General features: G+C 38.0%; 2 protein-coding genes and 1 long non-coding RNA gene across 5 annotated transcripts; 1 reads left to right on the top strand and 2 right to left on the bottom strand.

The window, feature by feature from the left end:
* Window positions 1–18,599: 18,599 nt before the first annotated feature.
* On the bottom strand, window positions 18,600–47,368 carry SELENOF (selenoprotein F). Of its 2 annotated transcripts, XM_054213047.1 has the most exons (5): window positions 47,218–47,367; window positions 43,760–43,927; window positions 30,953–31,016; window positions 22,025–22,074; window positions 18,600–19,588 (listed from the first exon to the last, which is right to left on the bottom strand). In XM_054213047.1, the coding sequence occupies exons 1-5, from the start codon at window positions 47,284–47,286 to the stop codon at window positions 19,457–19,459; spliced, it is 483 nt and encodes a 160-aa protein (XP_054069022.1). In that variant the 5' UTR covers window positions 47,287–47,367; the 3' UTR covers window positions 18,600–19,456. The 2 variants fall into 2 exon arrangements, with proteins under 2 accessions (XP_054069022.1, XP_054069024.1); XM_054213049.1 differs by lacking the exons at window positions 18,600–19,588; window positions 22,025–22,074 and adding an exon at window positions 27,980–29,077 and having other exon boundaries at window positions 47,218–47,368.
* On the bottom strand, window positions 32,244–36,443 carry LOC128914272 (uncharacterized). The gene is made up of 2 exons (XR_008468227.1): window positions 33,954–36,443; window positions 32,244–33,369 (listed from the first exon to the last, which is right to left on the bottom strand). It is a non-coding gene; the product is annotated as an uncharacterized LOC128914272 (long non-coding RNA).
* A 544-nt stretch (window positions 47,369–47,912) lies between the features above and the next one.
* Window positions 47,913–134,581, top strand: HS2ST1 (heparan sulfate 2-O-sulfotransferase 1). Of its 2 annotated transcripts, XM_054211593.1 has the most exons (8): window positions 47,913–48,354; window positions 110,626–110,864; window positions 111,584–111,670; window positions 118,797–118,882; window positions 122,498–122,636; window positions 126,561–126,658; window positions 127,684–127,841; window positions 128,863–134,581. In XM_054211593.1, the coding sequence occupies exons 1-8, from the start codon at window positions 48,231–48,233 to the stop codon at window positions 129,087–129,089; spliced, it is 1,158 nt and encodes a 385-aa protein (XP_054067568.1). In that variant the 5' UTR covers window positions 47,913–48,230; the 3' UTR covers window positions 129,090–134,581. The 2 variants fall into 2 exon arrangements, with proteins under 2 accessions (XP_054067568.1, XP_054067569.1); XM_054211594.1 differs by lacking the exon at window positions 111,584–111,670 and having other exon boundaries at window positions 47,915–48,354; window positions 128,863–134,580.
* Window positions 134,582–139,761: the final 5,180 nt, after the last annotated feature.

Below are 139,761 nucleotides of genomic sequence, written 5' to 3'. Positions count from 1 at the left end.
GACTGGTGGAAGGAAATTCTTTACATTTAGAAGGAGATTATTCTCCTTGCAGAAGATGCAACACTGACAGAAGTACACTTTAGCTCTCGGAACACCGGTACCAGGTGCTTAGCCTAACTGCTTCTCATCGGCAACTTTGTTTGTTTGCAATGACAATTCTTTAAAGAATTTTTAACATTGTCATTGCAAACATAGTGATGAAACTTTGTGATACAAATTACTTCAGTGGAATGGATAAAATTGTACTCACTTAGGTGATGTGGTTGTTTAATTAAAAAGTGATAATTTTTACTTTGAATTGCACTTTCAGAAGTAGTCTCTTTCATTTTTAGAGTGCAGAGGTTACATTAAAACAAATACATTGAGTTCGTTCATCAATTGCAACCTTTCTGGAGTAACTACCAAGCAAATCCTAGGTTTATCTGGTCTGTTAAATGCAAAAATTAGAGGAAACAATAGTAATAATTACTGATGAATTAGAAGTAACCATGAATAATTCATGATGCATTAAATAAAATTAATAGGAGGATAATGCTGTACAGATTGGAAGGAAAAATACTTTAACCAGAATGAGGTCTTCTCCAGTCCTCTTTAATGTGAACTGCCATCAAATGTGTTTAAATTCAAATCAATATTATTCATTTGACTTAACTTATAGCATATTCAAGAATACATATGTAAAATAATTAAAAATATAATTGACTCTCTGCTGTACTGGACCGTTTACTTCCTATTTAAATGCAATAAAATGTTATAGAGCAGCATTTGAAAAGATGATGGGGGTTTTGAGAAATGTAAATAGTACAGCAGTCAAAATGACTTTTTGTTATACGTCAGCAGTTTAAGCTGCGTGCAAGAGAAATTGTGATTTACCCCTTAGTCTAAAAAACCTGCAAATCCTTATTCACAGTTCTCCCTGTTTCTGTTTTAATTTCAACCCAAAAGTAATTTTCCTCTTAAGTAGGGAAAGCTGTTACTGTTTCCCAAAATTCATCTATCTTGAGGTTCTCTGTTACACCATTGAGAAGGGAAGCTAGTAGAAAAGTGCTTGTTTAACACTAGTATTAAATTGAGCAAGTAGTCCCAAAACTCAACCTCTTTAAATGCCATTTTATGGGTAGCTTTCAAAAAAAATTGACTGAACTTCTTTAGTTTTGCTTTCCAACTCAATAATTTTTGCAGCAAATATGAAAGTAACTGAAGTTGGCTTTGGGTTGCTTATTTCTTCAATCAATTCCCTGTTGTCTTAGAACAAGCTTTATTGGTTGAAAGGAAGAAAAAAGGTAAACCAGCCCAGAAAAACCCTGTATGAAAGTTCCAGATGTTTGGGAAATCAGATTTCAAACACGGAAAAAAGCATAGAATATGCATTACCTTATATTTAATAACTGGTTTGGCAAGACAAGTGCATTCTGAATTGATACCTAAGGATGTGTGCACGGGGGGATAAATACTTCTGTTGCTGTTCAATGCATACCTTTTTTTCTATATTTACTGGCATTTTACTTCATTTTTCTAATTAATGCTAAGATTTTGGATAATTTCAACCGGAATAGCCATCCCTTACATACTCTGTAACAAACTTGAGTGAGTTTTCATCAAAGATTATCGGTTTGTGTGGCAGATGGGATAATATACGACATCATTAGTGTGAGTAAATGAATGCTTTTAGAAAACTAAATAATAGCTTTAAATAGTTTCTACCACAATTGCTGTTTTTAATACTTTCTTAGTCAGGCTAAGTTTGAAAAGTAGCTCCTACTGATTCTTAACAGAAATCCTGTTTTGGACTTTTTGCAAATCATGAGGTTTTTATAATTGCTATATTGCTTCTGTTTCTTTCTAGAGTAGTGTTGTATCTTGGAGTAGAATTTTCTACCATATGGAAATTTTGGCTACAGGTAAAACCATCAGTATATAGTTTCTTAATTCAGGCAAATGCATGTGGGAAGGTGGAGGAAGGAAAGAAATATATCCATGAAGTACATGACTGCGCAAAGATACTGAACTTAGCACAGGGCTCTGCTCAAAGTAATTAGTCTTCTGAAATGCACGCATAATTAGCCCACTAACAAAGCTGTTATTACAGCTCTACCACCTCTGGGATTGGAGCTAGCATCTCACATACAGTATGTGAAATAGTGTACTGACATATTAATTCTTACATTGTCAGTAGCTCAGGTACCTCTATAATGTGCAATTTAGTGAACTTCATGGAAGTTGCAAGAAAGGATAGAGCTAAGCCCCGTATATTCTAGTTGCCACGATATCCCATATCCTGGAGGAACACCGTAAGGAGAGCGTCTTGTCTTGTTACAATGCAGATACTGTAGCAGTAGACCAAAGCAGTAATATGAAGATTTGAAAAAGATGAAGTTTAATAACTGTAGGTGCTCTGCTAAAACAGAATTCGAGAGAATTACTTACAAGCTGCTTAGGCAATGACCATCAAGTCCATATCCAATATAAACTTCCAAAAGATGGTTGTGATGTGCTGGGGAAAAAGAAGCAAAATGGGAAATGCCCAAATGTGAAACCTAAAGATATTTTGACAAAACCGTGCAAGTAATTGGAGTTTATGTATATGCTTAGCATATGGCTTACAGGAAGTAACCACTGAAATAGGTGTATTCTGGAAAAAAACATCAGCAGAATACACGATGAGAGTAATTCAGGTTCAAATACTTGCATATGGTAGTTGTAGTTTGAATTTTTTGGCTGTGGGTAGGTGTACAATTGAACCCTGAGTTTGGCCACAGGATGCAGCTTCATAATTGCAATTTCCTGTATTGTTCTTAGTAGAAGAAACATACATGATAGTTCCATTTTTAAATCTGGCCCAGGGATGAGGTAGCATTAAAACCGTTTGGTTCTGCTATCAATAATACATTTAGAGTTTAATCTGGGAATTAATTATAAAGCATCAATAGGTTAAATGAGATTAAATAGAAATCAATTAATTCCTTAGTGTTTGGTTATCAACAGTGAATAATAGCCTCTTAGATCTCAACTCAGTTCTTTTTGGAAGATAGTGCAAAAGTGACCTGAGGTGTATTCTAGGACCCTAGGTGTGATAATATATGGAAAATTAGTTAATTTGCCTCTATAGTGCTCCAAAATAATTAGCAATACAAAAACTTATAGAATAGAATCATTTAGGTTGGAAAGAATCTTTAAGCTCATCAAGTCCAACCATTAGCACTGCCAAGTCCACTACTAAACCATGTTCCTAAGCACCACATCTACACATCTTTTAAATACCTGCAGATGGTGACTCAACCACTTCCCTGGGCAGCCTGTTCTAATGCTTGACAAACGTCTCAGTGAAGAAGTTTTTCCAAATATCCATCCTATAAACCTCCCCTGGCACAACTTGGGGCTGCTTCCTCTTGCCCTATCACCTGTTACTTGGGAGAAGAGACCAACCCCCACCTCGCTCCCACTTCCTTTCAGGTAGTTGTAGAGAGAGATAAGGTCTCCCCTCAGACTCCTTTTTTCCAGGCTAAACCACCCCAGTTCCCTCAGCTGCTCCTCATAAGACTTACGCGCTAGACCCCTCACCAGCATCGTTGCCCTTCTTGTACTATGTGCAACTTCAAGCCTTGATGCTTGTACTATATGCAACTTCAACGCAGTTGTGTAGAATGTGGCTTTTTTACATCTGGCCTTTCCAGTCTCCTCTTAAAGAATGCTTTCTACCCAGCAGTTTCATTCAAGTTCATTCTGCAAGTTTGACAGATGTTTTCTCTTCGTCCTTAGTAGTTGCACTGATGCATCCATAGAGCCACTTTTAACACTGATTGTCATTTTAATATCCCATGACAATGCCTTTTACTATTGTCTCAGTCAGTTGTGACACAAAATAAGCATCAGAAGTACAATGTATGTAGCTGCTTTTGCCAAAAGATCATGGTCATGATTGCTTGGTTCTAGCAATGAGTTCCTGCTGTCAGCAGTCTGTCCATCTGGCTTTTAGACTTGGCAACAACACAGACATTATAATGACGTTCCCTTTCAAGCACAGGCATTTGAGAATATATGCTGACTCCAACAACTACCGGTAATTACACAGTACTCTTAAATACAAGGTACTACACAGGGTACCCTAGCAGAATCCACTGGGGATATGGGTTGTTCCGTAATGGTTCTGCTCCTTCTTAAGAAGTCGTTATACCTTTAAATATTAAGATGTCCATGTTATAATTTAAGGTTTAGTATGACAAGAAGTCTTTGTATAGAACTGTTGCAGTATAATGCCAGTAATCACAGGAAGATACATTTAAGACATAGTATATTGAACAGAACAAAATTGGTGGTGTATTTTTAGATTAGTGGTGCTCAGGGTCTGGGTTTCTAGGAATCTCTCTGGCTACACTGTCTCATCTGTCTTGGAAGAATTCTCCTGGTTTTCTGTATATCTGGTGGTACTGAATATAGAGACATCTTGAATTTATATTTTGCTTTGTTTGTCTGTCTTAGCTTACTCCCAGGTCTGACTCTTGGTGTGAAACTGGCCATCGACACTTTTAGAAACTCCCCTTTAAAACAAACTCAAGTATTTAGAAGTAAATAAGCAGCTGAAGAAGGCAGAAATTACAAAATCCTAAAGACTGCAGTATTGGAAGAAAGCCTGAGTGCAGTCTGTCGTGGATTTTTTTGCAGAGCAGTGAAGGACACGGGGCACATGCACCAGTCAGTAAGATATGTGAATGATAAATTTCTTCTTTAAAGTGTATAGTACAAAAGTTCCTTTAGTGCAGGATATAGTCTCCTATATCCATACAGATCTGTTGGCCAAACCTAAAGGAAAACTATATTTAGGACTTACTTTGCTGTACATCAAAGGACTCCCGTCAGCTTTGGTGAGGGCTGAACTAGTCTGATAGCTTACTGATAGTCTAACTGTGGTAGACCTGATCTTTGCTCATGCATGTAGCATCATAGCTAGGGATTTATATGCGATGGCTTAGGAAAGCAAATTGGGCAGGATTGGCCTCATCTGTATTTTGTACAGTGAAGATGTGGGTACTTCAGATTTTACAAGGAGCTTGCATGGGCTTCCTGAATGATAGAACATGCCAAGAATATATTGCAATTTGGAAAACATAGGAACAAATATAAAACTTGTTAGGACTTATGCTGGCTATGCCTGTACTGTGGAAACACCTTGTCTGGGATTTCAGAATCAGAACTATTATTCACTGTAAAGAATTTTAGTACTGGCGTCCACACAATACCATCAGAATCAATTGAAATAGCTGAACTGTGCTTCATCCTACCTTGAAAGCTGGGAGGGCTTAAAAACTGACATTGTGAAATAGGTCATCAGTCTGGGGTTTAAGCCAGGTACTGCAGTACTGTGGAATTGTACGGGAACAGCAACAAACTTCTTCCTTTGTTTTCATTTTAAAAGCCCCATGAATTTGCCATTTCAATGTTGTACACAGAAAGGGACTCATCACAACCCACGAATATGGAAGGCTTATGAGACAAAGTTCTCCATTCAAAAGACATCGTATTACTTGTCTGGTGCAATTTTCTGGTAGGAGTCCCGTTAGTAATTTTTATGCTTCCACCTGGAAGGAACAGGCAAAAATATTCCCATTTGTATTCAGCACAAAATACTTGAGCATAAAGGGAAACAGGTTTTCAGTTCCCCAAAACTGGAGACTGAAATTGTTGGTGGGAGGTTGTGAAGACCTGTGAAATTCTGCAGTGCAACCATCTTTCAGGATTTGTGGAATGTCTCCACCTAGCCATGCAAAACTACACATTAAACAGAGCAAAAGCACTTAATGTTTGAATCTAATAAAACTGATCAGTAGTTGATGATAATGTTTGTGGCTTCCCTTATCCCATTTCAAAGCTAGTCTTTCATAGAGGGTCAGGCAGTCATCTGGTCTGAAATAAATACTGCTGGGAAAGGGTATAGGGTTATCAAAGCCCCGTCAGCCCTAAATAAACTAACTCCTGGAATCATGTTTCACAAAAACTCCTGTGAGAGTTAGTAGATGAGTTTGTCTGTGTATGAGGTGATGGAAAATTAGTCATTGCCTCTCTGGCACTATGGTCACAAGTGCTGTCTAAACAAGGACTGCAGAATTAGGCTGTAATTTTCCATGGGCTGCCAAACGTATATATTTAGTTAGGGTCAAGGTCTATTGAGTTCTGGGAGACTAGAGTTGAATCCCCATATCTCAGAGCTACTTGAAACCATTTTAGTTTTTTGCTCCAATTCATTCACTTTAAGAATTTATGAATTGCTGAAAATCCTTGCTGAACTTGGCCTGCAGCCCAACCCTGATCCACTTCCTTTTTCTTTAAGTAGAATTCCTAACCGGATATGTTCTAATATAATGGGCTGTAACCAATTAATCACACAGCTATTAATGGAAGTACAAGGCAGCAGTACATTGCAAGCTTGTTAGTTTCGCTTGGCCATGTGAATTTGTATTTGGTGAAAACGCAAAGACATCAGTGAAGCTGACAGACAAAACCTCAGTCATCTCCTGTGCTACTGCCCTTGCCATTGTTCAGTGACATGGAGCATTCAGCATGGCAGCTGGCAACGAGAAACTCCTCCAAACAGATCGGGTAGCTTGGTGAATTCTGTACCTTAGCTGAGGGAATGGCAAGAAAATGTACTGTGGATGAAAACACTAAATTACCGTACGAACATTGCACCTTTTATAAGTAGTTTCCTGCCAGAAGTGAACGACAGGAAACACATTAGCATGGGGAGCTTGCATGCAGTTAATAATCTGAATGCTAAGAATTTTTTTTCCTACTGACAGCACAGAATTGTTTTATAAATTTTTTAAAAATGTGAAATAGGTGTTTGACATGAGCGATTAAGGGAAGCTATTTAGAATTGCAAAATGAATTAAAGCTTTAAAACGTCTTTACACAATTATAGGCAGAAGCAAAAGTACTAGAATTGGAATAATGAGCTAGGAAATTGCTTCTTCGAAAGGAGAAACATTTGAAACCAGAAATAATCTTCCAATTTTACTTCTCTGAGTTAAATTGCTTTTAATTCTAGATACTCAACAGTGATGTTGATATACCTCAGGAGTCTCACAAATAGGGTTGGGGTTTTTTCTATGTTAGAAGTTTTTGAATGGTTGAAATCCCCTTTTTGGAGATTTTAGGGAGTTACGTTTCTTGCATCTTTGGAAAAGGGAAAGGCCAATGCTACTGAGGCTTAATTTCACATTTCCTTTACACACTATCCAGTGGAAATAGCATTGGTGTTTCTCATTGAGAATATTAAGAATCTGGAAGAGTCTCTAGGTTTCTAATCCTGTTCCCCCTGCAGAGAAACTATTCATTATTTTCAGTGTAATGCCTCCATATTGCTGATCTTAAACTTCCTTTACAAAGGGGAGTGTCATTGTTTACCTGGGAGAAACTGCAGCACAGAAATGGGGGATGATTCATCTGCGTTGTCTTAGTGATGTGGTGATTGACCCTACCATTTATTGATGGCTTGTCCCTTAGTCACATCCTCCTGTAAAGGCTGGCTAAAAGATGACCTCTCAAGGGCTGTCCTCGCATTTTGTGTTGATAGCAAGAGGGAAAAAATGCTTCAGATCGAATTCATTCTCAGTCGTTGTCCTGAAAGGAGACCCTGACATTATTCTATTGTTTCCTCAAACTGTCATTTTGCTCTGTTGCTTTGGTTCTTAGACAGCACATTTAGAAAAAAAAATAAAATTAAATTATTAAGCAGCAGTTGTGAGAAGGTCTGGCAGCCACTCAGGGAACACAGAAGTAGACAGGGTCCAATCTGGATCAGAACAGACGTATTTACCTTGTGCTAATAGAATAATTGCTAATGTCAACTTAATAGTGGTGGGGTTTTTTTCCTATCAATTAAAAGCTTTCTAGCTTTTTTAGATCTGTAGATTTTAAGATACTTCTAGAGGCTACAGTATTTCTCTCAAAAGCATTATACAGTGACTCTAGTGCATCAGGTGAAGATCTACAAGTTACCATGGCTACCCTAAGGCTTTTCCAAGTCGCACTTGACTGAGCTCACACAGCTGGTAGCGCTTGAGTTTGCAGCTGTGAACGACAGGAACCAAAAGGCAGGCTGGGTTCTGCCTCCACCAGACCCGCTCTGTTGCTGCAGCACTGGAGTCTGAAGTTTCGCTGCACCATTTGTGCCGCAAGAGATGGCTTCTTGGAAGTGCAGATTCTTCCTCCTTCCAGCTTCCCAGACAGGCTTCAAACCCTGCCGTTATTGGTGCGCAAGAAGGTAAGAGGTTGTAAGGTTACGGATGGTGAGAAATGAATGATTAGAAAACCAAAATCCAACCTCCACCTGTCAGGGTCTTGTGGAAACCCTGTGGTTCCAGTTGCAATCCCAGTCGGGGTCATTAGGTAGCGTGTGTTTGCGAATATGCTGAGAGGCTTGGAGAAATCCATGGTAACAAGGGAGGAACATAAAGCTTTTTTATAATTGTGTTACTCCTGTAAAAAAGGCTGTAGATAACACACTTTTTTGGTGAGTTTTTTTGTTTGTTTTTGGTTTGTTTTTTTTTTTTTTTTAAATTAAAGACATGCTTAAGGATAAATAGTATTCAGGTAAATCTGGCATGGAATGGCTGACAGAATAAATGAGGAAACTGGTTAAGATTAGAAATGAGGGGAGTCTGGTTGAATGTGAGTTCATGGATAGGGTGTGATGGGCTAGGCTGGGAGCTTAATGTCTTTAAAGCACTGTAGAATTTGACCAGAGAGGTATTTAAGTTTCGGTGCCAGATGAATATTGAGCAGGTGTGCAATTAGTTTCATTTAATACTCCTGGAGACTTCGATCACTATGTATGTGAGACTTGTATAGATGGTAGTTCTTCCCAGACTGGACACTTCCAGCTACTTTCTGTCCCAATAATCCCTGTAGGCTACTGCTTCTCTGACCATAGAGGACCAGAGCCAGTGGCATTAGTTTCTGTGCTCCACTGAACTGCTCTCAGCTTATGCAAAATCCTGCATGTTTTGAATTTAACCTTTATTTGCCCTAGTTTAAAAAAATGCTGATGTCTCAGTTCTTTGCAATTGCAAGGTATAGCATACTTATGAGTCTGAGTCCAGCAAACCTTTTAAACGTGACTATACGAGTAGGATGGTTTGTACATTCAGATTATGTATATTTGTAAGGTGTTTGCTCTATGGAATAAAATGCTAGCTGCTTTGCAGCAGTACCCATTTGGGGAAAAAAAGTGAAGAACAGTGTGTTATTTTAGCCCACTCTGTGGCACTGCTGCCAAATGACGATTCTGTCTCAATGGTGATTACTGTAGTTGTTTGTCATCCTACCAAATCTGTAGCAAAAACCAGTGTAACAAATATGCTAAGTATAATTTTTAAAACCACGCAGTAGGATCGTGAGCAATGGTGACAAGGCTGTCCATCCTTAAATGTGCAGGTGTCAGGCGCTGCTGTTTGTCAAATGGCTGTGCTCAGAGGAAGGGAGACTTGGACAGGGTTTGATTGTCTGCATTGGTGTTGTGGTTCACAATGGGAGTGTGCTTTTGATGTGAACCTCCCAATTGTCCTCGCTTAGTGTGGTTTGGTTCACCGCATTGTGGTCTTAGAGTAGGTGGTCTGGATTCCTTTAATGTGGAATGAAAGCAGGAGGTGTTTCCTAGGAGCACACCTGGCATGTGCTGTCTCGTAGATGTTGGATTCTCAGCACCAGCTCTTTGGCTCTGCAGTCCTCTCCCTCTGTGCCATGCTAATGTACACAAAGGTGGTGAGAGGAGCTGTAGAGCAGTGAAAACTGTTCAGAAAGTCTCACAGCTCTCTGAGCTTGGATGAAGGTTTTTTACTTGAGTTTTTAAATCATTCTTGAAATGATACAGCTTTAAGCAAGATCACACCTTTAGCTTGTTTCACAAGCACTGGCATTCAGCACGGGCAAACAGCCTCCCTCCTCCTCAAAGACAGACTATTACCATAACTAATACCTGTTAAAAAACACTGAAAATGCCGGCATCTTCATAGTATGCTCCTATGTCAACAGAAGACCTGTCAGAGGTATGCTGACAGGCTCTGCCCTTTGGAAGCCTCTTCCTCCTTGTGAAGGTGCCTGACCAAGAGGGGGCTGGCAATAGGCAAGTTGTTGCTCAGAACACTTCACTGCAGGGCCGTTCATATACGTGCCTTTCTACGTGTAGAACTTATCTGCTAATGACAGCAATTCTTACCTGCATGGCAAACTTTGGATCACGTGAAAATGGTTGACTCTGACACAGAAATTAATCCAGTTAGTTTTTTAGTCACTGTTTCAGTAGCCTGTTTCAATACAGAGTTTATACACCAATATGGTCATTAACGACAAGTAACCCATGAAAGACGTCTATAATTGTGCAGCTCCAATGCAGACATATCTGTTATGCATGTGTGGTCTTCATGGTTCAAATGGCCCTTTTCTCCATCCCTGGTTGACAGTTAATGCTCTCAACTTGGGGAGATTTGATGATGAAGTGATGCTTCCCTCTGATTTTGTAACCAAAGATGCAAAATTAAACTGGGGTAAAATTTCTCGCTGAATACAAATGCAGAGTGTGTAAAGCAATGTTCCCTGTGAGTACATTTTAAAGGAATAACTATCTGATAAAAATGAAGAGGGATATGATTATGTGTATCTTAACAAAACCAAAGAAACTCGGGCTCGCGAAATCTGTAAGGGAGAGAGCGCTAGCAGAGCCACCGCACAGCTATAAGCAGCAGGTGATAGCCTGAGTTTTGCTGACAGCAGGGTCGGTCCCTGTCACCATGCTCCAGTCCCAGAAAAGCTGCGAAATGGGGGAACAAATGCTCCTAGTATTATTAAAATTTGTGGCTTTGCAGTGCTTGTACATGCATGAATGGTGAACAGCAGCAGTGCTCATGTTAGGCTAAGGGGCAAGTTTCACTTTCACTGAGATAATTTATGGCGATCCCCAACTGTTGAAATGACAAATGATGATAAATGAAGTATTTTCACAGTGAAGAATCTTTCAGTAAACTAAGAAAAGGGTGAGCCGGGGAGGCTGCAACTGGCTAGAGGTGAAGCTGTGTGCGGCTCTGAGGCTTAGGACAAGCAAACTCAATGTCCCTTTAGACTTACTTTAGTTCTTTTAAATAAAAAAAGGTAAGAAAAGCCTACTCTTACACCTTCTTCCTTATGTGTTTCTGGCTCCCAGATCACCTTAGGAAAGTGTGTCAAGGTCAGCCTGGCATTAGTCAGTGCCCTCGGCTGCTGAGGAGACCAGTCCCCTCAGCCGTGGTCACTGCTGACGGCAGGAGTGAGGGCAGCCAAGATGGCGCCAGGAGCCTGCAGCCGGGCTGCAGAAGAGTGCAGAAAAAAGTCCCTTTTGTATATACACACCCGCCTTTGTGTGGGTGTCAAATGTCCTCTAACATTTGTTCCATGGCAATGTGTGCTTTGCCTGATGGCAGGATCCGCCTTTTGTTCCAGTGATGCAGAAATGATCTGTAAGGCTTATTTCTTGGCCTAGCAAATCTGTCTGAGGGCCAGTGACAGCTGCCATGCTTTTCTTCGGCAAATCCCAAATGTTTGCAGCCAGGATTAAGTAAAAGCTCTGCTTGATTTAGTTTCTCCTTATTTGCTGTTCTGACAGGCCGTGGCCTCTGGTGTGACAGGAACAGGGCTCCAGAGGGAGCTGCTGTGGACGGCAGAGGTCCAGCCTGGCCCTCAGCCGGCGAGACGCATCTGTCTGTTCCACACAAGGGGCAAAATCAGATTATGAGTATTCTTTGTCACAGTCCCTTCAGCGACCTTTTGGCAAGATGAAGGTGGCACTTGGCCGTTCCCCCGGGGGCCCGCTGCCTGCAGGCAGGGCCGGGCTGCCAGGGCCGCGTGTGGCGTGGGGGCCAGCAGAGCTCAGAAGTGAAAAGTCATAAAACTAGAGACTCTGTGACCGATGCAGATAATCTAGCAGAAGCATTAGCGAGACTACCCTCTGGAGACACAGCTGCTTAGTTTGGGGCGTGCGTGGCTGAGTAGCACTGGAGTGTGAATGCGGGTGTTTCCTCGCTGCTGGGAGGGGAGGGAAGCTGCGGTTTGTCACCTTGGTACAGCTCTGCTCTGTCACACCCAGGAGGGGGAAAAAACAAGCCGGCAGCATTAAGAGTCCGTACAGTCTGACTGGAAACTCTGCAGATTGAAGCCTGTCTGCACTGAGTAAGTACAGGGGCCCTGAGGTGTTTTGCCATGAGCCACCTAAACCTGCTAGTTAAAGACGTGTCTGTTCTCAAGACCTCTCCTTATCGAAGAAAGTTGCTTTCCAGAAACTGTGTCGGGTAGGCTAAAACGTAGAGTAACATTGGAGAAACCGAGTCATTGATTGCAGTGGGAAAAGGCAGGGTAAAAAATTATGTTAACTATTGTGTTTTGTGCTTATCCTCCTGCCCCAAAAATCTCTGTTTGCCCATGGAATTTCCAGCCTAGTCAGAAAATGTAGCCTAGAGATAGGTTTGGTAGACATCCCGCTTTAAAATTACATACGTCCTGCATCAGAGAAAACCGGAAAAAATTTCTGCCCATATTTAAAGTGAGGAATGCTTTGATCCATAGTTGTTCCACTGAAATAACTACATGAAGATAATACTGGGTTAAAAAGAATTAAACTATAACAAAACATGAATGCCCTCCTAACCATAGCTTGGCCCCAAGCATGCAGAAGCAAATACGGAACGATGTGCCGTGCTACCAGTCTCGCTTTAATCTTAGGGGTGGAGTCAGAAAGGCTCCTAGCTAACAAAATTAAATCCAAATCATTGTCAAGAGAACATCAAGAAGTCAAGAAATGTTGTTTCAGGATAGAAAACTTAAAAATAATGGTATTGAAATTCCTGAGGGGTGCACCTAGAAGTACTTTTAAGGAAAAATTTGCAGCTGACCTTCAAGTTTATACCCCAGAAAACAAAAGCCATAGCTCCCCTTAAAGGTCTTCCACTTTTAGGTACCACTGAGATTCCCTTCTGATTAGGTTTTACCCATCCGTATTCCTGATTTTGTGTTTCTTGGAGACTGATTGAGGTTACCTGGCAGAGACAGTCGTGCTGCTCTAAGCCACAAAGCTGTGCAGTCCTAATGTCTTCCCACTTTCTTCTTGTTTAGAGTGATTCCTGAATAGTGGTTACACCCTGGCATGCAGGTTCTGCCGCTGTCACCCGCCCTGTGGAACCCTTTTTCTGCAGTTACTGAGACATACTGCGTAGATTACCTTCCCACGCATGGCTTTCTAAAAGAAAGGATGAAGTATTCTTTTACATCCTTCCTAACGAGGCACCTGCTTGGGCCCCATCTACCAGGTAGGTAGAAAAGTGCTGTGGAATGTCTCTCTGCCCTGTTCTCACCCATGAACGCCGCCTTTGCTGGCGACTTCAGAAATGGTTTCTTTTGTGCTTGATGCACTCAGCCCCAAGGGGGGATGTATTCCTGGCACCAGGGTATGTGCTGTACAGCAGTGCCAGATGCTGGCTGAGAAGGTCAAGGTATGGAACTGCTCCAGTGAATCATTTTGGAAATGTTAAGACTTCTACCCTGTGAATCCATTATCCAGTTATTCCTATGTATCAAATACCAACACAGCCGCCTCTGAGGATTTCCATGATACAGAAACTAGGAAATATATTCTTAGATGAATTCGTGGTTTTACATCAAGACTGATTTACTCCTTCCCGTTCCATCCAGCATGACTTACAGTGGGACTTCACCACAGTAAAATCTTGGGAAGAATACTGAGAACTAAACAATTCTCATAGTGTGCTGTTAGGATGTTGACTCACTGGAGTGATTGCTTTCCTGCTGCTGCTGAGTAAATCAGGCACTTAAAACTAAGACAAAGCACAAGTATCCCAGTCTCTGGAGTATGATTCTGCTAGTTTGTTAACCATTTTTTTTTTTTGTGATGCATTTTGTATGGCACATGAACATACAACTACTTTTCTTTAGAAGAATAACTTGCTGAAAGCCTGTGTAATTAATATTGAGTAAATTAAGCACGGCTTTTAAACCAAGAAATTAAGGTTCTCTATTTTGTGTACAGATCTTTGCTGTTTTATTGAGATCAATCCCATGAGTTACTTATGAGAAAATACTACACTGCTTCATAGCTTTGTGGTATCCATTGATTTTTACTAAACAACTTAATTCTTACTCAAATTACTGCTCAGTTGTTACTGTCCTGCTGCTTTCAGTTCATGCCTTTGTTCCTACTAAATATAAAACACTGTTAAATGTGCCTATGAAAAATATGAAATTGTTTTCCCCTCCACTCCATTTCTAAAATGTTCTTTTATTTGCTGTCACTTTTGGGAGATGTTCAGAACAAAAAGTATCTTTGTATTCCGGGAATGGATAAAGACAGATAAAGCAGTGAACGGGTAACCCTCCAGGACACAAAGCAGCAGCGCTGAGGGCGCAAGTGCAGCACACTGCAGCAAAGACATGGTTTAAACTTGCGTTACGTGTGCTTGGCAACTCTGGTATATACTCTAAGATCCCTCACAGTATTCATGGCTTGTAATGATACTCGTACCAGTGTGTCTTAATTTTTTGAAGCTAGTCAGACTACAACTTCCCAAGGCACAGCATGTGCTCTTACCTGACTTTGATGTGGGACAGACCTACCCAAACTTATCACAACCACCGAAATGCTCATCCCGGCAGGTATCTGCAGCTCTAACTGAACTCCTACACACTGGCATCACTTCCCTTTATTCTTAAGCTATATTAAGCATATATGACCTCTGAAGGCTGTCCGGATAAAATACTAATATTGCTAAAACCTTCCAAAAGATGCACAATTAATAAGTTATTAATACAACTTTGTCCTGGGCCCCTGTAGAATATGCGTGTGGCGTGTATTTTCAAGGAAAATCACGTAGGAATCCCCATATGAGGGTATGTGCGTCACCACTGTCTGCTTGAAGCTTATGCATTAGGCTGTCTAGGTTATCTGCGACCAATGCAGTGCTGCAAGTGCTTTAAAACAAATATGCTTGACAACACAGCCTGAGCGCAGACAAAGGGAATGATGATTCAAAAGAGGCACTTGCTCCATGCAAGGGTAAATCACGGGCAACTCTTTCAATCTTGGCTGCCTTAGCAGTGGGAAGTGTTGAGAGACATGTTCCATTTCTCAGTGTTCATAAGCTTTGTTTAACTTGTATGTCAGTGGACACAAGTGCTGCTGTATGTAAGGCTTTCAGTGTACAAGGGTGCAACTGAAATCCAATGTAGTTGGATACCTTGCTTCTCGGACAGCAGCGAAGCTGACAGGCCTCGTTCAGCATCAGGAATCCATTTCAAAACATATCAGATAATCAGGATCTCTTTGAGATAGCCTGTGTTCACCTGGTGCCATGGTTCCTATTTAAATCAATAAATGCAAGAATAATCTGACTGCTTCTGCACTTTGTCTCCTGTCTGAGCTCACTAGGTGAGTAATTTCATAATTTCTGTCCATCCTTTATGACAAGTGATAAGGAGAAAAAAATTGCTGAAAGTATTCTCCAGCTACCCTCTGCTTAGACTTTTTGCGAGTGCATTTGGGAGGGAAGCTCGTGTTCAATAACATAACGTATCGGCGGGCTGCCTGTTCTTTGTCTCCTTGGCTCTCTTGTCCCTTGGGCTCTTCATCTTAGACATGACAGCAAATTTGTTTCAAAGTAATTGCATTGGGCCTTAACAGTTAACAACTCAAGGAAAAATGCACAAATTCAGGAGATGGTGTTTTCTTTAGCCACTTTTGATATAAATATTCTGTGTTTTATTATTTGATGGACCCGTCTCAGGCACACTTGACAAATTTCAAAGTCCATTTCCTTTAAGTGGTCAAAGCACCTCTGGCAAAGAAAACCTTGTACTTTGTCTAACCTTCCTTACACACCGTAAGAACCAGCAAATGATGTCGTTCCTTGCAGTGCACTTTTGAAACTATCTCAAGTTAGATTTGAGCCTGTTTGCCTTCATGAGTAGAGTATCGAGAAGTTCTAATGCAGCTCTAAAAATCCAGCTTCCATGCTAAAGAAGCAGAACGACAGTAAAGCATTTTTTATATTTTTTATTTCTCTTTGTTTTTTTGGGGGGAAGGGGGTGTAATCTCCCTGGCTGAAGAAGAATATCAGAAGACTGACTTTGCTTCTGAAAGCTCAGGTTCAAAAAAAAGTTACATTCTCAATAGGAGCCCAGGTTTCTGAACACACATACTTTTTTGTCTGCGTGCTCTTCATTAAGTTGGCAATCTGTTCTTGTTCTATTTATGTGATGAAACAATAAAACAAAGACTGAGTTGAATACTTACTTTCTTCCCATGATTTTAACGTCTGCCGGAAGGTTTCTGTTAGCTCTGAAACGGATTTTTGCCTGCTGCAATTGTTTTGTTCTGGTTCACATGCAGGAATCTATGACTGAGCAGGTACCCAGGAAACCCTTCCAAGTAGCTTGTACGCTATGCTTCAAATTCAGCTACATACCATATGTAGAAAATGGAATGTACAAACCTTTTTTTCTTTTTTTTTTTTTTAAAAAAGCACTTCTACCCTCTCTTGCAAGATGAGTTGCCTTTTTTCTTTCCTCCTAAAAAGATAGGAGGGGGGAGATGGACACTTCATGTTTCAACTCAGTCATGCATGCTGGGTGCTTTTATTCTTCCTTTCATTAATTCTCTCAAGATTTGGCACAACAAGAGCATTATATAAGACTAAATAATTCTTACATAAATCTGAGTGAATGCCTTTCATGAAGTACTGGGTGCTTATCATGGCTATAAGTAAAAATGAATCACTTCCTTTTTAAACGGGAGGTTTAAACCTTGTATTTTGTATAGTTAATTGCCACAAGCCAAAATAACCTTTTGAGCTCTATGAATTTTCACAGCTGCAGACTGGAAGAAAAAAAAACACACACTGATAAATAGAAACTTAAGAATTTCCAAAAGAAATTATCCCCTACTCCAACTGCCTCTTTTAGCACAAAGCCCAGCTCATTTTTTGCCAGAATGTTAAGTGTTCCTAGCACGTGTCTGTAGAGCCAAGAACCTGAGCATCATCTAAAGGATAGAATGAGAAAGAATTAAAGCAGGGACAGTATCAATCTGACACTTCAAGAACGGCACAGAGAACAGTCAACAGGTCAAGAAGCACAGGTAATTAAGCTTTTGCTAGAGGCTAACAGATCAAGTAGGTTCAGAGCTCAGCAGCTCAGTAACAGAATCATGGAAGACTCTCAACGTGTTCCTATATATAGGGAAATACAGGGATTTCAAGATAAGAGAATAAATACCTGTATTAAGAGGCAAGATTAGTACGTGGAATAGGAATCAGCAAATCAGGAATCTAGGAGGAAAACTGGGATAAAAGATAATTTCCAGTCTCCTTGGTGAAAGTAAGTGAGAACCAGTACTGGAAAAGGTCAGAGGCTGCAGAAACAGTTTTGGGACTGCAGTCATAAAACCCAGTTATGCTGGAGGAGGAATTCTTTAGGCTGTCATCATCCTCCTCCCCTGTGGGATGGTCATCTCCTGGTACAAGAGTGAGTTCCTTGCTTCAGTGAAAGACAAGCAAGAGCAGGAGTGAAGACCCTGGCGTTGGAAGAGGAAGTTTATTTAGGGAAGTAGTGGGCTGGCAGTAGGAAGACATGGAAAGAAAAGGGAGGCTGAAGGTCAGAAACATACTGGCCATCACATTAAGGAGGAGGAGGAAGGAAATAGGGAGAAGCGGTGAGAAACATTTGGTAAATATCAAACGAAGCAAACAATCTCTACCTTCAGTGGTAAAGAGGACCTAAGGTTGGGGAGAAAGACAAGGTTAAAATATTCTGCTAAAACAGCATGATAAATCATCAACACAGAAACTGAAATCCCCTGCTGGCAAACACAGGAATAAGTAGTATGTGATACAGTCAGTATAGTAAAAGACCAGTGGATGGCAGCATATTTTTTTACTACCAAAATACTGGGTTGTCATGCAACATGTTTTGGTCGTAGCTCATCTGCTGACTAATACATCACATACCCCAAGAACAAATCCACGTTTGACTCTGATAAATTAGCGCACGCTACAAAGAATTGCGCTTTGCGTGTAGAGTTCATATTTCTCTAAGTCAGTGGTGGCCACTAATGCAGCTGTCCCACATTGAGTCATCCGGGAGATGAGCAGCATGTTTTACAAGGACAGGAGTGAAAGGTATAAAATGCGAGAGAGAGAACGACAAGGATCACATCACATGACCTAGCTGTATGCACCTTCTAAAAGTTTGTAAGAATATTTCAGGAATAAAAACTGAGAAGGCTACACCTAAAGAATCACCTTTGTGTATTTACTTCTGATAACTCAGTGTGGTCTCATTCCCAAGTTTGTTGTTCATTGCTATGAAGCTGAAGATTTTTTCCTCAAAAGTTGGGAATAAAACCTGCAAGTTGTAGAGAAATTTCTTGAGCTATAAAATTGTATATGAAGAGAAAAAACTGAGTTACAATTCAGGCCACCGTATAACACCCATCCAACCAAAAACTGGTGTGCATGAAGTAGTTAAAGGGAAGACTTATCTGCTAATTAGACTTCAGAAAAAAAACCACATTATTCTTGCTTACCATATTTATTCTCTCTAAGTGGAAAAAACCTGACAAGTCATAATGGACTTGACATACATACTGTCTATATTCCCTGTTCACATAAATTTCAACTAAGAAAGAAAAATATACATTTTAAAAGAACAGTTTATAAATTCATTTGATAAACAGACTTCCAATAAACTTGTGAAAGTTAGAAGGAAAGGTTTTTGAAGACTTAGATCTCATGTTTTCTGAAGCAAAACACTTAATGTAAAGCACACCTGACATCTGACTTCCATATACCTCAGAGGTTTTCTATGTAGTCTTCACTAAAGTGTACTTACTAAATGTTTCACAGTACCAGAGCATGAGTTCCTCCATCAGCTTCAAAACCTGTGATCTAGATACTCACTGTAAATAATGCTGCTATAAAAAGGACAGTTCAAATACAAAAAAGAAGAGGGCATTAGCAGTCAAGTTTCTTTGGGAGATAGTACAATGCATTTGGTTCTGACTTTCTTATAAAGAGTAGCAGACAAAAAGCATGGTAATCATTTCAATTATTTGAAGCTCTTCAGTTCTAAGAGCATTTGTAAAAACAGGTCCAATTATAGCAAACTGATATTTGCATAATTAATTCTGAAACAAAGCATTTTGTTAGTGATAAATGCATTAAGCGCTGAATATTAAGACAAGCTATTGTTTGTCAACTTGTCAGTTGTGTGCTGAAGCTTCCCCTTCTAATTACAAGACGTCTAGTACAGCACAACAGATATTTTGAAATTAATACAGAAGCAGAATGTTTTTTCAGTTGTAGCACATTACATCTGAAAAGATTACCATGACAAAACATGAAGAGGAAAGCGGATTGAAAACAATGATTTATAGGCGTTCTAATTTTTCACTTAGAAATTCTTCCACGCTATCTGTATTCCACTTGAGGATGCTCAGTTCCTCTGCAATGTTCCCACTGTCGTCCAGCAGCTTTAGTACAGGGTCAGAACCACGCACATACTGCAGGGGGGAAAAAAAAAAGTCAGTTACCTTGGCCTGGGAAATGCATTAAATGCATTCTCCATATTAACACCCCCCTACCCCCTCAATTGATTTAAATCAGTTAAAAAGATGTCCAAGCAAGAATAGTAAAAAGTCCAGAGTGTGACACTGTGAAGTACAAATAATTAAGAAGAGAGCACTAAATTAACTCAGAGTATTCTGGCCAAACTTTGGCAATACAATTTGTGCTAAGAAATCAACCTAAGCTTTGGCTTTTTAAGGCTTAGAATTCTTAAAAAACAGACAAGCTTGGTTGTTTCTGACAAAGCTCAATGCCATAAATACCCTAGTGGCACATGTTTGGTTCTGATTTCATTACTGCAGTGTTAGACAACAAGGTATTCTCTCTTCTTGAAGAAAACAGATCTATAAAAATCAAATTAAGCTTATGAGGTCAGTCTTTCAGCTTGTTCTAACCTATGCTGCTACCTCCTCTCCTCCGATATCTTTTCACCTACTGTCCAGATTCAAAAAAGTAGATGTTCAAAGCTGGAGTTTGTGTGCGTGTGTGTATGCAACGGAAGAACAGGTAAGAGGGGAGACACCATACTGAAGCTTTAAAGACAGAGATGGTGTAGGTGGCACACTCGGCCAGCAGCAGTTGGCCAGTGTTTGCAGCTCTGGATTAGATGCTTTCTTGCGTAGTCCCAAGGAATGAGGGTGGGAGAAAAGAAGGAAGCATAAGGGACAAAGAGGCCTCATTTCACAGGAAATTAAAACACATTAATTTAAGAGCAGTAAATGTTTATCTTGAGATCCAGAACAGTTACTTGCCCTAAATAAACCACCTAGCTTCAGTTCAGACTTGCATTTAATGTCAAAGAGAGGAAAGTGGAAGAACAAGTCAAATGAAGAGACGTGTGCACGTGTGTGAGAAACATCTACTTGTTCTCCTTGGCCCACTACACAACTGAATGCATATGCAGGGGAGCAGTGCCATAAACCTAGCTTTGACATATGGTATTCTACTGCAACTGGTTGAAGTTACTGAAGTTGGATTTTTGAATCAAGCAGCTGAATGATTTTTGTCATATAATCAATAGCCTTTTTAGCATTTTAGAAATTTCCAGTCATTTCAACAGCTCCGCTATCAATTTCTAATGTAATCACATTCTTTCCTGCTGTGTTGTATCTGTCTACTAGGCTTTGCTGGTAACATAATACTTTAATGCTTCTGAAGACAGAAGCACAGTCACAAAATATGTAACGCAAATAAAAGCTTTTAACAGTATTAGAAGGCTCTAACCATTTAAGTTTATGGAAAGATTTCTCCAGGAGTATTTTACTTTACCCTACTGAGCTAACCTAGTTGGTTTTACTTAATGAAGCTAGTGGCACCTCTAATCTGTTTTCCAAAAGTCTTGTAAAATAAATACCAGATCCATTTGCACTAAATTTTTTCTGGTAGTGCTCTGTACCAATTGTAGTCTAGACTGCTTTGATGTTCAATACAGCTACAAAGTTTAAGATAAAAATGAAACAGTCAGACATGCAGAAGGAGAGAAGGCCTTTGAAAGAAACTGGAGGACACAGAGACATGAATACATGAGACAGACAGAGGAAATCTGTTTTAGATGGAATCTACTGCTGAGAAGACAAATCACTTATTGCAGCCATGCATCGCTATGAAGTGATTCCAGATGGTGCTATTTGGTGAATAGAGATGGGAATACAAGATGTGAGAATCAAGATGTCTATCTGTGAAGTACGCTGCAAGTTCACACAGGATTATAAGAGGAAGGTGAAGTCTTACACTAGATCTTGAAACCAAAGAGTTGTTTGAGATTAAGGCAGTGAAGCTTATGCAGCTTTGCATATATGTAAGTCATAAGAAACACTATTCAGTATATGCATTTCTATAGAGCTGGACGATTGACGACTATAAAGAAAAACAGAATCACAGAACACAGCAAGGAAATTCTGAGAAAGAGGAGGAAAATCTAAGAATGACGGAATGCATGGAAATGACAGCTCCATCAGAAAATGAGGGGCAACCAGAACATAAGAAAAGGAAACTATGGCAGAATAAGCTTGAATAAATTCAAGATATCCACAGAGTAAGGACAGAATGCAAGCATTCCTCACATTCTTTTGCCATCTGCTATTACTTATGGATTCCAGTATATTTTCTGTTGCATTAAAAAAACACAACCAACCGCAAAAAAACCCACCACCACCAACAACCAAAAAATTGGTACCAAACAGTTACCGAGCAATAACCCAGTTAATATTAGCAGCAGGAACTTCTAAAGATTTATATGGGCAATGCTAATATATGTCCTCTGCTAAAGGATTACTTGATCAGCAAATAAGGAACAATCCACAGAAGGACTGTCTCCACCAAGCTTAATTCTTCCTAACATCCCAAATAAAAAAAATTACGTTACTACTCACCTTGATTTGCAGTCCCCTGAAGAGTTTTGGCTTATCGCTCCTGACAAAAGCTATGGTTCGGAGAAAAGAAAGAAAGATAATCAAACTCTTCTCCACTTGCATAAAGTAGATTTACATTCAAGCTAGTATTCCCTGAATTATTTCTTTAGGAATAATGCTTTAGAAGGTATTTTAATGTTAAAATTGTTAATATCCTCACAAAATTAATAATATTAAACCTATTATGCCTAAGGAACATCCTATTTTTGCTAGTATTCCAAACAAGCTTCATATCTGCTTGGATTTGCCTCCAATACTAGTGCAACTGTCTAAATCTGTTTATCTGCATGTACAACTGACAGTCTTCAGTAGACTGGCCCATATGCTGCTGTGATATGCAAATGTGAGGAAAAGTGTTAAAGCAATCAAATCTGGCTGAAGATAAGCTTTGTAAGGGAGGGTAAATACGACCCACGTCCATCAGCACACTCCACACAGGCTGCAGCAGCGCAGGTGAAAGGGCGCAGAGGAAACTGTGGGTAGAGGTGTTATTCTTGTAAACAAGACGGACAATCTTTGTCTTGCAGAGATCTCTGAGATTACATGTCAAAAACCAGCAAGAAAACAAGAAGAGAAGCTGGTATCTCCTCTGCTCTTGACACTCCTAAAGGCAATCAGGTTTAAGATGGGCTCTACAGTCTGCTTGTAGGTATGCGGAGAGAAGTTCAGGTCCGAGGCGGGCAGATGATGGACAATTCTTCACCTGAAGTGCCCATCAGCAAACAGTGGGCATTAGCAGCAGCACAGTCCCTGCATCCCTACAGCACAACTCAGGCCTGTGTTAACATTAACTTTTAAAAGAAAAGACAATATGAATTATTTCAGGACAAAGCGTGAGCATAATCCCCTACTTCCAAACACTTTAGCCTAATGAATGTCTGAGTTCTAGAAGTATTTAAAATTTATTTAGAAAACAGCATAGTCTTCATTCCTCCTTCTTACGTTCCGGTTATGCTAAAGACTGAATTTAGTATCTGTACTGCCATTAAGTGGATTCAGGACACTCCTGTAGTATGTCAGCAGAGTCTCCCCAAGGATGAACCCTGTCAGTACAGATTGACTCCCACAAAGGTACTAGCTGCATGCTAAAGCTGCTCTTTCAAGGTTAGACAACAATGAATCTCGGGAATTGCAGTGCATCCAGCTGGTGCATAGAGATGAGTGCAACCTCAGGACTAATGTTTCATACTGCCTCACAAAGCATAGTGCTTTCCTCAGTAATTGTAAAGATGTCCCCTGGCATCTTTATACCTAGCTGTATATTACTGTAGACAGTTACCTTAACACTTTCCCAGTATGTATATACAGAGTGGCATTTATTTTCTTCCCTCTTCCACTGTGCTCCCGGTACAGATCAAAATCGTATACTCCTCCTGCTGCACCAACCACTACACACTAGAAACAAGCTGAAAAAATACCAATGGCCCAATGAGCTGCCAGATATACTAGACCCCTGAAGAAGAAAATAAGGCTTGTCTTCATTCTTTCCATAGAACTATATACTGATGTCATATTGTAAGCTGTACTTGTTTAACAATTTCAAATAGCACTAAATAACCAGTACTTGCTCACATACTGCTGTTCAATTCTGATGTAAACTCACAAAGACATAATTTTCAGTGTTCCCCCCATGTCCTTGTGGCCTGGTAGTTTTCTTGGCTGTCATCAACAGTAATGTGCAAGTAAGTGGCAAAGATATTTCTTATTCTTTGTTAAGTCCACAGCATGTTCAGCTATTTCATGGGGAAATTTTCCACATTTTTTTCAATTTAAATCTAAAGCTGAAATCAGTCTCTAGGGCTTTGTATGAAAAGGAGGTTGTAAGAAGCAGCCAGTACAGTGGGTAACATGAAATGCAAAACTTAAGAACTGTAAGAGCATAGTAAAATGGATAAAGTTTCAGAAGCAAATCTGAAGTGTGGAACTCCACTGTATTAAAGAATAGCCCTTGGGGGTTAACTCAGGTTACAGTACTTAAAGCTTATAACAGGTGTGAGGATTTGTTATTTGAGTGACAGATGAAAGCTCATTTGGACGTTGGTGGCTCTTCTCTGGCTGCAGTGTTGGTCTGAACAAGCTCACATAAAATGGGAACAAAATTAGGTGGAAGAAGAAAGTATTCTATAGGCAGTATTACATTTTGTCACTTTAAAAGTAGCTATTACACACTTGTATCAATGTCAAATGTCTAAATCTTCTGAAAGCTGAAGCACTGCAGAACATTTTTCCTGAAATTTTAGACAGCTGGAACAAAATTGGTTTCTGTTAATGGCATATTTATTTCTAATGGTGATCATAGTGACCTTCTGCATTAATCACTTGAATTTGCAATGCAACAAAGAAAAACACTCATTGTACAAATAAAATTTGTATATTCTCAATTTTGGAAGCTAAAGTGAGAAACTAATACAGTGTCATGCATTAAAGATACAGATTATCCCATCAAACACTTTTTTTTTTTCCTTTTTAATTTCTGCAAAATCATGCCCTAAGTTGAATAAACAGCCTTTGAATGGAACTGATGGGGTTAAGAAGTCAGAGGCACAATTTGGGACACCCAGCTGGTTGCTTATCATGTGATGTGGTGCCCATGCTCCACCTCCAGCACTGCCCCAACAGCTTCCCTTCTATACCTGGACATCAACATTGTGGCTTCCTATGAGACTATGTCTGAAGGCTACTTGCACATCTTTACACCACTATTTAATAGTTTGATGTTGAATACTAAAGTCCTAGCTATCTCCCCATTTTCCTCTCCCTGTAGCAGCATGTTACACTGCAGAGAAACAAGCAATTTATGTGATCCAACCATGGGTGAGCAAGGAAAGCATTTTCCATGTTGACTTCCGTAAGATGAACTCTGAGCTTTGTGCCATGACACTGTGTTCCGGTGCATTAAACATCAGACTAGAAGTCAGAGCTGTTCTACTGCCAGCTTTGCAACTGTCCTTTCACATAATGTTAAGAAAATCACTTCACCTTATGCTCTTATAAAACATGTGCAATACCAAAGCATATGCCTTCCCTTTGAAGGCAACCCGGAGGTGAGCCTACAGAGCAGACTTGATTGCCATGCAATCAACTACAACTAAAAGGTCAGCGAAAAGAATCAGGTGTGTATGGGCATTTTAAAGCCTGCCCAGCACTAAACTGTTTTGCAAAGAGAGGCGATACTGAGCAGTGCTTTTAAAGACCTAAGAGCAGCCTCTGCCTAAGAACAGAGCAGAAAGAAGAAACTCACTGCTATCATTATAACGTCACATAATTTTTATATGTAACACCTCTTGGTTTTAAGAAAGTCTGTGAAAACTAGTCTGTTGGAATTAGCCTAGAGTCCTAAATGCAGATTACTAAGGAATCTAAGAATTACTCATGCCCAAAGAGCAAGTCTACGTACATGCATGCACACACCTGCACTATTCTTTGAGGTACAGTAGGATATACCATAAGAAAGCTTCCTGACCCAAAACGGACATGACGTCACATCTCTCCGTGCAGAGTTGCAGATCTATATGTTAGGCTAACTTCTTTGTAAACAGAGTTGACTACCTTCTGTTACATATTAAGGGCATGACCCAGATTACCAAGGATATCTACATTCAGGAATATTCCCATTATTTAGATTCCTGCTTTAGGGGCAAAGATCTCCTGCTTGATCTGTGACTGAAAAAATACAAAATGATGTTGAGAAAAAATTAAACTTATCTCTTGAAACTTGAGTGAAAGCCAATATACAATGGCAGTAAAATCTCACACTACTTTTCAAACAACTACCTGCTCTAGGTGAACCTGCTCTGGCAGGGGGTTGGACTAGATGATCTCCAGAGGTCCCTTCCAACCGCTACCATTCTGTGATTCTGTCGCTATGCATACAGACCAGCATTTTTAATGTTGTCTGTCTCTACATGCATCAGAAGGATCATAATGGCCTCAAATCAGAAAGGCCTGGTAAAGATCGAAAAAATCTTACTATCTCTATTATATCAGTTTCATATTTTAATGGCACAAAAGCACAAGTCAGAACTAGTCAAATCTTCAGCACAAGGTCAGCAATAAATTTTTACTGCACAATTTTTCCTCCTGGTAAGCTACAGCATGTCTTCAAGCAAGAATCTAATGTGATTAAGTATCTGCCAGTAATGGAAAAGTCCACTTGTTCAAACCTCTAATCCTTTTGTTATTTAAAAAGCTGTGCTTTTAGTTTAGACTTATTCCATTGGTTACTGTTGTAACACTTGTGAGGACTACGTATGCCCATGGAGATTCATCCAACTTTTTAAACTGGAGATACACGTCTGAGTTTATGCTGCTTTTCTAGTAAACAGAACCCTTCAGCTTCTTCTAAACTCTTGATGCTGTGTACAGATACACAGCTTCCTACTACAGACAAGTCTCATTAAAAATGCTGATTGTGCACTGAACTGCACACTTTTTTGATGAAGGTGACTATCCCTCCTGTCCCTCAGTATTACACCAAAAGAGCCCATTATGTGATCAGGGCAAAGGATTGTTAGTGCTCCGAGAGCAGCATCAGAAAGGAATGCTTCCATCATCATTCATGAGTAAGGAGGAATGTTTCAAAATTATTACAAAGGATGATCTATTTTTAGAGAAATACTTAAAGTCTTTTTTGTGATGCATTCAAATGTTTCACACAGTGAATTAGCAATAGGAAGCACATGAATTATTACTGTCTTTCAAAAGACATTTTATTAGATAGTAGCATAGTACTTCGTGCAACTCAATGCGCGTATACAACTGATCTTTAAAACTCAAAAGTAAGAAAGATGGAATGTATACAAAACGTGTTGTAGGAAAGAACTGATCTAACACTAACACACACAAGGATGATTAAAGTACATCTAAGATTATCTATAGTTTTTCTGAGTTAATTTCAATAAACAGAAAGCAAATGTAATATTACTTAGCATAAATGAATAAAATAAAGGGTAGTTTGCTTAACTTGGCTCTGAATTACTAGATGCAAGCAGTTTGAAAGTAAAAAAAATACACTTCTAAAACACGAGTTGGTGCAGACTGTCACAGATTTGTACATAAAAAAGGCAAAAAGGACTTGAACATTTTATACCTAAATGAACTCGAATTTAACAATGGTTTTATCAAGGCTTTGCTAATTATCAAGTGTTAAACCTACGGAAAAGAAGAGGAACCGAACCAAAAGAACGTGCAGCAGAGTTATATTTTATTAAGACAAGAAAACCCAACGTTTAATTACGTCACATTAATCTAAGCAATGCTAAGACAACTGGCAATATTTGCCAAAAATATGAATGTGAAAAATCACTGGGAATACAGCAAACCAAAAGGATTAATTACTTTCCTCAGACTCTCTAATAATTTGGTTTGGGGACAAATACACGCACCTTGAGCCTGCTTCAAAAGATACCATGAGGGCCTAGCGAAAAGACGGAACTAAAGCAGACATCAAGAACTCATTTACATTTTAATGGCTATAGCTCTTTACCTTTTGGGGACCTCAGTTTGAGATAAGAATTTACAAATGTGGCACATCCATAACTACTATTTGTAGTCTGTTAATCAAGTTACAATGCAGCTGTTCATGATTTTATACAAAGCACCACGTGCTTTCAAAAGCAAATTTCAAAAGCAAATTTAATATAACTTTCTAACTTTCTTTCATCAGTATTTAAGAATTACAGATTAAAATAACCAGGAAATAAGTGATCTTACCTAAAAATACAATCCCATAACAAATTACATTTTAGAAGCTAAAAGAATCCCCCTCACACTCGCAGAACTCGGGCAATACAGTAGAGTGCTTACTGACTCTGAAGTCTGAGGATCTAATGTAGTTGCATGCTGCAGGAGTTCAAGGATTAAGGACCTTGTTTCTGTAACAGATTTGCTGGGAGCACGTCCATTTCTCAACTAAGAGAGTCACACAGGGAGAGGTGAGAGTTATTCTACTGATGAACAAAAAGAACGCGGAGAAATATGAAAGAAATGTTCAGTGAAAAAACCCAGCCTAATTCAGTTTTTGTTAAACAAACTGTAAAGAACATAGGAGTCTAGATACTGTGATCTCCTATCTCATCATGAACAGGACACGGCTGCCCCTGAAGAGTCAACTGAAAACAAATATGCTAGATAAATCACTGGCCCAGCTATCCTATCATTCTATTTCAGAGCCTTTGTTTTATGGATGTCAGCCAAAACTGTCACATTTTCTGTATTACCTGGTATAATAAGATACTGCTTCATCTATGAATCTTGTCACATGTTTTCAATATTCTACTTTGATGGATGTGCTTTTAAATGATAAATATTTAAGAACAGTTTTATACAGAACAATCTCAAAATATATGTAATATAGGAATTAATTTTACAGGACAGCATTTATAATGGAGCTATTTATTTTAAGAGAAACTTAACAGGAAAAATATTTCACTACTGAGCTTATTAAAGAGACTTATAGAAATGTTCTCTGTTACCTGACTTATCACTAGAAGCTGTATTTGGAAAATAATAATAGACATCCTTGGCCATATTCACAAAAGCGTTTAGTAGTTTGATATGATATTACAAAGAATAACATTCAGTTTAAGATTGAGATAATCTTGCTGAGGACTACATTTTTTTTCATCCTCTTGCTGAGGACTAAATTTTTTTCATCACTTGTCACTTCTTTGCTTTCCCAGTATCTATAAATATATTCCATATGTAATGATTCCCACATTTCAGGCACACAGGTGTATTCAGCAACTATTTGTAGCTAAAAATTATATAACCAGTAATTTTGATAGAAATTTTGATACAGAAGGACTGTAGGATATTGCATTTAGTAACCACAAGCAATAATCAGGTTTTTCCAACTGTGTAACTTCCTTACTGTGTAATTTTTACAAACCTTTATTAATTCAACAGATTTTCATCCTTAACTATTTTAAGATGCGAATCTCATTATAAAAAAAGCACTCTTCATCCTTTGGCCAAATAATATATAATCCAGAAGTAGTCCATGACAAATCAAGTCTGTGGGAGTAAGCCAAGTGACAAAATTTACACAGGTACATAAAAGTGAAGACTTCAGAGTCAGGTACAGAAGTAACATACACTAATCCGTGGAATTCTAATACATACATAGTTTTGCAATTACTGCCATTTTGTGTATATTCTGCAAAAAAAACCCCAAAACCGTCCCCTCAACAAAATCCTAGCAGAAGCCATGGGAAAGGCATCAGAGTTATTTGCAGTGAGACATTGTCAATGACAAGCTACGCAGTTCAATGAAGCCTACAAAGACAGTGCTTCAAAAGCAGCAGCATGACCTTCAGGCAACCTAACTTCCGTAGCAAACATCCAAGTGAAAAGTTGAAATAAAAACACTTCTTGAATGTTAATGTCTTAAGATGGAGACACTAAATACTGTTTCTGGCAGAACTTGAAATCAAGAGGAAAATCTAAGTAAAAGTATTCTGAGATTAATACTAATGTGAGGACAAATACCATCTAGAAGAATATATTCTACTGCTTTGTACAATTTCTAAATATGCTCTTACAAATTATCCCATTTTCCAACCTGTTCTAATACCCTAGCAGTAAATTTGGTCAAGATAAATTTAGATTAAGTGACTGCAGAAATTGGGGATGAAAAGGCAAAAGAGATCTTTAAGTGCACTAGTCGGTCCTTTTTTTCTTCTAACTGTACCAAAGAAGAACTAATAGTCAAAATAGAGAACCTACTGAAAAACTACTGAAATTTAAAAAAGCTATATGATTAATGGAATCAATTAATCTAAATCTTTGAGCAGGTTTAGATAACCAAGGATTGAAAGGAAAAAAAAAATCTTTAAAATTGTCAAGTTTTTCCTTTTGTACTGTAAGCTTTTGGAACATGTTTCATGGTGTGGACACAGTAGGAATTGAGGGCCGTTCCCTTTTAGGATCTGCACCTGAAGATAACTGAGGACATGGTGCAGTTGACCTTCTCCAAACCTATAGCTCAAAAGAGCACTTAACTGTTAGAAATTCACAACCATACAGAAGCCCAGTGAATGGGCAACAACAGCTGGGAATGTTCTTATGTTTGCTAAATTTGAATGCTCATGGAGATAATATGGACTCCTGTGCTAACGAAGTTAATCTCCTCACACCCCTGTAGTAGGACAAGTCATTTAAACAATTCTTGTTTTGGCATTTTAAACAGTGGGAAAGAGAAAATAGCTTTGCTCTGGTCTTGCAGTCAATTAACTGATCTGTGTGTGGGAAGAAATGGCAGGAGAGGGTCTAAAGCAGCATGACTTATGTTAGTTGTAACCTGTTTAAAAATCCTTTTTCTTTTTTTTTTTTTTTAACTTATTTGTCAGTCAGCGTTCAAATGTGAAGGTATTAATACTGGCCATCATAGATTGAGACATGCTATTTGTGCAATTTTATGTCTAAAGCTAGATTAGTCTTCGTTCTCTATGTCCAACTATATCCAAAGTACAGTATTAGGACCTTCATTACAGAAAAGAAATAAATAATCAAAGTACTATTATCACCTAAGCTCTTCCCCCATTTACGAGGAAATTCCAGTTTGAAATTTCTCACAGATACTTTTCTTGCAGCTTCCTCCTGCCGCACGCTTACGGTACTGCTATATTCCATTCACTTTAGTTGACTGTCATTATCCGCTGACAAAACAATTATACTGCAGGATCCGTGAAAAGAAAGTAGTTCCATAAGCGCACAATATAATTTCATCTATCAGTTACTGGAGACCACTTCCATGAGTCTCAGGTCAATGCAACTTACCTGATATAATATACAAAATTTATGACTACTTGTAGTAGTACTTAAAAGCACATTTTGTCATTCAGCTGTGACAGTATTTCATATTTGAAGAACAGCAGTGGCTTTACTTACCCTGGACTTGAGGGAACCTTCCCAATTTTCATCCACATACCTCTAGGACGGCTCCTGCATAAAGCTGTAATAATAAATAGAAGCTGTTAAGATCAAAAATCTAAATTACTAGTTTACTTATGCTGTGTTATCTGCTGAACTATCTTTCTTTGAGGAGACAATTCGCTATTGTGTTGATGGTAACTCCAGAGAAAAAAGATCACAACTCCAGACTTGTCTCCGATTTATGCGACGACTGACTGCTGAAATACATGATAATTTCCACTCATTATATTGAAAATGTAAAAACAGGAAAAAGATGATCATTTGAGATATACTGTTGCTGGAAGCAAAGCCTCAATGTTTTTGTTTTTGTTTTTTTTTAAATGCAATTGGACATGTTACAATGGGAATTATGGACTAGTAATAGGAAAACTATTTCTTCCTCCCCAAAGATGCTTAGAAAGTCCCATTAAGTGACATTTTAGTTTCCATTTTAAACTTCACTTGGACAGTGAAATACTGTTTATAATAAAGATAAGGCAGTGACTTTAGACTTCTCATTTGGGCCAACAAGTAGTATTTTACTGCAGTTAACTGTGATCACAGAAAGAGGACAGATCACATTAACAGGCCTATGGCTGAAGTAAAACATACAAGCTGGACTAACTTTGATACTTGCACTGAGATGTCAGTCACTTCTGTCAGCTATGCAAGATTTTCAGATTCAATGTTCTTAAAGCAAAGCATAAGTTCATTTCAGTTTTATGTAGTATCTAAATAAAAAACAACTATTGATCTTGTATACTGTCATATGTTTTTAAACTTTAGGGTTGGTTTTTTTTGGCAACATGCAATTGATTCTATAGTTTGCTGAATCTGAAATATAAATTAACAGCATATTTTTTTGGCTACTAAAATAGAACTTCATGCCATTTTAATCTTACATATGGTGGTCAATACCATATAACAAATCTTGTCCTTCTAATGATGAAACTCAACTGTTTATAGAGAAGTTGACAGAATAAGCTTAAGTTAAAAATTTTTAATTCAATTCAATGCCTTCCATAAACAATTAACACCTCTGCTTTCTTTTTTTTTTTTGGGAAGTGTTTTCGCAACAAACGTGCGAGTCAGGACATAGAAAAATATAACTCTACTGGAATGAAGAAAATTCACATTTCACTTAAATAGGAATCATCAATACATGTAATTAAAAAATAATCTTTCACTATGACATTTAATGAGTACTAACCTCTCTGAAAAAGGAGTGACAAGTCATAAAAGCAAACCACACACACTACGACAGAAATCTTGAAGGCAATTTTATTCACACTTTGTCACCTATCTACGTAGGCTTTATGGACAGCCAGGAATACATCTTCATTTCAGACTATGAATCTTCTGGATTCAGGATCAACTCAATATTTGCCTAAATACCACAAATTAGAACGTAAGAAATACCCTAATCATTTGCAGGGAAATTACAACTTCTTTCCTAACATGAACTAATCAGGAATCATTACTTCCACAGGAAATAGAACTAAAAACGTTACATTATCTGTTCAGAACAGCATTTCAGAAATTTGCTTAAATACATTTACATTTTCAACTAGACATTAGACTTAAGTCTAAAACTAAGATTTGACTGTTAAAACCCAGAACTGCTATGAAACAATACTCAAGAGATCAAAAATACCAGATTTTTTTAAAGCATTTTTTTCACCACCCAAACGAAGATTTTAATTAAAAAAAGCACTGATAAACAGCTCAGATACTAGCTTGCATAATTAAAGCTCCTCTGGACTTAAAGCATGAAATAATTACAAAGATGGAGGAAACGTGGAATAGTGAGATTATAAACTTCACTTATGTTGTCTCTCTTCATTATTCTTTAAAAAATGTTCAACAACAATTTATCAGCAATCCTAGATTTAGATATTAGTTTGCACACTAATACACTGAACATTTCTACTGGGGCTCTGATACTGACAGTTTTCTGCATTTGTCTATCAAGAAGTTAGTATGAAAAAGTAGACAAAGGAATAAATAGCCTATTTCTATCTAGTTAACTGATTATTTTATATATGTGTATAAAGAACTAAGTACACCCAAATTTCGGACAATGGTAAAACGACCATTTGAATTCTCATTACTGCAAATCATTCTTACAGTTTATTTCTTCCTTTCAAACAAGGATTTCTGTGGAACAAGATCACTGTAGAAATGTAAAATATGTAAGACAGCTTGTAATTACAAAGTACTCCCAGTTTGTAACGCCTAGCCAATATTTGATAAAAGTAAATTTTAACAAAGAAAACGGCTCAATCATTGATGTCTATATTTTGAACTTATAACTCTGCCGTAATTGAAGCCCAACTGGGCTGGTACAAAAATGTTCAGATTCATGCTGGGACAAACAGCTGCTCTCTAGATGACTAGACAAGAAAAAAAAGAAAAATCAATTGGCTTCATTTATAACTCTAAACAAAGGTGTCTTTTGCAAGAAACACAGGTTTATTTGCATCGCTTAGCCCACAACAAAAGCATACTTGTTAATATCTACTGCTGCCACCATCCCATCATGTCCAAAGCAGATGGCCTCCAACCTTCCTCGTGAAGGCATTTACTGTGTTCAAGTATTACTAAGAATGACATGTACCACTCAGGCTGGAGGCATACAAACATGACGAGTCAGTTCATTATACAATGCTTAACTCGTAAGTTAGTTCATTTTAAAATAATGCTTCACTTTAGTGAAGCTCATGAAAATGAGTTAAGTACTACAAGCAATGAAATAAAGACTCTTTAAAGAATTACTAGTGTCCATTTTAACATCAAAAACAAGTGCTGTCATGATTTCCAGGCTAATTCATGTCTACATCTAGAGAAGTAACTTTTTTTAAAAAACATTCTAATAGTATGCTTTCTAAAGCCACTGTGAGAAAATCTCAGCTTTTCCCTCATCTTTTACAAAGCATCAACTTGAGTTAAATTTCATTCAAAATGTTTTTGTAAGCACCTGTATGTCTTGTAATAGTTCACACTGATGTAATGAGGATGGCCCTCCACAGCTGAGAGGAGGAAAACCACAATCAGTCATGCCTCCTTATTGCTGAAGGAAAGTGGTAATTACAAGAGAAAAAACCACCATTTACATAAGAATAGTTAAAAATACGTATTGTAAAAATAATTGTTCCAGCAATTAAAACCAAGGAACCTTAACTTAGGTGAAGGAAAACATTTCACCTGTTATTAGAAAGCAATTAAAGTTATTTCTGCAAGACAAAATTCCAGTGGTGCTTCATTTATAAATAGATACGGTATTGTTATCACAGTTACGGTGAAAACTCCAGAAGAAAAGTTGCATTCCTGCTATGAAGCTGCTATAGAACTGTTAGTGTTTACAACCAAACAGGAACTCAGACCAAACCGAACTGAAAAAATGGTACTTAACAGAGATTGCTCCTTAATCATAATAAAATGGTGTTAAATCAAAGACGACAAAAAAAAAAAAAGTTTTGTAAAATACAATAAATTATCTTTAATTTTACTTCTATAGCACCTATACTTTGCACACTGGTTTATTCCAACTACTGACTAAGCCTGACCCTGCCCAGGTTACAAAGTGCCACTCAAGCTGCATTTGTACAGCTGTTTGTAATCAGCTGAAAAAAATTAAAGTACCATAATGTAGTAAAGCATGCAATGAAACAGGCTGTTAAGATAAAGCCACACAACGGCAAATCGCTATCTTACGGTATCTGGATTCTCCGATATCTGCATATTTTCCTCTCCTAGTATCAAATGGTTTAAAAAAATAAAAGTTCAGCTCTGAGAACAAGCAGTAAAACACAGCTTATGAATACTGCTAGAACTCTGGAATTTTCACTTGCCTCAGGTGCAAGACAGCCTTCCACTAAATATTTACCAAAAACTAATCTCTTTCCAATGCAAACAATTTTTGTTTTTATGAAATTCACTGTAACTTTGATTTCATATTACTACATAAGCAGATCTGCCAAAGAAACCTCCTCATCCCCTATCAACTCACACTATTGTTTTACTTCAAAGAAAAGTCAGGAAAAACACAGATATTATTATTCTTGTTGGCAAAAGTTGATTGTTATGTGCAAACTGGTATTCTTTTAAAACAGGGTGCATGATCTCTTTTTTTGAAAGGCATGCAAATTAATTTTTAGTGTGTCTCACCCACCCAGGAAGCAAAAAAACAAGTTAATAATTGATATTTGTTCTTCTGAGAACTGAAGCCACAAAGAAAAGAGATTTTGGTGCAAGTTTCTTTTGCTCTTCCCTAAACTCTTATAACTACCAATTCATTTGTTACTTTTATTAGAAAAATAGATTAGTTAAAATAAGGAATATACACTGAGACATAAACTATAAAATATTTTCTCTTCTCAGGGGGAGAGAATGCAGGGTATTTGTATGGACAGCTGGAAGTTTTCAAAATCACTCTAGTCTTCCCGTTCCCTGAAAAACCAGGGAGAATCCGTGGGTTAGCAGAGAGCAGTCAGGGAAGCCTCACTGCCCGGAACGTTATGAATTACTGCTCTGTACTGCAGAAAGCCAATAAAGTCATTGCTACACACACATCATTCCGAACTGATGTCATCAGCAAATTTAGCAACAAAGAAACTGTTCCCATTCACAACTCATTATCCTGTGAAGAGTTTGGAAACAAAGAGTCAAACAGTCAAAAAACAGTTACTGATGAATTAGTCCTATTCCTGTGATTAGTACTATGTATTACAGGCAAATTCCTCTGCACAAAACTGAAGCAGAATCTAAGTGCTCATTTATTTGCGGCGAAGGAAATTCCAACTGAATATAAGAGCGAAAAAAGCCACAATGAGGGTGTTTAAGCACTGAAATAATTTACTAAGAAAGGCTGTAGAATCTGTAGCCTTGCAGATCTTCAAAACTTTGAGTTCTGCTTTGAGTAGGAGATTCAGCTTTTTTTTATACTGTATGTACATAACATAGCTGTGCATTACTATTACAATCTTCAGCATATGGGAAATGTGTCATCCATCTATGTGTTTTATTCTTAGTGTTAAACAATCTCCTCTTTGCAGTATTATGTAAACATTTTTGCTCTTTAAATCCAACAACCATAAAAAACGCCAAAACAACTCCCCTCCTGGCAGAGCATTTTTATTAACACTGCTCTCTGAAATGGTTTGGTCTAAGGTGGTGTGAGCAAGAGATCAGGCACAAGGGTGAGAGAGAACATGCAGAAGCTGAGAAACCATCAACTTTAGACCTCTGCAGCTGTAGCATGGATTAGGGGGTGTGAATGCCCAATTTATTGGGGGGGGGGGGGCGCACAGTAGAATAGAGAAGGGTGGCAGAAAAAGGGCTCATATGTACAGGTGCTCACTTGGACTTAGTGAACAGAATTACGTAATCTAAAAAGTACAGACAGAAAGTTAACAGTTTAAGTTCCAATTTTGGAATACACTGTACAATTAACTTAGCTATCAAACCATCTACTTACCTCTAGAAGTAGAATCCCTGAATATCGTTTATTCTCCAGAATCTATACTTTTATTAAAAAACAAACCACCTTAGAAGGGTTGCAAAGAAAATAACTGAGAACAGAACTCATCAACTGTTTATTTGACTTCGCACATTTAAGTAATTTGTAGACTGTGTACTCTTTGAAGTTGTTTCAACAAATGTAAAGTCAAATGCCAGTACTTTATCTAGATGTGTATCCAGATGAAGGTCAGACTTAATTCGCTAATTAATTCACATTCACCAGCACAGATGCACATCAACAACTTTAACTCACATTTAGCAAATTCACATTTATACTTTCCCTAACCGTTTCTTTTTCACTGATAAGACTAGAAAGAGGTCTTCCATAGGTAAGGCTTGCCCTACTACAGACAGATAATGTATTTTATCTTAGTGTACCTGACAGAGACGAACCTTTGGTGAATCTGATCCAAACAAAAGATGGTAAATTTCTGTCTTAGGACACTGACTAGCTAGCTGCACCTTCCTTATCTAGGACTACTGTTTGTCAACATTAATTTTCATTGCTGATAACATCATGTACAGAATGAAGGAAGGCAAAGAGTGTACACGGTAAAGTTCTTGAGAAGGACATCCACTTCATCACATTCTTAGTGCAAGGAATGGCTGTGCATAATATTCTGAAGCAACAGTACTCCAATAAGAGACTTCCTCAATTAGCAAGAACACAATCATCTCAATTCCCCAACTTCCCTATCAATATTCCTCATAAAATTATTCCTTTGTGAACTGTATGGGACAATTTTTAGTTAAAAACAAACTTTGAAGGGAGATCATTTGACATATAAGCCTTAATTGCAGAGTTCTCATTATTTACTTGAGTGTTAAATCTGCTGTCATTGAATTATGCTATTTTTAATAGTCTCACTTGGTAAGAAACAATGAACATGAACCATTTTTATATAGCATGTTAGAAATAAGGATTACGGCTATGTAAAAGCACAATTTAATTTTTACAAGGCAGACAAAAGATTTTATAGAACACATCAAAAGACAGAAAAAGCTGGAGTTTTTGAGAAACAGCTACAAGTAAACTAAAATTCTAATTCATTTATACAAGTATTGATATGACTTACACTTACACTTACATTTACACCACCGAGATGTCAGTGAATTCTAAATAGTTCTCTATTTGTGCCCATTGAGTTAAAAACCTAGAGATGAGACTGCTTCACTGGAACTATCATATTAAGAGCCTCTGGCGGAAGAAGCAGGCAGCCAACAGTAATTTTTGAGAGTAGCACTTTAATTAGTGAAATGAAAAGAAAAAAAAACAACCTGAAAAATGAAACTAAATTGGGTCACACAAGAGTAGCCTAGAGCATTAAAAGCACTTAAAGTTATTCCAGTTTCAGTAATTATTGTGAGTTTTGTAAACTATTTTGAGTTTTAAACAGTAAGTCTGAAAAAGAATGTCACCTTATTCCTCCTTGTAATTCATACAAGCACATTTAAAGGTCTGTACATGTAAAAAGGTGGAGTTTTAAGGGAACTTTCAATTTGATTTTTTTTTTATTAAAAGTCGCACACAGTCATAATTACAGTGGACAGGTTTATTACTAATATTACACTAAATATTTATTTCACTTCCAGAAGGGGTCTGACACTAACTCCACCCAAAGAACTGATTTTAAATTATGGTCAAACTACATAATGAAGAGAATACAAGTATTATCCATTAGGATTAAAACAACCTGTTCTGAGGAACAGTTTCTGCATATATGCTCATCTCCTACCCTATAATGTTTAAAGGCCTAAGTGACAATTTTGTTGTGAGTGACAGATAAGGCAGACTACAGAAAACTGAATTTGTACAGGCACGTTTTTTACTTTTCAGTGAAATTAAGAGTCACCTTTTCTTCAGATTAGACCAAACTGAACGTTAGCAGCTATTTTTACATGGGTTAAATAATTCACTCTTCTTTTCTATATCCTCCTGCACCTCTGTATTTTTCAGTGACAAATGAATAGTGTGATACTATGCAGAAACAGGTGGCTGATGTGGAAGAAGGGGTCAGAGCCCAGGCCTCACTTTCAACAGACTAGAAGTTCTGTGGTTTTACAGTGTTGAAACAGGCTGAATCATTCATGTCTTAAAGTGACTTCCCACAATATCAAATAACAAGGACTTGCAAGGAAAAGAATTTCAGCTTGATGCAGTGAAAACGTGATATGATCTTCCTGCAGAAATGTCAACGTACCTGGTTAAGTACAGCATTAATTACAATGCAACACCTAGGGAACAGGTCTGCAACATGCTTAGCTGCCACATGTTTTGATCAATCTAACTGCAATGAAGACATGCTTACCCTACTGGCCAGTGGAAATCCAGAATAAAACTCTAGGAAAGGTTCCTCTGCTATGCTTTGACTTTTCTCCCCCCTTTTCCAGAGTGTTTTAGTATGCATTCTTAGGATTTTCTCCACAGCTAGCTCCCTGGTTTCAGCATTTTTCAAAGTGTTGAGAAAAAACAATACTTACTAAAGGTCACTAAATACCATGACTTTCTAAATCTCATCCATTCTTTTTGTCTACAGCAAATGGGGTTATGTCCATAGACTTGCATAAACTTTCAAACAGCTGTCATAAATGCTGAAAATCATTTTAGGTTAGGTAGGATGTAGAACGGGGATCTGAACGTAAAGCAACCTTAGGATAGGCTTTAAAATTTTTTTGCAAAAAGAAATAGCCAAAGTTTAAGCTGACAACATTTAATTCAGGTCAATATTTCAGAATACTTTCATGTCAAAATGGAAGGAAACTTTTATATTTGCTAGTGCGGGAAGAACGCCAAGTTGGAAACTTCCCCTCTTACAGTACAATAATCAATTTCAAGCTCCTGAAGTTATTTATATTGTTACATCTAGTACAAGTCTGGTGAAAAATAATCCTAAATTTTTCATTATCTTAGCAATGCAGAGGCCAGGTATTCCAATAAATTAGTAAACCATGCTTTGACAGCTTATCATATTTTGACAATCCTGATGTGCACAAGAAAGTTGCTAAAAATCTCAGGATTTTAGATGTTTTTGCTCAAATTTGTACAGTGCAGCAGTTTTTACCCATCTCTATGTTACTTTAAAGGTATGCGTATAGACTTCTGTATCATTGTGTTTGCCTTGCTTTACAGTAGAATCATAAACTATTTAGAAATGGCGTATGATAGACACATGTCTATCATGTTACCTATGTGTGATGATACCCATGACAACTTGCCGTCTAAACCATCCATTTTCATGTTTCAAATTTCCTAGCCAACTTTTGCTTCCACCTGATGTCAGGTTATCTAATTCACCAAACACCGTAACATTACAACATGACAAATACTTGACAGCAGAAATTTAAAATGCTGAAGCTCAACGCATCTTAGTGAGCAAAATATATTTCAAAGCTCCGTTTAGAAATATTGATGACTTTTAAAGGTTGTAGCAATCCTGCACAGTGCAACTGTGAAATTTAATGTATTGCAAATTTCATCACAGAGCTGATTCTTAAAATCAATTTGGATTTTGACATGCATATATTGTTGAGATAAATCTAAGATTATAATATACAATTAATGGAATATGCTTAGAGCTATGTCTGAAATGATCACACAGCATAAGTGAAGCTGCAGATGGAGCGTGGCTATTTTCAGCTGCTGCAAAATATGGACAATCTCTCCTGCTACTACAATTTCACGCACAGTTAGCTTCACCTCCATTTCATCCTTCTACGTTTTACACACCAGCAGCACTCTGCATCTGACAGACTGAGGCTTAAAACTTGCAGCTGTCTAAAGCAATACTGTTTGAGCTGGCTTCTGAATTAGTCTGAAAGTGAATATAAAATCTCTAGAAGAGAAGACAACCAAAATAATTTTTTCATTTTACCCACAGTACAATTATGAAGTAATTAAAATATTTCACTGGACAGGTGTCAGCAGAAGTTAAGAGCAAGACAAATACTGGGTAACAAGACTACCTCATAGCTATTTTCCGCAATGTCAATTCACAGAATACTGGACCAATAACAAGACCAGGATTAATAAACATTTTTCAAGGATATGAAACAGTTGAAATCTGTAAACATCTCATTTGAGGTTGCACTGATACTATGCAGCACAAAGTATTTTTAGGACTGGGCATATTTCATTCGTGAAAAGTAGCAATGATACATAAAAATTTTCAGATACACATGCTATCCCCCTTATCTTTAATTTTAAATTCTGATTTAAAACTCAGGCGCAAGTCATGCAATAAACTAACTCTTGCTTTCTCCATTTCTAACACTTGCCACATACTTACAAGGCAAATTAACTTAAAATCCCGAAGTCTGTCCTGGAATTCTAATAGTTTGCAAGTCTGTTTGTAGCACAGACTACCAACATGCTGCGTCACATGATGGGAACAAATATCTGCTCACATAATGAACAAGCTAGGTCATCTACTGGAATCATGGTTCAGAAAAAAAAAGATTCCCGTACTTTGAGGATGTTCAAGCATCTACTCACAGCATTAGCAAAAGCCAGAGCACCACTGCCATGGAACTTGGCAACATATAAGGTTGCTAATCAGCAAATCAGACATCTTACATCTAGATGCAGGTTTTTAGATAAAGACTAAAAAAATTATTCAAGCAAGAGGGTATGAAAAAAAAGCACACCACTTTTAGGACTTTCAACATCCATTTGCTCTCGACTATCAAATTTTCGTAAGAAAAAAGATTTCTACAGTAACCTGAAAAAATCTAGGAAAAAGGAAAAAATCTAGGGAAAAGGAAAAAATATAGCAAAAGGCAGCATTCAGTTTTTCTATTCTGCATGTGTATCATGAAAATAATAATTTAGCAAGAAGCTACTATAAATTAGATTGTTAATTTTTATGTAAGAGTAAAATCTTAAGCTCAATTACAGACACCTATTATAACCGGCACTATGTTAAAATACAATTCAATCCAAAATTTAATGATTCTGAATACAATTTGTTAAGATAATATTTGAGGTCCTTTCTCCTGACACTGATTTTCCACTGGCTAGTCTTCAAGGGAAGTTACTCAGTACAAGTTTTACAAAAAATAATAATAATAAAAAAAATAAAATAATCAGTGAATCCAAAATATACATTTCCAAGCAGTGGTTAACAGTATAAAAAATTTCCACCTTCTGAAACAGCATTCAAAAGAATATTAGAAACGATGCTATAATTTAGCACTCAACCATATAAGCATAATGTTAGAACAATCCAATATTTCTATTCACACAGAGAGTACAGAAAGCCTGCATTCAAACCCGGATATGAAAATGCACGAAAATAGAATCATAATCACTTCTACAGTTCAAGCTGATACTTAACATGCTAGCTCCAAATCTCAAGTATTGTTTGTATTAAATTTCTTCAAAAACGTCACAGAAGTAAGAAAAGATAAAATAATAATCAAGATGTACACTGAATTGTGCTATAGCAGCAAGTTGCTCATATTTACTACAAAGCGTAAGCAGAAAATGAAACTGGGCAAGCCAACACAAATAGATGAACAAAACAGCAACTTACACAATCTCTTGGTTCCTATGAATACACAACAAATTCTGGTTCACTGTGAAGGGATTTGTCAAACAACCTTGAGACCCCCGTCAAGCCCTGTGCTATTTGTTCTCCTACGTTCAGCATGACTAAAATAGAAAAACTTTTGAGACTAAAAATATTTACAATGTAAAGCCCTGACCGCAAAATGGCATTTGATTAGTCTTACACAAAAAGTGTGATTATCCACTCGTTGAAATCTAGGTCTGATTCAGGATAATCAGAAAAATATCTATTGATTTAAATTCTGTTTGATCAAATTTTTACTAATGCAATATTTATAATACAAACTAAGTTACATCCTTGACTAAATTACTGATAAATTGATAAAGACATATATTTTCTTCCCCCCTCAGAAGTCACAATGACAAAAATGCAACATAACTCCTCTAGCTTATTTTCCCAACAAATGACAACAGAAATTATCCTGCTCCACAAGTTCTTGTGCTACATCTTATGCACACTGAGGCAAAACTGTAAGAATATTACCTGAGCAAATAAAAGCATCTGCTCCTTATGTGAGCACAGGAAGCCTTGCTACTGTAACCACAACTGTTACTAGTTGTGGTACACAACCACATCTCAGCTGGAGATCCTTTCTTATTTTTCCATTCCCTTCTAATACATTTCATTAGATTTTGTTCTGAAACGTTTCAGCTTTTGTGTGTGTCTATGTATATGTATAGTTATGTACATAGATATATGCATAAAAGAACCAGATCATTTTCCAGAGACAAACTTTTCTTTATAAGATTCATATATCTAGCAAAGAAAAGTCTTAGATACCAAATCCCGTAAGGATTGTACTAAAATATTACTGCAAGCATTCTTTTGTCAATATATGAAACAATACAATTTACAGTCTTACCTGTACCTTAATAGTTTCTCAATATTAAGGAACTAATTATTAATTCTCTGCAAATCTCAAACACTTGCTTCTTGATATTTAATATATTGCACCTAACACTGTAATCAGTGATTTTTTTAAAAAATTATAGGCAGACTTTTTTAATATTATGCTGAATTTAACTGACAGGAAAAACCTGCTAGATTTACTCATTAATTTCATGTTGATGTACCTTAAGCAAGATGATAGATATTGATTTACTACAGATAAAGGGAGGGTTTTGCCTTAGCCTAACTGACTGAAGCACAGCATGGGCTCTGAGCAAGATCATTTCCAATATTTCTAGCTGTTGGAACCTTGTTGCTACCACTGCTGTAGAATGGAGTTGAGCAGCCCTGCTCCTGGCAGGTTCGTGACACTTCAGCAGTTGACCTGACGGCTGCACCAGCCTTTTGCTTCTAGGGACGGAACTGAACTGAACTATCCTGGCCATTACGCTATGGGTCAATGACCACGTAATAGTTGCGATCAAAAACACCACCCTCCTTACCCTCTTTTTTTGTCCACTTCAAATCCCATACACCTTTCAATAAAGTGACAAATCCCGTTAGTCACTTCACACTAGAGAAGGGCTGTCACAGAACCAAAGATTCCTCTGCTCATACAAGGACATTATTTTAGAGCAGTACAGGAAGTCTGCAAATCTAAACCCTATATATATTGGACTATCAAGAAACGTTGCATTTTTCTCTTGAGAGCATAATCCAGATTCTCACATATTTTTAAACTGAAAAGTTTCATAAACATAATGTAAAGTGTTACATTATTCCACCAAGGATTTGGTCCAAAACCCACCTTTCTAGTTTCCAACTGAGCTTCTTCTTGGCAGCACTGCCTGCAGAACGGATCCAACTGATTCAGATTGAACTGTCCAAGAAGGTTGCAAGAACTGCATAGCAAGTTACTGGAGAAGCCCAGTTCTCTGCAAGCTTCTGATGACAACTGTGCTCCATATGCACTTATCTGAAAAATCAATACAACATTATATTTAGTATTAAATTAGTTGTTTAAAAAAGGAAGATTTTAAATACTTTAATGATTAGGAAGAACAACTAAGTCTCTTGTGACTGTTTTACAGTAACGCCTAATGGTCTACCCATAAGCGCAAAACACCACTTTATTTTGAAGAATGGTCTTAAACTAACAGTATATTCTAGACACTCCTAATATGTATATTTTAAGGTATCAGACCTGCCAAAATTCATTTATATACACTTCTGACAACTCTACTGTTTTTCTGTTGCTAGCTCCAAATTAATAAAGAAACCAACATAATGCACCAGCTGAAATGCACATGGCTACAGCTCTCTGAAGCCTGCTCTTTTGAAACAATTTCAGTAAATTTCATATCACCAAAAACACACTTGGAAAATAAGTATAACACATAAGCTTGGGAAAAGCACAAACAGGGAGTGATGAAATAGACCAAACTGCTCAATAAGGCATACAAGTAGGATTTTTATTTCATGATTGCATTAATGTTACACGAAAAAATGGCATACTAAAAGTGGAAGTGTAGATAAAAACCTGCAATTCTGATCTACTAGTAATACATTAGAATAGGCATCTCAATTATATCGCTTCTGTGTAAAACACCAGTTCTGTTTTTAATGAGCAGCAAACACAATTTTACTAACTATCCCAGCACTTAAATGATATTTGGGTTTTGTTTTCACATTCCCAGTTCCCTACCCAGGGATTTCTCACACCCTAGCTTAAAACCTTTCCTTCCACTTGTATGCTGGGAGGGGGGGAAATGAGAAGACACAGTTTTTCCAGATGCTTCTCAGTCTAGGTGAAACACCTTGAGCAAAACCCATAACTTCTAAACCACCAACAAAACAACCAGCAAGCATCTTTGTGTTCAGAGAAGAGTGAGATGATACCAGCAAACTGGACTGGATGATGACAAGACCAAGAGGTAGAAGAATTATGCTGGGCCAAACAGAAAAATACAGAAGAAAAACTAAGTTTGTCCTTCAGCAAATCGGACTCCACATTCACCCACCATTTAGTATACACAGCATACCAAAGTAAGGTAGAGACAAAACCTATTTCCTCCCCTGAAGTGTCCAACCTATAGCCAAACTGATGTGACAGATAGGAAATGTTATGGATTAGGAATTGATATAAAATATATTAGGCACCTTGTTACTCTGTTTCTCTGTATCTGCTAAAAAAGTTAAAGCATGCACAAAAAAGTATAATATACAGAAAACTATTTTGAAATTACTATTCTGTCAGGTGGAAAGCTATTTTTCTTCTTTCTACAGGACACTGTTAAAGTAATTTCCACATATGAGAGCAGGCAAGCAAAAATGGGACCCTATTCCACTGGAATAATCTATTTAATTTATCCTTTCTGAGGGATACTGGCAATAAGAAATATAACACCACCATAGTAGTATAGAAAAATCTAAGGAAGATGCCAAACACTGCCAAAGCTACATTTTAATTATTGTTCACTTATTAAATTAATGATGATGACAGCAACTAGAACAGTTTTCTTGCACTTTGCTGCTTGCCAGATACCCTTTTTATGCTTTACTGTCATCTTTTCCTCACTTTTGAATCTGTTCACCTGGAAGCAAAAATAGCATTACTGGCATTGTCATTTTGCTTCCACCAGCAACACTCCTCACACCTTTCCCCAGCAGAGCTCTAGAGCACATGCATATATAAGGCAAATAATTTCCTGGTTGTTTTTGAGGGTACCAACCAAAAAATAAACAGTGTATGAAAGCAAGTAAAGTCTCCATTACAAGAGAATTCCTCTGTGAATAAGTTCTGGTTACATAGCAACCTCAAAGCAGATTAAGAAAAAAACCACAGGGAGGGAGAGGAGGGGGGCGGGAAAGAGGAAGAAACTGGGTCTCCCAAGTATTTTTCCCCAATTTTTAGTACCATAACTGTTGTACTATCTGAAATAACAAGTATACTAATTATACTATTTATAATTAATGCCTCTGTTTAGGATTATAGAATCATAAAACCATAGAATTGTCAGGGTTGGAAGGGACCTTAAAGATCATCTAGTTCCAACCCCCCTGCCATGGGCAGGGACACCTCCCACTAGATCAGGTTGCTCAGAGCCCCATCCAGCCTGGCCTTAAAAACTTCCAGGGATGGGTCTTCCACCACCTCTCTGGGCAACCTGTTCCAGTGTCTCACCACCCTCATGGTGAAGAACTTCTTCCTAACGTCCAATCTGAACTGACCCATCTCTAGTTTTAATCCATTCCCTCTAGTCCTACCATTACCCGACATCCTAAAAAATCCCTCACCAGCTTTCTTGTAGGCACCCTTAAGATACTGGTAGGCCACAACAAGGCCTCCTCGGAGCCTTCTCTTCGCTAGACTAAGAAGCCTCATATTTCACGAGCTAATTTCCCATCAGGACAAGAAAACTTTAGCTACTTAGCCAGTGATGCACCTCATTTCAGCAGCATGCTCTCCTTTAAAGCTTTGACTACAAATACACGTTATGCAACTGCTTTGCTCTCCCATTAGATAACTTAATATATTAAAGCAAATGCAGCATCGATACAAATCGCTTTAGGAAGTACTTCATAGCTGCTAGAGTGAAACATTTGAATAGGTCTTTTGTATAACCTCATGTGTCTGGAGCTCAGGTGGGTCAGAACTTTAAGGGCATCAGATGCACTAAACCAGAGAAGACTGACCTCTCTGGAAAACCTCAGGGACAGCCTTTCACAGGACAACCTTCAGCTAGAAATCAAAAGCCACCTAGCTTCACTTTGAAGACCCATTCTTAACATTGTACTAAGGATAACCCGGCTCATGAGGTTTACCACAAAACACAAATCCCATTAAAATTGGGCGAGGAAGCCCGTAAATTTATTTCAAGAGTCACTGCAACACGCGCAGTGATCGCCACGCTTCCCGAGCTAAGAGGGCAAGCCGGGACGAGAGAGAAGGCGGAGGGGCGCTGAAGCTTCAAAACGCGGCTCTCGCAGTCTGGAGGCGCAGAGGCGGCGACAGCAGGAGGGAAAAGGGCAGAAGCCTCCGACAAAAGGGGAAAACGAGGCGGCCGCGGAGGCAGGAACGGGACAAGGCACGGGACGACGCCTCGGGGAGGGGATGGGAGGGGATGGGCCGGGCCGGGGCCGCTGCCTCCCGCTGTAGGACACGTCTCGCTCCCGCCCCGCCCCCCCTTACACCCTCTCTCTTTCTCTCAGGAAATCGCAGCCGCGCTCAGCCCCGAGGGCGAATACGCCAGAACGGCCTCTCACCGCCTGCAGCCCCACCAGCAGCCACAACCAGCAACACCCCGCGGCCCTTAGCTCTGCCACCGCCGCCATCTTGGTGCCGGAATGCTCCTGCCAGCGTCGCCGGGAGGCCGCTGGAGGACCTCACCCATCGCGGGTGTCCCACACACCGCCTGACGCGGAAGGGGGTTGACTTGCTCCAAACTCCCGGCACTACAAACAGAAGCAGCTAACTCGGAGCCTCTGCGAGAAGTCTACAGTAAAGCTATTTCAACCTGGTCAGAGTAGTGCTTCACAGCGAGAATACAGGAAATACCGTTCTCTGGCCTTAGTCAGGCATGGAGGAAACAACCCTGAGTAGGGTCCTTTCTCGACCCGGAGAGATGCTGCCAACCGGCATACAGGCCCCTAGACCCGGCGATTGACAGCCGGTCTGAGCAATACTATCGTGCCTTTCCCAAGTGCCGCGGTGCCTGTGCCCAATGAGAGCGGGGAGGTGGGCGGGACTTCAAAAAGGGCCTCCCAATCAGGAAAGGTCGCATGTAGGCGGGACACCGCCTCAGTCCGGCACCTCAGAACGGGGGGGGGGGAGGAGGAGGAGTCAGTGCCCCGTGGGCGGGGCGCCGCCGGAGCGCGGCCAATCCGGTCGCGGGAGAGGCGAGGTGGCGGTAGCACCGCCCAATGGCGGAGGGTGCGGGGGCGGGTCCCGCCGCCGGGAATCGGCGGCGGTGGCGGCGGGCGCGCGGTTGGGCGTTCGGTTGCTGAGCAGCGCACGCAGGCGGGGGAGGGGCGCGCGCTGGTGACCGCCGCGCGGCAGTCGGTGAGGGGCAGCGGGGACCGGCACCGGGCGGCTCCGTGGGGCGATGTGAGAGCGGCGGCGACGGGCCCTGCCGCGCGCCCCCGGCCGCGCTCCCTTCGCCTCCCCTCGCTCGCGCCGTCCCTGCGGCAGCGGCGGCGGCTCCCGCCGGCCTCCGCGGCCGGGCCCCGCGTTATGTCGTGATCCCGGGCGGGCGGCGCTGCTGCTGCTGCTGCCGCCGATGGGGCTGCTCAGGATTATGCTGCCGCCCAAGTTGCAGCTGCTGGCGGTGCTGGTGTTCGGGGTGGCCGTGCTCTTCCTGGAGAACCAGATCCAGAAGCTGGAGGAGTCCCGCGGCAAGCTGGGTGAGCGGCGGCGGGGCGCGGCCAGCGGCCTGGAGCGGAACGGGCCGGGCCTGGGGGCTGGGGCAGAGCGCGGGGAGCCTGAGCGGCGGCGGGTCGGCAGCCGGGCTCAGAGCCTGCTGTGTGCCGGGGCCGGGGGGGCGCGCACGGAGGGCGGCTTTTCCCGTGTGTTTACATGGCCGAAGCGATGAGGGAGCGGATCAATACGGTCTGGGGACTCGGCAGGAGGGGCTGCCCGCAGCAGGGGCAGCAGCCTTGGCCTTTGAGTTCATGTGCGCGTGTGTTTTGCGAGATCATGAGACCTCGGAGAGGCCGGCGTTTGGAAAGTTAAATATTTCTGTCTGGGGTCTTAAATGGGTTTTCCGAAAAGAGCAGCGGTGTTCAAAGCCTTTGGGAGCAGCGTCTGCCCGGCCGGTGCCTGCCGACAGGCACCGGCAGCCGAGAAGAGCAGCAGCAGCAGCAGCGGTGGTGCCCAAAGTCACTCTGGTTCGGCTGCTGCAGCGAACTGTGGTCTTCTTCACGTTTCATGTCTACTTCAAACGTTTTACTAAGGCTTGGCATTGTAAAGGAAAGCACAGTGTGTAAGAAAAGAAAAGCTAAAGGCATTGTTCTTAATGACAAATGGGTAATTTGTTTTACTCCCATTGAATGTAAGATGTTGTTTTCTGCTGTTTGCTGAGTGTAGCCAGTGATCTCCTAGACTGCCACTGAGCTGTAGTTAAACAGAATAATGATGAACTTGGAAACTCTTGTGTAAGATTCCTTTTGCTTTTCCTGCCTTAAAAAGAGCTCTTTAGCGTAATATCTGCCTGGTAGGTAACATCTTAATACTTTGTCTGTTGTATGTAAGGCTGCAGAACTTGTATAGATTTTATATTGCTTAATTAAGAGTCTCAGAGATGTGAAAAATACCATTCTGAACCTAGTTTGTGGTGCCTAGGGATTGCAAAAACAAAGCACTGGGACTTCTGGTGTATACAAGTGCAGGGGCTGGTTTACAAACACTGTTGATTTGTTTTCTCATATTATTTGACTGTACTAAGATATTTAGACTATGAACACTTCAAATTTGTAGGAAGAAAAGCGCATGTAGTGTTCCTGCTAGTATTAAAACTAGAAGTCGACTTTGAGTGACATGGGAAGTTTAACAGTGAGCTTCTGACAGAGCCAGTCAGCATAACTTAATGTTGATCTGTATGAGTGCCCTCGGGATTCTACTTCTTGGCATTTCTTTTCCACCTTGCACTCTCTGAACTGGATATTAGAGTTTAGGACCCTGGAAATGGCAGTGGTTGCCTTCTTGAGTTCAGGATGCTCTTGCTCTGCATATTTTCCAACTGAAAGTTCATACCAGTTATCAACAAGGCATAATTTTTGCAGGGTCTCAATAACTGTAAACAAAAAATTGAACAAGAAGATGAATGAAATTGGAAGATAATTCAAGCAGATGCTAATACAGCGCTCCAGATTCAGTGGAATTTTGTATACATCTGTTTTAGATCGGTTGGTACCCGTGGTTTCAGTGCCTCTGTTGCTGACAGTGTATGTTACTTTAGGGAAATCTACCTCCTGATGTGAAAAGATTAACATAATGCATGTGAGAATAAAAAATTTTGCTGGTAAAACTTCTGTTCCTCCTTAATGTATACACAGTGGCCATGATTAAGTTTCATATTTAGAGGATTAAAATACAGAGCTCATACTGTTTTGAGACAAGAATCTAATTACTGTGTTTTGCTGATTTTTATTTCTTAAGGAGAAGGGAAAACTATTGTAAAGTTTATTAAAAGTATGATGTAAAGATTTGCTTTGTGAGCAACTTACTAGTGATCTCTAAAACCTGTGTGAGGAGGGGAAGAAAAGGCTTTCTGCAACAGCTTTGAACTCAGGTTCTGTTTTTTTTAACGTAAGAGTATGCTTTGTTAAAAAGCTTCTAGCTGTCTGAATGTTGCTCTTTTTAAGTGTTTGGTATGTGGTTCATGACTAGAAAATGTTAAGGTTTCATTACAGATTTTTTTTTTTTTATCATCATGGTTGGTGATATTTCTACTGAGCTTTAATATGGAGAATGGTTTTCTCCAAATCAGACTAATCAGTTGGCCCAATGCATCTGAATTCTAGTCTTTCTCCCTGCCCCACAAAAGAATGGGGTGGGTGGGTGTGTTTGTGTGAAGAAGAAGTGATACTATGATTTGACGATAACAACAAAGTAGTTCTTTTGGCCTCTCACTTGTGTTTCAGTGGGCACTTGATGTTAAAGTCACATTGCATATTGTTTGGCTACTGGGTTTTGAACCATGCTATGGTTTGTGTTGATATGTCGGATGATAAACGGTCATATTGGAAGGTAATTGTAAGAATTAGGCACTGATTAGGAAAACCAAATTACTTCAGATTTGATAGCAAATAAAAGAATACTGCCATCTTACCAGCAGTTCTAATAATATTCAGTCATACTTTCTGAATGAAAGGGTTTTATCTAATTTCTTCGCATATAAGCAACTCCTGATTCTCTGGGGGGGTGGGGCTAATTTCAGTTCAACATGTTAAAATATCTTGCCTATAACATGAAATTGGAGCTTGTTTCTGGGCAAAAAAAAAAGAATGGGAAACTCTTTCATCCTGTAAGCCATTATATAGGTAAAACTCAGTCACCATGGAAAAATTTTCTTTTTTAAGTTGAGAAGTACAGGAGATAGAAGCAAATGACCATCACAGATGCTGATATTGCTTTTCTTCCCTCTGTGATGAGATTATTATGTTCTTAATATAATTTAAAAAGATTTCTAAACTGGTGGGTTTCTTCATCATATGAAAGATAACTCCGTAATTAAATAAATAAAAATATTAATTGTAACTTCTCTGCAGCTGTTGTACTTCTTAAGCTTGTTACAAATAGTTTGTAGCAGTGAGATCACAAGCAGTCAGAACCCCGTTTGAAGTACTTTTTTGGTGAGGTTTATACATACAGCTATTAATCTTTCATATTATTTTCAAGTTTACATGTAAGGGCAGCTAAATTGACATTCTCTCCAGACTAAGCTGTCCCGACTTGACAGTGAGAACTTCAACGTTTTTATTTAAGCCTGGTGTAGGTACTTGCCCATTAGCTCTGGGAATGTGCAGCCCTAATAGAGAATATTGAATGTGAAAGGCAAATGTAGAGATTTGTTCTATCATTCCTGGAAGAGAAATAGTGTCTGACCGGCCCCTTTGTTTTTTGTAAGCCTGGTGGGTGCAGCTCTACCTTTGGTTTAAACTGAGCTAGCATTAAACACCTACTATGCCATCTCCAGCATTGCCATTAGTGTTCATGGTGAATTGGATCAAAAAACTGATCCAGCTGGAAGTAATCCAGCCACCTCTTCTCCTCCCTCCCCAAGATTTTGTAATGCATTGGTGGGGAGAAAGAAGGGAAAAGGGAAGTTTGTATGTATTCTAGTTCTTTTTTTTAATTAACTTTATTCTACAGTAGCAAGCACTTCAAGGTTGGGTAGAGGGGTGGGGGAAGACAGTGCCTCATTTGAGGAAGAGTCTGTAGGATTGATCAGAGAAGGTGAGGATAGTAGATGGGTAACAGGGAGAGCAAGGATCGAACAACTTTATTACTGTTTCAGATTATTGCTTCAGATCATGTTGAAACATGGTTTAGCTGTACTGTGTTAGAAATACTGTATTTCTGCTAAGGGATAAAGAAACTTCTGACTAGTATCTCTTAATTCAGCATATAGAAGTCTGTCATTTGAAAGAAATTCTTAATATTTTACTTTTTTGTTTGTTTGTAAATACGTGAATAATTTGAAAGGCTAAGGCTCTTTTCCTAAGCCTAGGGAAGAAAATTTAATTCATTATTAATTGTTTGCCAGATTTTTTTTAAATTATTTTTTAAGGTGGTTTCCTAATGCCTGTGGCCCTTGCTGGTGTAGTATCCTTCTAAGCACTATGCAAGTAGCTAACAAATCACTGTTCCTTTGAAGTTAAATGATTTAACTTCCCAATCATTAAATCTTATGCTGTCTAGAAATAGAAGAGTTTCTACTTTTTTTGGGATGTTGAAATAATAGGCATATTATGTTTCCTTCATTTAGAAAAAAAAAAAATCTCCTGTCAATAGGCCTGCCAGTTGCATGTGTTTGGAAAATGCCTCAGAAGACTTCTTAAATTGTCCTTCATAATATAGCATGCACGGTTCCTTAGTATATTATTTATATTTGAACTTCTTTTATAAAGAGTAGTTGTGATTTTTGGCAGTTCTGGCTGCACACAGCTATGCAAATAATTTACTAGCATTTCTTTTAAATATAGCTCTGCTGCGCAATAGTTATTATTTTCTACTGAGTAGCCAGAGGCATTCTTTCAGAAGCTGTTTTCTTGTGTACCATGTTTCCTGAAATAAGAGTTTTAATGCTGCTTCCTCAGTATATCTCCAGCCAGTGGAACATCTTCCACTTTGCCTTACTGGTGTTCTCATACTTTTCCATTTAGTTCCCCCTTACCATTACCCTTCACCATGCCCCTGGTTGTCCCAGACACTTTCAGAATAAATTTTAAACTAGTCCCATACCACACTTCTACTTCCCATTGAAAAGTGTGATACAGAGCAATTGTATGAACGTTATTTATTTATTTATTTATTATGTTACTGTTTATGATTTTATATTTATTTAGAACTTTTTGGGGAATAAGTGTTGCAGATGCTGCTGTTGCGTTTTCTAAGAAATTGGTCATGTCTGAATTTTGACTAATACAGAACTGTGCACATACCCAAGCACACACCAAGGCAGTTCAAACTTGCTAATGGGCTCTGAGGATTCATCTCACCCCCTTTTGCTGGCACTCCAACATCTGTTTTTAACAGTGGAAATAAGAGGCACAACTTTTAAAAATTTTTTTTCCTCTTCTGGAAGACTGAACATGAGAACCTTTAGTATTGCTGTACCTAGTTTGCAGGCCTTGAGCTTTTAGTGAAATAGCTTTGAGAATTAGTGGTGTGGTGAGAGCTGTGCATTCGCTTCTAATAGCAGATGCTGTTCTGAGGAGTTATCTGGCAAGGGGATATTTTTGTTAGAGATATTTTGAGAGCAGTTCTGAGAGATGAAATGGACTTGAGAAATCAGGTAAAGCAAACACCTCCAGTCCTTCTAGCCACCTAATGCAGTGGGGGAGGTGATCACCAGGTAAGGCCAGCGCTGCATTGTTCTAAGTTCTCCATTGGAAAAGGTCAGGTCTGGGCCACTACATATCTGTGTATGTTAGTTTGTTAATGCACAAATTTAAGTTGAGGAGCACAAAGGCTTACAATAGCATCCTCCAGGAATATCCTGAAAAGAGCCACAATTACAGTCAGCTGTTTAGGATAGAAAAGGCTTGTTGTACAGCCAAAGAAATGCAAGTGCCATGCCCTTCTTTTTTTTTGTGAATTAATGCAGTATTACAGATTTGGTAATGGTAGCTACGAGGTAGGGAAATAGTTCAAGGCTGAGAACCTCAGGAGAAAGTGTTTAAACGAGTTCTAGGTCCTGTTCTTCCATATCATTGTTTCTCGACATAGGAAGGGTGATAGGGTCATTTCAATAATGAAATAACCTGGCAGGTTTCAGTAATGTGCTTGGCACTGTAAAAGGAAAAGTGGTAGCACTACTGGAAATCAGAATAGGCTACTTTCTAATGCCTTTAATTACTCTGTGATAAAGCAACTAAAACAATGATGTTGTGGCACAATGCCACGCCAATGCTGCCCTTGTTTTTCTTGTCTATTTTCTACTTCTGAGCATGGCAAAAGTAACTAACATTTTCACGTCTGCAGTGTGCCTTTTAAATCGAATGATTGGAAGTTACCATGTCTTCTTTTTAGTTCTCACTGGAGATTATTATCAAAGGAGCTGGTTTAAAACACAGCAAAAACCCTTAGAAAACCAGAGACCCCAAATGCTTCACTAAATTAAAATTGACTGGTTGTGTGTTTTATGTATGTATATGTGTGTACGTATCTATATTCACACATATAAAATGTACATATATTAAAAAAAAACAAACTCCAAACAGTCCTTGCTAAACTACTTAAACTTTGGCGTTAGCATAACAGGTTAAACCATTGCTTTCCAGTTTATCATGTACATCTGAAGTGAAATAAATCAGAGGATTTTTTTTTTTCTTCCTTATTTCAGAAAACTGATGTATTGGCAGCTGGATTCTTTTTTTGCACAGCTTTGTATTGTCCCTGGCTGTTAAAGTTAGGGACACGAGAACAGTTCATCAACAAGTAATTTCCATATCTACTGACTGGCAACCCTGAGTCACTCACTGTTAGACTTATTCTGGACAGACTTGTCTTGTCTTCTGATAATGAATGCCTTCCCTCAAATTCTTATTCCTCTTTAGGAAATGGATGGCTTTTGCATATGGAATCCTCCATGATTACCACTTAATTGGGTCAAAAGACAGCCTTTTGTGTAGTTGTGTGCAGTCCGTAGTTTTTGTCACTTACCTCAAGTGTATTTAAACCTTGTCAAAGCAGTATTAAAATAGTGGTAAGTGCTTTGCTTGAAGTGTGGTGCTATTTATCTGTTTATGTATCTGAAATACTAGCCTAGCAAGCATAATTAAAGTGCCATGCTATAGAAAAATAGCTGAAGTGTTACAGGTATTTGCATTATTTTTTCAACCAGAAAAAAAAAGGATAAAAGACTGAGTGAAAGGAGTCCAGTGTTGAGAGAGGCATCTGAAATTTGGCCAGCTGGCTGAAGCCTTTAATGAATATGTGCAGACTCTTAACTGCAATCTGTCCAACTCGCTATCTAGTCAGGGGGCAGGCAGTATCTTATTCAAACCCATAGCTTCACGTGATGCTCAAGCTCATCAGTTCTGTTGGATTTGCCCACTTCCCTAAAAACTCGTGGCCCTGTGAAGTTGTGTTTGAAGCCCAGCATCTTGAGAAAGGCGCCATTCAGAGAAGTCTTCAGTTGCTTAGGAGAGAAAAGCTGACATCTTTTCTTCCTGGAATTGGGTCAGTTGGTTCTTTATTCACTCTCCAACTCCTCTCCACTTGACCTTTTGAGTTTGAAGTCACTCCATTTGGCATTCCTATCAGTAATTGCCTGTATTAAATATACTGCTAGTGCTGATTATAGTTGGCATGGCCAGGCACTTCACTAAAGGTATACATTCGCGATACTTGTGGAGGCATTCATGTTGCACATACGTGTATGTTTTTGCATCAGGAATATGCTGACTATCAGGACATCAATGTTATTGCAGGTTGTTCCCCCGAGTGTCAGGGTCTGGCTTCATATCGAATGTCTGTTTGTTCCCAAGTGATTAATTCATTGCTGTAGTTTAGCTTTTTATGGCTATAAATTAAGAGCGTATTTTTACCATAGAGGTATTGTTTGCAAATGTCTCTGCAGGAAGCCCAGCTACGTCCATGTGTCTCTTTATTGTTTTTAATATTCAGTGTATTATTGTTGTCCTTACTTTGCAATACCCTTGTGTCATTGATGTTCCAATAACATTGCTGTTGTAATAATTATTATTCAAGCTTTCTGGTAGTGATAAAATTCATCATGAGTAGCTAGGAGTCTAGGGCAGTGAGAAAATTAATAAGATAATTAAATTACAAAAAGTATTTGGAAAGAAGCTATCTATCGCTTTGGTCCAGTCTTTGTCTGCCTCTGCCTTCCTTTACGTCCATTCTCTCTCTATATCCGGTTAGAGTTTAAAATGACAGCTGACATCCTTTTTTTTTTTTTTTATCAACTTGCTGTTTAATTCTGAATACTAATTTGTGTTGAAACATATGTAAAACTTAAGTGCTGTTTTGATAAAACAGCTTTTGATGATTTTGAAGTGTTTATGCAAACCTTGTGCATAATTGCTGTAAAACTGTAAAGAGTGTGGGGATGGGATCTTAGGTTCCTCAAATTAAAATGCATATCTTCCCCATTTACTTCTGTAGTGATTTTTCTCTCAGAAAAAGATCTTATTTATTCTTCTGGGTTTTTTTAACATATATAGAAATTGCGTAGACAAAGGAGAGTAAGAAGTGTATAAATTTATAATGTGTATGATTATAATAAATATAAATACTATGTATGTATATATTCCTCACTCTCACTGTCTATATTTTCCAGTGTTGTAGTATAGGACTGATCTGTCTTGGACAATGAATTGAAAGGCATTTCATTTCACTTTGAAAAAGGTGCAAAAAGGCTGTCGAGACCATGTAGGAACTTGGAGATATGAGAGCAGTTGAACAGAGGTTATGCTTGTTCCTCTCACTTTCTGCTAATTAATTTTTTTTTTCTCCTGAATCTTTTCACTGCATATCTTTCCATTTTCAATATTTCTATTATCTTCTTTTCTGTATATATTGTTGTTGAACGTATTCAGAAAGATTGCATCAATAGCATATCTGTGTTTTCTTTGAAATACCTGCATTTCTTTACATTGATTCTGTGGCGGGCTTTGGAGGAGGTTTTGCAGTAGCAGAAGTCTCTTTTTGCAAAACGGGGCATTTGCAACGGGTTTTAATATAAAAAGCATTAATCAGCAATTGATTGTATTACATCAGAGTTGATTTTGATCATTCATTCCGAGCAAAGGATTTCTGTGATTCTGAGAACTTACCAATTTAGAGTAAAAGGGAATGAAGTCAAAAAGTGGGATGTGAAGATGATAGAATCTCCCTCTGACACATTAGACTCAAAAATGTCTCCAGAACAAAACAAAGCAGTGTAAGATTTTGACACTCTCAGCATTTGAATGACAGATGTAAATTGAGGAGAAAATAATTTTTTGGAAGATCTAATTTCAAATTTTTGATTCCTTCAAAAATGGCTATTAATTTTTACAAAAGCTGGATCCAGACACGTCCTTTTACTGTCTGCGGTAAAAGTAGTATCTTGTAGGGTTTTATTCCCATGCTAAAGGACAAAAATACTATACCTTGTCTATTGACCAAAACACTCTTGAGTGTTTGATCACTTTCTGAAGATATGGTTTTGTATCTGGTACACAAAATACCTTGTATGGGGATCCATGTTTTTGGAAACAAAGTTGTAATGTTAAATTTTTTTTGTATCCCGGTGTTGAATGAAGTGTTTCATAGGTAGAATCCTATTTCAGCTGTACTCCCACTTACAACTTTGGAGCCAAGATTTTTCAGCATCTCATTTATCAGTAAAACTTCAGCAGTGTGTGCTCTTAAAAGTGAGAGAAGATATTTTCCCAGCAAAATATCTATAATTGCATGTATTCTTGTTACATTATCCTCGGAACTGGGCTGAGATGACCATAGCACTAAAATGCTTTCCCTTAATCAAGTTAGTGCCTTTGGAAATATTGAATGTCTTATAGTTTGCCTCTTTTTTTTTTTTTTAAAGCCAAAGAAAAGAAGCTTACAAAGCCCTCCTGCTTATCTGAGAATAATTTAGTCTGTTTTAATAGATTTTTAGGCAAATTAACTTTGGTGATGCTGCCAACAAGGCAAGCTTTTGACGATAAGTACCTAATAAATAGTTTGCTGTCTTATGATGAAGCGATTAGATCTTGCTGTCCAATTTGACGACTTGAAAGTGTGTAAAGTGGGATGGGACTGAGTACGTTTTTGGACTCCATTTCACTTACAAAGATTGCATTTCAAGAGTAGATGTATATTTTCTTTTGGGAGAATGTTTTTGTCTACAAAATGATCTTTTGGAGTATGATCATTTAGTAGGAATTGGAATGTTTTGTGTTGTTACTGTTTTCCTACTTTTATTAAAACAAACTTTATTTTTTAAATACTGCTGGGCTTCCCTCCCTTTGCTCTCTAAATTGTGAATCCCAGTGTGCTACTTGTGCAGCTGCTGTTGGTTTGAGTGAAGACAAAACTTGCAGTAGCTCCAGTGTTTTAGCAGGACCTGTTTAAGGTTTAAAGTTATCCTCAACAGGAGTATACTTCATGTTTTTATTTGATAAAGCTGTAAAAAAATCCTAGAAAATTTCTGGCATACTGCTTGATTTATACTTCTAAATTAGGGTTAACAGTCTGTGTGTTTAATGCGTATGCAGTAGTCCAGGTGTTTCCTGCTATGTGAAGTACCAGAACTCCTTACCTTCTAGTAGGCTAGTAGTATTTCTTCTAGGCCTTGAACTGCCTCACAAACACGCTTTCTGAGTCAAAAGCACAGGCTGAATGACCAGAAATACCTGTCTAAGCTTACATTTAAACATGGCAATGTTCAAATCTTGTCATGTCTGGTACAAACTTGAATTATATCTTTGAAACTATTCAATGGCCAAAGCAGTTAGGGTTACGTAAAAACTTTTCCGTGGAGCTCTGCTGAAACAACATTTATTCCAAAGTTTTGAATTTTGAGGAGAGATTTTGGAGTGATTAATGAAGTAAAATTGCTGTCAGTCATGGAGGCTCATAAAAGGGCTTGAAAAGTCGCCAGACCTGAGAGATGAGCTGTCAAAGTTAGCAGTGGGCACATAAAATGTTGTTGCCCCAGCAGCGTTCCCGGCACTCTCATGGGAGAGTGTCAGCCCGTTGCCAGCCAGGGTGGTAACCAGAGGTGTGCCCAGCTCCTCCGCCAGCAGATCTGAGCATGGAGCGTGAAGTTAAAGCACTCTTGATTTCAGTTTAGTTTAATGCTTTGGGCTTTGAGCTGCAGAGATGGCGTATGTTTGCTTCTGGATGGGAAAGGACAGCCATGCCTTCATCCAACACAGAAAAAATTGGTAGAGGATATTTGTCAGGCTTCTTAGTTATTCATGAGGCATGTTAAATGCATTTGGCTTAAAGGCAAATTTATCTTGTAAGCGCGTGGTCAAGCTTAGAGGAGAGTATTAAAGATGAACTTTTGAAGAGGGGAAATGAGCAGTAAAAGGATGTGGATGTGAGAATCGGTGCAACTTTTGCATATGTAAGCTATCCAGTCTGTCTGATTCCAACAAAAAGGCAGAGAGTATTGGGGAATACACTTACTTTCAAGGCTGGCTTTGCTCTCGCTTAACAGTGTGAAAATGTACTTACTTCTAATTCCTATTGCTTTGTCGTTTACCCTCTAGAATACTATTAAACCCTCCTCTCCTTTCTGAAGTGAAAAACCAACATAAAACTGAGGTGGTGGTTTGGCAGAAAGAAACGATAAATCAAACAGTAAAACATTTATATATATCCTCTTCTGTTTTTCCTGTCTGTGCTTTTGAAACTGTACTCTGAAAAACATGGTCTTGCTAACATATTTGTGGGAGCGTTTTTCTAAACATTTGTGGTCACTGGAGCAAACCAAAACATTGTTTCTAGTGATTTTTATGTGCCTACTTATGTGTGATTGCATAGTGCAGATGGCAAAGCAGTCTTAATATGAGAATTATAAAAGAAATTATATATTATTCACATATCAAGTTTAGTGAAAAAAACACACATGCGAAGGAGGAATGAAGATATTGAAAAAGGTTTTTCTTTCTTTTTTTTTTTCTTGTTCTAGACCATAGAAAGAAGCCCTTAAAAACTGAATGGCCATTTTTATATTTTCCAGGAGCATTAGTGGTGATTATATGTACACTCTTTGACTGGTGGAAGCTTATGTCAAGGTTGCAGTTAAAAACACTTACTGTTTTGTATTAAGTAATTGGATGTAATAAACTTAAATTTCTTAAACTGGTGCTGTAGAATTTACATACAAAATATTTGTTTTGTCAGAAAATATTTTACATATTAACTGAGATTGAAATATTAGTTGTCAAGAATGAATGTTGGAGAACAGGGCAAATGTTTTTTAGACTTGCTTCCCTCATTGTTATGCCATCTTAAACCAATATGGAAATACAAATAGCACTTAAGTCATGTGCCTTTTAAGTATGAAAAAAACCCTATTAAATGTCTGACAACATGACACATGGGCAACAAAATCTGTCAAGTATTCATAGAGCAGCAGGAACGTGAAATACGGTGGTCGTTCCTACATCTCCTTTACATAATATATATTAAGTATGTGGATGTAAATGTAAACATGAGATGGCACTCTAGAGGTAACTAGTATGCAAGAGAAACCTATATGAAAATCCTCTCAGATATCCTGAAATTGATTTGGATGGGGTTTCTGCCCTTGATGGAATCGCTTGTCTAGAAACTCTCCGCAAATTCTGTTAATCCTTCAACCTTTGCTGTATCAGGTTCCACAATTAAATAGTGACCTAAATTGGCAAAAGTATTTGGCTTCTCTATAGAAAAATGCCTAGACCTCACAAATACATATCAGGCGGAACTACCAGGTAGTTTAAATCTATACCAACTCATGAGGCTTAACCAGGTACAGACATAAAATCATAAAAAGGGATTGTTCTTTTTCACTTATTCAAAACCTTTGTTACAAGGAATTTAAGGAGCTAAAAAACCTGTGATATTTAAAGATCTGAAATGCATTGGTTTCAAACTTGACAAAACTTGTTGTCTTGTGTAGTTTCAGTAACACCCTTCATAATTTTCCTGCGGTATTTAATATAGAACATTTTGTGGTGACAAGATTTTAAGCAACTGCATGCTGTGCAAGATGGAATATGGGAACACAGTGTGTGCTAATTGGTTTTGTATGAGTCCTCGTCTCGTTCCAGGGAGACCCTCATACAGGTTTTGAGTGTTTGGTTTGGTTTCAGAGTAACGAATCCTTGTTTTAAGCAGTTTGTAGACAGAAAGAACTTAATGATTTGAGGGTAATTATTGCTGCTTCCTTTTTGATCTAAATGCAAGGTCAAAATTAGCTAAAAATATCCCAACATTCCTTGAAAAGTATGGCACTTAAATTATTACCAAATAGGAGGTGTACCATTCAAGAACTATTAGCATATGTCAAAGAGCATATGAATTAGTTGCCAGAAGTATTCTTGGATAACAGTAGCTGTTTTTCTCTAACAATTTCTTTAGAAAACAAGTAACAGCTGGCACTTTTCCAAACTATGGCTTAGCTTACTGCAATAGTTACATATTTTAGTGCTATTGTTTTATTGTACTCTGCTGCCTTGACAGCAATACTGATTTTATAAATGTAAAAATTAGTTATGCTTTGATTCCTTTTTTGGAATGAAAGATAGTCTGATCTAAAGCAAACTTCCTAAATTGCACTTAAGTACTTATTAATCATTCTGTGACTGTAACCTCCAGTAGGCGTCACAGAATGCTTGTTAAATGAAGTAGTTCTGTTTCCAAACTAGAACCAGACACAATTTTGTGTAGGGTAGTAGTTCAAGCATTAACTAGATACTTTCATCTAGCATTCTAAATCTGATTTTTGGATTGTTTGTTTGGTTTTTTGTTTTTTTTTTTTAACTGCAGGCTTATTTCAGGTGAATTTAGCATGCTTTGGATTTTTATTTTATTTTTTTTTATAAAGAGATTGCTTTGACCAGAAAATTTTAGTGTAACTTGTACTTGAGAATTTTATGTGATAGACTCGCATATTATTAACAATTCTGGTGGCAGTCTTGTGACTAGTATTTTTTATTTTATAATATTTGTAATAAAGCTATACAGTGACTGGTTTCATGATTGGTTGCTAAAGAGCTAAATATGTTTTGGCATGGAAGAAACTATTGGGTTTGGTGAGGTTTTTTTGGAGGACGGAGGGTTGTTTGGTTTTTTTAAAGTGAACATCCAAGAACATTTACTAAGGTCAGCTGCTGGAGTGGCTTTTTCTAATGAAAATTTAAGATCTCTTGCCTTGAGTGGTTTAGCCAGTGGATCAACAAAGTGCATGTGGCTTTCCTTGTTTGCGTGTCTTGTGGAGATTTTCCCTTTTATGCTCTGTGAGCTTTGGCTGTGATGTTAGAATGAAGAACATGTTTTATTGAGCTTTTTGCCATTTTACAGGTTAATTTGTGAACCACTGACTGAACAGAACAACTTTTACAGACTATAAAGTGCAGCCTTGTAACATTGAGTAACAATCAAATAAAAGAGAGTCTGTTGGGGAAAGTAATTTTCCCACATCTTTAAAGAGTCCGTACTTGATGCAGAGGGAAGGTTGGGGCTGTAGCGTCTTGTGATGATTCATAGCAAGACAAGAGGTGACGGGACAGAAGAAGATTAATACTAATGGTGTGGGCCACAAATAGTCATCAAGCTTGGAAACATTTAGTAACACTTCTGCCTCCGCTCCCCCTATCTCTGAAGTCCCAAGAATATAGATGTTTGGTTTATATGAGGAGGGAAAAATAAACAAAGTAGTCTTCATATTTCAGATGGGAAGTAATTTTTAAAATATCCATAGGGACCACCCTAATACAGAAATGACAAATCTCTCTATTTGATCAATGTCCTTCACAGGTATGACATTATAAACTTATGTATGTATAAAAAGCCACTGTTTGTATTTATACTCGAGTTTAAACTTGGTATTTCTTAATACAAATTTGAGAAATACTACTATGGATAGAAAACCGTATTGGTATCCTTGTGTTGCCTGATCAAGAACTACTTAGTCTCCCTTACCCTGTTTAAACCATGTGAGTTAGGTTTGAATGAGCCAGTATGTTTACTCAGGCTACTGCACCCTCTCTTGAAGATAGGAACTTGGCTTCTCTAACCAAGTTTCTGCCCAGGTATTCGTTCCACAGCTGACTTGCATGTTTCTGAAGTGCTGCATTTATGATGTAGACTTAAGCATCAGTCTGTTCGTGATATGTGTTGCCCTGAAGTTACTACAAAATAGAGGTTTATGGGTCTTCCCTTCTTTCTATGCCATTTGTTCCATTGTATATCACACAGAATATAGAGCAACTTCTTCCCTTGGAGTCCTGCACCCATCTTAGTGCTGAAACAATCTTTATTGGGGTTAAAGGATTTCCTGAAATATTTTTAGTTATTAGTCCATGTGGTTTGTTAATTATTTAAATAACTATGTTCAGTAGGCACTGAAATAAAACCTTTATAGAGTTACTTTTTAAATTAATTGGGATTAAGCCCATTAAACTAATGTTTCAGAGGAGACAGCGTATGTTTAGAAGACTGATGACTGTTTCAGGGTCAGTATATTACTTCTGCACAGTACCTCATAATAAAATCATGCTATTAGAGACTTTCCTATGTTTAATGTGTATATGGACAAATGTGTTATGCTTATTATTCTATTCCTTAGATAAGCAGTAGTCTGTTGGCCTTGGGGGCTCACTGGCTAATTCAAAAATTTAACCTGCTTTGACACTTCCATGGTTTCGTCCTGTAAGCAGCCTGAATACCACTTACTCAGCAAATAAGTTCAATAAAATCAGCTAAGGAGAACAGCATACTGTAAATGATGCTGGTAACAGAAAAGACATGTAAAATTGCTTGTAAGATGATAACATTTCATAACATTCTGGAAAACAACCTCTCATGTATTGATTTTTTTTTTTCTTATTTTTTTTATCCCCCCCGTCTGCAAAGATGAAGTGTAGTCTTTCAAGGAGTCTTATTCCTTCCTTGAAGACTTGCTATATTGATCTGAAACCACAGAGCTGAAATTGGTCATATTTTAACAGTGTTCCTTCTTTAATGACAATATATGGCCCTACTGTTTAAGTGGAAAACTTGCTGTGGTATTTCTGTTACTGGAATTTGTGGAACAGTCAGTGAGGGACTTCTCTAAAAATCTCTTATGAGATATTGCAAATGGAATACTTCGCTGATTTCTGTGTGAATGGTATAGCAGACCTCTGCATATGTGATTCCTTGGTCGTGCTTCATGGAAGTATACCACCAACTTTCTCCAGAATTAAGTAATGGGAGAGATGTTGAGTAACCCCTGTATGAATACAGATTTTTGTGTTTTCTTTTTGGCCTGGTCTTCCACTTATCGCAGGCCAACTCATCAACAAGTTCTTGTTAGTACCACTTTAGGTTTCTCAATTACTAATAAATGCAAGAAAACTTATCTCCCTCAGAACAAGGGACAAGACAATTTCTTTTCTTCTACCCCCTTTGCCAGACGGTGAATTTAAAAGCTGCTGGAAATGAATTATTCCCCACAATAACTATGTTAGCTGTTGTTGCAAGGCCTTGCTGTTACTCTAACTATGTGGTAAGTTTAAAAAAGTATAGGATTTACCATTAATGAGAGAGCTTTTCCCTCTTTCTGAAAAAAAATGGGAAAAAAATTTGTAATAAATAATACACAAAGACTTGTGGGGATTTTTTTTTTGAAGTCTGGTTCTGGAAACAAAGGAAGTACAGGTGGTCAGAATAACTGTAGAATTTTTGGTGCTTTCCAGCCTCACATGTTATTTTACCTCCAATGTCATAAGCCTGTTGCTTCAGAAAATGGCAGTGTGTTTGTAATCTCTCAGTGGAAATAAAGATGGGTTACATAAGTTTGAGAATAAGAAATACCATCTTAAGCTAATTTAGCCTGGTTATTCAAACTCGTGGCACTCTATATACAATAATAGAATTAGTGTATTTTTAGACATAACAATCTGCAGGGTGAGGATAGACCGCTGAAGGATGTCAAGAGTCTGTGCAAGCTTGGCTTTGGGGAAGAATAGGAACCCAGTGGGTCTAAGTGACTTTAAACTGAGCCCTTTAAATTTACAGTCTCTGAACAGATTTTTCTCTTTTACAAACCGCACAATATAAACTTAACATTAAATCAACAGATAATTTAACTGTAGACGTGTCTGCATGAACCATGTTTTAAAATCCTACTGTAGTGAAATTTATGCCAGGAATATGGGCCTGAAATGAAATGAACAAGGAAAACTATTATAAAACATACAGTCTGAATTTTTGAAAACTTCAAATGTCCAAAATGTTTGTTCTTATCCAATGCACAGGAAAACCAGTTGGTTAATAATGTCACAAATGGTTAGGAACAAAATGAATTCTGGATGATGCACTCTCATGTAATATAAACTCTTGCAGAAAGCGGTGTTACCAAGAGAACATAAAACACTAAGCAGATGTATTGTTGCACAGAAATTATAAAGTCATGTTAGGCCCAGATTTACTGAAATGAGATAGGAGCTAGACAGTGAATTTGATATTCCTCCCCTTCCCTATTCCCACTATGCTATTCTCATGCTCATCACATGAGAAATAGTTATTGTGTGGTTTCACAGCACTTTCTCTTAGGGAGGACAGTGTTACCTCCAAGCTAACTGGAACTATGTGGTCTCAGCATTGTAACATCACTTTGTATATTAACTAGTAAAAGCTTTTGAAGTTTCAACAGTAAAAGAAACCCCATGATTGCCCTTCCAGTCTTTAATAAAGGCACATAGTAGGGTTGGTTTAAGTCTGAGGGGTTTGGAGGAATACACAGTTGTTAATAGTAAAATTGATTAATCTGGAGTGTACTTCTGCAATTAGATTTCTTAAGTTTCTAATATAGTCACACTGGATACGGTAGTACCCAGGGAATGCTTTTGCATTTTATTAAAGTGTATCTTTAAACTTAAATTCTGAAGAAGTCTGTTTAAAAAAACTCAAAAATAAAAACAACTCTGTTGCTTGGAAACTGCTTATATGTATTTTGGAATAGTGGACTTTAAATCATTGAGTGTTGGGGCCTGTGTGGGCTTTTAAAAATAACCACACAGTGTGACCTCTGCAGGTATCTCCTCCTTTACATTTGATTCCTGCTCCTTCTAATGCTTTAGAGAGAGGGTTGAATGGTAGCTGAATGAGATTTGTAATGTGTTTTAAAAGCATTTCTGTCCTGTTAATTAGCTGAAAAAAATTGAATCTTTTGAGGATTGTGATTAGACTTGTTACTTGTATTTTTTACTGAGCATTAATTCATGATTTGAACTTGTGAGAGGCACTTTTCTGTTTGTTTTAGAGATTATTGTGCTTTGTGGGATGACAGTTTGCTGACAACGAGCTATTCAGGGGAAGAATCAATATCAGGTGACTGGATAATGGCACATGAAACTCAATTTTGCAATATCTAATATCTGTATGTATTTTGAGAAAAAACAATCACAAATTTACATTTGTTAGATTCTGAATGGTCTGTCCTCACTGAGGAAGGAGATATTGGAGTCAGAGAAGTCACCTCTATGAAAACATAGCATCAGTTCTCAGCAGTGGTCAAAAATGCATATAGCATGCTGGAAGCCATTAAAAACAAGTGAAGAGCCACGGGAGATTTTTTTTTTTTTTTCCATTGGATACAGCAATTCTGCTGCATTGTCCTTTCTTGCCCTTCATCTTGGAAAAGGTTATAGCAGAGTTGGAAAAGATATATGACTGGTGAGGATAATCAAAGGAATAAAGCATTGCCCATATAGGGAATGATTAAGTAGACCAAGACTCATCAGACTTGGGAGAACGTGTTAAGAAATGAAAGGTAGGAGCTTGTAAAATCATAAGTAGTGTGGAAAAAGTGAGCAAGGAATACTTATTATACAAGTCTAGGATGCCATCAAAAATACACCATTGGTTGATAGCTTAAAAAAAAATGAAACAAACTGGTAAACTGTAGAACGCAGTGCCACAGCATATAATGATTACTGAAATGCTTAGACAAACTAGAGGTAGAAAAATCTTTGATCTAAAAATTCATTATCTAACAAGTTGCAAGTAGGTGGACAATGGTAAATACATCAGGAAGATATGACCATGTGCTTGACCTGTGTTTATGTCTTCTTCAGACATCTATTGGCTTTTGTCCAAGAACAAGGACACTGGAGCTTTGGTCTGAACTAGTAAACCCCATTAGGTAATGTATGCACCAGGCCACTTCCCTTAAATACCACGTGTCCCTTAACGCATCCTATTCATCCTTTCGTGCAAGGACTTGCCTGACAGTTCTTCAGCATTGTGCAGATTCATTGCTTTTGCCTCTTCAGAAGGCAATTAAAGGCTTAGGCTGACCTTTTGTTTGTCATTAGTCACTTAAATTTCAAGTGGTACCTAAGGAAAAGTTTTGCTAATCTATATCTCCCATGTGGAGATCCAATCTTGCTTTGAAAATATCAACAAGAAACAGAGCATTTCATTTGCTCATTTATGAATGACCTTTGGAGCCTTTCACTGTTTTGAAATAAGGCCTCAATTTCTTAAAATCCGGACATGGTTGGTCTCGCATTACAGCCACTGGATCTTGTTATGTTCTCTGTACTCCCCTCCCCTCCCCTCCACCCTGTGGTATTTTTCCCTGTGAAGGTACTTATATCCTGTAATCATCTCACTTCTCAATCTCTCTGAAAAACTAAGCACATTGAATTCCCTAAGCCTCTCATTGTAAGGTAGCTTTCTGATCCTTGAATCATTTTTATGGCACTTCTGCACCCTCTCTAGTTTTCCACCAACTACTTTAAAATGTGGACGAAAATACTATGCAGTGTTTCTGTAGCAGCCTCCTCCTTGCCATGGAGTCGGTTGTTTTTCGTCTGTTCTGCCCTCCTGACCCATCTGCAGATGCTGTTCATGTGTGTGGTGGGTTGGCAGCATCACTCAGCTGCTGATAGGGCTTAAGTGACTGGTTGCGTTAACCACATGCCATGTTCTGACATCTATCAATTTTTACTGAAATCAAATACTAGATAGAACTCTGATAACGGCAGCATTATATGAAATTGAAAGCAGAGAATTTATCATATTGTCTCCAAACTAAAAATGCCAACAAATATTCCATTTCAATTTATTTGTTAGATACTAGCAACTTAGTTTGTAAATCAAAATACAGAGCTTTTATAGTATGGAGATGAAAGTATAGCTAAAACTTCCTCAAACTCCTTTAAGGAGTTGATACTTGCAGTGCTTAATGATTTTTTTTTTTTTACTGATACGAAAATCTGTTGTCTGCCATCTATTGAATACTGTGAATATCTAGTTCCAGTCCAAAAACACTACAGTTGAGCTTGCATGGAGCTGTATTTGTGCAATTGTGCTGCTTTTATTTTTGAGCTGGTTTCAGGTTTGTCCACACGATACTCAGGGGTTCAGTAGCATTTCTTTATAGGAAGCAAACCAGGAAAAAAAACCCAGATCTTAATTGTAAAGGTCTAAGTAGCATTTGGAGAGAGCTTAAATGTGTGTGAATTTAGTATTTATTTGAAGCACTGCATAGATTTTCAGTGTTATAACAGTATGAAACATGATAGAACACGTTTAAGGATGAGTGACGGATTACATTCTGAGTGTGTTGGTGGAATAAATAACAGATCTTAAGATAACACGTTTCTTCTTTATTACTTGTAATAGTACAGTGAAAAAGAAAGTAACTCGCACTTTTATCTCTCAGGTAGTTTGTTTGTTTGATTGTATTTCCTTAAGGAAAACTGTTTCCCCAGTTTTTCCTTGAGAAAGTAGTTAGGCTTTTTGGATTTCATAGTTGAGGAGTGGTACTTCTGCTGTTTAACTACCTTTAAACATTTGAAATTTAATTTCTTCTGCTTGAGAGGAGAGCAACAGTTATTTTCCTGCCTGAGCATTCTGATTTCTGTTTGTGATGTGCTTAAGGTGGAGATAAAGTGGTTTGTAGCTTGTATTTCTGTTCCGTAGCTGATATTGTCACACATTAGAGGTTGGAAACCCTTGTGGTAGTAGCTCTACATTGAGAACATGTCATTCATTGTAGCAGCTGCTTTAAACTGCATTTATATTTAAATAGGAGAAAGTGATCTATTTTGAATTTTAAGCGTTGTTCCCATGGCAAAGTAACTTGCTGTCTTGTCTTTTTCTTCACTATTGATTGATCTATTTGCTTACTTATCCCCAGGAGTGGGGAGGAAGAAACCCAGAGTGAAAAAGCCTTCATTTTGGAGAGTGTGGAATGCTTCCTAATAGCATTTGACTTCAAAAGACCAGAGTCCTCTGGGTCTGGTTTATTTATATAGTTTTAATTAGAACTGAGCCTCTTTAATGAAAATGTGCAAAATAAAACAAGGGCATCTCTTTAAAGTTCAAATATGTACATTGTGAGGGTGTGATTTGTGTTTAATCTAGGAAGCTGTGAGTTAGCTACAGCACAGTGTTCCAAGTCAACTGTTCCAAAAGATCTTACCCATATTGACCTTTAGTATTCACCTGGTTCTCCATTTTCCTAAATTAGCCATTGTTTCATTGGATGTAAACTTTTAGAATTGTTGGTCAGGTGTCTGTGTTCCTGGCTTCAGAAGTGAAGAGTTTGAATGTAGCTGAGAAAATGATTGCCAGCTTGTTAGAAAGTCATCTCTTCTCTGTTTTATGAAGAAATGTTGTTAGGGTGCTCTTTGCTTGGACTGAGGTTGTGACTCTGTATTGACCACCCTGAGGGAGAGAGAAGTGTGTGCTCTTTGTCCCTCTGGTTGCCTATCCAGATTTTTTTGGATGATGACGGAATAGAGCAGCTATAATAGTTCTGTTCTTTTTTTTTTTTTTAAAATGAAAATATGGAAACACAGGCAATCATGGCTGTAACGCCAAGTGTGTGAGCAGTTGCACTGCTTTATTTCATTGGCTTTTAAAAGCTAGTCAGTATTTTGCTGTCTTTGTTGGTTTTGGTTGTGGTGTTTTGGTTTCTTTCTGGAATCAAGACCATAGCTCAGTCTTGTATGTCACTGGATACTGGGGGTAATGTTTAGGGGAGCATGTGTGCATGAGGCTTACTATAGCATCAGCATGCTGTCAGGCCAAGGCTGGAATTACTGTGCCTCCTAAGGTGCTGTCAAGTACCATGCTGGTCCCAGTTAGGAGAGATACAGACAAACTGATTGGGTTATCTGAGAGCTTGTTTTCTGCCCAGCAGTACCCCTTGTGTGATCGGTATTGGAACCTCGCTCCGACATTGGTAATGCAGGAGTAATGCGCAACAAGCAGTTTGCTGTGTTAAGAAGCAAGCTTATGCCTATCTCATGGCTTTATCAGAAAAAACAGACTTAATTTTTCAAGTGCAGTCTTGTCACAAATGTTTGGGACAGAGAAAAAAACACGGATCAAGTATGCTTGTAGTAGCTTAAATTTGTGATTATTCTGGACTGCAAGCATGTTCCTCCTCGTTGAGAAGTACATTGCATGCATTTACTTGAACTTTGGAATCATTCAGTTTCTCTTCCCTCGGATTTTAAGAGGAGGAATGTGTAGAGAACTTAAATGCATGCAACATATGGCTGAAATATCGCGTATACCAAAGATCTAAAAATCAAAGTTGCTGTTTCCATGACAACTGTAGCTGAGCCAAAGAGTTCTTTTCATAAAGACAGCAGCCGTGCAGAGCTAAAGTTCAGAGTCTGGGAACCTGATTCCTAGGATGCTTCGGGGTCCACATATAGATCTCCAGGGAGGTGCTATTTATGTTTGTATCCACTTCTAACTTAGAGTGTCACTTGTTCTCAGCTACTGCCTACAAAACACACTGATGGGAGTAGAGTGTTTTTATGATATCTAATTGATATGTCTGACATCTTGCAGATGGGCACAGCAAAGTAAGAAGTAATACCACTTCGGCAAAGAGGAGTTTTAAATGGAAAATAGGAGCATTTCTATCTTAAATTTTGGGGGCGAGGGACGATGAGGGCTTTGATCTGCAGCTTTGCTAATCTGAATTGTTTATATGACTACCCATAACCAGATTCTTTCTGTGCAAAGACTCTGATAACAGGAAAAATTAGGCTATTCAGCTTTTCTCCTGCAGTGCCACTATATTTCAGTCATGTCAGGTGGAAATTTAATTTTTTTTCCGTCTTATGCTAATTGTTTGTGTCTTCACAAACTAGGAAAAGTGAGTCTTGGCCACAGTTAGTTGAGATAGTGAAGTGAATGAACCAATATCCTAAGTATGGCCAGTTCTCTGTAACCGTAGGGTTGCATTAATGTATTTATTGTGCTTAACTCCAGTTTAATTCAGATTTTAAATTGATACTGGAACAGAAATTTTATGAGATTAGTTACTATTTACCCTTTTTTGAGTATCCAGACATAGAGATAAATCAAGTGTGGATTAACCAAATCTGTCTGTAGTAATTTTCCTTCATCTAGGCTACCCAGCAGAGAAGCTTTATTTTACTTAACTGAAGCAAATATTTCAAGTCATTTTTTTGGCTAGTATCCGATTTCATCCAAACATCTTTAGTTTAAAATTATAAAATGGGTAACCTAGACATTTTAGTTCTGGTGAAGAAAAGCCCTATTACTTAAAAAAGAATGATGATGATAGTAATAATGATATACTGCAATTTTTTCCCAATTAAGAAGTAACACTTTTCATTGAGGAAAAAATCTTAAAAATGTAATTGAACTTTCAATAACCCCATTACTGTAACTGGTTGACATTACTTTGATTTGAAGAGTTCAAACCTTTTCTACTGGGACAGCCTATATAAAAATAGAATTGTTCCTTTTTTCTGCTCTGGCTCCTTTATATTAATTTATCTCAGTGGCAGTAATCAAGTTTGATCATCATGTTTCTGGAATATTAATTCAAGAAAATATAATCCCCTGATGATACACGTTAGCCTTTCCAAATGTGCTGTTACAAATCCACATGAGAACTGAGCTGGTGGTGGTTGGCAGTCAGTGTTAGCACAGTAGATTGAAGCTAAGTGTTTAGAAATCCATTGCGCCTCCTTCATAAACGAGCTCTGATTCATATTCCCAGATGGATTTTCCTATCTTGGTTTAAGTGGTTCTTTGCCTCATGGGCCTGACCTTCCCATCTGCCAAAGGTGGTGCTCCTTGGCAGAGACGGTAGAATGGGCTTTGCGCCAGCTCATGGCCCCATTTACACTGATATCCCTCAAGGTTTGACATGAACTCTAGGCTTGACCAGAAGCAGAATCTCTTGGATGAAGGAACAGCATAGTACATGAGCATTGGAGCTTTGGACTGGGGGCTCAGATACATTCAAGCAATTTTATCACTACCTACTTATTTGAGGGGATTGGGGGTGAGGGTAGAGAAAGGCTTCACAGGGCACGGGCATGTGAAGTGTCTGACTAGATTGGCTGGTCAGAAATTTCCAAATACAATATGAATTCATTAATAATTTTCTATTAATAAATGACAGGAAAAGCATTAAAAATACTAGCAAATGCCTAGCAACAGATTCTATCCTGCTTTCAACAATTTAGGAAAGGTTTGTGGACGATGCCGCTTGCCCCCATTCTCCTGAAGTTAGTGCTTTGTGTTACCAGTGAAGACACCCTCTTGATTTCATATGTTATAGATGAAGATTGCAATAGAAGTTTTAAGTTGGCTTTTTAAGTTACATTGATTTTTGGGGACATATTTAGAAACAAAGCTGTATTTCCTGACAAATCGTTTTACGGTTAAATTTTTTGTTATTACTTGAAATAACTGAATATGCTTTAACTTCTGTCATTAAAGTCTTGGCTCATACATCAGGTTTTGAAATTGGATTTGTAGATGGCATTCTTGGAAAAAGTGCCACCCAAATGAAATATTTTTCTTCTGGTTCTTTAAGCACCACAGATGTATCACAGACTGAACATGGATGTCACTGAACCAAAATTCTTAAATGCTGTTTTCAGAACCAATACACTGGAAAATATGACCTCTCACTTAAATTTTTCTTTACCTCGAAGCTCAGATAATACTCCTCAATTTCTGTGAAGTACATGAGACCACATCACAGCAAAGTTGCAGATTTTCTGAGCAACGTTGGGTTTTAGATTGTGCAAGCTCTGTCATCTGTCACAATTCTGCAGATACTTGTAAAGAAAAGCATAGTTTTTCTCTTCTTTCTTTTTGTTTAATAGCAAAAGATCATTTCATTTTGCTAGATTTCAAGAGGGACTTTTCATGACTGGTTTCCCTGGCTCCATTTTGTTGATCAAAAGTCTTTTGAGAATAATTTATGATCTTTTGCTTTAGCAAAGTATGTATAATTGATAAGCTTCCTTTTGAAAGTAATCTTTAAATGTAGAAATCAAGTGTCTCTGTTAAAATGGTTAAACATTGATTAGCAAGAGACAAATCCTATCTTCCCCTGCCTAATTCACAAGTGAGGAGGGTTGATGAGAAGGAATTGCCATTGACAAGATTGTTAGCATTGTATTAGAGTACTGGAAGCATGGATGAGCTTAAGCTACTGTATTGTGTTGAACCTTCTATCCCTGAAGTTCTGTACATGCAGTGTTTTCCCTTTTCTGAGGCCTTTAACAAACTGCTGCTCTGGCATATCAGATTTTCTCCCCTGAGAAAATTTTTCTTTATGTATCCCATGCCGCTTTGTACCTTTAAGGCTTCCATATCCTCCTGTTATTTTTGTTTTGTTTTTTAATTATGGAAATACAACTGTTGAACAACTCTGGTGCTCGATTATAGCTGCTTTCAAGCATTTCTTAGAGTGATTTATTTATTTATTTATTTTTGCCTGTGGGAGAAAGTAAATGAGAATGGCTCTTAAAATAGTAAACATGTGAGGAATCATTTTACAATTCAGAATCCAAATCTTTCTAATTAGTGTTAATGAAGTCTGGCCAAAATATTTAAAATCAAGCTATATTTTTGCTAGTTAGAGGTTTAAAAATGCATGATGTCTGGGTTCCAAACTTGTTTTCTACATAATAAACTGAAAGATAGTAGAATACAAAAGCTTTCTCTTCCATAGTTTTAAATTGTAATACGAATGTATTGGTTGGTTAGCTAAGCAGTTGCAACTTAAAATTTTATTTATAACTGATTTTTACAAAGGAAGTTTCTGGTATTGACATGGTTCTGCCAACCAGTACATTGTACAGTGGGAGTACTGTGCTTGGCAGTTTACTACTAGGAATAGGAATTCTTTTTTATATTTACAAGAGTTCTTTCAGTAAAGTCCATCAAGCTTCAGTCCTGAGCAGAGATCTCGTGATAATCTGATTCCTTACTTTTAAAGCAAGTCAAGGTTAGGTGAATCATTGAAAAATAAATTACTAAACCACAGTGAATGCTACATGTTGATGCAAGTTGATGGAAAAAAATAAATGGATGTAATCTTTGGCTTTTCGCTAAATAAAATTCTTTGTACAGACATAGTTTAACTGCTTCATTATTGTCTGGTATAATCCGTATAAGCTTGCCAGTCGTACTTTGGAATTTGGAAGTATGCATGGGACTGATACTTTGAAATATCTTAGAATACTTACACGATCTAGTGCTGGTTTTAAATAGCAGTTTGATCTTGGCAAGATTAGCCTGGGGCTTCCTCTAGCTGAGGTTGAATAATGAAATATTTAATGCAGTGACAAGTTGTGAGGTTGGTAATAACAGTCTGGGTCGATCAAGATCAACTTTATGCTTTGTGAGTTGTTTTTTAATGGTGATCACCATCTAAATAATGTAATAACTTGACCGTACCCTTAGCCCATCTGAGCTTCTATTCTGGGGGAGGACGCTGAATGAAGCTTCCTACTTTCTGGGCAAAGACTCAAACTACTAGTTAAGCTGTAACTAGTTAAAATTGTAACTAATTCCTCTATGTGTTATGTTAGGATCATGTAAGAACACATTGTACTGTGACTTAGTCTCTCCTTTATAAAAAAACTTAAGGCTTCATAGCTCTGGTATTACATTGTATCAGTTTAAATAAGGATTGAATAAGGAAAGGGATGAAGTGAAAATGATCATAATTCAGCAGAAAAGTGTTTAAGCATTCTCTGACTAGTCTAGAAAATGGTTTTAATTAGTACAGGAAAGAAGCTGAGCAAAGAACAGATATTTATTAATAGTATTTGGAGAGGAGGATAGTACAAAATAGTTATCTTGAAAACTCTCTGCCAGATTATTTTCCCCTTTCTTTTAAGAGTAGAAATTGAAAATGTGAAGATCTTTTCAGATATTTGAAAATACTTTACTGTATTTTGTACTATTCTATGGTGTCTGACTTTGTGTTATATATCTCTTTTATTTATGTTTTAGGACTTTACAAATCTGTGCTTTTAGAAGCAAAGAGATGAGGAGAATAGCGATTTAAGTTTGCCTGCAGACCAGACAGCCTTATTAACAAAACCAATTTTGTGTATTTCTTACTAGTAAAAAAAAAAACCCAAACACACCAAACCAACTCATCTTCTCACCTCCGCTTTTGTGGTCTGTCTTTGTTGTTACATTTCTGACTATTAAGTTTACAGCAGATGTGTGAATTTCAGCTTTTTATGTACTGTACACATACAATAAGCATGAGTTCACTAAGATGTGACAGTAATGATCTGGACAGTTTATTCGTTCTCACAGTCGTGTATATTTGAAATAAACTGCTATAGTAAGGCATTAAATGTACACTCATGATTCCTGGTTTTTTTTTTTTTGGTGATACTTCCACTAAAGATATAAAAAAAAAAAAAAAAAAAGTAAGTTGCATTACCTGTGGAATACTGCTTAGCATTTGCATAAACATACATTTACCAAATTGTACCAAGAGGGAAAATGCAACATAATCATATCATAATTGCATAATCAATTCACTGTGATTATATTTTCTCCCTTGATGCAATTTAGTAAACGGGAGTTCGGGTGAATATGAAACAGAGTTTCTTGCTTGATGTGATTTGTTCGGTTATTTTTGGGTGGCTTCTCTACTTTAGAAATAGTAAGAAATACCTTACTATTCAGTTCAGTTCCGAATTCAGTTCAGCTTGGAATGTATTTCCCTAATGACGTTTTCAGATTATGCAGGTGTTTTCATGGAGGTTAGATCTGTTTCTCACGGTTTAAGTGTCTAGATTCTGTATAGTCTAGATTTAAAGCAGAATAATATGTAAAACAATTCCTTAACATAAACCTCTTTTTCCATCAGTGTTAGTTTGATTATTCAACGTTTGTAACATTCCTTTACAGTAGCTAGGGATATAGGAAGTCTTTGAGGGCAAAAAAGGTGACAAAAGAAAAGAGTCTGAGATCTGGAAGTTACTGTTAGTGTGTGGAAGAAAAACTATTTCCTACTTAATACAGAATAAATACAAGAAAATAGGTTAAATATTGGGAGTGTCAGTATAACATAAAAGCAATCATCGGGTAGATTTTGTAAGTCTAGTTTAAAGCTTAGTGTAACTTTCTTAATTGTGCATGACAGGACTCAATGGTCAGCAACGTGTGGATTATCACCGACTATAATGTTGATTCATACACGTTGTACTGTATTTAAGACTTCGTGGTGTGTTTATATAGGGTAGAGCATATATTCTAGTCACAGTTACTGAAACACGGATAGATGTCCTTCTGCGAGCAACTAGTTAAAAGAGCCGGAACCCTGTCATGATAGTGGTTTTCCTGTTTCAATGCAGTGTAATGATGTGGAGGCATAGGAGAGGAAGCAATAGGAGGTATATATGTATGTGGTCCTCATAAGTGCCTCGCGCATATAAATTAACCAGATGCTATTTACTTTAAACTGTATTGCTGTTTAAAATTTTCAGTGTTTTCACACAGGGTAAGAGTCCAGGGCTTTGTGTATGTCAGTAGGTGTCACCAAGAAGCTCTACCATTAAAAGTAGAATACAAAGTCTGCTGGAATATGGAGTAAATCACAAGGCAGTGATAGTTTTATAGCTCTGATTTAGAAAAAAGGGAATGTAAGCTCTGCCCTGAGGAAGGTAGTAGCTAAATACATAGGTTCAATAGTGATGCTCAGAAGGAATGGATGGGTAGTGAAAAGATGCACTCTCCTTTAAGCAAGGACACGCGTTGCTTCTCTTCATGCACTTTGACAACCTTTCAAACCTTTATCAGTACTGAGAATCCCAGCCAGGACTTTTTTTCACTGTAAAACTAAACAGTCTTGGGTGCTTATTTAGCTAATAGAGAATATGCCTAAGTCCTGGGACAGAGGTCCTTCTCTGGATCTAGCTGTGCTTGTAGAAGATGTTGCTGCTGCGCAGCTGAAGGTTGCTACCCTCACTGTTTTGCTGAAAAAAAGGGATTATGTGCATGCTTCCTCATCTGCTTTAGGCTGGTAGTTTAAGCAGATGATAAAGGCTGATATGAGCTAACTCACCTCACCTTGCCTGAGGTTGTTTTAGGAGAGCTCATGTAATCCTTAAACATGACTTTTCCAGAGGAAAGGAAGTGAGTAATGGCTGATAGAGGTCAGCAGTTGAGAACTGTAAGGTACAGGGTTTTTTGGGTCAACATCAGTCTATCACCTGAGGAAGACAACCCTAAGAAGTTTCTATAGAAAGAATTATGTAGATACAACTTGATGATTTCCTCAATTGGATAGGAGTTAAGTTACATGATTTATCAAGTCTAGAATTGTTTTAACTTCAGTGGGTCAGTAGGTGTTGGCTGACATGTTTAATAGACAAAGGTATAGCACTTTGGGATTTTATGTTTGTGAATTTTGGCCTTGCTCTTTACATAAGCAGGATTTATGACAGCAAATTGATGATTTTGTTTGTTTTTAACAAGCATATCAAACATCAGTCTTAGTGATGGACAAAATGATACTGATTTTACAAGCAAAGTGTTTAACTATTATACAGTGTATTCATAGAGATATCTTAAAACATTTTTGGTGTTATTATGAACATGTTTTTAATACACAGGATATGTGATTATCTCCATCATACAAGAACTAAAAAAATAAAATAAAATTTTGCCCCTTAAACAAATGAAAAAGAAAGCCCCAGAAACCTAAGATTTCTGATAACAAATCATTTTAAATGTGACTAGTCCTGTAAAAGTGAGTGGAAATACTCATGTGCTTAATTATCTTGTTGAACTGGAAACTGAGCTATTAGCAGTACCTGCAACCAATACAGGATTAGATATTTAGCTCACTCACATGCAGAGGTCCAAGAATTAAACTCCTGGGGCACATTGTTGGTGAATGTGCTGTCTAACTGGGCTCTCCTCCCTTTCTGGAACACTGAGCAGAGCTTTTTTTCTACTGGGATAAGTAAGTGTAGCTTGCAAAATTGCTTTGGCTATATGTTACTGGTTTAGAATTTCTAATTTTAGGAAGTAATACTACAAACATCTTGAAATACACAAATTTAGTTACTTTTCTATTAAAATGTTTGTGATTTATATCATGAAATAGTTGGTAGTTTTTGGTAAGGCTTTTTTCCTGGAAGCTGAGTCACATTACATTGAAACGTAGATTTTGTTTGAAAATCATGTCGTTTTGGTTTTTTGTTTTGTTGTTTGTTTGTTGTGTTTTGTTGTTTGGGGTTTTTTTTTGTTAGTTTTTTTAAGACATCTTAGCTGTTCTTACATTCTGTTTTCACAGATCCTGCGAGTTATATTTCATAGCACTTGGAGGGCAAAAAGGCTTTGAGAAGAATGTTCCTTTTCTGAAAGGCAGTCTAGAATCCAGGCATATTATTTATTAATTCCTCAATGTTCTAGATGTCTTAGGGATGTACTTTGACACGCATTATTTCTGGCAGCAGTGCTGACTTAGGCATACCCCGCTCCTCCTTCCCTTGCTGCATGTTCCACATTCTCTATAATCTTTGCGGGATACAGAGGTAAACTGAATCAGAGACTCGGTTTACCATGTAGCAAAAGTGGTACTGGGAGGCATAAGGACAGAAAGACCAGTGGAGAATGCAGATATTGCTTAAATACCCGTATATCGACGTGTTGGTTTTTTTTCTGTTTCTTTCCTTTATTTCTCTGAAAATAGGTACTTTTTAGAAATAAAAAGAGATAGAGAGAAGCTAGGTTCTGACGTATTGCTGCCAGACACTGGAACAGGAAATTACGAAGTTGATCTCACAGTAGGGGTAGCAGGAAGAAGACGAAAAAATATACCCTGAGAAGAACTTAGTTTAAGTATGTATGCTCTGTAAGATTAGATTCCACCGCACCACTGTGTACAATTAAGCTATTAATGAAAGGATGGTTGAAGGTGTGTTTTATCCCATTGTATAGGAACTCTGATGAAGAATAAAGAATGGTAGGTAAAGGGGACAGAAAAGTAACGAGAATTGATGTTTATTTCTAGTTTTCCTTTGTCTTAAATTGGCATGTTGGAAGTCACTGGAATCAAGACTTCATAAAAGATGGAAGATTGCAGTTCAGAATTCAGGAAAGAGTCTTAATTGTTCTACTATGTTTTCACTTCAGTGCTAGATGTAGGTTATTTCATAGTCCGTGTTTCATCTGCATCTTCCATGGTAACTGTTACTTGTGAAGTCAGTAGAGATGCTCTACTACTACTTTCATCTCCATCTATTTGTTGAGCGTTGTCTTCCCAGTATGTAAAAAAGATAGGGAGCCAGAAAGCTAAATGACGTGCGCTTTAGTTTTGCTAAAGATAATGAGGGTTTTGGGCAGAAGGGGCAGCAGTTTTAGAAATAAGCTGTATTGGTAAATGCAGTTTGATTTGAAGGCATAAGGCCTTCAGCGTGAAGGTGAATTGCAGTCTGAGTTGTGAGAGATTTACTGCTTGTTCTTTGGATAGCCTGGGTAGCCAGGAAAATGTATTTGTCTCCAGCTGGCCAAGTGATTACAGCTTTTCTTTGAGGATTTGAACAAAACTGCAGGTATCCATCTTTGTCATCTTTAGACTTGATTACTATAGCACACACTTTCTTTACGTACTTTATGCCTGACATTTTGCTCTAATCAGCATTTCCAAGTGAAACTGCTTGTAATTGGGCTTGCTAGCTTAACATGCTCTACATTTTGCATTATTTACAAGTTTACTCTTGGAATTGCTTAGTATTTGATTATCTGACATTTCATATACCCAGAAACTGACTTTATGAGGCATATATTGATACCTCTCTGGACACACTAGCAGCCTGTTCAATTAAGACCATTCTGGTTTTCATGAGAGCCTGAATCTTACCATTTCCAAGTCTTGATACATCGATCTGAGCTGTCTATGCGGATTAGTAATTTTTTTATCATCCTTGCTTACTGAGTTCCCTCCCATCTTATATTTTTCTAGTTTGAACAGATTTTCCTTAGTTCTTGGGGTTTTTTTTGCATCACGCAACTGGTAGTGTCTCTTGCAGTTACTTATGATTAGAATTGTACTATTTTTAAGCTTCTGAAAATATTTGGAGTTCTGCACTTATTAATAAATAAGGCTTCAGTTATGACAGCAGTAAAAATAGAAAAGTATAGGGATTGTATCTGGAATTCGCAGCTACAAATGGTATTCATGGATTCTTTATGCACACTTGTTATGACACCCCCTCCAAGACCCTTAAACCAAGCATCAGTCTTTTCTTCAGGCTTTAAAACTTTGTAAGGTCTATGAATACCGTGACTGCCATTAAAAGAAGAAATCAGCCAATTTAACTGTTGATACTTCAAATAGTACTTCCTTACATACCCTGAAATACCTTTACAGATATAGCACTTTAAAAGGAAATGCAACACTATAAACAGCGTCTGAGGAAATAAATAAATAGCTTGCCAAATAGTCTGCTTTATTTATGGCGTGACAGCTTTACTTGTGCAGTTGGACATATAGACTTAGACAAGCGTATTTGAGAAGGTACTTGAGAAATGTTTCTCAGAGCTAGCTCTATAGAAAACCCATTGACCTGTAAAAGTGTGCTGTGAAGTGCTGTATGTTCATCTGGATAGTAAATGTATTTTGTTACTCATTACTGGTGCTAGTGGTCCTGAAGATGTTCTAATGCATACTTTACTTAACTCAGATTTTCCTCTGTACTTGCAATCAAATGTTACTCTGTTTTCATCTGATTTAGTATAACAATAGCAAAGAATGGCCCTCAACGTTTGGTTACAAGAATAAAGGCACAAAAATTCTGGAAACAGCCTGATGCAAATAGTGTCTGCATTGGTAGGGCAATGCTTTTGTTTCCTCTTCACCTTTAATTAATATTAATGGTGAATTAATTTGCCGGGTCCTGCATTTTGGTCACAATGCCGGGCATTCATATGCCGGGTCCTGCATTTTGGTCACAACAACCCCGGGCAACGCTACAGGCTTGGGGCTGAGTGGCTGGAAAGCTGCCCGGCAGAAAAGGACCTGGGAGTGTTAGTGGACAGCCGGCTTAACATGAGCCAGCAGTGTGCCCAGGTGGCCAAGAGGGCCAATGGCATCCTGGCTTGTATCAGGAATAGTGTGGCCAGCAGGAGTAGGGAAGTCATCGTGCCTCTGTACTCGGCACTGGTGAGGCCTCACCTCGAGTATTGTGTTCAGTTTTGGGCCCCTCACTACAGGAAAGACATTGGAGTGCCGGAGCGTGTCCAGAGGAGAGCCACCAAGCTGGTGAGGGGTCTGGAGAACAAGTCCTATGAGGAGAGGCTGAGGGAGCTGGGCATGTTTAGTTTGGAGAAGAGGAGGCTGAGGGGAGACCTCATTGCCCTCTACAACTACCTGAAAGGAAACTGTAGAGAGGCAGGGGTTGGCCTCTTCTCCCAAGGGAATAACGACAGGACCAGAGGAAATGGTATGAAGCTGCGGCAAGGGAGGTTTAGATTAGATATTAGGAAGAATTACTTTACTGAAAGAGTGGTCAGGCACTGGAATGGCCTGCCCAGGGAGGTGGTGGAGTCACCATCCCTGGAGGTATTTAAGAAATGTGTAGACATGGCTCTTCAGGGCATGCTCTAGTGCCCAAGAGTATTGGTTTGTGGTAGGGTGCTGTGTGTGGGGTTGTGGGTGTGGAGTTTAGTAGGTGGGTACTTTTTTTTTTTTTGTGTGTGTGGTGTGGTGGGTTTTTTTTGTGTGTGGGTTTTTTTGGTTTTTTTTTTTTATGTGGTTGGACTCGATGATCTCAGAGGTCCCTTCCAACCACTAAGATTCTGTGATTCTGTGATATTGGTAATGGGAGTGTCCCTGACCTCAGGACAATTTACCTCCCTTGGAGGAAGCTTGCTAATTTTTGTTAAATTATTTCTCTGTGTTTCCCTTAGATATCACATTACTGACTGTTGTTTTTAATATCATAGGAACTGATTCCCTCAGTCTCCAGGGAAAGTATTTTGAAAAAAGCACCGCATCCCATCTTGTAGCACAGGAACATCTCTGATGTGTCCATTGGTAAAAAACCAAAATGACACAAGGGAAACAAAACAACTCTTGAAAGAAATCATTGAAGTTATCTCTGGGGGGAAAAAAAAAAACCAAACAACATAATGGAAAATAAGGAAGAGAGAAACAGCTCCAATTTATGGCTATAAATACCGGTTTATTGCAATGGTGAATGGGAAATCCCTGGTAAGGAACTGCTTGGTCAGTAACTAAGTGCTTGGCTTTGAATGTATTTATGAAACAGATACTCTGGATATTTGCTGCAAATAGATGAGTAGCCTATTGCCCCTGACTCCTATTGCAGCTTTCTCTCACTTTTTTCTGTGACTTTTATAAAAATCTAGAATTTTTTTCAGTTTGATAGATGGAACATCAGCTTTTCCTGCTAACACACTCACAATTGATTTGCCCAGGAAAAGTGCAAAAAATCTTCTTTTAAGAATGTATTATAGAATGTAAATGGAAATATTTACCCTTGTTTCCATTCACATGAAGGAATTAGAGATGAATACGAACATTCAGATCATATTTGGTACGTAGTAACACTTAAATTCTTAATAGAGTTTTGGATTTTAAAGTTAATTTAGGTGGCTATCTGTCTTGCACAAAATGAGATGAGAATAGGGACCTTTTGTTTTACTATAAATTTTAATGAAATTCCGGAATACATTGACAGGCTCTTCTGTGCATCAATAGGGCTGCACTAAAATGCTTGCTGTTTTCCTTGGGGTATCTTCCGTTACTCTAAAATGTACAGCAAACTAGTCATAACAATATTTTCTCATGAGAATAGTGGTGAATTAAGGCCTGGTTTTTACATTGACATTATCAGCTCAGCTTCTTTGTGCTGCCAGAAAAAATTTGTACTGTTTATAGCGATATTTCCAACTATATTAGTTGTGATGGTTTGTTGGTATAGTGCATTATAAATACCATTAAATCCTTAATAAAAAAATTAATGTAAATAATTAGTCTATTATGTGTAGAAGTCAGCTGGGACTGATTTGCATAGACAGAGGTTGCGTGCTGATTGATGACATCCATTACAGTAAGGCTGTATTTGTTTTAAACAACAAATAGGTAATTATGTGCAGACTGCCAGGTATAGAAGGTAATTTGCAGGTAGATAAATTATAGTTCTTGATCTCATTGATTGGATCTGCTGTGGGACTCTCGATTCCTATTTGTAAATGTTTCTTATCAGGTTTGTAGAAAAACCTGAAAATAGGGAAACCTGTCATAAACTTCTACATTCCTCTAAATATTAGGATATTAGCAGAAAAATCCACTTTGGCGACATGTAGTTTCAAAACAGTAATTTAGATTAGTTCTTAAAGCAGTAACTGTTCTAGGGAGCTGTAAGAGTTACACATTGAAGTGAACGTGGAAGCTGGGAACAGGCAGAGTGGGTTATCTTCCTGAGTTCTGTCACTAGACTTTGCAGTGTCTTGAACAATAATTTTTGAGAGAGAACATGTATTTCTAGAACCTTAAATTTCTGTGATTTAATTTTCTAAAACTCTGGTTAGTTAATATTGTATAATTCATTGGATAGATTGGGTTACGGATTGACGGTTTCTTATTCTAGTCAGCAAGGGAATCCTACTGATTGATGATAAACTGTAGTTAGTATTAGATATGTTTTAAAATTTTTATTAAAGCTCTTCATTCAGTTTTAATCATGTGAAGGGTGAATGTACAATGGTATGTAAGTTGTTTTTTCTTAATGAATCTAATGCTTGGAGTTTACAGAGTTTACAGAGGCTTCCAAGAAAAAAAAATGTGATAGAAAGGACAAATAATATTGGTCATGGAAACTGCAAGATGCAGAGAATTGTCTTCATCTCCAGAAGCACAAAGAAGTTGATTGAAGTAATTTTAAGATCAGCTTTAACATTGAGTATCGAAGTGGAAAAACAAAGCAGTAATGAGCCCAATCTAACAAGTGCAAAGAGGCCAGCAAATCTACCTCTGCAACACTAGCTGCCATCCACAAAGGAAGCTGAGGAATACAACCAGGTTCTTATGTAGCACTGCATCTATTTTTGAGGCTAACACTACTGATGTTTTTTCACTTGACAAGGACTTCTTTTAGTGAAATAAAGCTTGCTTTTTTAACAAGGTAAATAAATATTGTGTACAAATTTACTATCAAAGAGAGAGATGCCCTTTTCCCAAAGATTCATCTCTAATAGTCACATACTCCTTAATTCATAATCTCTTCAAAAAATCATTAAACAATTACTACTTGTATTGGGGGGGCAGGGGGAACATGTATCTTGAATGAATGTGCCAGAACTTCTTTCACCTAGCTTTCAAACAGCTCAAACACTCTACTAAATCATTACTGATAGAGCGCAAGAAACATCCCACGGTACCAGCCTTGCTAGAGCAATAATTGTAAAGCTTGCGGGTCTCAAGGGATGCTCAGACAAATATGTCAAAGTACATGAATTTTGTGTGTGTACAATCATAATTGTGTATTTTATTTAGTCTGATCCTCTGTTTATCCATGTGGAAACCATGTTGGTGGAACTAAAATATGAGGATGAATTCTCAAATAATTTCTTGGTAAACATCTAATTGCAATGTAGTACTGTATCATTGATATCTTGGGATGTCTAGGTAAGATAAGTCTGATAACTGAAATTCAAAATTTGGTTGAATAAAGCTTTTATGTGATAGAGACTGATTTTAATTGCTTCCCTACCCCCCGCTAGCCCCTCACTAACCAGGTATGTAGTAATCTTTCTCTCTCTTTATACAGGTACTATTGATGTGGTCCCACGCTAATAAACTCTTTGAAAGCTAGCTATCCTTTTTCTCTCAAGGGGCCTAATTAGTATAGTTAAGTTTAACTAAGCACAATTCTCTAAAACTGTAATTAGTTTGGAAAGTGTCACTTCTTGTCAGACCTGACGCTTCAGGGACTGAACACTTGCCCACCTGTTTGGTTTTTTTTATCCTCAAGTATATAATTTTGTATAATTTGAAATGCACTAGAGAAATGAGTAGGGAAAGGTAAACTTTTGATGACAAAACTTTTCTTCTGATAGTTGTGTGAAATCTATTGTCATCCTCAAAGGATAACAGTGACTTAACTGATTTTGGTAAGATATTGCACTTCATGCAATAATATAATTGAATTATCTGCACTGAGTGCCAGCTCCATTGCTAGCTTGACTCTCTGCAGTATGCAAGATTCAAACCTAGCGCAATATGACCTTTTAATCCAGCTACTTCAGTGTCAAGTGCCCAAACAGGTAATTTTATGCGTATTAGAGAACTCCATTAGTAGCAAAGTAGGGCATAAGGTGATACTGCAGCAAAATAAATCCTATCTAGCTATTTAACAAAACATTCTGGTGAAGAAATAGAAAACAAAGTATGCATTCTCGTGTGCAGCTGAGGTGTTTCTTCTGAGAAACAAACTTGAATAAGATTTCAAGACACGCTTCTTGAAATATCAGCTGCTCTTTTGGATCTGTCAGGGTTAGAGCGAGCTATGACAAGGCAAACAGATATTATGATTAAGGTCTGAGCCCAGGATTTATGCAGTCTAGCTTTACATTCTGGTGTGGGGGGGTGTGTGTGCACATGCAGAAATGGCTACTTTGTGCTACACTTCCTTGTTTATAAAATGGAAAGATACATCTTCCAATCTCAAAGGAGTTTTGTGTGATTAAATCCATAAATTCTGGAGGCATGGAGATTTCATGGCAGATGTGGCCATCGTGGTCCTTCCAGCAACTCCTAAGATACAAGGAAGCACCACCCTGCACTAAAATGCCCCAGACACAATGGTCAAGTTAGGTTCTTTGTAGAAATATTCCCCTTTTTTACTCGGCTTTTAAAAATCTTTTATGCAGATGATCCTTCATTTTAGGAGTATACCAGCTTGCAATCAAATTGCTATAGATAAATGCAATGAAATTTCCTTGGCATCAGCTGTATTATTCTTCCTCATTACTTGTATGAAACAAGTCCCTGTTCGACATTAAAAACACTCTCCTTGCTAAGAATTTAAACTGAGGCCAATATTCATTTAGTAAATAGTTGCACTCATTTCTAAGTTCGGTATTTATGTTGTGGTGGGTTGTTTCCCTCTTACCAGAAGTGGAAGAAAAGAAACTAGAGCAAATTCCAGGGAGGAAAGAGCAGCTCTGCTGCAACATTTCATCCCTTTCTGGTACTCCAAAGGGGGGAAAACTCACTGTAGATTTGGAGAGATGTTTTTAGGAACAGAGTTGGGCAGTCAAGCACTGTAAGCTCTCAGAAATTCAGATGGGAATTAGTTTTGCAAGAAGTGAAGTTCTTGCCAGCTACATTCCCTCTGACTACACTCCCGTCTTGGAATCTGGGAGGGTGGCTGGAGGAAGGAGCAGGGAAGGAATCAGTTCTGTACGTTTAGTCGATACGAGGCTCAGCAAAACATGAAAACTTGGTGCTGTCCTTGTTGAGCTGCTTTTAAAAGCATATGTGTAGATTCCTTTGACATGGCAAATGGCTTCTCTGATCACACCTATGAAGATTTTTACAAGAAAAAACTTCAAACTGGAAACTGTATTAATTTTTCTGTTACTTCTAAATACCTGCTCCATGACTGGCATTTATTCTCTTTTTTTTAATGTTCATTTAAAGCTATGAAAAAGCAATTGTCTATTTGATCTTCATAAGTGTATTCACTAATTTTGATTTCTATTTTCCAGTGCAGTGTAAACATCAGACTAAAACTCGTCTAACTGTAACAGTAGTAGTTATATTGTTTTATTGTATAAAAATCATAAATATGCAGCAGTTTTTATCAAAATATGTTTTACAAACTTTTGATGAAATTAATAGCATTCCTGGGGAAGAGCCAAGAAAGTCTGTCTGTCTAATATGCTGTTTCACAAAACGTAAATCAGACCATCATTGGTCATTAGACTTTATGTAGCAGTATATTAAAATTGGTCTCAAAATGGGAGTGTTCCCGTCATTTCATCCTGCATTTAAGCTTCAGATCTACATGTATTTATTGTCGTAGAAATTTAATTGTGTTAATGTAGTGCCTGACTCCTAATGAATAATTTGCAAAAGAAGTGGACTGACACTTTCTCAGCATATTGTGTTTGCATCTTAATGAACATTTTCTGCTTGGTCATGATCAAAATAGGAATACATTTACATAATGTTAATCAAGCACTTGTTCTTAGCATTTGGAAAAGGGCAGAACTTAAATTTAATTTTTAGTGTGTGCGTGTCTAACACAAATTTAACAACTAGTTTTAACTACAAGTTGCTGTCATAATGAAAACTGATATTAACTATCCCTTCTACAACCTCTATATTAAATGTTCTTTTAACATGTTTTATAGATTGATATTTTATAACTCATTCCTATTGCTTGCTCTCTAGACATAAATCTTATCTGAACTTTCCCTAATCTTTCTCAACCTTTTTAATTTAGATGATCGCTTTCCATTTTTAGCTATTCATGAAGCGATAATTCTTTTCTGCTAGTTTGGTACTACTTCATCTTTGGAACCAGAGAACAACAAGTGCTTAAAGTGGTGTTTAAAGATTTTTGTCTCAGACCCTAAAGGAAGCAGTCTTTTTTTTTTTTTTTTCTTTTCTTTTCTTTCCTTTTCTTTTTTCTTTTTCTTCCTTTCTCCAATTTTAAAGTGTAAATCTAATTAGCTTAAACTTAAGAGAAACAGAGAAGTATATATAGAGTTAGAAATAGTTATTTTTAGGCAAGGTATTGCCTGTTCTCATTTTGTTTGCTTCTTCTGTTCTTGGTAATAGTATTTTGTATAAAAAAAATGAAGAAAGGAAGCATAAGAAAATAATTTGTGACACTTTAGTTGAAAAAGAAAATGGCAGTCATGGGCAACCTGTTTTCACTATGTAATTTATTTTTTTTTGTCTCCTTTTGGTTTTTATTTCATTTCTGTGGTGGGGTGTTTGCTTCCTATTCAAGACTGTCATGTATTTTTCATTGTTTTATTAATTGACATCCCAAAAGTTAGTGTTCTACCTTTCTGGAATTGGGAAAAAAAGCTTCTGCCAGGGGGAGAATTTGAGGCAAGAGAAATATGTGTTGGCTCCATTGTGAGAATGGAATCTTTCCTTTGGCCAAAAGATGATGTGGCAGTGGCCAGGGAAGCAGAATGGAGAGGTGAAAAATGTGAAGGATGAGAATATAGCAAAAAAAAGTGAGACCACTTTGCAATTTTGCTTTCTTAAGTACTGTTTAAAATAAAGCAAAGCATACTGTGCATCTCTCCCTCCCACTCCTGTATCTTTCAGAAACAGCTAAAATGTGCTTTTCTCATTTTTCAGTGGCAAACAGAGTAAGACTACAGGGACTTGTATACTTTCAGGCATATTGTAAGAATCGGATTATGAGGGAAACAATCAGCAGTGCAAATGCACTGTGTAATCTGTTGGATTCCGGAATGGTGTTTGAAGTCATTTGAAGCATGGGCTTGTGTTAGAGCTTCTGTGACAGCATCTTTCATCCGCTAGCGCTAATTGTGCCTGTAATGGTTCTTTTGGGCCTGCTTCGAAATTTCAGTGCAGTTCCAATATGACTAGAATCCGGTATCAGTTCATGTAGTAATCCAACTGTCTCCCAGTGTTTAATTGTCATAAAAATCATATGCAGACTGTAGGAGGCAATTCTGTCCCTGATCTTGGCTCTCACAGGTAAAACGACTGTTTGCTATCAGCTTCTCACTAAGATAAATCATCCATTATCAGTGTTAAAACATAGAGCTTCAGGCTGCACCTCTTACTCTGCTGGTAAGCTCAAACAACTTGTTTTCTTTTGGAAAAATAGCATATAGAATCATAGAATCATAGAATTGCTGAGGCTGGAAGGGACCTTTAAGATCATCAAGTCCAACCTTTAACCTACCCTGACAAAAGCCACTTCTAAACCATGTCCCTAAGTGCCCCATCTACCCTTTTTTTAAACACCTCCAGGGTATCTGTGTGTACAACGTGTCTGTAGGACAACAGCAGGAAAAAAGATGAACTAATACTGGGAATAGCAAAACAAAGACGATTTACTTTCTCTTGATAATATTCATCTATATATGGTGACTTTATTCATGTGAATTGTTTGATTAGAGCACATGAATTTACTGAGAAAACTTCAAATTTTCTCCTGATTGCCTTTATGCAAAAGAAGTAATGATCAGGCTTTTGCGCTGCCAAACTTTTTTTAGTCCGAATGGCTATGACATTTCCTAAGTGCCAGACAGTTCTGCCAAAATGCATTCCTCTTCACCCCTAGCATTGCTTCCCAGATGAAGCAAAAATCATAAGAGGATCAAATTGAGAATCATTCTTTGGTTCTGGTAGATGAATTTTGCTGTATTTTGTTGCGGCTGTTGAAAAAGTGCATCTGTCCTCAGTTTCCTTCCGCTCTCTGCTGTGTCTTTATTGAAAGTTACACCACTTGTTTATGGTTTACCATACTGGCTTTAAGCCAGACATGGAGATAGGTTTGTGGTAAGAGGCTAAGATGGGAGGTAGGGCTGAGGAGGAGCAGAGACATGGCCCATTCCTTACTCCTGGTATGGAATGGTACTTTCCACCCTCTACTATGTACTATCTGAGCTCTTCTGTACGATAACTCAGAGTCCAAAGGAGCTGACAAATATTGCACTGACATCTGGAATTTTAGAAAAGCCAAACAAAAGCACGTGAAGTCTGCCATCACCTTTCTTACAAATACTTTGACAGAAGCAGACACTCTGGTAGTAAAGCACAAGTTTAATGGCGAGCCTTGTAAAGACAACTACTGGTTTTGATTTTACAGAGAGTTTGACTGGTTTACTAAGTGTACGTAGTAGCTGAAGTTGTATAATGAGAAAATGATGGTGTGTAATATGAGGATTTTGTTTCGAGGAGGAAATGCAATGTTTTGATAGTCCAGGTTCCTTCTGAAAGAAATAAATTAGCAATTCGCTGTTGTGAACCTTTGGAGGGTCTGAGTAATCTTTAAACACATTCACTCCTGGGAAGAGCATTGCAAGCTGATGTGTAATAGCTGCTTCCAAAATAGATATTGACAATGGACTCTCCTTGTGAGAGAAGGAAGAATGGTTGAGTATTTTTACTTTGAAATCAGAAGTCTAGTGTCTTTAAATATATCTGAGCACTATTTAATTATTTTACTGACAAAATTTTTTTCCCACTCCGAGGAAGTTCTGATTTTGGTGTCATTAGGTATTCCACTGGGTCTCTGTACTTCAAGGATGGAGAAATTGATCCCTTAGCATAAGTTTCATTTGCATAAGTATGCTATATCTGTGCTGCATAATTATAGACCACCAGTACGAGCAGCAGAATATTACATGTCTGGAACTTGAAAAATTCTTTAAATTTGACATTTTTGTATTTTTTGTCAGTCAAGGGTTGGTTTCATTTTACAGAGTAGTTGAATAAGGAAACTATGATTGAAGTACCAGTTTCAAATATCTAGTCTGTATATTAGTCATCAGCATGCTTGCTATATCAGTGTTTTATTCTGTATAAGAATTTTGCCTTTTTTTTAAGCAAAATATAGGCATAAAAATGCATATGGCTAACTTGGATTGGGAGATAAATCTTGAAAAATACAGCATGGAGCATAAAACAAAAACAACTGAAAAAAATCCCGAATAGTTCCATTTGTCACAGTGTAGTGATTATCCACATTTTCACATATATAAGAGAGCTTAAGAATAAACATCCTACAAAGACAGGTTGAGAGAGTTCAGCCTGGAGAACAGAAGGTGCCGGGGGGACTTTATAGCGGCCTTCCAGTACCTAAAGGGGGCCTACAGGAAGGATAAGGAGAGACTCTTTGTCAGGGAGTGGAGCGATAGGACAAGGGGTAACAGTTTTAAACTGAAAGAGAGGAGATTTAGATTAGATATCAGGAAGAAATTCTTTCCTGTGAGGGTGGTGAGGCACTGGAAGAGGTTGCCCAGAGAAGTTGTGGATGCCCCCTCCCTGGAAGTGTTCAAGGCCAGGCTGGATGGGGCTTTGAGCAGCCTGGTCTAGTGGGAGGTGTCCCTGCCCAGGGCAGGGGGGTGGAACTGGATAGACAATCATTGGGGTGTCTTCCAACCCAAACCATTCTATGATTTCCAAGTGATTTTATTTTATTTTTTTTGTCTAGTGTTCACAGCTTCTTCAGAGTGAAGGTGAAATCTTTCCGGGAAGCATCCATGTATTACCAAAGATAAATATCTAATGAAACATTTAAAACCTAAAGTTGAGGTAGCAAATGTTGGCTATCGGTAGAATTTGTAAAATGTAAAGTAGAACAAAACTCTTCTTTTAACTGTGAAAAAGCTTAATTTTTATTTATTTTCTGTAGGTGTTTTTTCCTGGGTCAGCTGTCTTGTTACTGCTATTATTTTAATTTGGGGGCTGCTTCTGCATCAATAGATAAAGTGCGGATTTTCTTAGATAAGAAGAATAATGTTTCTATCCATAAGTGTTTAGCTTCTTTATTCCTGTTGCTTTGTTTTTAATTGTAAATGGAAACTAGGCAACAGCAACTTGGATGCAGGCTTCTTAACATTTGGGATTATTTAAACAGAGGAGTAGGAGCTTCAGTGTGCTCAATAAGAAGCAGGAGATTTTAGGGAATCTTGGGGAGATTTGATGCTGGAAGCTGAAGAGCTAGCGGCTTGGTGCTTAAAATGAAGTCAGTGAAGGGGGAAAGGTGTGTTTGAGAAGACACTGATAGCTGTGAACAGAACACAAATAGGGCCATTGTAGCTGAAAATTCACAATTGTGGACTTTGTTACAAAGTATTTGGCATAATTGTGTACTGGTAAGCAGTTTCTGATGTTGGTGGCAAGGAATTGTTTTGGGTGGGTTTTTTTTTTTGTTTTGGGTTTGGCTTTTATTAGGAGGTACTATAATTGAGTGTTCGATCTTTTTTTCCTCAAGAAGAAGTAAATGCTCTGGCTTCCCACTGTCAGAGCTTTGAGAAGAAAAGAGTTGGATGATATATTCCTCCCCTTTAGTTTATGGGTCTGCAATCAAAAAAACTTGTTTACTTTGGTCTGCCAGCACAAATACCAACTGTATTGAAAGATCCTCTGGTTCCTCGCTTTGATATATTGCTGAATGCTAGTATACTTTCTCTGAACAGATCAGTGGCTTTGTATACTCGGTTCTTTTTTCTTTCTTTTCTCTAATAAATGGGCAAATGAAATGTCTTCATTATTTTTATAGAAATAGGTACATTCTGTAGAGCAGAAGTTTGTGCTTGGAGGGAGTTTAAGGGGAGTTAAAGTGATGTCCCCAGTGTTTTCAGCCTGCTTCACGAGCCTTTTGTATGTCATGTTATATTACCTCTGAGTTGGAAGATACTAAAACAAAATCCATTAAGACAAGACCTAATGTTATCTCAACTACCTTACATATAAAAAGATAGATGAAGACCATCGTTCTTCTGTACAGAAAAAGCCCCGTATCCATTCCCCTTCAAATTCCCGAGGCTTTATAAACAAGCATTTGTGTTCATTCTTTGATAAAGCAACCACAGAAAAAAGGCTGAGGCAGTTGATTGCATAAGCCTGATAGTTGGAAGATGGGATCCTCAGGCCTCTCACTGCGTTTTGGCCTCAGAATGTTCTCATTCAAGTCTATTAAAAGCTACCTTAAAAAGTTTAAAAGCTTCTGAAACTGCTGGAGTTTTTTGTGTTTTTTGTATGGAACTAGCACTATGTCTTTACCTCCGGTGCACCTGGTTAGACTTCAAGGGTGTGTGGTGTTCTTTCATTGTACTATACAGGGGTATATTTTTCTGTTCTCTGAGATGATTTCCCACCTTTTTAGTGGTTTCCTGGCTGTTTTTTCTTCAACTTCACTTGCTAGAAATATGGTTGTGTTTTAATGGTGGTTTTCAATAAAGCCTAGGATTCCTTCTCTCCAGTTTGGGTTAACAGGAGAGTTGTTATTCAGCTGCATAAGGTAAAATAAAAGGAGAACATTGTTAATTATACATGACTAGCCTTATTAACTGCGTCCAGGCATATATCGCAGAATTCTGATGCCCTTCCCAGGGGTGAGCTTGAGATGGCTGTGAGCTGCCAGGTTTACTTTCTGTATAGACTCTGTTCCCAGCTCTCACGAAAATAACCTAGACTTTTTGAACTTTTACGCAACTGTATGTGTTTGTATGCATAAATAAGAAATTCTGGATTTGAAGTTTGCTAATTATTGGAGTGTGGAATAATACAGCATATTCTAATTGATAGCCAACTTGTACTTTTTTTTTCTTTCCAATTCCTTTCCTTCCTCACCATTTTTAATGTACTCTGACCTCCTGAATTCACCACATTGATTGGGGAATTAAGAACGTTGTCTTGGATGTGCTTGAAGCCCTAACTGTTGTTAGCTTGGTGTAATTTAAATCCTTTTGGAGGTTGTCAGTGATCTTGAAAGTTGGTTTGTCTTTAAGACCACTGAAACAGAAGGAAGTCTCTGTGTTCCTTTGCTTCTCTTGTGTTTGTGCAGAAAGAGAAGTGGAATGAAAGAAGCCAAATGTATGGAGAAAATAACATTAAAAGTGTTCATTGGTGACTCTGGGAATAAACCAGCAAATTCAGGCCATGTACAGACTAAAAATTTATGCTTCTACTGACTTACATGCTAAAGGAAACATTGGTGTGTTCTTAACATGCCTAATGTGTTCTAAAGTCTTGATGAAATAATATTTTGGTGATTTGCTAGTTTTCAGGTAACTTTACCATTTATCAGCTGTGAAATACAGCTCTATTGAACAATAAACTGAACGTAATCTATTTAATAAGGTATGCTAAGCATTTCAAGGAGTGCCTCACATCTGTATCTTACATCCCTTAGCCCCACATTCCTCTTGGATGTCATGTTCAGCAACTGTTTTTCTGACATTGGACTTTTACTAATGATCTCTGTATTGTGCTTTAATAGCATTAATATTTACTTTTTTTTTTAAAGTTCTGGCAATGAAACAAAAGGTTCTCATTAAGTGTAATCCAAGACAAGACTGTATTTCAAAATAGTTGTACAAATTACAACAGCTGATAATACTTTGCCCTTAAACGAAGAGAGCAGTTTATTTTCATACTAAGTTGATGTTATGCACCTTGATCTTTGCAACTCGAGTAACTTTCATATCTGAATGAAATAAACAATGCATTTGCTGTTCTAGCCAAGACAGTTCATTACAGCTCATAGTGGGAAAGTTTAATACATTTCTGGGCCATGATCTCTGTAGAGCTTCACTGACTTCCACTGATGTTCAGTCAAAAGTAAGAATTCAAACCTGAGAAGTCTTAATTCTTAACTGTAACTGAAATGCATTTTCATGTGTGTTCTTTGCTGGGTAGTTTATTGGTTTTGATCCTAAATTGTGTGCTGAAGGGTGAAAACGTAGTCTTATTTATGCCTGTTTTTATGCAAGGGACTTGAAAAAAAAAAAAGGATTAAAAATAGGTTGCTGTGTCATAGGCATTACATGGATTCTTTGATATTTTTCAGTGATTTGATGTTGGCTAATGGAAAATGTTGAGCATATTTCCCCCCCTTCTTTTTATATAAGTTTCTGACAGGAAATCTGTAGCTAAATATCATTTTATGATTTCCATCTGTTCATGTATAATAGTGTTTTATAATGCAGTCCAGATTGCCGCCCAATAGAAATGTCCTGTAGCAGGAGATAGGCTTTCAAGTGATTGTTGTACATACTAATTATTTTTGTAATGTGTGCTTCATTTAATTTTGAAGAAAAGTAACTCATTTTAAAGACAGCTTCCTCAATGCAAAATTTTCCACTAATTAACCAAGATCTCATTTTTCTAGTGCCTGTATTTTTTTAAAAGAGAGTCTTGAATAGTTGTACTGCCATGGTAAAATAAGAAAATAAAATGCACCCTTAGATTCAGATGGAAAGAAAAGTAGGGAGCAGAAACAGGGAACTGTTGCTGAAATGTTTCTTAGCAGCTAACTTTTATGATCTCTGCAGTGTTTCCCAGCTAGTGAGGACTAGATTAACGAGCATTTACGGTAACAGATGTCATTTAAATTTTGACAACTCAGGTGATTTCCTCAAGTATTAAGAGTAATTGATAAAACTGTTAAAACACTAGCTCTTGAAAGATGTGTGTCAGCATATGTTTTAAAATGAAAGGGAAGAAAGGCTTGGTGATGGGAACCAGGTGTAGCCTTATGGTGGGAAAACAAGAAGGCAAATAAAAAAAATTGTACCTGTGTTATTTGTACTCTTCATTACATGTCAATCTCGATTTTTTTTTTTTTTTTTTTTTGTGCAACTGACTGTAGATCATTGTAGGGAGGTTGGACTAGATGACCTTTAAATGCCCTTTCCAACCCAAACTATTCTATGATTCTATGATAAATGGTAAATTATTGTTGCTTTTCTTTATAAGCTTTGCAATCAAGTTGTCTTTAAATATCTTTACTGCCTGGGAATTTCCATCTTTCACATTTAATGATAATCTGAATAATAAAATTAACATCTTTTTAATATTTATCAGTTTAGGACTAACTTAAGGACAACTGGATTGTGTGTTAAATGAGCTAAGACACTGTCTGTGAGTTCCAAATTGGGCTGAAAGTGCCTCTGAAAGGGAGGGCTGTGCTCCACCTAGTGGGAATTAGCTTTATAATAGCCTAAATAATTATTATAAAGAGCTCTCACTTCCTAAAAAGAAATGTGTTTTGTATCCATGTTGGATTTCCTTTCACCAAGACAGTCTGCAGACATTTTGATGGCATGAATATGAAGTTTTGTGGGGTTTGCAGCTCAGTTGTTAGCCATTCAAAAATGTTCTCTCTAGATAAGCTAATTTCCTCTGGTTTGTTTCCTGTGGCTGTGTGCTTTGCACAGGGTGACCCTTTTCAGAGGAGGAGGCAGTAATCCATCTGAAGTTCCAAATTTGGAACTGTTCATGTATGTAGTCATGAGGGAGTAGAGATCTATCATTTTGTAAAATGAAAGCCATTGGATTCAACTGCTTTTTTGATGAATATACTGAATGAGTTAGTATCTGGGCTGAAAGCAGGGATTGTTCTCAAATGCTTATATCCACAACAGATGTGCAGAGACAGCTAGTCTGACTCCCACGGCTCTGTTGGGCTAGACAGCGCCATTAAACTTCTGTCAATTACCCCATTGCCAGTCACATCACAGCGGCTTGCGACATCTTTCCTCTGATGTCAGGAGAGACGTCTGTTGTGTTCTGATGCAGAGTCATGTTTTCCTCCTCGTAGAGAAGCAGCGTGAAACTCCTCTGCTTCAAAGATGTTGAGAGGCAGGATTTAAAAACAAAACCAAAACCCCATAACACTTAAAACAACTTTTTCCCACCTCTAAGCAGTTGGAAGACGCAAAAGCAGAACAGAGCTGTGGCAGCTCAGCTTTTTTTCTTCGACAAGAACCTGCCAATTGGAAACATGTTATAGTTTGAAATAAATCTTACTATGTACATTTGTAAATATAATTTTTAGAAGGTAATATATTGCAGACGTTCTACCTCAGCTGAAGAACAGGTTAAAAAAACAGTTTGAGACATAAAAAAATTACTGAAGTTTCAGATATTTTTTTAAGTGGTACATGTAAAGTCGACTGAAATTTCTGCTACCTGTTCAATTTGTAGGCTTGTAACATTGACTACAGAGTGTGGGGTGGGGTTCTATAGTCTCTGGAAGAAATAGCTACTGTTTTAATGAAAATATCATCAGGATAATTTGTCGACATTTGGGAACGTAGAGGGGAGGCCACTTGGATAGAATATTCTCTTTAAAATTGAACATTGTTTTGCTGAAAAAAAATAGATCTACGTATGTACTGAAGCACAGCTCTGTATCTTGCTTGAGAGTTCTCTTATCTTCTCAGTTGGCCATAGGCTAGTAGCATACAGAGATGTGAAGTCCTGATCTATAGCGATTTCGATACAGAATTTTCTTTTGATGAAAAGTGACCCATTTCCTCATTGATATGGTGATGTTTGAAACGTAGTGAGAATTTTTACCCTGAGACAATTTTAATCCTGCAAATTGATGTCAGCCCATGATATCCTCTCCTTCCTGAGAAGAAGATGGCATGGTATGAACTAGGTGTGAAAAGAGGTGTAAGAGGTGTGAAAATATTTTGAGGAGCCGTTTCAGAAAATAAGAGAAGTTACTTTTATCTAGGAACATAAAAGTAATAAGACTTCAGCAGTTATTTTAGTATGAGCAAGGGAGGTTTTGTTTACAACTTACATGCAGCCAAAGTATTTCCTCCTTTTGAAGGATAAATTGTGTATTGGAAAAAAAAAAAAAAGAAACACAACAAAACTAAAAAAATGCTTGAATCAAAAGGCCAAGTGACTTTGCACTTGAAAAAAGTGCAGTAGCAATGTGGCTTTTGTGTATGTCTTTAGAAAGTGTTTGTAGATATCAGGATTTGGGAGAAGTGCATTAACACCAGCCTTCCAAGGAGTCAGTAGAAACGTGATCCTTGGTGTACCCTAATGGGTCATTGTAAGTCTAAATGATTGATGGGAAACCGTGAGCAGGGGCGTATGATTATTAGCAGGATGCCAGGAGTGTATGAGGAGAGGCTATAGCTATCTGAAAGGTTCTGAGGAAGAAGACATGGCAAAAAAGTAAAAGGCTTATGAAGACATGAAATAATGCAATTGAAGGAGACTAGTAGGCAGATGCTATTCTGTAATGGGCATACTGTACTGCTAAATTATTTGTTACCAAATAGTATAAGTTTGTCTATTATTTATTTCTAAGTACCAATTTGCTGAACTCCTTGTGTGGGAGTTCTCATTCTCTCTCTCCTACGCAGCTGCTTGGTTCCTTTGTATTCCCTTTTTCAGAAGGGACAATGTTGTTGCTTCCTTCAAGGAAAGTCCAGCAAAGCGAAAAGGGCATGAAGTGATGAGGATAACGTTAAAACTTGACATTAATTGTTGATGGTGTGGATCTAGAGCAGTGACTGAGGAGATGAAATATGGGAACGTGCACATTCTCACTATTATTTACTTATCCTGGAGCTTCCCGTGAACCACATGGTACTTATATAGGACTAATGTCTCTTGGCTTTTGCCCCTCTCTTCTGCCCAAACTTTGCATCGGAATTGTTCCTACAATGATATGATGTCTTTAGAGCTCTGTTGGTACACAGGTAGTTCCCTCTCTAACCACTGCAAATAAATTTGCTGAAGATTGTGAGAAAAATTTTTCTTTAATTTAATTTTTCTTATTATTCCTTATGTAACAATGTTGCCAGAGAGTCTATGTCATGGCAAAGAAGTACTTTTCATGTTTTCCTCTGCTTGCTCAGTCTGAAGAATAACTTCAGTGTGTGACATGTTTCTGGAAGGTAATATGTCATCTCCCTGGAAACAGAATTCACCAGTGGTATTTTTTGCTTTGAAGTATCCCAGATAAATAAGCTGTTTCTTACCGAAAACTGTATCAATTGGTATATCCTCCCACAGAAGTTTATAATAGTCCGTCCATCCATGTCCTTGCCGGAGTAATGGCATGGATTTAAAGTATCTTCCTGACTTAACATTCCGAAGAAGTAACTTCCACTTCACATAACAAAAAGGAAGACTTGTGTGTTTTTTCCATACATGCTTTATTTGAATTACCAGCAAATACTGAAAAAATACATATATCCTTACATGGTTACAGCTTGTTAACATAAAAATGAACTTTTCAACTTTACTGTTCTTATACACAAAAATAGTAGTTGAGACTAATGGAATTTGGGGATGGTGACTTTATGCAACAGCAAGGTAAATTTACATTATATATATGGAAAACATCTGTGGACAGTAGAGACTTAAACCAAAAGCAACTCAGGAAATTTGGAGTTCATGTATGGAGATGTGAAGAACAGAGAGTAAAAGCTTGTTTTGGATGACTTCAATACCTTTAATACTGACACAAAAAGGAAGTATTATGGCTGTACAGCTTCTCTGGGGAAAGCCGAGCTGAGACCGATACCTGTATCTCTAGCAAGAGCGCTTTGTTCTCAATGTCACACACCTTTGTTTGGGAACATGGGCCATAAAATTTCAACAAATCTTTGCTTTAAAACATAGACTTAGCATTGCTACTCTTATCCGTGTTGACCATGTAATATGTTCTTTAAAATCAAGTTAAAATGTCTTAAGTGGCTTGGTATTGACAGGACAAAATACTTTCTCTCTGAATGACAGCAAAAGGATTATTCCCTTACAGAGATCTACAGGTTTCAGCCATATTAGAAATGGGTTAATGCCAGATTTTAGGCTATTGACTATTGTTGGAAGCAGATTACTTTGCTTGTATGAAATAAAATCTGACAAAGTCTTAATGTCTGCAAAAGATAATCTGACCAAATAAGTGGGTGTTTTTGGTGGTTGGTTGGAGTCGTTTAGTTTTTTGTTTGGTTTTTTTTTTCCCAAGACCAGTCAGCTCTTTACACACAGTGCAATTCTACATCAACTGCCAACAAGATGATATGTAAAGCTAAATTAACTTCCTAATTGTTCCAGGGGTTTCATAAAATTAATAAATTTGAAATACAAAAATGAGAATCTTGAGTCCTTTTTTCTGTGGCCTTACTGGGGGATATGTATAGCATTTCTTTTTGGCTTCTGTTTCCGTGGCATTGCATTATCCAGCATAACTTGATGCAGTTCTGACTTTCAGTAAGTTCAGTGATGATGTACCTTTTGATAATGAATAATTATGGTATATTTTATTCAGAAAGGATTGTTAGAGATTGATGAATACAAATCTGTTGTATCCCTTACTGCTGTGGGACCAAGGGTCTGAGCAAGGGGCTGGAGCTGGTTTTACCTTTTTGCAACAGCTACCTAAGGTGCAATGAGGGAATTGCTTGCCCTTTTGTTCTGGTCAAATTTTCATCAAATAGTCCTCCGTGTTCAAAAAAGGACTGATTTGGGGGAAGAACAAAATATTTCTCATGCACGAAGGGAAAGAATTCTTTTTAATTAAAAGGCTTAATCCAATCTATATCAGGATTAACACCTAGAGGCTTTCAGTGAGCAGCTGGCTCTGCTACCAGTAGGAAGTTTTTTGTACAATACCCCTTTACTGCACACCTCATGAATCCTGGACTGTTTCCTCTTTTTACCAAGGACAGAGCGCTCTGTATGCACTGCCATGAAACTAGATAAAGCTCTTGTTTGTGCATTTTGTGATTTTGCTAATCAATATCTGCTGTGAAGAGGTTTTGTAGTAGTGTTGTTGGTATGCAAGTGTATTTGAACTGAGTGTGACTGCCACTGTTGTGCAGCATGGAGAGAGTGAACGTGGAAGGTTTGCATTAGCTGGCTAGTTGTGCCACAGGTGTTTTCTACTGTACAATTTCAAACTAATCCTGGGGATTTCATTTGGGCTTCTGTTGTGAACGCGCATCTGAGCTTCCAGGATAGGACCAGGGAAGGTACATGTTGCAAGGACTTGCAAGCTTTCCTTTGTAATATTCCCTCTACTGACTCTTTCAGTCCACTAAGCCACTGCTGCTTTTAATCCTCTGAGAGTCAGAGAGGAAGGGCTACCTTTAAAGCAGGTGATTATTTTATTCAGAAAGGAACCAGGTCGATGCTGCATGTATTTGTTTTCCTAGTTCTGCCTGAGCATAGCTTGGACCCCTCAAGTGTGAAGAGGTGTAGGATATAGCAAGAAGAGATTTCCAGAGGTAGTTTAAAAACTATTTAATTTAGTGTTCATTGTAGTTAAAAAGAGTTTTTCTTGTACTTTCATTTACTTAAAATGGCTTTGAGGTTCCTGAAATGTTATTTTTGGGTGGTCTGTGTGTCATTAGAGCTTATCTGTGATCAGAGGGCTGGAGAACCTCTCCTGTGAGAACAGGCTGAGAGAGCTGGGGTTGTTCAGCCTGGAGAAGAGAAGGCTCCAGGGAGACCTTATAGCCCCTTCCGGTACCTAAAAGGGGCCTACAGGAAAGATGGGGAGGGACTCTTTGTCAGGGAGCGTAGTGATAGGATGAGGGGTAATGGATTTAAACTGAAAGAAGGGAGATTTAGATTAGATATCATGAAGAAATTCTTTTCTGTGAGGGTGGTGAGACACTGGAACAGGTTGCCCAGGGGAGTTGTAGATGCCCCATCCCTGGAAACATTTAAGGTCAGGTTGGACGGGGCTTTGAGCAACCTGGTCGAGTTGAAGGTGTCCCTGCTTATTGCAGGGGAGGTTGGACTAGATGACTTTTAACGGTCCCTTCCAACCCAAACTGTTCTACGATTCTGTGGTCTTTATTCATGCTCATTTTTTTCACCTCTATCTCAGATGAGGTCTTTAGGCTGCAAGCCTAAGATTAGAACAGAAGATAAGGCAGTGGTTTTTTTATATGTTGACATTTAAGCTATATGAGCTAGCAAGTCTCTTGATTGACAATTTGGAGATTTTGGGGAAAAATAAGATGTACTTTTAATTTGCATATAAAACAACCAGGGTATAGAATGAAATTGAAGTTCTTAAAATGAAGCTAAGAGCAAGATAAATGGTTTTCACAAAGAAAACAAAAATATAATCAAAAGCTTATCTAGTCAGTATTTTAAAAATGTAATTAAAATTAATTCTGCTATGACTTAACAACAGTGGGGCTCATTCAGCATGCAGATTCACTTCTGTTTTTTCAAAGGACTTTACACAAACTCCTATAACTACATTAAGGTTAGAAATCATATTTATCACTGTAAATGCTTAGTCTGTACACAGACTATGTTAATTAAGCAAATATCATGCTGTATCTGTTGGTACCACATAGAGTTACCATAAGCTTGTTCGTGGTACTCTAACTTCCTAAGATTCCTAATAAAATATATAGATCTTCTACCTTAAGCTTGATCAGAAGGCAATGCTGTTTGCTGTTTTCCTTTTTTTTGGCTGCTAGACCAACTGGCAATAGTTTGTTTTCCAGGTTAGTTAGTTAAGCCAAGTGTGAAGACAAGCTGGGGTATAAGTTTAATATGTTGGAAATAACAGTGTATTTTTACCAATCAGTTTTATTAAATGTGATGGTGACTTACTGTAATACAGCATTGTCCACACAATGATTTTAACACAGGTCTTTCAGTGATTTTAACAGTTTAGTCATCCTTTTTGCTTTTACACTAGCCAGTACCCTTTTAGAAAAAGTAAATGACTGTATGCCTGGAGAAAGCTTATATAAAATAACAAAACAGTCTCCAGGCTGCCTTACTAAATGGAGTCAGATGATCTATATTGATCTTGCTTTCTTTCATTACTTGAATTGGATTTTGCTTGAAGGAGTGACATGCACATTTGTATAGTGAAACACTTGTGACAACTGTATCCGTGTATAAAACAGTTCCATTTACTTTTCTTGCTAACACTGAAGACCTGCATTACAATATTAAGGCACTATAAACAAGAGCAAACCCTGCTGTCACATACTCAGCTGCGGTTTATTATTTAGAGAACAAATCCCTGATTTGCAACTATTTTTTCATTGCCGTTAATCATAGTCACAATGCTTCATATTAGTTTACTGATGGTTTTGGGGTTCTGGACAGCCACAAACCTTTTCCTTCTGTGATACATCCTTCTCTTTACAGCTATCTGTTATTCAAGTTTCCTTGTCCAAAAGAAACCTGAAATTGCAAGTGACTGGGAGGAAAAAAAGACGAATGGTGACTCTTGTGTCTGCTCTCATGCTAATGCATTAACTTGAATTCAACACAATTGTGTCAAGCAAAACAGTTCAGTCTAAAGTTGGAGGGTATATGGAGCTGTTTGACATATGCTTATTTTTAACTCTTACTACTAAACCACGTTGCCTAAAATGTTTCTATAAATTTTTATGTACCTTTGTAATTAGTATTATTTGCAATACTCAGGAGTCACAGCAGGGATGCTATAGTTACAGCTGAAGATGTGGTTTTAGTACGTACCTTTTCAAGGTGCTTTTCTTTTTTTTTTATTTCAAGCATTTACAAATTGTTCAAAATTTCATACTTGCTGGAATGAAACCTTCTTTTTTTCTGTTTCATTGGATGTTATTACACAAAAATGTCTGCTATAAGCCATACTTTTTCTGTGGGTAACCATGCTTGTTGGGGTATCCAAGCTTTGGTCTATAGATGCAATTCATCTGATCTGTGACTTTTCATGCGTTTTTGGTTTTGCCCTTCCTGGGGCATTGTTACCTGTCCTATGTATTAGGTAACTAAAACACAGGCTGACTTTATAGTACGTGTGGTACATCTGGTCTTCTATCAAAAAAGGGCCACAACATAGTCTTTCATTAAAATATCCTGCCCAACAGAATGCTGGAAGAAAAATGTGTAAGGCTGTATGTTAACTAGTTAAAAAAGAAAAAAAAAAAAAAAAAAAGAAATAGTCGGTCAGAGCTTGATCTTTAAATACTCTGTTCCTCACAAATGCAGTTGATCAACTAAAAATATTTGCAGAAAAATGAGACATGCAGGCTCTGATGTTGAAAACAGTTTGGATGCATATATGGTATAGTGATTTTACTGTTGGGTAAACATTTTTATTTTTTTAGTTTAATACCAAACCCTTAACAATATCACACACTAATCAATATGCTTCTGCTTACGTATTCAAAATAAAGCCCTGGCAAAAATGCAATCTTGAAATTAAATGACGAGTATCAAATGCTAATGAAACTGTAGCAGGTTTTTCAGCATCACTACTTCTAATTTTCAGACAGCTGCTGCATTAGATTTTAGTTAATAATCTCAATGCCTAGCTGGAGGTGCCTCCTTGCTGGGCTGTGTTAGTGTTTTTAAGGGAATTATTTTTGCTTTTAACTAGTTCCAGTGTGCGTTTATTGGGAGTTTAAAGTTTGGAGTTTGAAAACAATTCTCTTCTGTCTGGACTGTTCTTTTTCCTTCTGTTCTGAAAATGCATTAACCACTATTAAAGAAAATGTTTTGGCAATGTTAGTGATTTTTAATTGTTCTCTAAACAATCTTTTATTATAAAAGATCCTTTATACCTGTTTCTCTCCATGCCTTAGTGGAAAAAGGCAAGCTGGAATGAAATTTCTAAAATTTAGTCATAATAATCTCTTGACACTAAGGGAACTGAATTTTTAGAAGGGGAAGGAAAAGATGGGGGGGGGGTTGACTTGACTGAAAAAATTTAATAACTTTTATGGTATTATTTTAAGTCCTGTGCTCCGTTTCCATCCTTGTGTGTGCTTTGCAGATGATCTTTCGTTGCTGTAGATCAGAACTTTACCAAGAGCACATATGTGCTGAGGCTGTCCTGGAATTTGTGGACTTTTTAAAGACAAATATTAAATTAAAGGTTTTCATAGATATTTCATAGATCGATTAAAGAGAGCTAGATTTGCAAATGAGACCAACAGTCGCTTTTGTCTAAAATGCAAATAGCTGAAATATCTTAAGGGTTCAGATGTTAGGTAAGTTGACTGAAAAAACTTAAATAAAATTGTAGTTATGTTTCTTAGCAATTCTTTTATTATTTTTCTTAATAGAAATTTGGTATGATGGGGGAAAGCGTGCCTGTGTTGTATTGTTTCACACTAAAGTTGTATTTGCTTTACCAGTGGAAAGTCACTCAGCTCTGATAAACAGCGATGTTGCAAGACTAGCAGTTTGTACTTCTGTGAAATAGCCAGCATTTTGCTTTCCTTGTTTCTTAATGTTGATTGTAATATGCATATTTACATATGCTAATGGTGAAACAGAATAGTTAATTACGATTTTAAGGATGGTCATTTAGAGATAGTTGTAAGGAATCACACTTGAGAGAATCTAAAGTCTCCTGGACTGGTTTTAAGAGCACTGTAGTTACCGGAGCAGGAAGGTAGGGTTTGCTGCACTTCACTGACACCCTCTCCCAGCCCAATGGCAAACCCAGAATTGCCTTTGAGACTTGTAAGCATTCATTAATCAGCAATAAAGAGACAGCAGGCTTCACGGAATACTTTTTTACAGAGGAAAAGAAAGTAGGAGAAACCGAAGGCTTGCCCAAAATACATATTGGTCAAAGTCATGAAGTTGCTAAAGAACAAATGTGGTGGGTTTGCTGTTAGTAAGACTTAAAACTAGAGCAGGATAGAGTTGTAAAGGTCTTTGAAAGAGTTGGTATGTTAATACTGATACATTGAACAGATTTAAATTTAGGCATTTTTTTATTAGTTAAGTCTATATTTTTTCCTGCGGCTTTAATTGGGTATAGTGACACAAATCCTCCATGCCCATAAATTGTCATGGCACCATTGATTCTTTCTCTCCTCCTCTCCATCCCTGAAGGATTGATATCCACATCCAGCAGCACTGCTGTGGTTTATAAGTAGTATGCTGCTAAACAGCTCCCAGAGGAGGCAACATTTCAGTGAAGGATGAAGGCTGCGTGTATATGGTGGGCGTATACAATTTGGAAATGAATCAGCACATTAACTTTGCTACATAATTATGGTTCATTTTTAAGCTGCTGTTCAGTTTTCATTGTTCATCAGAGAAGAATGGAGTCAATGGGTTTTCAGTCCTGCTCCAGTTCAGTATTTAGGCTAATCATGTGTTTAATGCAGCTTTTGGGCAGGGAACCAGCTTGAGAGCTGCTCAGTGCCTCAGGCTACCACCTGCCTGCCTCATTGGCCTGGGAGCACAGTGGAAAGAAAGCTGAGGCACCAAGTTAGCTGGCTTCAATATTGTTCCCAACTGGAAGAAACCTGCTTATTGGTTGGAAATGGCATCCAGTGTCATAGATATACAGCAACTGTTTGCTCAGGGATGGTGTTATCAATACTAGCTGTCCAGTTCCATCACATCAAGTCAGTGTGAGTAAAGTTTGAATCCACATCTTTTTCTTCTGTTGGGCAACACTTGAAGACTGCTGAGCTAAAATTTATTTTAAGACCGAGCCTTTCCTCATCTGAGTGGGAGGTTTCACAAAGAAGCATGGCAGGCACATAAGACATATTGAAGAGAGAGCCTAAATAATATCTGTAGATACAGGCAGAAGGGAAATAGCCATAGTGGAATAAGAGCGTGGTTTGGGAAAGTAGAGTGGTATGCTCTGAATTATTCTTCTGCATGCTCACTTAACTTGACTTCAACAGCGAAGTTCAAAATGTATCCTTCATCAAGAGTGGTAAGTGCTAAGCTATAGGGGAAAGAAGAGTTTCTGGGTTTGGTAGATTTCCTTGTTAAGAAATCCCAGGAGGTTCTTATGCTTTTATGAAAAATGTAAGGAATATTAAATATTTGGTTTTGTTAACCTTCAAGTTGTTAAAATCCATGCAACTCTATTTTGCTTGGGAAGATAATATTTTGTATGCAGTTAACACTTGAAGTAAATTCTAATAAACTTGGTTTATTTAAGACATTCTTCTGTTTGAATGTGCAAGGAATGTAGACAATAACTGCTTGTGATCACAGTGATTTGTTTCTATAATTACTTAAATATTGTTCAGTTGGTTGATTTGTTTCTATAATTATGTAAATATTGTTCAGTTGGGTTTTCGAATATTTTTATAGGTATGTATCTGTCTAGGGCACAGGTGATTTTATTAGTTGAGACCCTAAAAATATAGGGTTAAGCAATCAAACTTGGTCAGTCCATTTCTCTCCAACTGCTTTGACTTGAAAGGGCAGTGATCTTGAAGATAAATAATTCAAATTTAGCCATAATCAGTGGTTGCATACAGATTGAATGCTGCTATTAGTGCTTCTGCCAAAGAAGACATAACTTATATGTTATTTTCTGGTAGCATCTGACTGGCAAACCAACTTGTTGCTAGCCATGGTATTTCCTGGGGTTTTTGCTACAAAAGGATGGCTCAAGAAACATAAGTTGTGGAAAATTAGGGCAGTTACAGAAATGGAATAAAGGAGGATTTCAAAGAACATGTAGACAAATGGGTGAAAAAATAAGCTTGTTCTGTTGTTTACAAAACAACTACTTCTGCCAGCTGAAGACTTTCTGCAAATTCCTCCGCTGGTAAATAACCAGCGTAGCAGCCTTTATTACACTGGTCATGTATGGTACTGCCTGTGTGCAAACTGTCCTTGCCGTTGATGAAAGATTGCAAGTAGGACACCTGCAGATGACAAAACAGCATTTTCCCCATCTGTATAGTAATTATATTATTCATTACAGTGAACCTAAACAGGCAGTAATAAAAAAGTGTGAGACAGAAGATCTTATGCCTTAAAATAATCATGTATTATATTACCACGAAAAACTGTCTTGTATTCAAAGTATCACTTACTTAAATGCTGCTTAGCTTTTTAAATTGATATAGTTAATTAGTGTTAAACTTAGTGTGGACAGTCGTAACCCAGTTTGGACATTTGGCTTTTAATAATTTTGCCTAGGTGTTTTCCTTACAAAATCAAGTTTAAATAGAATGCAATGAGACTATAGGACATAATTTTGTCCACAGGATCTCTGGTAGGAAAGAAATGACCTAACCTGATTCTCTTTTTTTAAAAAAATTGATTTCAGTGAAATCAATCCAACCTTATATGGACAAGTTCTCATAATTAAATTTAAATTTGCAGGGCTGTTGTCTAAGGAGATTTTTGCTAAACAAAATGTATTTAATAAATACCTAGCAACTTCTTCCTCCCCAGCTTTCATGTAAAAAGTCATTAAAGCATACGTTGTGTTTTCTACTATACTTCTAAAAACATGTAAGCAATGTTCATTTTTCAACCATTACAGGAATTTTGCTTCCAGGATGATTTACATATTGTAGAAGAGCAAATGAAGTAGTTAATCAAATGTTCATCAATTCCTCAAATTCTTTAACTCCTGATTAACACAGTTACCCCAAGGACTAGCCAGAGTTGCATGTTTCCATTAGTGGAACTCTTCCCCCCCTCTCAGTAAATAAATAAATATAATTCATATGGGTCAGATCACGTGCCATTTAAGAGTTAAAATGAATTTTCAGAAAGTAACAAAAAATTTCCTGATGTCATGGGGAAAACTGTGAACTGTTTATTACTGTGAAAAAAATGTGTGCTTTTACAAAACTTGCAATTTTCTTTGCTGTCCTATTACTAGACTACAATGAAATAGGCCATTAGGATGGCTGACCAGGTTAGGCACTTCCAGGTGCTTCATCTGCTTCTCACTAGCTTTAGCTTCCCTTGCACTTCAGCAGTTTATGTCCTGCTCTTCATCTCAGCTTTTGGTTTTTAACTATTGCAGTTATTTCATAAAGGTCACTTCAGTTCTTTATCATGAAGATTAGTTTTCATTTTAATTTGAAGTTTAAAGCCTCATTATTCTTTGATAATGCAACTGTCTGTGTACTTCATACCAGTGAAGGTTCTCCTCCCTGCATGGGTTCTTGCTTTCCCCTCTCACCATACAAAGTTGAAGGTGATCTTATGCAATAGCCTTTCTGCTAATTGCATCTAATCATACATCTTTTATACCTCATGCATAGCCTTTAAAGTGCACTTATGACGTTAATTCTTGAATTGTCATGGTTTCAAATACCTCGTTAGAGGAACACGTCTCATCCCTCTTCTTGCAAATCATGTCTGTTTCTCACAAATGTTTACTTCTTCCACATAAAAGGGAAAGCTTCCCTCCGCACCAGCCAGCCTCATCAGCCCTGGAGTTCTGTGCAGTTATGATTCAAATCTAGCTGAGATCTGCTACTTTGGAGTGGAAAATACAAATTAAATGTGTTTCATTTCAGCCTCTCTAGGTGGTATTCAGTATCTATGTAGCCTTGGGCAGCCATGTGGTTAACTATGTCCCCTACCAAATGCTTCCTCTAATCTGTTACTGGCTGGAGGGGGAGAGTTGCCAGTCCCTTTTTGTTGTACCCGTCTTCAGATAGATGAAACCTGAGTCTGTTGCCTCATCTCTTTCCGAAATAGGACGTTTGCCAGCAGTGATGGGAGAGGTAGCAAATGAGAAAGGCAGGAGCAAAAACTGTGACTGATGTAGTGGGGAGCAACAGATGTCATGTGGAAAATTGAGATATACTCAATAAGCATTTTCTACAAACATTTTCATACTGGTGTAACTTAGCTATGGGGTGTGAGATACGAGCATATGAGAAAGTGAGTGAGTTTAAGCTTTGAAGCATTTCAGACAGATGGAAGTTTGTGGTTGAAGACAATTTATGTGGAATTACAGGCTAGTGGTGTTCACAGCTTAATGATTCTGCTTTAAAAGTGATTTTTATGTTATAATTAAAGAGATGTGGTGAAAAAGAATAGAAGGAGCTGGGTTACAGGAAGCAAGGGAAGTAGAGACCAAGAGCTGCTGCTGTTAAGAGCCTGTCATCCAGAAAGAGCTATACCTTGTGTAAGAACATAATACAGAGAATTACAGGGTACTCTGGTGGGACCGACTTCAGCTTGCATTGTTGGCCAACGCAGATTTCTTTGAATACATTATTAAAGGCAATATCACAATAAATGAATCAGAAAAAGAGGCTTTGACATCTGTATTACAAATCGTATTAAAGTATATACTTATCTAGAACAGAACAAAGCTGTGTCTGAATCAGCATAATGTATTTGATATGCAGTAGCAGCAAAAAAAAAATAATGCTGTGATACTGCGGTTTTTATTTTTCCAAAAAGGCTTTTAGCACTTGAAGCAGAGTTCAATTACTTGGAGTATTGCCCTTTGTATAAAAGGAAAATGGTTTATTTGCAATGTACTCACCTTGCCAAAATGTTTTGTTCATAGCTTGCTTTTCCGTGTTTCTTTCTTTTTGATGTATTTGGTGGATTTCAGTACTCAGAGATCATGTTTCACCTTAATGTCAACTGTTTCATAAGCCCTTTGCTTCTATTCTTGTCAAACTTGAAATTAATAAATCTAATTGAATTTTTGCAAACCCATTTATTGTAATGCTTTACACCTGGGGCTTATATCAACTGTAATAACAACACAATGGTTTCATCTGAATTCCAGTGCTGCTACACAGTTAATTGACTAAATCTCTAGTGATAGTATTTCTGCTGTTTTCGGAAAATTCTTATTCTCCAGATTGCTTGAGTTATTCCTCTTATTATAATTTTTAAACAGGTGTTTTATATTATTTGGGATATTTTGGGGGTGTCACCATTTTGGTAGCACTTTATAGACATTTTTCTTTAGAGATGATGGCTTCCAGTAACCTTAGCATGAGTCGTAGAATACAGAATGTGTTCCCTAAGTATATTGTTTTCTAGGTCTTGTGTTCTGTGTCAGACTAACTCACCTTTTATCATTCATGCAATTTATAGATCAAGTTTTGCTTCAAATGTGTCAGAAATATATATGTGACAGGCAGGTGTTTCCTTTATTACTGAGGAGTTGTTGCTTTTCACCTGGTTATTTGCATTCTATGGTTTCAACTCAAAATTGGTGATACTTACATTGAAATTCTGTATTTTTCATCCTTAACAGAAAGGGCTATTGCAAGACATGAAGTCAGAGAAATAGAACAGCGTCATACAGTAGATGGCCCCCGACAAGATGTGACACTGGATGAAGAAGATGATGTGGTGATTATTTACAACAGAGTACCTAAGACTGCCAGCACATCCTTCACAAATATTGCCTATGATCTTTGTGCGAAGAACAAATATCATGTTCTACATATCAATACAACCAAAAATAATCCTGTTATGTCTCTTCAAGATCAGGTAAGCTGCTGCATTTGGGATGTCTTTATTAAACAAGGAGAAAGTATAGAAAACTTTTTTGCTATTGCAAGCTTTTATATGGTCTGATAGAATGGACTTTTGTGTCTAATTTTCCAACATAAATGAATTCTAATGTGTTTATATTTTCTTTGTAGAGAATTAGTATTATTTATTAAATCATAGGTTTAAGGTTTTGATGGGTACTGGAGGTGGTAAGTATCTTTTTATTGGACAAAAATAAAGCTAAAAAGGGACACAGGGCAGACATGACCTTTGTTATCACTGTAAAAGTTTACTGTATTCTCAACTGTCTGCCTTTTGGCTGTGTAATAATATTTGCCCGTCATCTCCATCTGCAGTGAATGCAGTTTTATGTGCTTTCCTCTCTGAGTAGTGCAGGCGCTGTGCCACGCCGTCAGGGCTATACTTCTCTCTTTGGTACTAGATCTTGTCAGTTCTCACAGGTGATAAAAAGCAGGTAGAAATAAGTGGTTGTAAATAGTTTTCACTCTAAAAGATGGGTCACTTTGCATCCACTTATAGCTAAAATTGGTGTACTCCCAGGCTAGAAATGATCATAGCTAAGATTGCATCAGACAATGAGTATTAAAAAAACAGATGACTGATCAATGCTCTGTTTTTCTTGGGGTGTGGTGTGGCGAGGGAGTAGGGGTTTTTTATTTTTATTTTTTTTTTAATATTTCTTTGCTCGTTGTGAGTGCGTGTGCAGGGAACCCAGGTCAGAGGTCTGCAACATCACTATGTCATCATCCCTGTCGGTAAAACAGATGTTTCCAGACTCTCGGGTATGTACTACCAGTTTTATGCTGCTCATCTTAAGTTGATATGCAGCAGAGGCAGGAGCTGTTCTGCATTGCAGCATGTCAGTACTGAGGCTTACAGCTCCTGTAAGTGCATGGCTACAGGCAGAAGCAGCTCAGCACAGCTGCTGGAGTGGGGCAAGGGGAAGCAGATGGTACGGGCCCTCCACTTCCAGTTCTGTATTTGGGAGAAAGACTGCGGTAGGCATCTCAGTGCAAGGCACATAGAGCGTACTTGGGGTGGGACTGGGAACCTATTTTGTGATAGTGGGATTTTGTTACTGGTGGGTTTTTGCTGTTGTGAAATCTTTTCCTAAATATGAAGGTGATATTGTCATACATGATTACTGAGATTACTAAGGGTAAATCTGGTAGCCATCCCTATAGTCTTGTCCACTGCGTAGAACAAATACTAGAGACCTGTGCACCAACAGCAGAGTGACTTTTCAAAAGATTTAACAAGCCTATATCTGTTAATTAAAATTCATGCTTGAGTCAGTCATACTTAGTGCTGCACTTCCAACCACAGATTCTGTTTCTGTCAAGGTGTCTCTTTGAATTGCAGTGGTCTGTCCTGAAGGATAGGAGATCTAGTCATTGATGGTATAAATTAAACATAGGCAAACTTGCCTTATGTTTCTACTTATGTTTGAATTTCTGTGGTAGTGCAGACACCCCACCTCCCCCCACCTCGCCAGGCCACATTGCAATGTCAGCACCAGCAAACATTGTTCTTGCTTTAGTTACAAGGACAGTGGGCCCAACATTGTTCTTGTTACAATTGCAAGTGCAGTGAGCTGGGACAACCTGGCACTTTCTGACCTTGCCTGCTGGGGCAGTGAGTTGAGACAACCTGGTACTTTCTTGTCCCAGTGCAAGTGCAGTGAGTTGGGGTGATGAGGCACTCCCTAACCACACCTGGAGCTCCTGCTGCCTGGGAAACGTACCCAAGAGCCCTCCTGCCCGGATCACAAGTCCACTCTGAAAGATGCCAAGATCAGCTGACAAGAATTGTGCCCACAATGGAAAAGTGCTGACCAAAGTCAATCATCTTGTGACCCTACAAATACCGATTCTAAAGTGATGCCCTTTAGAGCACTCTGGGATCGCAGCAGGCTGCTACCCTGTATTTCATGACGTGATTCAGACCATCCGCTGATAGAAGCCAACAAAGGGAGCAGTTTCATACTGTTTGCTGATAGAAGCTGACAAAGGGATAAGAGTTAGGAGTTTCAGACCGTCCACTGACAGAAGCTGACGAAGGGAAGAAAGTGCGTATAGTTCCATTTCAATCATTGGGTACCCAAATTTACTATAACCTGCAGAAAAGGAAACATCTTAATCATCGGTTAACCTCTATATCTCTGTGTGTGTGTATTCATGTATGCAATTTGGTTTAGGAAACTTTGTTGAATCTTTAGCTAAGTTGCTGTGTTTGATTTTAAGAAATTGTTGATTATTGAGTGATTAAGCGTTTGCTAGAAAATCATACAATCTAACTTTGTGATTTGTTATAGTACTGTTAGGGAACCTCAAACTACTCCTATTCCAAGTTCACACAAGACCCATAATCACATGTTGAAGCAGTACACTGAAATCCCTACGCATAATCCCTTTAGACATAAACTGTTGACCAAGTCTGAGACTAGGCGTGGATCCAGCCACACCTAGACTTCTCTCAGAGAAGGAGTTCAGAAAGCAAGGGGGTCCAGTATGAACCTCGTGACTCAACGGGAGGTTTTCCTTACCCCTTTATTAGACATAAACCATTGCCTTCCACATTGTAAGTAATAGAGTGAACCTTGCCATCAAACTCTGTTAAGTTGTGCTTTCATAACCTCATATTAAAATCACTTTTCTAATATCTCTTATGGTGATTCTTTAAGCAGCCTTAACTTCTTCACTCCCTTCGTGACAATTTCATTCAAATCAAATTTGTTCTTTGCTGACTTAGTTTTGTCTAGAAGAAACTCTCCTCCCCATCTTCCCTCTAATAATTACCTATTGAAAAATAAAAATCCATCAGTGCTGGGCATGTATACAACACTGAGAGTCCTGCCTTCATTTGATACTCTGCTATTGTCCAAGGTGGTGAATTATGCTGTTTAATTAGACAATTGGTACTCTTCCTCTTCAGTGTCTATTAACTGGGGGATGCTGATAATGAAAACCTTAATATATATTGCATAGTTGCTTAAAGAAGAAGAAATATTTATGTTTAGTATACTGAGATAGCAACTTGCCGTTGTAAGTCATAGCACGTAATTCTGGAGACGGCAAGGTTGCAGAGTAGTAGCTGATTTAGGTTTACTCTTTGTGGGCGTGGATTTGCATGAAATATTCACGTGCCATCTTCATCAGTATAGTTTACTTGAGTCTGTTAGGAGTATATGCACCAGTAGTAAAATATGTAAACATATCATAGAGGCAAAATTGTTTTATCAGTGATAAAACTGTTACAAAATATATATACTCTGTGTGTGTGTGTGTATATATATATATATATATAATCACACACACAGAGTATGGAAAATACTGTTTATATTTGTATTTTTAAAGCAAATCTCCCTAAGCAAGGTGAAGATTGTCTTGGGCCTGACATAACTTTGTAAAACAGTGAGCCCTCCATTATGCACTACTTCTGCTTTACTTTTTCCCAACAACTCTAACTCTGTAACAGATTTTAAGTTCCCTGCCCATATGTGAAACCTTTACGTTTTGACTGCAATCTGAAAAAAAACTGTTTAAAATCCACTCCAAATATAATCTGTATCTGATTTGAGATAATCCGATACGAGTCCCTAACCCCATCCACTTTAGTTTCAGATGGAACTTGTCTAAGCAGCCCTCCTTTCTTTTGTAGCTTCTCTGACAGCAGGATCCTGGGAGCTGCCCCCCTTTCCACAGCTTGGGCCTTTTCTTTGCAGCAAGCTGAGTGCCGTGTTGCCCATGTTGCATTTCCGACCTGTGTGGTCTGTAACAAAAACACTTGCTTTCATTAAATCAGAGTAGTTGTTTGGCGGAATTTGTTGCTTGCATGTTTCAGTACTGATACTTTTTGCCCCTGTATGTATGCCTTCGTTATGGCTGGTTAGATAGCATACCGGCCACACAAACTTCAGCTTTTTTGCTACGTGGTGAAATTGTCCTCTAAAACATTTAAAACAAAATTACTAGGTTCTGTCTTGCAGCATGTATTCTTGATATATTATTAGAGAAGGGGCTATGAGAATGCATTTTCTGCACTGTTGTGGACACAGAAAAACCATGGCACAATTACCCAGCATTTCATTCCCTCAGCTTGCTGTTTTCTTTTCCTTGTTCTTTTTTTCTCACGCAGTTTCTCTTTCCATTTTTCTCAAAAGAGCAACCTGAAAATTCGTAATCTTGCTTCCAAATGTATTCTAAAACAGTGGCCTCTCAGAGGATAGCACACTCATACTGACTTTAGTAGTACTTCCTCTGCTGGTGAAGGTCTCAATGGCTGTTGGAAGTGCAGCGAGTAAAAGGTTGCAGCAACTCTGTTAGAAGTGGAAGTACTGTCATGAGCTCCTGAACATTTAAGAATTTTTCTCTTGGAGTTAGATGGCCTAGTGAGTACTAGTGTCCACTGCTGTACATGTGCCAATTGTATTTTTCTTTCTGAGAAAGAGCTGTTCGTGCGAGGCAGGTGTCCCGGCTGTACCATGGCTGAACTGGTGAACTCTCATCTTTTCACCATCTCACAAAATTGCCTCTCAGCTGCCCTTGCCTTCTGCTTGCTTGTGGTTTCTCATGACCTGCAGCCAAAGGTGAGCTGCTAGCCTGCTTGCAGCATTCCTGACCCTCTGATTTAGAGCTAACTAGAAGTTATTCGCTTGTATGACAATTTGGATAGCGAAGCTACCGGTGCCTTCCTGCAGAGAGATTCTGATTCGGTTATCCCATCACACTTTGTCTTTAAATCTGAATCTGAGATTTCCTTTCATGGGGATAGTGTTGGTCTTCAGTCTTACTTGAGAGCCCTATTTTTGTAGTTCAAATGGAAAATCCTCATGTGTCCTCACCAGGTGGGGCATGTGACATTCATCCCCCAAGTTATTTGTAATTTTAAGTCAGTTCCTCTGCAACTGACAAAAAAACCTAGAATATAATGGCATGAAAAGCTGGGGCTTTTTTGGTGTCCAAAAGTCCATGTGATACCAGGCCACAGGGTAATGACCATACCACCTTTTGGGGGCAGCAGGGGTGTGTGGGGGGGTGTGTGTTCAGAGTGTGGAGAAGAGGGATTGATGGAAGCAGTTAGTGGACAGAGGTGACAGCTTACAACATCACTTTGGTTTGCATGCACAGATTTCCCAGGGCTTTTTGCGCACACCAAGTATGCTGGGTTGGATTTTTTTGGGTTTTTGGTTTTTTGGGGTTTGGTTTTGTTTTGTTTTTTGGTTGGTTTTTTTTTTCCTTTTGACTCACTGGGACTTGTTTTAAATTCTTATCATCTTGGAAACTGAATGTATTTAACTTACCTTTCCGGACATCTTACGCCCCCAGAGTACGTTTGATCTGGCTCTTTAATTCAGTGAAGCTCAGCTGATTTCTCACTTCCTAAAGGCTGTGAAGCAACTTTGTAGCTGATTATATAAAAGCACCATGAAACAACTTCACAGGAATTCCATTCACGTCTATCTGAACTTTTAAAGTAACCTCAAATTTTATTCAATTGGGTTCAGATGGGAGAAGCTTGCTCGGTCTCTCAAAAGCTCCAGTATCTGCTGAGCCCCGAAAAGAAAGGTAAAATTGATCATATTTAACAGTACGAAGCAGCAAGCAATATTCATCTTTGCCCTAAAATATGTGAATCCAGACCCATTAGGCTGGCTGTGACCTGGAACAATTCTGATTTTTGGAACACTGCAAACTGGGGAGAGGAGGGGGGCGAATCTCTTGCCTGCAGGCCTAGTTATAGGTGTTAAAAACTTAAATTCTCAGGGGCACAACATGCTGCTGGTCTGTCTTACATCCATCCAGAGGTAAATGTCACAGCTGTCTTATAAAACCTTCCTAGCCTTCTCTTAGCTTGCCTGGTGTTAAAGTTAATACGAGGCTAGAACATCCATCCTATGTTCATAAAAATTATTTCCTTAACAGACAATGACATTGTAAGACAAAAGCAATAAAGGAATTTTTTAACTATTACTGGAACATCTAAGGTTTGATGCCAGGTGGTGCCATGGGGATTTAAGACATAACTGACCCTTGGGATTTTCACTTAACATGGCCCTATGTCTAGTCCTAGCCTATTACAAACTGAAATCTAGCTAGTGCTAGATTTCAGAAAGCCTGTTTGTGGAAACGTAACTGAAATGTACACTTTAATATGCATGCTGCACTACACACAATAGGTAGCATAACTGGTTTACTTGCCGAGTTGTATCAACCAACTGTGACATTTTGGGGTTTGGAGGTGGGAGAACAGACTATAATATATACTTTGCATTTAGGAACTTCTTCCCCAGGTATAGAAATATTCATAGCTGAGGCTCTCCACTCAAAATATCTTGTCGTTAATCTTTGAAAGGTACAGTCAATGAAAGTGTGGTTTGTTTCAGTAGCAGTAAAGGTAGTTCAACTGGATTCAAAGTCTCAGGTATATTATCAGATTGTGCTGTGGACAAAACCAGACAGAAAGCCAATGCAGTTTGTGAAACACCGTTGTATAACATTGTGCAGTGCTTTTCAGCTAGATTTGCCACAATTTTCACATGCATTATATGGTTTAAATGGTGAAATGCCACAGACTGCGAAACTTGTACACTGAAAAACTGAATGCTGCCTGTTATTAAAAAGTAATATCCATTTCTTTTACCTGAGGCTCCAAGAGCCAGTTTTTGAAGAAATAAGCAAAGGTTATCAACCTCTTAAACTGTAGACAGCGAGTTTTGCACATTTGAAGAAACACCAGCAGGCCTGGCTTGCCTCTTAAAATCCTCAATTTGTTGGTTATAATAAATATGTTTCAGGACACTCTCAATCCGTTGGACCTTACACAATGTTAGTGTGTTGTCTTGAGCTCTCAAACTTTCCTTTTTTGACTCTCTTGTCTCACCTCAGTATCTTTGTGGTTATCTATGTCACTGTGTAACAGAAAAGATGATGTAGATGTGGAGGGAACGCTATCTTCTAATTCGCAGCGTCAGAAATGGCATATCATTGTCAGACAGCTAGGCAGTACAAATTTATCATCTTTTCTTTATTATCCAATTTGCTAGTTTTGAAATAACTTTCAGAGTTAAATGCTTTGATGTTAAATATTCTGTTCATCTAATAAAGTTAAGCTATATCAGGATTTGTGTGTCCCACTTAATTTGATCATACTTTCTGGTTTGGGGCATGTATCTTTCTTTGTTTTTATCTTTGAAATGTAAAGCTATTCCTATTTTTGTGAAGTTTGGTGATAACTGCTTCATCAGCCCTTGTTTAAGGGCTACTTTGTGCTTTAACATGGAAGTTTCACTGAAATGTTAGGCTTAAGATAACTATTCAAAATGGTAAGCTATAGATCTAATTTACACTATATACGTTTATAAAATTTTGGATTACTCATGCATTGCATTTTGGGATGGTGGAGCAGATGAACCATCTGCTGAACAACAAGATTTGTTTCTTACGTTGTAGTAAAATAGGTCTAAAAACATGCTTGTAAATCTGGTACACTTTTATTTGAGGGACTTAATACAGATCAGCCAATTCCATCAAAGGTGTACTTGCACTTCTGCTTATTGCTGAGGGAATTCTGCATCCCTTGCAAATTACAAATGAAATGGACTGACAAATATTTAATGTTTGTCTTGCTAATGTTTTTGTGGTAGCTTTCCTTGAATTACCCTTCTGATTGCTGTATTCTGCTTTTGTTTAGTTTCTGATCATTAAATTGTGGTGATCTAAAATGAGTCGTCTGTATGCTTGCAGTAAAGTCTATTTTAGCTGGCACAAACCCTTGGATAATATTCAAAATAGACTTTTTTTTCTAATGCATTATAAGATTTTACGTACAAACCGGAAAACACCATGTATGGGGCAACTTAATGTGTTCCAGCTGTACAGAATCATTTTCTGCTGTCTACTTTTACAGGTCCGATTTGTGAAGAATGTGACTTCCTGGAAGGAAATGAAACCAGGATTTTACCATGGACATATATCTTATTTGGACTTTGCGAAGTATGTTACCCTTGGATTTATCTGTTGAGTAGCATAGTAGGTTAAGTTGCTTGGCTCCAGCTGGCATGTTAGCGCCCTCTAGTGATTAAAGTCTGACAACTGCAGTTTTGAAAAACACTGAAATTCCTATGATGAATAATATTTGGTTTTGATTTTCACAGTTTTCTCTTGTCTTTTTGCATGATAAAATGTAGCAGACTCTAATTTTAAAACTACTTATCTTCTAGGTTTAGTATTCCTTGTCTGAATTTTACAGGCTTGTTTTACTGAAGATCCTGGCTTTTCTCTGGAACACTGGCAGTTCTGCCTTAAGGTTGGCTTCCAGTTCTGGGAAGTTTAAGAAACCTGTTCTCAAATATGTTTCATATCACAAGTAATACCACCTGCCTCTTAAGTTGTGTAGTTCTTCTCTGTCAGAGTATCTCTTTACACTTTATCAAAATATTAAAAGTTATATTTTAAAGCAGTTTTCTGTCCTATTGTAATTTGACTTGCAGTAAAAAGCATTAAAATAATTCTTGTGGAGTTAAGTGCTGCTACTTCTGAAGTTAATTTAAAAGAAAATGAGGTAAAAATCCTCCCAGTGACTTCAAAGGTTCAGGATTATCTGTGTTCCCTCCTCCATGTATTTCTTTTCTTGTCTTATTTTTGCTTCTGGATCTGAAGCAGTGATCCTCAGTAGCTCAGTCTTGTGAAACTGCCTCTTGAACTGGCAAGTCGGTTTTGCTTAAGATGCTTACCAGGCAGTGCTTCATCTTGCACTTGCAGCATGTGGAAAATGGTTTAAATTTGAAAGTGGAATTTTCAGATCTCAGCATATTTGACTGCACAAACAATAGTAACTCCTACTTTTACCTCTTGCTGATGGTCAGTGCTCAGCAGTGTTATGTTTCTATGTATTAAAACATTTATTTAGTGAAATTAGTTTTTTGTACGTAAGAATTTCTTTTCTTTAGTCATTGCTTTTAATTATTCATTCTATTATGTACACTGATTTTTAATTCTAGCTTTTTATTACAAAGAATGAAAAAGGGAAGTGAGAGCTTCACAGATTCCCAGTACAGTGTATTATATAATATAAAATGCTAAAAGCTACAATAGGAGCTGGAAATTACCAGTGGCACCAAGTAAAAGCTTGGAGTTTACAAAAAGTAACAGGCAAGAGGTCTTAATTGCAAAGCAATCGATAAAATAAAATATCAAATTTCGTTAGCTTCCTTTCTGCCTTTTGAAAGTTAAAATGCTGCAACATTAATAAACCCTTGAACTGAGCAACAGCTTTCTGGAACAACAGAGGTGAATGTTATTTTACACATTACTCATTTCACAAAGCTGAAAACATTTTTGGATACTGGAACTTTTAAAACTAAAACAATTATTTTACATCTAGAAAGCATATAAGCAATTTCACAGATTTCTTTCATCTGCATCTTCCCTCCAGGACTGTGTTATCCTTGTGTTTGTTGTTTGTTATCCTTTCACTGAAATGATGAATTTTTTTCCCCACAAAAGCTTGCTTTCTCATATTTTGGAGTTTCATTATTAAAATAAAATCTTGAATACTCTGGTTGTGCTTGGCAAGACCCACACTTTTAAGGTTGTGAGGTATGTTCTTGTAGTGAACGTTCTTGTAGTTGAGAAGTTAAAAATATTTCAGAAAAGTCTATGCCTGCTTATACGCAGACATCAGACTTAGGTCCGCTGTCAAATATCAGAAGTACTTCTTAAGTTATGCTGAAGCTTAAAGAACTGGATTCAGTCGATGTCTTACAGTATTAAGGACAGGTTATCATAACCCATCCATGTAGAAATTATAGCTGTAAAAGTTCACATTTTTTCCTTTTTTTTTTTTTTTTTTTTTTTAAATTTCTGATCCACCATTATTCCATATTTTCTCTGGTAAATGGTTGGAAAAAAAGTTCTTTGACAATGCAATCACCAAATGATTATCACTATTAATAAAGTTACAATAGTAAGTGGCTTACGTTATTGTAACCGAAGCTAGTTTTGTGAGGTCATGTGCAAATCCATATGAATGTACAATCCAGCACAAACATTTCCAAAGGCTTTGACACCTTTATTTAACCCACAGATACATAGTACTGGTTGAGGCTGATAATATATTAAAATGGTTTGTTACAACCTTCTACAGCACTTGCAATAGAGTCTGTAGAAGGGGACACACATGTGTGTCTCAGGCATTTTGGTGGACCTGAAAGAGGGTGCAGTTCAAGGTCTGGACTTTGCATTAAAATGGTTGAAACATTCACACGCTCCTGTTTTGCAGACTTTGGGGAGTAAGAGCTGGCATACAGACAGATGTCAGCAATGCCGCCTTTAACTGCTGCAGTCTGATTCGTTGGTACTCTGCTGGCAACATCTGAAGAATCAATTGGTCTTTTTGTAGCCTTTAACAATTTCAGTATCTGTAGTGCTGGTCTTTCGCCAAAGTAATGCCTTTGAATTGTTTTTTTCTAACTTCCTGTTTTCTGCTGCTTATTCTATGTTTCTGTTCTTCAGCTTTTCAACTTAAGATTCCTCATATGAGCAGTATCTGGAATTATAATTTACAGAGTACCACTTTAACAATAATGGTATTGCATCTTAAAACTATGAGTGCTCTCTTTTAGCCAAGCTAGGAGGCTTGAATGGCCCTCTGTCAATACAGAACATTTTCCCTGTTTGCATGGGAACAGAAGAGAAGTTTTTTCCAGCTCCTAGCTTTACTTCAGGGCACTTTACACACTTGCAATTTCCATTGTGATGTAACCTCTTTAATATTTGGATACCATATTTATTTGCCACAGTGATGTCTCAAAAGGAAAAGAAAATAAAACTGAGAAATGTATCGTAAAAGCTGTCTTGAACGTAGATCACTTCCTTGCAATACAAGGTAGCATTTGCACAAAACAGTTTTGGTGGTTTAATCTTTCTCATGTGTCCTGTGAGCTTACCACCTCATTTCATCAAGCTTCCTGTTTGTACCACAGTAAATCAAAATTTGCTTAGGGTAAATGTCTAAGGTAAAATTTTATATCTCTAGATAAGGAAGTTAATATGGTTACCGATACTATCTTAGGCTTATATTTAATAAGCATAGCCATATGGATTCAACCCCGGTAATGGATGAGCTCTGAGCTCTGTCTTCCTTCTCGTAGAATTCATGTCTCTTGACAACTGGAGACCTGCCAGGAAAACCACTTGCAGCATCGCATAGCACACTTCAGGAGGGCAGGAACTCAATATCAAACTTCCTTGTACTTATTATTAACATGTACATGGCTGCTAGACCTATTAAGGCATTTATAGACTCAGAATGGTTGTATAAACATTTTTAGTATCTATTGTGTGAGAATATTTCAGTTTTGCTTGTTTCTCTAATAAAAAAAACCCCTAAAATCACAGTCCTAGGAAAACTGGAGTTGAACTGACTTTCACACCCACCTAACGCACTGGATGTGGGGGTGGGAGGAAGTGACATTTAAGCTTCCTTTCACCATCGTCTTCTCTGTATATAGATAGATTTCAGTTATATCAACAGAGACAGGCTTTTAAGTATTAGATGAGAAGCTTTGATTTGGCCATTAAAAGGCATTTTTTCCTCTTTTGCTTCAGATTTGGTGTTAAAAAGAAACCAATTTACATAAATGTCATAAGAGATCCTATAGAACGACTAGTTTCTTATTATTACTTTCTGCGCTTTGGAGATGATTACAGACCAGGGCTACGGAGGCGAAAACAGGGGGATAAAAAGGTAAAGTACACTTTATTATATATGTTGTTCTTACTAAAGTTAATGTGAAAACAATTTAAAAAAATGTCCTGATAAAAACTGAATAGTTCTTGTATGAGCCTTGGTGATGATGATGGTGGCTTTGTAAATGATATTCTCCCCATATGTCCATACTGGACCAGAGTGTAACATTAAGTATGTTCTTTGTAACCTTATAAATTCACTTTATTTTACAGTTTATTAAAAAAAAAATAGGTAAAACTAAAAAATGGTTTCAAGTATCCAGAGTTGTAAGTATCAAGTTAAGCTTATTCTCCTATGTCAGGTTAAGCTTATTCTCCTGCATAAGAAATCTACATCTCTTGTTGAAGACTGAGAGATACATTTTTCACTAAAAGCTGTAGAAATGCTGATGCTTTGGTTTTGATGTGTCAGCAACATGGACAGTGGGACTGAGTGCACCCTCAGCAAGTTTGCTGACGACACCAAGCTGTGTGGCATGGTTGACACGCTGGAGGGAAGGGATGCCATCCAGAGTGACCTGGACAGGCTCAAGAGGTGGGCCCGTGCAAATCTCATGAAGTTCAACAAGGCCAACAAGGTCCCGCACATGGGTCAGGGCAGTCCCAAGCACAAATACAGGCCAGGCGGAGAATGGATTGAGAGCAGCCTTGAGGAGAAGGACTTGGGGTTGTTGGTTGATGAGAAGCTCATGCTTCAATTGCACATGAGCCAGCAACGTGCACTTGCAGCCCAGAAAGCCAACCACATCCTGGTCTGCATCAAAAGAAGCGTGGCCAGCAGGTTGAGGGAGGTGATTCTACCCCTCTACTACGCTCTCATGAGACCCCGCCTCTGGGGCCCCCAACATGGAGTGAGTCCAGAGGAGGGCCACAAAGATGATCAGAGGGCTGGAGCACCTCTCCTATGAACACACGCTGAGAGAGTTGGGGTTGTTCAGCCTGGAGAAGAGAAGGCTCCAGGGAGACCTTATAGCAGCCTTTCAGTACCTAAAGGGGGCTACAGGAAACATGGGGGAGGGGCTGTTTATCAGGGAGTGGAGCGATAGGACCAAGGGGTGATGGTTTTAAACTGATAGATAGGAGATTTAGATTAGATATTAGGAAGAAACTCTTTACTGTGAGGGTGGTGAGGCACTGGAAGATGTTGCCCAGAGAAGCTGTGGATGCCCCATCCCTGGAAGTGTTCCAGGCCAGGCTGGATGGGGCTTTGAGCAGCCTGGTCTAGTGGGAGGTGTCCCTGCCCATGGCAGGGGGGTTGGAACTAGATGATCTTTCAGGTCCCTTCCAATCCAAACTGTTCTAGGATTCTATGATAAACACCATATGACTAATTATTTTGTGTGCACCCTGCCACACCATCCAAATAGTGTCTTTTAAATATTGGGAAGAGACCATTCCTCTTTGCTTTCCAGTTGATAACAAACTGCTCCTCTGTTATTTAGGTTTTGGCGCCATCTTCAGCTACTGCATTTCAGTTTGTCCAGACACCCTAGAGCATAGGTAGAGGAAAGCTTCAAGCAGAACAGTAATTGAAATTATGCTTAAAAAAAGGTATCTTTATAGACCAACTACAGAGATGATTTGGTGTTATGGTATCATAAAGGCGTTTTTAGAAAGGGAGACAGGATCTCATATTTTGTAACCTACTCTGTTCCTTTTCATGAGGAACATGGTTTGGCCAGTGGAATTCCTTCCTGGTAGAGATGGATGAGGTAGAAAGCTCAGCATGCTACGTAGTTCAAGCTGTTTATAGGACTTAATATTTATTTAAAAGAACAAAATTTTAAAGTAGTGGTTTATTTTTGAATTATAATCCAAACAGACTTGTTAGGTAGGCACTGGGAAATGTTAAGCCAAAATCTCAAATGCTACTGCTTGGTAAACTGCACTTTAAGTTCTGATTTACTGGAAATTTGCTGAGAAGTTGAAATGCATTCCTATTTATGTTTGTAATGCATTGCGCTGATGATTTTATGTTTTTCTATTTATGATGCTTTTTTTGTTTTGTCACTGGCGTGCCACTCTATTTAGGTCTAAGACTTAGTTGTTTCCGTACAGATTTAACTTTTCCTGTAAGCATCTCTAGTTCATCTGAAGTGAAATTGATTTGATATGCCAAGTTTCAGGGTTTCTTTCATTTATATCAGGTAATACTATTTTTCCATGGTGTGTCCAAGAAAACTGTGTGTATATGGATGGTGTCTGTTTTTTGTACATTTGATATAAAATTTGGTAAGCTCAACAATGGATTGACCTAATTGCAGTGTCTAGAACACTGATATCTATTCTAATCCATGTTACAGTAGATTTACTAAGAGCTCTTCAAATGAAAAATGGAAAAGGTCAAAAATGCAATCTTTCTAATGGAAGTCAATCGTGCCTTTATTAACTGGAAAGGAATCTCAACATACTTTACACCCTCGCCCTCTCCCAGTCCATACCACAGCATTTCTGTGGAAGAGTTCTTCATTCATTTTCTTTCTATATCCCTGTGCATCCAAAGTTGTAAGTAGGTTGGGTCCAGGAACAGAGTCTGTAGAGACAAGTGTTTCTTATAATAAAATCACTGGATGGAGAAGTCAAGGTAACTATATAAGAGGAAGTGGGGAAGGAAGCCTGTCCTATTTCATCTTACTTAAAAAATGGTTTGCTTTTGCGTGTTAACTATAAAATAACCTGCAGGTATAAGCAAAGAAGTCTTTCTTTTGACAGATACCAGTTCGTATTTAGTATTTACATTTGTAAGTTAGGAGGTGCATTTAAGCAATTTAATTCTCAGGTAATGTTAATGTTATAAAGTACTCATGACAGATCGGTGCAGAATTTCTCTAGAGAACTATGCTAGAGGAAGTATAGCAATATCTTGTTTTCCTAGCTAAGCTGCATTTTTATCTGTGATATGTGACATGTGCGAGCAGTTCTAAACTCAGAGTGCAATGTGGAACACGACACCACAGGTTAATCCCTGCTTTGGCCTGATATCAGTAAATTTTTTAAGATTATCTCAGAAACTTCATCTCAAAATAGAAGCAAAGGACGTTGTCCTTGTTCTAACACCAAATAATTAAGCAAATGTATTTTTACGTAGTTCTTTTGAACAGAAACTTGTAATTATGCAGAAGAAACAGTCTAAAAAGTTGTCATGTGATCACGTATTCGTTATTAAATACTTCTTTAAAAATCTATCCTAGATACATGGCTTATATCTTGATTAGAAATATCATAAATACTTACTTTATGGTGACTGGGTAAAATATTTACAAATTCTTTACAGTGCTAATGGTGATCTTATTGTAACTGTGTTACTGCAGCTGAAACTCTGTTGCTATGGCCGTCTGTCCAGGTAGAGCCGTGTTGTGTGGAATATTCTGTTACGCAGGGAACAACTTGCTTTCACTTCTGACTCCCAAAAAACAAATTAGCCTCTGAAATGGCAGTTATTTGTCGTAATATTTAAAATGTAATAGAACATTGTCTAATCTAAAACACTAAATGCACAGCGTTCTATGGTTTATATATCCAGTTGTTCTAGTGTCACACAAATCCTGATGGCGTTTGATGCTGTATCTTCAGTGACTTCTTTTGTAAGGCAAGAATAGTGATACCAATGCTTATTGACTGTTTACTTGTTTTGGTTTATAGCCTTTATCATGGTTATATGAAAGGCATATCAAATGGATCATGTAGATCAAATTGTTCATTAGTTCCAATCATAAAAGACTGTCCAAGTACTATTTTAATTGAGACAAATAGGTCCTCCTAATAACACTGTGAAAGCAAGGCTTGAAAATGTTCCTCTTTTTTTCCTTTCACATCAGATCTTGTGTTTTTCTGTCCCCACTACATTTAGCAGGTAACAGGTTGAGATGTTTGATACATACACTAGATTTTAAAGCTCAGCTCAATTTTGTCTTTGTTCCAGACCTTTGATGAATGTGTGGCAGCTGGAGGTTCAGACTGTGCTCCGGAGAAACTCTGGCTTCAAATTCCATTCTTCTGTGGCCACAGCTCCGAATGCTGGTAGGGAGATAAATGTAGCTTAAGTCGTTAGTCAAGTATATCAGTGATGAAATGTAAACTTAACAAATTTGAATATGTAGCACAGCTGGGGAAAGTGTGAGGGACTGGACAGAGTGAAGTGGCAGGTATCTTAGTAATGGATCTTCTTTTGAAGATGCATTTTACTGAAACAGTCTTACAGTTCTCTAAACAAGCAATATGTTAGGATACTCTATCAGTGGTACTATGAGAGAAAACAGATGTTTTCAATCTTAAAAATAATTTTTGTAGATTTGGAGTCTTGACATTTTTCTCTTATGTCAGGCTACAATATCTGTCTTTCTGAATGGAGATATTTTGTTCAAGCTCCTAGAGTTTCTGTGGAGAATAAAATAAGTGAGATCAGCATAAATTTATCTTCTTAAACCTTTACCAGACATCCAGTAGCCGATGCTACTTCATAGAAACTGAAACAAAAGCAAATAGTGTCCATCTGTCAATGCCGCATGTTTTTTAACAATGACGCAGACTTTAAAAAACTCTACAGCAAACTAAAAAAAAAAAAAAAAAAAGAAAAAAATGTCGGTTTAATTTCTCTCTGTCATTCAGCAGGGAAGTCCTTGCATTAAGCGCAATGACTTCCTAGTTCAGAATTATGTTTGTAGGATGCAAAAGGGAAGGTGTGTTCTTACCAGAACCATTTCTAGTATCTAATGTGGAAGTGGAGGCTGAGTATTGACATTGAGAAAATGTAAATCCTCCAAAAATTGCACTAATAGAGACAGTTACCAAATATACACACATGTTGGATTGGGTGCATTTTTTTGTGGATGAGTTATTAGTCAAAATAACTACAGGAGTTAAATTTTTAGAGAACAACACAGATGAGAGAAACTGGAAAGGGAAATGGAGTTAGGAATGGTTGTAACTTGAAATGAGTCTTGCCTTTCCTATACAAATGTCTTGTTATGAAGTAATCTCCACCTAGGGACCAAGGATTGTTGGCTGACATCAGAACTTGCTGTAATTGTTCTCTGTCATTTTAGGAATGTGGGAAGCAGATGGGCTTTGGAACAAGCCAAATACAATCTGATTAATGAATACTTCCTAGTGGGAGTTACTGAAGAGCTTGAAGACTTTATCATGTTATTGGAGGCAGCTTTGCCCCGGTTCTTCAGGGGTGCCACAGAACTGTATCGTACAGGTATTTGAATGATTTCCATGGATTCCATGCATTTTTTTATCCTCTTATCACTTTTTTTAAATGTGAATTCTTTAGGCCTAGATGAACAGTTTTGAGTCTCTGCCAGGTTTGCCCCTCAGTTGGTTGATCTTCCTACAGAAGAGGCAAACTCTTTTAAAGACTCTCAGTACAACTTTTTGAGGGCAGCACAGGTATCTTCCTGCCTTACACAAATTGTAAATATTTACTGTTCAGGTAAAGGCAGTTGTGTATATATACCACACATAACAAATTGTGACAGGTGTGTATCAGAACATTTTTGAAAGGTCTTGCGGAGGCAGATTTCCATTTCCTCAGAAGCCCTGCTGATGAAATTAACTGTGCTTGATGCGACCTGGTTGGCTCTGCAGAAAGACCCGGAGTTGTAATAAGGCATTTGTTACATAGCTAATAGCTCAGTTTCTAGGAGCTGGCCATGCAACTTATGATGAAGAAAGGGTCCATCTTAGCAGGGCTTCTGTCTGCAAATAGAGGGAGAAAAGGGTCTGATGTCTAGAGCCTAGATGTGCAGTATTAGCAAGTTTATTGTAAAGCAACAGATAGCACTTCTTAGGGAAAATGCTGTCATCATTTTGGTCATCTGTGTCTCATGAAAGAAGTCTCTTGCTCTGCAGTTTGTAAAATTTTTAACATTTGATATCAGATTAGTGTCTAAATAATTAATTTTGAAAGACCAATCTTGCTCGGAGTACATTATGTGGAGTACTTTTGCTCCTTAAATGAAGTGTTCATTCCCTGGGTTTATTAGAGTAAGGAGAAAGAATTGAAAGAACTGATGCAAAATTCATTAACATTTAGTGAGAGAGACTGCAATTTTTCCAACCCCGCATGTAGTGTTAATAAATTCTGAATTAAATTCTGTCATTTCTAATGCAGTTTATCAACATGCTGAGAGTATAAAACTCCGTAAATAAAAGGACTGTAAACATTTTTTAATCACGTGAACTTTAAAGTGAAGTTATTGCTTTCATTTTGCATTTAGGAAAGAAGTCTCATCTTAGGAAAACAACTGAGAAAAAACTTCCCACAAAAGAAACTATTGCCAAGCTACAACAGTCTGAAATCTGGAAAATGGAGAACGAGTTCTATGAATTTGCACTGGAGCAATTTCAGTTTGTCAGAGCACACGCAGTTCGGGAAAAAGATGGAGAATTGTATATTCTGGCTCAAAACTTTTTCTATGAAAAGATTTACCCGAAATCAAACTAAGAACACTATATTGTTAGATTTCTGGACCTAAATCTTTGGTCACATCGTCATCTTAGTCCTCAGCCATGGAACCTAGATTGCTTGTAGACCTCCAAGACGTTTCTTTATAGATCTGAGGAAAGTGGGCTGTGGATCACCTCCAGGGCGTTGGATACTGGCTAACTATGTTGGTAATCCAGAAGCAAAAGCTTCATTTCTTTTATCTAACTAGTAATTTCGGTGGGACTTAATATCCTTTACCTGAAGAAATCTACACTTTAATTCGGAGTAATTAATACACAGCAGTTCTAGTTGAAAATATAAACCAACAAAAATGCTTCTGTTGATGCTCTTTTTAATTTTCAGAGCAATTTATTTTCATTTATACTTCTGTGAAGAGGAAATCATTTTTCCCAGCTTTCAACGTGGAAATTTTGGTTGTATACAATATGAGTAGTGTTAATAACTGGTTGACATCTGTGCTTTGTTTTTGTGAATCATGTCACATGATATTAATTGGGACGGTTAATCATGTTCTGCTGAGAAATGCTGCTGCTGAAACTGCCCATATTTATATATGTGGTTTTATTAAAAAATTACAACTAATCATAAGCGTTAAAACATCATTTCCACATGAACGTTGTAAAAAGTTAAAGAATCAAAGCAGTGGGGTTTTTGTTTTGTTTTTTATCCCCACCACCACTGACTGAGGTTGGGAAAACTACAGAGAAAGTTGGTATTGTCTCCAGTTCTAGTTGATCTTTACACAGTGGTATAAAAATCGTAAATTCAGTATTAAGTTTCTCCATGGATTCTTTGTAATAATTGTAAACTGAGGTATTGGTGAATCCATATTATGACTCCATTAGTGAGCTGTGGTATGGTTAGGGTTTTCCTACTACTTCGATACTTTTACCTGTAGAATATTTTTACTAAGGTGCTTTATAACGTGTTTTAAAGCATTGCATTTACAAAAGGAGTAAAATGCTGTAAATACTGCTTATTTTATGTATTTGGACCAAAAGGTTTAAAGTAACTAGTTTAAAATGGGTTTTTTGCACCAGTTCTGTTATGTGTGAAGTGAAAAACATCACATCTACTTCCTGGTTTAACTGTTGGACATTGCGGAAATGCACCTCAGTGACCTCTCTGACTTCAATACCAGAATGTTGTCCAGGGATTCTCTTTACAGAAATGTGGTCTTCATCCTTCTATCGTGGTAAGAGGACAAGAAGAAAAGTGTCATGTGTAGTCTGGTTGAGAAAGATGCAGTGAACTTGATTGACATAATTGTATTTATGTAACTGCCTTACGTGACTATTGTAAATTTGTGAGTTGCCATTATTAACAATGTGAAACACCTGGTAGATGAAGTAAATTGAAATTTGAGAACAGATGTTTGGGGCCACTGCTTTATAGCAAATGGCAGTGGAGAACGACAAGAATTTGTTTCCTATTTAATTTTCTTAAAGATCTGAGTATTTACACATCTTACACCTGCCTTTTCTTAAAGTGCTTTTCACTGGGTTTGATGGGGGAAGGCACTGAGGAGACAAAGTAAGGAATGGTGGTAAAGGTTTAAATTCCTAAGGGATGATGTTGAAGGCTTAGTTTAAAATTACCGAGTGGCGTTTCTTTAACCAGCTTGTTCTTGTAATGAAAACAAAGGAAATGGAAAATGGCCTGTGAACTGGATGTCTGCAGCCAAAAGCAACAGTCCAATTACAGAGAGGATAATGAGACACTATCAAGTACATCTTGCATTTTCTTTGTTTTCTTGGTTTTTTTCCCCTTTGCATTTTAAAAATAGATCTCTCTTTGTTCTTCCCAAATAATCAGGGAAGTTCCTTCTGATAGTTTACCGTTTATATAGCATGAGCCATGCATAAGATTTCCTGTTCTAGTTCTTGTCTATTGACGTCATTAATAATGCCAACATGTTTGGGAATAGGATGTGTTAGTTCACACTTGAAGAGATGTTTCCTAGCTAAAGAAATGAACTGAGGAGTAATACACAAGAAGTAGCTAAAGGAGATCTAAAAATTTCCATAACAAAGCAGTGACTTTTTTGAAATAAAACGAGTACTTACAATCCCAGGAAAGCGTGTCCACTCAGTGATAGTTTCATGTGAGGTATTATTTTGACCATGTTGTTTTCCTTCAGAATGATTTGGATCAGTTTACCTTCTTGAGTCTCCTTCAGAATTTTCAGAAGAGCACCTCTAAGAGAGCAGAAGAGTTTACTAAGTGAAAACATAAAATATTAATCTAAGTAATGAAATAGGTATGTAGACAAATGTTTCTGTATTAGCAAGAAAAAAATAGGCAAAACTTCTACTGAATTCAGTACGGTCTACAGAAACCTCTTCTATTCTGTAAGCAATTTTAAAAGTTGTGCTTCTTTTTTTTCCTTCCAGAATTTCTTAATTATGAGTCTTCAGTAACAAAAACAATAGAACAATGCAATTTTTTTTACTTTTAAGAGAGCAATATATTTTTCATAGTTCATATAAGAAAACACACTTTATTTAATCAGATATCGCTTCCTGTTCTTTGCTGTGAACTGACAGGTTTAAGACAAACAAGAATTTTAGGAATATTTTTAAAAATGCTAGCTACAATTGGAGAAGTAGTCATCCAGATGTACTCTGAAAATGTTATTGTCTGCGGAACGCAGAAGGAATCAAGACTGTCGTCTTTTATATCTGGTGCAGCCATTAAGTCAACTGTGAACTTTTTAGAATTGTTTGAATTCAGAACTGTCAAACTTGGATTTCCTAAAAGACAGTTTAGGAAAAGGAGCTTTACAGATTTTTAATAACCTGCTCTTTTCATCTTCTATTCAGAAATGGAAACAATCCAAATTGTTGGTATTAAAAATATTTTATAGTATATAAACAGAATATATCTTGTGTGTTTTCCCTTAATGACTTATAGTGAAAAGCAGCAATACATGGAGTTTTGATGTTGCAGGTTGTACGATCAGTAAACTTACTATGCAGCCTTCTCAACACGGATCTTTTACCTGAAGTCACGGTAGTCTCTGCGCAGGAGTGAGATCGGCTTTTTGCGGGGCTGGGTTCATTTGAAAAGTGCTGAAATGCTCATATATATAGCTGAGAGTAGATTTTGTTACACCATTCTGTACCTTTTGTACAAAATTAACGCCCAGATTTTGTGCGAAACTGTAGTCCTGTTGAAACTCTTGGTGTCGGCATCATGGCGCTAGATCCAGCTGCACTGGTAGCTCCATCGCCGTGACTGCCGCACGCCCGGAGCACTTGTGACACATTGGGCAGCGTTGACAGGAGAGCAACAGTGGTTTTAGCTTCTTCCCATAATAATTCTGCAACAGGAATCTCACTTTTATTTTGTTAGTGCATCTGTAAGCAGACAGAAGGCTAGGGTGCAGACTGTCCTACGTACACATTCCCGCTTGCTCTGGGTTGATTTTCAAGCAGTGTCTCTACTTATGGTACGCTGATCATGGCTTTGTTTTCAAACAGGCATGAAAATTTATAGCTATACGGTATGGGAGAGGAAGAAGCAGCACACCCTGGTCTTTTGAAATGCCTTTTCTGGGTACTTAGTTTTTCTGAAAGCACTTAGCTATTTTTACTTTCCAGGAATAAACATTTGCTTATTTATGGTCTCAGACCAGTTGTATTTTATATCAGGGAAAATTCACTTATTTTCTATTATAATTCTCTTAAATTTTTCCATGAAGCTTACCCGGTGTTGCCGAACGTGTATGTGACAAAAAGGTGTATGGATGACTCTGTCTGAACCGTGCTTCAGCAGTCAGTGGAAAAGCCTGATTCAGGTGCACTGCCAATTTAGCTCTTCAAAATTAGAGCGTATTTTATGACTACTAGAGATTAAACTCAATGGAAACTGTAAGGCTGCTTAGTTGCATGGATGCTTCCTCTACTGCAAGCCTGTGCAACTGTGTAACCTTTGCAGCAGTATTTATAGAAAGAGCCCTCTTCCTGAGACTTTTCTGGAGCATAATTATAAATGTTCATACACTTGTACTGTCTGATATTTACATCAGCAGCTTTCTGTAGCTTCTGTAAAAAGAGACAGGTTTGTGAGCATTTCTAAAGCAGTCCTGAATGTAATTTTGAAAAACATGGATTGTCCTTCATGACTCTTTTCTTTTTAAACACACACACAGCTAAATAGTGCCTTTTTTCCTCACAATCCATGTTGAAGATGCTCGCTCCCACTCACCCTCCCTAAATTGATTCGTTTGTGCAATACTATTCCAACTTGAAACCATTTTGTCACAGCTGTTTGAGAAATAATCTCCATTTTTCCTTACTATGCTGCCAGCTTTCTGTTGTTGAAGTGTTTCAGTTGATTACCTAATGCAAATGCTATAAAATAAAACACCCAGTGGGAAAGGGAAAGAAAAGAAGTCTGGTGTCCTGTCTTAATATTTGCATGTCACATTCACATTAAATGCTTTTTTTTCCTAGAAGATGTTGTTACGCAGTTTTGTGAACTTCATTTGCAGCTATTGTGATTTTGGAGGGGAGGCGCGAGCTGGAGTGTAGCTCGTCTGTAATAATTTCATATAGCTATAACCAAATATATTTATAGGCTTTTAGAATTTGCATTGGGCTTTCTGGCCAGAAATGTAATAAATTTGCAGAAGGTGTACACTGTGCTGAACGTGTCAATGAACAGTTCTTAACATATAAAACCAAGATTTGTAAGAATAGGAAACTGACATTAAAACAATGCATTGATACATAGGAGCTTCCCTGCCCGAGGGAACAAATGACCTGACCGATTCCTGTGCTCGGTTACTGCAGTGAGGAGTATGGTATAAGAACTTGAGTAAAACAGAACTGTCATTTGCATTTGTAAGCAAGCACTTAAGACAAGAAAATACAGCGAGCATGGGTACGCGACTCTGGTTAGGATTTCTGACGTGTACTGTAACCGTTGCCCTATAAACATTCCAAACCGCACTGTGGAGCTGAACAGTCGTCTGACCCAGCCAAGTCTCTTAATGCGATAGTTCCTAAATATTTAGTTGTCAGCCTCGATGATTAAGAACTATCATGCAGTTACTCAGCAACTTCCACTGGAGGGTTTTGATGGCTTTTAAATCCCCCTTTCGTTGAAAGTAGACTTTTCCTTACTTCTCTCTGTGGAAGCGATAGGCGTAGTTGTGCACAGGAAACAAAGTCTCTCTGCTTGTATCGGCCAGGGGGAAGTGGAGGAAAAAATTGCCTATATAAAGGTACAGGACTTCCTAAGGTCACTGCACCTCTTTCTGAAATGATGTAGTAAACAAAATGACAGCCAAAAAAAGTAACAATACAAAAAATGCTTTATTTAAAATGACAGTACCTTCTCCTGTGAAAGACAGAATGACGGTAGCGTTAGAGATATGTGTTAAATACTGGTTGAACATCTTATTTTATTTTTTAACTGATGCTGCTATTTGCACAGGTAATTAATCTCATCACTTGGAATTCATGGGAGGGGAGTGAAAGAAGGGAAAGGGCTTTTTTGTTCAAAGCTAGATTTTTTTTTTCAGGTTCTGTATTTTCATTTTATTTATTGTTTGAATCTTGCATTTGATTTCAGTATAATTTCCTTACTTCTTAATAAAATACAAGAAGTTACTAGTGAATGTCAAAGCAATGTCCAGATGTTTTCTTCAAGCACAAGTCCCCTGCTATGACCTCCCCCCGGCTTCATTACCACATAACGCAGATGTGGTAACTTTCAATAAGAGCTAATTTAAAGGACTAATAATACTCTTTATTAAAAAAAACCTCTACAAAGAACACCTGTGGCCTAAAAATGAAGGCTTTGAGACCTTTCACCTTGTCATAATAACCAACTGCATCCTCATAAAAATGGAAAATACTGTGATAAACATTCTCTGCCCGTTTTCTGCACGTTTACAAGGCTGGTCCTGAATCCACTCTCAGATTTGCTGCACACAGACATTAGCTTCTCATAATAAACATGACTGTCAAAATAATTGCACAAAGAGCAACTCCCCGTCTTCGTATAGAAAAGAAACCAAACCATACCTCGGAACAAAATAGATTAAAATAGTGATTCATGGGAATTGTGGTTATAGTTCAAGTATACAGGTGTCGCATTCCTCTAATGCTTTAAGAAATGGTTCGTACCTTGCTGTATATGTGCATGTGTTGTTCCACCCTGCTATTGATTTGAACTCATCTGTGGTTTTCAACTAAAAAACCATTGTATTTCAAATATAAACTCAGTATTAATAAGGAAAAACACTGTTCTATTTTGAGAGAGAAACATACCTAATTTGGTATGATCATTTAAATGCTCTAACTCAACCAGAACTCTGGGTTTGATGCAGCAGTGACTGGAAAATATTATGAACTGTCTCTTTACCAAAAAAAGAAAAAAATTACTCTAGAGAATAATGGTCTTCTGGCCCTAAAGACATTATTGTCTCGACAAATATTGATTGCCGTTTTTAGCACAGAATAGAATTTGGCATCCTTAATCTCCTTTATTTAGAATTTAATAACTTTTAAAATGTTGCGTGACTGAGAATTGGCAGGGGGAAAAGGAACGCTTCGCTGCTAGAGGCTGGTGCAGTTACAGGCTGGCTTTGTCAAGCCTGCCTCACTGCAGCGTGTAACGTGAGTGAATGTATGGGCAAACGCTGCGTAAAGCAGTCGATACGGTAATAAAGGGTATATAAGCCTCTGTGAAGACAGTATGTAAGGAACGCAGAGGAAAGTGCGGGTAGAAACATAAACCGCTGTATAGGGTTGCAGTAATTCCTGAAGTTAACAGCTATGATGGCTATCTTTGGCCTAATTATCTGTTTTGGATCTTCAGTGCCTTCCCTTGACTGAATTAATGAATTCAAAGTTGCAGCCATTAAGGCCGCTGCTATTATAAGCGAGGCCTGTACACCCACAAATGAAATCTCTCCTATTTATAACCCCGGACCAAATACCTACTTCCAGCACTTTGTTCCAGTGCTACTTATAGCAAAGCTATAGATCTGGAAAAGCAGATTACGTCGACTGGGAGGCTTGTCTGCTCCGCATTTGGGATCCTTGCTTCTTGAAGATAAAATAGTCGGTAATTGCGTGATAGAAGTCAAATCCATGAAGTCTGGGAGAAAGCATCTTATGCTCAGATTATGTGGAGCAAAATTGTGCGGTTTTTTTGGTGTCCGTTCAGAATGAGTTCTCTGGCTCAGGCAGATTCCAACCAGACATCTGTTAACGCTAAACGCTGCTTTAGAGAGATGGTTGGAAACCTGAGGTTTACTTTTAGCAAAAATTGCCGTAAATATTGTTTTTCCACAAAACTTTTCAACGAAGGTTTGGTTTGTGGTTTTCTTTTTCTTTAAGACAAATGGGTAATTTTTGCCTTAAAAACAGAGCAACACAGGAAAACATCAGTGCCCCACCACCCCAGCAAACGTTCTTTGTCAATGCCCTTTTTTTTTTTTTCTTTCCCCCAAGTGTATGGAAAAATGTGTGAGCGTGTATGACATCTGTGCTCTGCCTCTCCCTTTTCTCAGCCGGCTCTCTGAGATAGCGTAATAGGTTTCGTTCCTTCACAAGCCTTCCAAAGGACAAGTCTTATCTTGCAGGTATTGTTGTAGGACGTGAGATCACGCTCCACTATGGAGTTTATCAAATGCGGTGTTTACTCAGGATCACCTTTGAGAGGCCGGTGGCAATAAAGATCCCTGTCCTGCGTGCTGGGGGGAGCGCTGGCGTGTCGTGCTGAACTAGCTTGTGCACGCGAGTGACTCTGCATACAACGGTTTGGATGCATTTACTCGATGTATCTGACAGTTGTTTCATCTAACAAGGATATTTGTGTATTTGGTTTTTTTTAATCTTTGTGCAGGACAGGCTGCAATCAACAGGGTTTATTAACGGAAGCTTTGCAGCCAGCTCATGTGTAACTGGTTCCGTACCCCCCCTCCCCAGCTCGCCCATCCAGGAACGTCCTCTTACATGTATATGCGTGTGTGTGTCTGCACATCTATAGTCATAGTTCTCATCGCTTGATCATACGGAGATAAATGGAGAGTGAATTACAAAGCCAAAGAGATTCAAAGACAGCTTTGGAAGCCAAGTTTGAAAACCTTGTCAGTAGTCAGGGGGAGCAAAGCACGCCCAGGCAGACGCGTGAGTGCGCTTTCAAAACCCAGCTGCTTTGTGTATCTGAAATGGCCTCTCAGCATCTGTGGAGCAGTCCAGTCTGGGCTTTACTCAGTTTGAGTACCCAGGAAACAAATTTAAAAGAGCTTTCTGCAATGAAAGATCCTGATATTAAAGCTTATTGCTCCTTTAACAACAGTGTTTTCCGAGACAATCACATACCTTGTGACTGAGAGAGGAGGGTGAAACCCTGTTGTCGTGGTTTATCATAAACATTGAGATGGTTGTTCAAATCTATTTCATCGTTTGATGTTCTGCTTATGTGTGTTGATTTAAACTCATTATTTGTCTTGTGTTTTCTCATATGCATGAAAAAGGTGTGTTCAAAATGCAAAAAAATGGCGTTTTCTCTATAGCTGCATTGGTAGACTCTCCCCCATGCCAATCTCATTTTGTTTACTCAAATTCAAATAATAATTGATAACTGGAAGTCTTACCATCTAGTTCCAAAGATCCTGCAGAAGACTAGGAAATGGGGACCTGGGTATCGCAGCCATACAGGATATTCTAAAATTTCTTGGAGTCTGTGATATTCCATAGGTAAAAGCAATGCGAACTAAGTGTTGTGATAACAGTACTAGTCAGTTTTTAAAATGTGGAGCCTGAATGTAGGTATTTATCTTAATATGTAGTTATCTAATAAATCGTTCATGGGTTGTTTTTTTCAGGTTGAACAAGTATCAATAACTTTCTAGGAAAGCAGAATATCTAGTTTTGGTGCCAAGGTATTAACATTCATCAACAGTTTGGCATCTGAGTTTGTAATTTTTGACTTTATTCTTTTAAAACCACACAGAAAATTGTTTTCTGTTGTTCCTTCTTATGAAAATACATTTCTAACAATTTTTTTAAAAATCGTTTCCTCTTCGTATTCTCTTCTGTAATCACATCTGCAAGAAAAATGTGAGTTAGGAACATTAATCATTTGGGAGCCTTGTGTCTAAGTCTTTGAAGACAAAGTGCTGCTTCTGCTGACTGAAGACTTTTTGCCCAGGGTGGTTTCCTCTTTCCGTATAAATCAAAAAAACCCATACTGCTGTTCTTCCCAAATCAGGTGGGGGCAGGGGGACCCTCAAGGAATAAATAGATGTTTTTCATGTGATGTTGCTGCCATAAAAACCAGGCCAGCAACAGTCTTGAAAGATTTTTGAGAAACAATGTTTAAGCAACATAAATGAAAAACAAAGCCAAATTCTCCACCTGCCCGAAGCTGGGGCAAGCCCCCATTCACATGACTTCAAAAACGGATAGGATCCCGCTCTCTGAACGTCCCTTCAGATCAGGAGTGTTTCTTAGGGTTCTGCAGGTTGGTTTCTAGGCTTCAGCTGCCAATACATCAGCTGTCTATAAAGGCATCAAATAATAAGATTTATTAGCAACATTTGTTCATGTCTCAAATTTCTGTGAAGAATGTGCAGGTGATGGGCAAAACTGGCTGCTAGGCGAAGACTTGCCTAACGAAAGGTGCAGGAGGAAGGTTAGTTGTGGAATATTGTTGTCCGGTTTTAGCAATGATGATCTTCCAGCCTGTCAGATGACATAGAGCATAACTGAGAAGTTTAAGTAACTTCCCCACAGTTACTCATCAGAGACACATGTTTCACCCTGCACGTGCAAAGCAAGTAGGCTAACGGAGATGGAGGAGGTGAATTTCTGCATCTTGTGGTTCTCGTCTTGCTACTCGTCTCTGGGCATCTGTCGTCACCATCATCTATCCAGTAGAGAAAAGTCTCTCCATCAGGTAAGAGCTTTCTTTTCCTGCTTGGGAGCAGTGTAGATGCTTGTTCTTTGCAGATAACTTGGTGTAAGAGCTGTGTTAGTGTTATTGCACATAAATATTTTTATGGGCACATAAACCAATAGTGCTGCAGATCAAAAGGAAGCCTGTGTTGGTAAGCAGTACTGGCATGTGGCTGCCATAATATCTGATTGTTACCAGATAGTATTGAATAGAGTCCTCTCATCCATTGCAATGTTTTTGCTAGAAAATCTGGTGCTGTTATCCTGTATCAGAGGTAAGGCAGGGAAACACAGGTGGGATTTAGCTATCCTGAGAAAATGCCTCTCCTGATCCTTCCTGCTGCCGTGTGCAGGCTCACCCCTCACCCAGCTCCGGCGTGGGCCCGCTGGCACTCGGCAGGGATGCCCCGTGCAGGGGAAGGAATGGCCCAGCTGGATGCCCATTTCCGCCAGCAGCGAGAATGCTGCTGCCAGCCATTGTGTACAGCAAACAGGAACAGTTTTGAGGAACGGGCCCTTGACCTGGTGGTGGGTATGCCTGCTGAGGTGTTTTGATACTGATTCATGCTGGGATCACAGCAAGATTGGGCTTTTCATTGCACTGCTAAACCAGGAGGTGCCGCAAATATCGGTATGTTGGTGTAGGTGAATTGCCTACAGCTGTGCAAGAATGGTATGGAGGAGCCAGGAATTCAGCTGAGACCTCCTGAGCCCTGCAAGGGCTTCTCCTTTGCCTCTTCGCTAATCTT

The sequence above is a fragment of the Rissa tridactyla genome, chromosome 8 (assembly GCF_028500815.1).
Source record: "Rissa tridactyla isolate bRisTri1 chromosome 8, bRisTri1.patW.cur.20221130, whole genome shotgun sequence".
Lineage (NCBI taxonomy): Eukaryota > Metazoa > Chordata > Aves > Charadriiformes > Laridae > Rissa > Rissa tridactyla.
The sequence above is the reverse complement of the archived record's forward strand: the minus strand, read 5'-3'. Positions and strand labels throughout refer to the sequence as shown.

Bases quoted from the DNA above. Each gene is read 5' to 3' on its own strand.
- HS2ST1 (XM_054211593.1), top strand. From the start codon at position 48,231: ATGGGGCTGCTCAGGATTATGCTGCCGCCCAAGTTGCAGCTGCTGGCG. The intron at 48,355-110,625 runs GTGAGCGGCGGC...CATCCTTAACAG, and splicing joins GGAGTCCCGCGGCAAGCTGG to AAAGGGCTATTGCAAGACAT. The intron at 118,883-122,497 runs GTATGTTACCCT...CTTTTGCTTCAG, and splicing joins TCTTATTTGGACTTTGCGAA to ATTTGGTGTTAAAAAGAAAC.